The sequence below is a fragment of the Pinus tabuliformis genome, chromosome 9 (assembly GCF_031772625.1).
Source record: "Pinus tabuliformis cultivar Carrire ecotype Pingquan chromosome 9, CPIR1, whole genome shotgun sequence".
NCBI lineage: Eukaryota > Viridiplantae > Streptophyta > Pinopsida > Pinales > Pinaceae > Pinus > Pinus tabuliformis.
Genome location: NC_142307.1, coordinates 1,372,457,184 through 1,372,601,362, shown reverse-complemented (window position 1 = coordinate 1,372,601,362; position 144,179 = coordinate 1,372,457,184).

Sequence of the window (144,179 nt, the reverse complement as noted above, 5' to 3'; positions counted from 1 at the left end):
CGGGCCCGTACCATAAGCGGTCCGATAATACCGCTTACCACCGTTTGTTACCACTGTCGGCTTCCCGCCCTTACGTCATCGTCTACGTCATCAGACACACCAACTACTGTTTCACCGTTATCTGACGTGGCCGCCCCATCACTCATCCATGTCAGCCCAATCACACATCGCCACGTCATCCCACCGTACCAGGGCCCAACCAGTGACGTAATGCTGACGTCATTTACAAAAAAAGGCGCCAAAAATCAATTTTTTCCATATTTCGGGCAAAAGTTATGTTTTTTCTCATTTTTCTTTGAAAGAGTGGTCTGCCACCTGCATGCCATTTTACATTGTCTGCGCCAACCTCCATAAATTTGAACTCCTGAGCTGCTGCCGCCGCGGATTCACCACTGTTAGCGCCCCCCCGCCACATAATTACCAGGTATTTATCAATTCCCTCTGCATACCCTGGTCTTCCAAGTTCACTGTATTAAAAGAAAGGAAAGAAAAAAGCATAAGAACTGCTCAAAAATTCCTAAGCACGAAGAACCTCCATCTGCCAGTTTAGCCCCAAATTCATTTGAAGGAGCTCCCATTGTTCAAAATTCACCAAACTCCCATAGCTTCTCGTGTATTTGTGACTTAAAACCATTGGCAGACAAATTCCACTGAAAAAAGCAGCGCTCACTCCCAGCATTGGCTCTTTTCGCCTCTCCCAGCAGCATTTTACCTCTGTTTCACCCAATTTACCCCTTTTTTCTCTGCAAATTGCTTTATCCATCGAAATTCACTGCTCTGTGTTACCTTTGTCCAAAAGTCAAGTTCAATACAACTCCAAGTAACAACTAAACAATGGAGACCCCTGTGGCATTGAATATTGTGCCTCTGAATGCTCCACATAAAAGCCTAGAATGGTTGGCCCTTGCTGACAGGGATTATCATATGAAGGAAACGGTTGAACTAAGTAACAAATATCACATAGAAACCGTTTGTGAGCTAAAGAAAAAACACAGAGATGGTACTGACATCTTGGGAATCTGGAAATCCCACTTACCAATCTATTATCTCCCTCGGGTGAATGATTTCCCTGATTTGATTCACCAATGCTGCACAAGTTATGACCCCAATCAAAGGGCTATTCTAAGTCCTTCAGGCTCTGTATTGTTCCATATCACTCCAGAAGCCATCAACCAAATGCTGCAGTTTCAGTTTGAAAGGCCACTGACTCCTCTTTCTATGCAACTTTTGCTGGAGCAAGGTGCCAAGCTGTCCAGCTCACAAATTACAAGAATTGGCCAATTGTTCATGCTCCCAGATTGCCAGCCCCGGCAGCCTCCTCCTTATCTACATGGCAGGTTCAATGACATAGGGAAACTGCTTGTAGACATGATATCCTTCATCTTAGGATTCAAAACCAGTGAGTTTGTGGATGAAACAATCTTGGCAATGCTATCCATGTTCACTCCAGGACAACCCCCTGCTATCCAGTATGATTATGCCACATTCATTGCTGACAAAATTTATGAAAAGTTCATGAATTTGGAAAGAGAGAGGGAATTCAAATACACCTCCTATATATATCATCTGCTATTGTACAATCAGCCTGATAGCTTTCCTCTTTTCCTAAAAAAGTTAGATGCAAAGGGAAACAGAAGATCTGTAACGTTCTGGACACTAATCTGTCACCACATCTTTTACTCTCCGTACAACTACTGTGAGTTCATTGATCTATTCATTCATCTAGCCTTGTCCCTGCTGCAGAGTTCTCCTCCTCCTAGACTCACCGATGACATGCAGAAGATCCTCCAGCTTTCAAAGAATTATAGCATTGGAGATTGGTACTTCTACCAAGACCATACAGTAATCAGAATATATGGCTGTGATCTAGCCCCATACAGACTGCCAAAGTACATTCCCATGAGACTCTTTTCCCTAGAGTACTTTCGAAAATTTGGCAATTCAGACATGGTACACTTCCATAGCAAAAATAAGAAAGCACAGCTGAAAATTAAGCACCAACTGGGTCCATTCATTTTTAATAAAAGGGAAGAAGCTTGGAAAGAGGCAGACGAAATCCTAAAAAGCTTTCAGCTCAAAACAAGCTTCTATTGGGCACCATATGACCCTAATCATTTCATAAGCCTCAGAAGAATCAAGTATAGGCTTGCTACCTATGATCACTTTAGCATTCCACAAATTGAAAAATATGCTAACCAACTAGAGTGGAGAGAAGGCACATTAGTGGAGGATTATTCTGAAGAAGAATTAGCAGAAAGAGCCATTAAGAAATTAGAAAAAGCAGTTGACTTGGAATATTTTGGACAGGTTTGGTCTCCAGCCCCTCGGCATCTTGGAGAAAGTGCCTCGTCATCCACTGTTCCCAAATAGTTTGCCAAAGCAACTGATCAAGCAGCAAATATATCTAAAGGCAAAGAAACACAACAAGAGGAGTCACTTCCCAATTGGGAGCAACAAGTAGAGCAGCAAGTAGAGCAGCAAGAAGGAATGGCTAAAGCACATGCCTCCACAGAGCAGCAAACACAAGGGCAAATCCCTCCAAGGCAGGAGGTGACAGTTGAAACTACAGTTTTACAGACACCTGCAAATGAAGAAAGAATGAGGAAAAGAGATAGGCAAGAGGAGACTCCTCCTACCACTTCAACAGATCAGCAAGGTGAGAAAAGACAGAGGCTAAATCCTTTCTCTGAGGAGGAGATGCCTGAAAGACAAACCGATACTATGCTCCCTCCTAGCATTGAAACATCGGCCAGCTCCTTACAGCAAGAACAAGAGATGCAACAAGGGGCAGAGGTAAGTTCTTCAAGGCAGCGGTCCAAAGCAGACTCTAGTATCAAGAAGCAGTTCACAGACATCAAGAAAAGAAATGAGCCTCTCAGATACCAGATCTACAATCAACTCTTAAAGATGGCACCAACCAATCAAGAAAGGCTCATGTCAGCGTATGATATTCAGGAGGGAAAGATGACCCTTAGTCATTTTAGGCCTACTATGCTGCAACCTGAATCAGCTGCTGACTATATTAGAACCAATTTGGAGGTGTTCGCCAAAGACATCCACCCCATGGATCAGATCGAGCTACACAAGCAAACAGGGGAGATGCTCTATTCTACGTTGGCGGATAAAACTCTATTAGCACACCGACTGCAAAATTCTTTACATAACACTACTGCCCAGCTAGAATTAGAGAAGGCTTCATCTCAAGCCAAGGACAATAGAATCAAGTCCTTGGAAGAAATTATTATAGAGCTGGGACATGATCCAAAGGACCCTAAGGGTGTGCAGGCACTATTGAAGAAAAGAGATGAAGATATAGCAGCTTTGAGAAAGCAGATCAAGATACCACCTACCCATCACCCTCAGACTGAAGGGGTTGCAGAACAAAAGAAAGATCAGGATGTGGTTGCTTTACTCTTGACTCTACATAAGAGATTGATGGAAACAGAGGGTGCATTGGAGGTAGCATTAAAAGCAAAACAAGGTGAAGTACCAACTCGGCCAGCACAGACATCTACCGCCATTGAAGGTGTGCCTCTTGTGACTACTTCAGCAGGTCCTCCCACTGGACAGACATCAGAAGCAGGCCCTTCATGCTCAGCACCAGCTACAGAAGTGACAACACCAGCAACAACATCAGAACAGGTACCCAGCCTTGATATGCAAAATATGATGAAAGAACTTCAAGCTCTTGAGGCTCAGATGGCAGAACTAAATGAGGCTAAAGAAAAATTGGTTACGCTTGAAGAAAAATATGACAAATCAAAACAGAGCGTAGCTGAGAAAACGAGAGAGGTAAGGGCTCTTGAAAAAAGGATAAAGGAATTAGAAAAAGAGCTTACTCTTGACAAGGTTATAATTGAAGTTAAGAAGATCCTATGGGCCAACATTGGTCAATCTATTACAGACCAATGGTAGTCCATTGAAACTATCCATGAGCAAATGGATCTCCTAAGCAGGGCAAAAGCAGAAAGTCAAAGAGCCTGGGCATCCCTAGGGAGTATGCCAGAAATAGCCAATAGAATGATTCAAGTGCTTAACACTCGCACTGGCCTTCAGCTAGCCGGAATGGGTATCAGAAGTAGGACTGATACCATTTTACTAATAAAGAGGGTGCTTACTTTGAGGAATTATGCGCAGACATTGGACAGAAGGTGTCAAGAAATGCAAGCAGAGATAAACGAATTTATTGCAAAATCACAACATTGCATAACAGAGGTCTTCCCAACTTGGTGACTAGTGCAGGAAGGTTAGTATCACATGAACATTATGTCAGAAGGCTCAACAATTATGTAACAAATCAAATAACAACATCCACAAGCATTTCAGAAGAAACAGGGCCCCCATCTGGGCAGACTCTCTACGAGAAGTTAGAAAATTTGTTTTTTATTGAGCATGAGATCAAGCACCTTTTTGAAACACCTCCAAATTACTACAAATATACTGAAGCCGATGAGACTCTGATTAAAATTCAGAGACACCAATTGCCTACTGAAGATTGGTGGAGAGGCATGATAGAAACATTGCTTTGAAAAATCAAATTTTGTTTGAAATCTTATTTGATCAATCTCGAGTCAGCATTTTCAAATGACTCACATGTTCGGCTTACCTGGGCGGCAATAGGGAGGGCAACTCAATGACAAAGATGATGACTAGGCACCAGTGAATGATTACAAATGATGCGACCGCAACAGCAGCGTCGTGGTCTAGCAGCAAAAAAGGCAAAATTCCTCGAAGCGGACGCAAAGCACTCGGCCGGCCCAGTTGGTTGCAAAGTCAAAGAACTCTGACAAAGATAAACAGTTGTTTATTAATCTTTTAATAGCAATAACTGTTGTATCTACTATTTTTGGAAAGTTGGTAAGAAAGTTATGAGTCAATGACTCATCTTTCAGATATTTTGTGAAACACTTTTGTATATATATCCCCACGCATAACTTGTTTGGGGTTGTTGATTTTCTTCTGAAGAGCTACACTGTAATTTCAGACTTTGAATACAAGAAGCTGATGGAATTTCTGAAGTTCTGCGTTGTTTGATGTGTTGTGATGAGATTGCTTGCTGCTGCAGGATTCCTGCGTTATGTCATGATACAATAAGTTTTCTGAACCGTGTTTTTATGTTCCATTCGCTTATGAAATCCGCATATGCTGTATGTTTCTTGGTTTTAGCATTAGAGGAAAAGAATAGTTCAGGATTTGTTTACTAAACACCCTGAGCTCAATCTCTGCTGTTAAATTTGTTCTCTTCAGAATTAGGTATAAATGTGAAATTCTTAATTGCTCACATTTACACTGAATCTTTTATAGTAAATACTGTTCAGGAATTCTGAGTTGCTCCTGAGCAATATTTCATTTCTCCACCTCACCAGCATAGTGAAAGACCCTTAATTGCATCTCACTGACTGATTGCAATCCATACTTCCCAAAATTTGAAGGTTGTTTCATGAATACCCATCTGGCTCTGCAGTAGCATCACTCTCACTAAATACCTTAAGTAACACATAATCACAGACTCCAATGCCCAATGGACTAAAACCCTATGAAAATTGCATTTCAGTTGTTAGAAGATATCATTCAACCAAACTTTAAACAAAATCCAGTGCATCATAACTAGCCTAAAACATCACAAAACAAAGCTAAATTCTAAAGAGAGAGCCCTCTCTGATTGCAGGTAGGCTAGGACCTGCCATCCAAAGATTGGTTTGTGGTTACCTCGGCCGTATTCCCTTGGGAGTCAAAGGGAACAACCTGAGTGATAACATAACTGGCGACTCCACTGGGGAGCAGAACGAATTTTTCAACTGCTATCTACTTTTTAAAACTACAGATGAAGCCTGAATGCCAGCCAGGAAGCCTTTGAAACTGTTCTTGCTTTGCATTTACAGGATTAGATAAAAGCTGCTTCAGTCAAACTTCATGCTAGTTTTAGTCTCTAGATAGCTGTTCCAAAACTTGAGCAGTTCCTTGTTAGTTCTACAAACATTCCCAAAAATACCAAAAACAAATTCGGAAGCTGGCTCCTAAAAAGAAAACTAGGTATACCAGGTCAAATCCTGATCCAAATCCCCCAGCTGTTTTTGACAATCCCAATTTAATCCCGAAGATTCTTAGGAAACAAGAAGAACAAGAAGATATTGCTGATTCCAGCCCTGAGGCAGTTCAGCAAAGTTATATCCCAACCCCTGCTAAACCAACAGTTCGTCCTCACATAACCCCGTCTTCTCCCTCTTCCTCATCCACTCCTCAAAACACATTCTCCACACCCCCATCCACTACACAAACTACTATTTTTGTCCCCGTTGTTCCAGTTGTTCCTTTCCTTCCAATTGTTCCATTTATCCCCATTGTTCCATTTATCCCTGCCAACATGGCCAATAGATACGCACCCCTGCAACTACCTGCTAATCCTGGGGCTTTACCTCAAGATTACCAATCCAAAATCACCTATTTTGACAATACCGGTCCTTTTACAGCACTTCAGCATACCAAAAAGATGCAAGACTACTTTGAAAACTACGAGATAGATGACGATAGCGTGAGAGTGAGAATTTTTGTTCAGAGTCTGACAGGTGATGTAAGAACTTGGTTCAGATCACTTGCTGCAAACTCTATAACCACTCCAGATGAGCTTTACCAATCCTTTACCAACAGATGGGAAAAGAAAAAAGACCCACTACATATTTTATCCGAGTATGATACCATAAGAAGAGGCCCACAAGAAACTGTCCTAGATTATTGTGCAAGATTTAACAATGTGTACAATGCCATCCCTCAAAACCTTAGACCTCCACCTGATTTGGCCTTAATCAAATTCCCTGATGGATTTAACGCTGATATGGCATATCAACTGAGGGAAAGAGCCCCTGCAAGCTTGGCAGACATGCAAAACATAGCTGTCAGTGTAGAGGCAAACCTTATTGCTAAAAGGAATAGAGCAAGAGCTGAAAGAAGAACTACTTTTAAGGAATAACCCTCAGCATTCGAACAAAAGCTAGATGCAATCATCAAAGGCATGGACAGGCTTGGGGACAGGGTAGAAACCATAGAAAGAAAATCATCATGGGAAGCTCAACCGGGTACTGCTAAAAACCCAAATTTTAAAAAGAATCAAAATCCAAGTGTTGGAAGGGCTGATCCCGACCAGCACATTAGACCCCCTTTTCAACAAAATTATGCTGAGGCCTCAACATCTAGTGAACCCACCGAGGATCCTCACATCAACCTAATGGGTTTGGACAGCGAACATCAGGTCTTTCTAACACAAGAAGATCAAGAGGCCTATAATTGCAAGCAATTTCAAACTAAGTCAGGAGAGTCTTTTGACTTTAGGGAGGGCTTCGATGCAGTAGTGTATGAGGTGCACAAACAGTATAAACTAAGGAGTAGAACCATAGATGTACCTGAACCTATTAAACCAAAGGACAATAAACAGCCTAAAAAGACAAAGGACAAAACTGTGCTTCCAGAATCCTCTAATAAAACAGATTTGCATCCAAGAGAAGTCACAGTGGAGGATATATCAGATACGCAGCCCTCTGGAAACCAGCCATCCCCATCCCACCCTTCAAAAGCAAGTTCAAACAGCATCTCTGAAAATAAGTCTAGGACTGATTTCGTTCAAAATCATGCCGATCATGAAGAAAGGATTACTGAAAATCCAGCTGAAAAGGAAAAATCTGCTGCACTTAATGCCAAGATTCAAATGGAAAAACCCTTTAACTTAGAAACAGAAATAAGTAAGCTAAAGATAGCTGTCCCTCTTTCTGAATTGGCCAAACATCAAGTGTATAGACAGCAAATTAATAGGTCACTCCAAATATCAGACACTAAGGATGCTGTGAATGTTCTAGATGATCAACCCGAATTACTGTTTGGTCCTGAGGTCAATGGAAAGACAGCAAATGGAGGGGTTCCACCCTTCTATGTCAGTTTAAACATTCATGATAAGGTTTTACACAATGCAATGTTTGATTCCGGGGCCTCACACAACTTAATGCCCAAATCTGTAATGGAAAAACTAGACCTAGATATCACAAGACCTTACAAAGATCTATTCTCATTTGATTCAAGCCAAGTCAGGTGCTTAGGCTTAATTAAAGATCTATGTGTCTCCCTGGTCCAATACCCAACCAAAACAATTTTGATGGATGTGGTGGTAGCTGACATTCCACCTAAGTACGGTATGCTCTTATCCAGATCTTGGGGGCCAAACTCCAAGGATCTTTACAATTAGATATGTCCTACGCCACCATTACAGTCTTTGGACAGCCAAAGAGACTATACCGTGAAACACTAATGAAATACGTGGTGAGTAGCCAAGAAAAACCCCAAAACTTCCCCATCTATTCAATACATTCGGACATGGATTCATTCATTTTGTATAATGCTGACATGTGCACCAAAGCTTATTCCAAACTATTAGTGGCAGCACAGACAGAGGGAGTGAATCAACAATGTGCTTCTCAAGATCAAAGAACTTTTCATATAGTTGATACAACAAAGAAGGATGATGCATCAAATGACTTGCAAGAAACCAATCTGCCCATGATCCAACTTTCTAGGAGTCTCAATCCAAACCTTGACCATGAAACCTTATGGTATTTAGAATTTGATGGTTCTGTAAACAAGTTAGGAGCTGGGGCAGGAGTCTGGATTCACAACATGCAGAATGACCAGGCTGAGGGTCATGCATATAGGTTAAACTTTCGATGCACAAACAATATGGCTGAGTATGAGGCCCTTTTGTTAGGTCTCAAACTCATAAAAAATCTGGGTGCAACCAAAGTTTCAATCTTAGGAGATTCAGATCTGATCATACAACAGATGAAAGGAAACTTTACCACAAATGATTTAAGGTTGAGAGCTTATAAGGGAGCAGCCATCCAGGTACTTGATACCTTCTCAGAATCTCAGTTAACTAAAATTTCTAGAGAACTTAATTTACATGCTCATAGCTTGGCAACCTTTGCCAGCACTTGCAAGCTACCTTTCAAACCCAATCACACTTTTACTGCTGAAATCAAACATACGCCTACAGTCCCGGACAACATCAAGTATTGGCAAGTCTTTGAGAGTGACACACAGATAAATAACTTCCTTACTCTAAAAGAGGAATTTTCTGGCATTAACATTGATTCTAGCACCAGAGATGATCAACAACAGGCACACACAATTACACAGAATGTATCAGCTGAAACAGCGAATCTGATTTTGCATCCTACTACCTTTAATAACGAAAACATGCAGCAGCTGAAGCAAACAAATTTTGATGAAGCAGCTGACACAGAAGCCGAAGTAATTGATCTAAAAGATAAATTTCTGCCCACAGGTTTAACCCCTTTGGAGGATTTGTTTGATTCAAATGATATCTCAAGAAAACCAAAAATGCAACCGCTAAATGCTGAAATTGAAGACTGTAACATTGGAACCTCGGAAAATCCCAAAATGATAAAATTATCCAAGACATTACCAGCTGATCAGAAATTGAAATACATTGAGTTATTTAAAGAATTCCAAGATGTCTTTGCCTGGAGTTATGAGGACCTCAAGTCCTATGATACCTCAGTCATCCAGCACACCATACCTTTAAAAGAAAACCAAAAACCTTTTAAACAAAAGCTTAGAAGAGTAAACCCTGTGCTCCTTCCCCTCATTGAAAAAGAAGTGAAACGTATGTATGAAGCAGGGATCATTGCTCCAATCAGGTTCTCAGAATGGATTTCAAACCTAGTGCCTACTAGGAAAAAGACGGGAGAGATCAGACTGTGTGTTGACCTAAGGAATTTGAACAAAGTCTCTCTCAAAGACCATTACCCCTTACCAAAAATGGATCATATCCTACAAAGGGTAGTGGGAGCCTCTAGGATCTCATTATTAGATGGATTCTCTAGATTCAATCAGATTCTAGTACACCCGGATGATCAAGACAAAACTGCCTTCACAACACCTTGGGGAACTTTCAAATATGTCAAAATGCCTTTTGGGCTTAAGAATGCAGGGGCCACGTTCCAAAGAGCAATGGATATAGCCTTCGCCAAGGAAATCCATGATTTTTTAGTGGTCTACCTGGATGATCTTACTGCCTTTTCAAAATCAGACCAAGAACACTTAGAACATTTGAGACAGGTTTTCCTAATTTGTAGAAAATATGGCATATCTTTGAATCCAAAGAAATCACTGTTTGGCCTAGAGGAAGGCAAGCTCCTAGGGCATATAATCTCGAAAGATGGTATTAGGATTGATCCAGACAGAATTCAAGCTATCCTTCAAGTGCCTCATCCGAGAAACATCAAAGAACTACAAGGCTTTCTAGGAAAAATTAACTTCTTGAGAAGATTCATTCCTAATTTGGCTGAGCTCATAAGACTGTTAAACAATATGTTGAAGAAGGATTCTAAGGTCAAATGGACCATGGAGGCTAGACAAGCCTTTGAGGATATCAAAAGAACATTGACAAACACACCAGTCCTAACAAGCCCTAGGTTTGATAGAGACTTCATCGTGTTCTCCTTTGCATCTGAGCATACAATTGCTGCAGTACTATTACAAAAAGATGACCAAGGATATGAAAAACCCATTGCATTTTTTAGCAGAGCCCTTAGAGATGCCCCCTTAAAATATCAGATTATGGAAAAGCAAGCCTATGCATTGGTAAAGGCCATCAAAGACTTCAGAATCTATATTTTATACTCTCATGTAATTGCCTACGTCCCAAATGCAGTGGTTAAGGACATTTTAACCCAAGAAGGAATTGAAGGCAGGAGGGGCAAATGGATTGCCAATATCTTAGAATATGACATTGAAATCAAGCCTACCAAACTGATAAAAGGACAAGGTCTAGCCAAGCTAATGACTGAAACCAATTTCCAAGCCCTTGACATTAATGAACTGGACAACGAAGAGGAGATGGCGACTCCACAGATCAACCAAGCCTTTTTACAATCTCCCTGGTATGCTGATATATGTTTTGTATTGTTAAACCTGCAAGCTCCTCCAGGGTTGTCCAGAACTAAGAAAAGGTTCTTGAAAATGAAAGCATCAAAGTTTTGTATCATAGATAATGTTTTGTTTTGGAGAAATCATGAAGGAATCTTACTTAAATGCCTAACTTTGGATGAAACTAACAATGTCCTCAAGGAATTTCATGCAGGTGACTGTGGAGGACATTTATACTGGAAATCCACAGCTGATAAAATCCTAAGGGCTGGTTTTTATTGGCCCTCCTTGTTTACTGATGTGAGAAAATTTGTAATGTCCTGTCATAAATGCCAAATCTTTGAAGGCAAGAGAAAGCTGTTGCCTTTACCACTCAAACCTATTTCAGCTGAGAGACCATTCCAACAATGGGGTTTAGACTTCATTGGTGAAATCCACCCTTCATCCTCTGGTCAGCATAGGTGGATTTTGACTGCTACGGACTATTTCACTAAATGGATAGAGGCCATCCCTTGTAGGCAAGCAAATGACTCCATCATTATACAATTCCTAGAAACCAACATCTTGTCCAGGTTTGGCTGTCCAGATAAAATTATTACAGACAATGCTGCTGCTTTCAAGTCCAAAAAAATGATCAACTTTTGCCATAAATATCATATGACCTTGGGTCATTCCACAGCTTATTATCCTCAAGGCAATGGCCTAGCTGAGTCTTCCAATAAAAGCCTCATCAATATCATCAAAAAGGTTTTGGAGGAAAACAAAAAGAATTGGCATAAGAAGTTAGTGAATGCACTATGGGCAGACAGGTTGACCACCAAGAGATCCATTGGCACAAGCCCATATGAACTAGTTTATGGAATGGAAGCAAGATTTCCTTCATCCTTGGGGATTCCGGTAATCAAGTTACTGCAGGAGGTACAAGCTGAGCCAAATGACATTCAAAGAAGGATCAACCAGACAATTCACCTACAACAAACAAGAGAGGAAGTCTATCAGAGAACCCAAGTACTGCAGGATAAGCTCAAGAGAATATTTGACAAAAGAACCAAAGCTGAAGACTTCTTCATAGGAAGCAAAGTGCTGAGATGGGATTCCAGGAGGGAGGACAAAGGAAAACATGGTAAATTTGATTTCTTGTGGAAGGGACCTTATGTAATTTATGTTGTACAAGGTAATAACACCTATTTTCTAAAGAGTTTGGATGGCTCAAACACTGAGGAAGGCCCAGTCAATGGGAGGATGCTCAAGCATTATTTTGACCCCCTTTGATGAAACACTACACAGCCACATATTGTACATAAATATTTGTATTTTCAGTATGTTTATTTACAGCGGATAGATAAAGGTCCAAGTGAAGCAGATTTTAAGAAGGACCAAAGTGCTGCACCATTTTTGATATATATTGTGGCCCTATCATTGGAAAGAAAGAAAGGGCACATGGGAACTATCAAGGTGATGAGAAACACTCAGAGAAACAAGGTAAAAACAGAGCTGTAATTTCACAGTAGATCAGCTTAATGAGTATTTCATACAAGTTTCTTGGATTCAGATGGATAGTCTTTAACAAAAGGAAAGTTTCAGACTGCAACAAGAATGGAAAAACAAGGCGGTCTAACTTGCTGATCTTGACTTTTCATCTGGAAAAGTCATCCCCAAGTGGAGCCACTGTTAGCCTCCTATACCAATAGGGTTTCATTTTTCATGATTGACAGTGGAAGTGCCAAAAATGTTCATCTTTGATGATACAAAGGTTCCATTTTTGTGAAAGAAACAAACAATTAAAAAATATAAAGAGGGTATGCCTTAAAAGAATAATCAAAAGGCAAGAAAATGAATTGGTCAGAAAAAATGATTGAAATGAACCCCAAAGAAAGACCAGGAAAGTGGCCAACCAAAATGCCACTGCTATCTTGTTGGATGGCCCAACAGTTCAAGCTGGGCCATGCTATGGTTTAAATTGCCTGTTCTAGACTAGAGAAAGAAAATCTGTCCAAACAGTTTAAGCCGGGCAGGTTAGTAGTTAGGTAGAGAATAAAGGCGCCCAACTGCTTAATCTGGGCCCTTGGAAGTGATAAGGGTAGTTTTAGATAGCAAATCATTTGAAAAGAAAAAGAAAGATCAATTGAGGGTTTGCAAGTCTAAGTGCACCCTCCCTGAAGTAACAAAAAATGCTAGGTACTAAGCTGGGTAGGTAGCCAAAAGTTGCAGAAGCCTGATTCTATTCAGTTTTGGGCCCTGATCAAGAAGGCACATATTAGCACTCGCAGGGATATCTATGCAGCATTTTGATGAAAAAATATGGAAGCATGCCTAATTTCCCCTGTTTTCCCCCAGAGACTCTCTTTCTAACATCCCCGTGAGGACTTTAGGATCTGCCTAAATAGTCCTCCTTGCATTTCTCCTTTGAGAAATTCATGACAAGTTGTGACCTTCTTCTCCGAAAAGAAGCCACATTTCTTGTCTAAAGTCATTTCTCACTCTCATCCACTTCTAAATCTAAGTTTACTCCTTAAACTTAGCTCTCTATTCCTCTTTCACATCTCAAAGTCATATTCACTTCTAACCTTATTATTTAACTCCCTAACTTTTCCCTTTCCCCTATTATCACATTTTATGTAAAAACCCCAAAAAATATGTACATATCCTCCCCTTGGGAAATTTAGCCATATATCCCTAAAGTGTGAAAGTATAATGCTCTGATGTAAATTGATGTTCATATTGTATTCGGGAATTAAATTAACACCTAGTTAATTTAATAACCCTCACCCGCTATACCCTCCTTAATAATAAAATCCCTCGTTTCTTCATCACCGGTGTAAATTTTCCATAAACCCACATTTTCCATTTAACCAAAGTTTTGTTTCTGTGCGTGGTATCAAAAGAAATAATTTTTAAATAGTCGGGTCCCGTTGCTATCGCGCTGGTAGCTCGTCCTCCCGTCCGCCGTCGGGTCTAGGTCTTCCCATCCGACAGTCATCGGGTATTTCGGACCCCCTCTATTATCCGTCCATTAGCGCCCGAAATCTGTCAGGAGATGACGTAGGGTCGGGGACGCGTGCCCATATATTAGTGGATCGGGCGGCCTCTGACCATTACCGGGCCCGTACCATAAGCGGTCCGATAATACCGCTTACCACCGTTTGTTACCACTGTCGGCTTCCCGCCCTTACGTCATCGTCTACGTCATCAGACACGCCAACTACTGTTTCACCGTTATCTGACGTGGCCGCCCCGTCACTCGTCCACGTCAGCCCAGTCACACATCGCCACGTCATCCCACCGTACCAGGGCCCAACCAGTGACGTCATGCTGACGTCATTTACAAAAAAAGGCGCCAAAAATCAATTTTTTCCATATTTCGGGCAAAAGTTATGTTTTTACTCATTTTTCTTTGAAAGAGTGGTCTGCCACCTGCATGCCATTTTACGTTGTCTGTGCCAACCTCCATAAATTTGAACTCCTGAGCTGCTGCTGCCGCGGATTCACCACTGTTAGCGCCCCCCCGCCACATAATTACCAGGTATTTATCAATTCCCTCTGCATACCCTGGTCCTTCCAAGTTCACTGTATTAAAAGAAAGGAAAGAAAAAAGCATAAGAACTGCTCAAAAATTCCTAAGCACGAAGAACCTCCATCTGCCAGTTTAGCCCCAAATTCATTTGAAGGAGCTCCCATTGTTCAAAATTTACCAAACTCCCACAGCTTCTCGCGTATTTGCGACTTAAAACCATTGGCAGACAAATCCCACAGAAAAAAGCAGCGCTCACTCCCAGCATTGGCTCTTTTCGCCTCTCCCAGCAGCATTTTACCTCTGTTTCACCCAATTTATCCCTTTTTTCTCTGCAAATTGCTTTATCCATCGAAATTCACTGCTCTGTATTACCTTTGTCCAAAAGTCAAGTTCAATACAACTCCAAGTAACAGCTAAACAATGGAGACCCCTGTGGCATTGAATATTGCGCCTCTGAATGCTCCACATAAAAGCCTAGAATGGTTGGCCCTTGCTGACAGGGATTATCAGATGAAGGAAACGATTGAACTAAGTAACAAATATCACATAGAAACCGTTTGTGAGCTAAAGAAAAAACACAGAGATGGTACTGACATCTTGGGAATCTGTAAATCCCACTTACCAATCTATTATCTCCCTCAGGTGAATGATTTCCCTGATTTGATTCACCAATGCTACACAAGTTATGACCCCAATCAAAGGGCTGTTCTGAGTCCTTCAGGCTCTGTATTGTTCCATATCACTCGAGAAGCCATCAACCAAATGCTGCAGTTTCAGTCTGAAAGGCCACTGACTCCTCTTTCTATGCAACTTTTGCTGGAGCAAGGTGCCAAGCTGTCCAGCTCACAAATTACAAGAATTGGCCAATTGTTCATGCTCCCAAATTGCCAGCCCCGACAGCCTCCTCCTTATCTACATGGCTGGTTCAATGACATAGGGAAACTGCTTGTAGACATGATATCCTTCATCTTAGGATTCAAAACCAGTGAGTTTGTGGATGAAACAATCTTGGCAATGCTATCCATGTTCACTCCAGGACAGCCCCCTGCTGTCCAGTATGATTATGCCACATTCATTGCTGACAAAATTCATGAACAGTTCATGAATTTGGAAAGAGAGAGGGTATTCAAATACACCTCCTATATATATCATCTGCTATTGTACAATCAGCCTGATAGCTTTCCTCTTTTCCTAAAAAATTTAGATGCAAAGGGAAACAGAAGATCTGTAATGTTCTGGACACCAATCTGTCACCACATCTTTTACTCTCTGTACAACTACTGTGAGTTCATTGATCTATTCATTCATTCCGCCTTGTCCCTGCTGCAGAGTTCTCCTCCTCCTAGACTCACCGATGACATGCAGAAGATCCTCCAGCTTTCAAAGAATTATAGCATTGGAGATTGGTACTTCTACCAAGACCATACAGTAATCAGAATATATGGCTGTGAGCTAGCCCCATACAGGCTGCCAAAGTACGTTCCCATGAGACTCTTTGCCCTAGAGTACTTTCGGCAATTTGGCAATTCAGACATGGTACACTTCCATAGCAAAAATAAGAAAGCACAGCTGAAAATTAAGCACCAACTGGGTCCATTCATTTTTAATAAAAGGGAAGAAGCTTGGAAAGAGGCAGACGAAATCCTAAAAAGCTTTCAGCTCAAAACAAGCTTCTATTGGGCACCATATGACCCTAATCATTTCATAAGCCTCAGAAGAATCAAGTATAGGCTTGCTACGTATGATCACTTTAGCATTCCACAAATTGAAAAATATGCTAACCAACTAGAGTGGAGAGAAGGCACATTAGTGGAGGATTATTCTGAAGAAGAATTAGCAGAAAGAGCCATTAAGAAATTAGAAAAAGTAGTTGACTTGGAATATTTTGGACAGGTTTGGTCTCCAGCCCCTCAGCATCTTGGAGAAAGTGCCTCATCATCCACTGTTCCCAAACAGTTTGCCAAAGCAACTGATCAAGCAGCAAATATATCTAAAGGCAAAGAAACACAACAAGAGGAGTCACTTCCCAATTGGGAGCAGCAAGTAGAGCAGCAAGAAGGAATGGCTAAAGCACCTGCCTCCAGAGAGCAGCAAACACAAGGGAAAATCCCTCCAAGGCAGGAGGTGACAGTTGAAACTACAATTTTACAGACACCTGCAAATGAAGAAAGAATGAGGAAAAGAGATAGGCAAGAGGAGACTCCTCCTACCACTTCAACAGATCAGCAAGGTGAGAAAAGACAGAGGCTAAATCCTTTCTCCGAGGAGGAGATGCCTGAAAGACAAACCAATACTATGCTCCCTCCTAGCATTGAAACATCGGCCAGCTCCTTACAGCAAGAACAAGAGATAAAACAAGGGGCAGAGGTAAGCTCTTCAAGGCAGCGGTCCAAAGAAGACTCTAGTATCAAGAAGCAGTTCACAAACATCAAGAAAAGAAATGAGCCTCTCAGATACCAGATCTACAATCAACTCCTAGAGATGGCACCAACCAATCAAGAAAGGCTCATGTTAGCGTATGATATTCGGGAGGGAAAGATGACCCTTAGTCATTTTAGGCCTACTATGCTACAACCTGAATCAGCTGCTGACTATATTAGAACCAATTTGGAGGTGTTTTCCAAAGACATCCACCCCATGGATCAGATCGAGCTACACAAGCAAAGAGGGGAGATGCTCTATTCTACGTTGGCGGATAAAACTCTATTAGCACACCGACTGCAAAATTATTTACATAACACTACTGCCCAGCTAGAATTAGAGAAGGCTTCATCTCAAGCCAAGGACAATAGAATCAAGTCCTTGGAAGAAATTATTAAAGAGCTGGGACATGATCCAAAGGACCCTAAGGGTGTGCAGGCACTATTGAAGAAAAGAGATGAAGATATAGCAGCTTTGAGAAAGCAGATAAGGATCCCAGCTACCCATCACCCTCAGACTGAAGGGGTTGCAGAACAAAAGAAAGATCAGGATGTGGTTGCTTTACTCTTCACTCTACATAAGAGATTGATGGAAACAGAGGGTGCATTGGAGGTAGCATTAAAAGCAAAACAAGGTGAAGTACCAACTCGGCCCGCACAGACATCTACCGCCATTGAAGGTGTGCCTCTTGTGACTACTTCAGCAGGTCCTCCCACCGGACAGACATCAGAAGCAGGCCCTTCAGGCTCAGCACCAGCTACAGAAGTGACAGCACCAGCAACAACATCAGAACAGGTACCTAGCCTTGATATCCAAAATATGATGAAAGAACTTCAAGCTCTTGAGGCTCATATGGCAAAACTAAATGAGGCTAAAGAAAAATTGGTTACGCTTGAAGAAAAATATGACAAATCAAAATAGAACGTAGCTGAGAAAACGAGAGAGGTGAGGGCTCTTGAAAAAAGGATAAAGGAATTAGAAAAAGAGCTTACTCTTGACAAGGTTATAATTGAAGTTAAGAAGATCCTATGGGCCAACATTGGTCAATCTATTACAGACCAATGGTAGTCCATTGTAACTATCCATGAGCAAATGGATCTCCTAAGCAGGGCAAAAGTAGAAAGTCAAAGAGCCTGGGCATCCCTAGGGAGTATGCCAGAAATAGCCAATAGAATGATTCAAGTGCTTAACACTCGCACTGGCCATTAGCTAGTCGGAATGGGTATCAGAAGTAGGACTGATACCATTTTTATAATAAAGAGGGTGCTTACTTTGAAGAATTATGCACAGACATTGGACAGAAGGTGTCAAGAAATGCAAGCAGAGATAAACGAATTTATTGCAAAAATCACAGCATTGCATAACAGAGGTCTTCCCAGCTTGGGACTAGTGCAGTAAGGTTAGTATCACATGAACATTATGTCAGAAGGCTCAACAATTATGTAACAAATCAAATAACAGCATCCACAAGCATTTCAGAAGAAACAGGGCCCCCATCTGGGCAGACTCTCTACGAGAAGTTAGAAAATTTGTTTTTTATTGAGCATGAGATCAAGCACCTTTTTGAAGTGCCTCCAAATTACTACAAATACACTGAAACTGATGAGACTCTGATTAAAATTCAGAGACACCAATTTCCTACTGAAGATTGGTGGAGAGGCATGATAGAAACATTGGTTTGAAAAATCAAATGTTGTTTGAAATCTTATTTGATCAATCTCGAGTCAGCATTTTCAAATGACTCACATGTTCGGCTTACCTGGGCGGCAATAAGGAGGGAAACTCAATGACAAAGATGATGACTAAGCACCAGTGGATGACTACAAATGATGCGACTGCAACAGCAGCGTCGTGGTATAGCAGCAAAAAAGGCAAAATTCCTCGAAGTGGACGCAAAACACTTGGCCGGCCCAGTTGGTTGCAAAGTCAAAGAACTCTGACAAAGATAAACAGCTGTTTATTAATCTTTTATTGGCAATAACTGTTGTATCTACCATTTTTAGAAAGTTGGTAAGAAAGTTATGAGTCAATGACTCATCTTTCAGATATTTTGTGAAACACTTTTGTATATATATCCCCACGCATAACTTGTTTGGGGTTGTTGATTTTCTTCTGAAGAGCTACACTGTAATTTCAGACTTTGAATACAAGAAGCTGATGGAATTTCTGAAGTTCTGCGTTGTTTGATGTGTTGTGATGAGATTGCTTGCTGCTGCAGGATTCGTGCGTTATGTCATGATACAATAAGTTTTCTGAACCGTGTTTTTATGTTCCATTCGCTTATGAAATCCGCATATGTTGTATGTTTCTTGGTTTTAGCATTAGAGAAAAAGAATAGTTCAGGATTTGTTTACTAAACACCCTGAGCTCAATCTTTGCTGTTAAATTTGTTCTCTTCAGAATTAGGTATAAATGTGAAATTCTTAATTGCTCACATTTACACTGAATCTTTCATAGTAAATACTATTCAGGAATTCTGAGTTTCTCCTGAGCAATATTTCATTTCTCCACCTCACCAGCATAGTGAAAGACCCTTAATTGCCTCTCACTGACTGATTGCAATCCATACTTCCCAAAATTTGAAGGTTGTTTCATGAATACCCATCTGGCTCTGCAGTAGCATCACTCTCACTAAATACCTTAAGCAACACATAATCACAGACTCCAATGCCCAATGGACTAAAACCCTATGAAAATTGCATTTCAGCTGTTAGAAGATATCATTCAACCAAACTTTAAACAAAATCCAGTGCATCATAACTAGCCTAAAACATCACAAAACAAAGCTAAATTCTAAAGAGAGAGCCCTCTCTGATTGCAGGTAGGCTAGGACCTGCCATCCAAAGATTGGTTTGTGGTTACCTCGGCCGTATTCCCTTGGGAGTCAAAGGAACAACCTGAGTGATAACAGACCAAACAACTAAATGGAATGGCATAAATAGGGGACTAAATTTGTTACAAACATTCATTGCATTAGAGAATGATAAGAAAATAAATGATGAAATGTTTTCTATTAGATTTTACTTGAAATTTGCAAAAGTATAAAAAAAAATCATAAGTATTTAAAAAAATAATATACAAATATGGATTGACTAAGTATATGCAACTGCAAGTTAGATTGGTATACCATAATTAAAGAAGGATGCATTATTAGTATATAATTTATATTTGCAAAAAAATTTTGGATTCATATATATATATATATATATATATATATATATATATATATATATATATATATATATATATATATAGATATATAAAGTTAATGGATACAATTGGATTCAAAATTTTAAATAAATTGTAATGAAAACAAGATAATTTAAAAACAATTTCTACAATCACATTAACGTTCTCATAAAATTTATAAATTAAATTTATGTTCTTAAGAAATTTTTATTTAAATAATTTTGGAGACCAATCATGTTTTGTTGTCCTACAGCGAAGCAGAACAAAGATTTTTCAAAGGACCTCCAGGTAATAACTTAAGATCTCTGAATCTCTGGATTAAGATGCTTTTGTGTGAAAAAGGAATTTTACAAATGCAGTCAGATTATTAGCTACTTATTTTTAGAAGATCTGAAGAAGAGACTGGAACAACGAATAATGGAAAAAGGTATAGAATAGACACTAGGAAGAGATCTTGTGGCCAAGATCCGAATCTTTTCATAGAAACCAACTATAGTCCTTTGTTAAGTGATTCTGAAAGTGAAGAAAACTGTTTTGGGAGCCCTGAAGTAACCCTACAGTATTCACCCTTCCAGCCTAAAAATTTGCCAAAGTTATAATCAAGTAGTAATTAGGGTGTTTTTGGTTTTCCCTATCCCCATACCCCCCTACCCCTCCTACCCCCCATGCCCCTCCCCTTACGAATCCCACACCCTCACCCCCTTCCCCTCCCCTGCCAAGTAGAACTATGGTTGATGATATTAAGCTACCTGTCTTTAAAGGAACTAGATCAGAGGATCCAGGGAAATTATGGTTCTTATGCAAAGCAATATGGACAACAAAAGGGGTCCATAATGAAAACATAAAGAAAGCTCTTGTCACAATATTCTGGAATAGAGCCCTGACATGGTACATGAAGTATTAAAGCAATGAGAACAAAGGATTTGCAGACATCAAAACAACAGTGGTTAAATAATTTAAGAAGCCAAAGTCTGAGTCGCGGTGTGTTATAGAACTAAAAGAGATCAAACAAATGCCTACTGAGTGTATCTGGGATTTTTATCAGAGATTCAAGATCTTATTAGATTAGGTGATCTTTGAAATACCTCCACAACAACACAAGGAATGGTTTATAGTTGCGCTACTTCCACATATAAAATTTCCTTTGTCACAGTAGAATATAAAGACTCAAGCTGAAGCTTTGGAACTTGCGATGAAGTTAGAAGCTTCGCCCATAGGGGATACCAGTGCAGGTATGCAACATATTAATATCCAACTGGAAATTTTCACTCTGTAGATACAGGATATGAAGAAAAGTAAGGAAGTTCGAGAGGAGGTATGGTGTACAAAGTGTAAAGGATAAGGCCATTCTAAGGAACAATGCCCTCTTTTTAGAACTTACATGGCTAGTGGTGCACCGAACCCTCTAAACCCTTTGAATGCAAAATCTAGCTTATGGTGAGAGATATGTAAAACTAAAGGTGAAAACCGCCCAAAAGATTATTATTTGTTGTAGAAGTATGTACAGACCACACAGAACCTATATGGACATGATGAAGGCAATTGTTGAGCTTATGAATTAATGGTGGAGTGAAGTGTCGATGCATATAGAATGCAAGTTGAATAACATGGACATGATGAAAATGCACAACATGGTGGTCAAGGTGGCTATCAAGGTTGAGGTTGAGGTACTGGTCAAGGTAATGGAGTTGGTCGAGAACAAGGACAAGTTATCTGCTATAACTGTAGCTAGGGAGGACATTTTGCAAGAGACTGTTAGAACCCTACCATGACATGTAATTATTTCAAATATTTTGATCATGTTATTGAAGATTGTCTGGTACTTATGGAAAAAATGCAAGAAAAAAGAAACCAGCAGCCGACACAAAATATCCAAATGATGATTGTGAAACCAAGAATTGATGAACCTCACATTAGCATTGTAACAAGGAGTGGAGTGGTGACTAGAGATGATAAAGCAGATGAGAAAAAGGAAGCTGAAGCTACATGGGTAAGAAAAGCTACTGAAATAATTGTTTTCTTTGATATTCAGAAGGAGAAAAAAGTCTTCATGGAACCAAAGTGGAGCTTTATGGATGATGGGGCTTCGACTTCCAGTGCGTAGTGAGAATAGAAGAATAACTACGATATAATATCAACTGCGACACAACATGTGGATCCAGGTATTTTGAAGTCTTTTCTACAAACTTGCATGAAGTTGTTAGGAAACAATAAAGTTGTAGAAGGGTTGCAAGAACTCATAGACTCTTGTGCTTCTGAAGAAGTACCACGAAGGGATATGCCCATAGTGAATAATCTACATTAACATAAGAAGAGGACTAGAAAATAAATGAGGCTTACTGCACAAATCAGAGAATATGTCATGGGTCAAGTTACTCTTGATTTGGAGTCTGATGCCAATGTTTCTGAAGAAGACATGGGAATTTATGGGTAAGACAAAGTTGCAATGGTCACCTATTCAGTTAAAGATGGTGAATCAACAAAATATTGTTCCTCAACGAAGACTATTAGGTGTCACAATAGACACTGAAGGGGTGTGCATTACTACTGATTTTGAAGTGATAGAAATTGTGGATGATAGTAACTCCTATCTTGCATTACTTGGATTGGATTGGGAATTTTCTAACATGGCTATAATAACCATAAAGAAGAGGCAAATGATATTTGAAAGAAACAATATGAAATTCATTATTCCATTAGGTCCATCAGAAGGAGCTAGGTATACTGAACCTGTTAAAGAAGAATAAATCATAGATGACATCGACAACATTTATCATATAACAACAAAATAAGAGGAATGGATGAACCCTACTGCAAATGGAAAATTAGGTTGGGAACAAGATAGTTCCTACACTTGAGATTCAAAAGAAGAATTGGAAAATTGGAAAAATAGGTTATCTAAAGTATCTAAAAGCCGATGTGAAAGAGTCACTAAAGAAGTTCGATGTATGATAGTTGAGGTATGTGACTTACCTTTTTATGATGGTTTGGATAATATAAACACTTTTCGTAAACAATTTGAAGAAAAAGTACTAAAATGTCAAATATTTTTAGCTCTGGATCTAGCCCTAAGAGCTACTCCTGCTAGATGGTGGGGTACACATAAGAAGAATATAGGAACTTGGCAAGAATGTTCAAGGGCGATGTGGGTAAGGTTTGGTCAAGTAGAGATAGAGCTGGAAGATAAATATGATGGTCAAACTGATCCTAGAGAACACATCCAGCTCTTCCTGATAGCATGGAAGGAAATTCCACGAGAAGAATGGGTGCATGGGTTCATCCATACATTGGAGACAATTCCCCAGAATTCGTACTTGGAAAAAAAACTTCGACATGGTATTGTGAACTGGGCAGAGATGATTGATGGACTTATAATGACATTTAGCTTTGAATATGATTGACCATACATAGACTCAACCCTTCAAATAGTTAAAAAGAATATTTTTGAGAATGAAATTCCACTCACTTGGAAGTCTGATTAGGCTGCACAATTACATAATGTCCTAGAATGCTATTACATCACTACAAAAGAAGATGAATACCCTCACAATATTGGCATAGTAGAATTTGAAGGCCACCGTGATGTGAATGGACCTGAGATAGAAATTCCTGATATAACAAAGCCATTAAAGAAAAGGAAGGTGAATATAGGGTCAGAAGATGAGCTAAAGTTTGCAATGATAGGAGATTACTGGGATGAAGAAACAATCAACAAAGTGACAGATATTTTGCATGAATACCAGGAGTTATTCCCCACTAAGTTCTTAGATATGAAGGGAATAGTAGGAGACTTGGGAGTTATGAAGATTCCTTTGAATCCTGATGTGAATCCTGTCAAGAAAAGACCCTACATATTGAATCCAAAATATAAGGAAAAGGTGAAAGAAGAATTAGATAAAATGATAGCAGCAAGGATCATTGAACCTGTGGAAGAATCAGAGTGGGTAATTCATATGGTGGTCCAGGAAAACAAGGCTAAAGGAGAAATCAGGATTTGTGTAGATATAAGGAAATTAAATGATGCATGTGTGCATGATCCCTTCCCTACACCCTTTATAGATGAATTATAGGATAATGTAGGTGGACAAGAGGCCTACTCATTAAAAAAAGGATTTTCAGGATACCATTAGATCATAATTGCACCAGAAGATCGACATAAGACTACCTTCACTACAGAGTGGGGATCATAACAATATACACTGATGGCTTTTGGATAGAAGAATTCTCCTACCATATTTTCAAGAGTAGCGCTTGCTACTTTCAAAGAACATATTCACAAATTATTAGAAGTATACATAGATGATTGTACAATGTTTGTGTTATCGAAGAAACATGTTGCAAGCTTAAGACTAATGCTCAAAACATGCAGGCAGTATCAAATTTCTCTAAGTATCAAGAAATGCATATTTTGTGTACCTTTTGGTGTACAACTGGGACACATTGTTTGCAAGCAAGGATTGATGGTCGATCCTGTGAATATTTCTATCATTTAAATTTACCCCCACCGAAGAAAGTTAGGCAGCTTCTCACCACACTAGGACATACATGATATTAAAAAAAATTATAAAAGGATATGCACAAATTACTGTGCCTATGGAAAAATTGTTGAACAAATATGTTACTTTCCTATGGAATGAAGAATGTCAAAAGAGCCTCGACACACTAAAATAAAAGATGGTAACTGCGGCTATATTGGTATTTCTAGATTGGGATAAGGAATTTCATGTTCGTGTGGATGCTTCATGTATATCTTTAGGAGTGGTATTGGCACAGCCTGGTGCAGGAGAAATTGATCACCCTATAGCTTTTGCAAGTAGGAAATTGTTTAAAGCATAGAATAATTATACAACTACAGAAAGATAAGGATTAGCTATGGTATAACCATTGCAAAAATTCAAACATTATTTTCTGGGAGCACATTTTAAGATGTTCACAAATTACTCTTCACTAAAGTATCTTCTCAATAAGATTGTTTTAGGAGGAAATATTTGTAGGTGGCTATTATTATTTTAGGAGTATGACTGTGAAGTTGTTGTTAAGCGAGGAAGACTAAATGTTGGACCTGATCATTTGTCAAGGTTGGAAACATGATAAGAACCAATGAATATAAAGGATAATCTTCTTGATGCGCAACTATTTGCAATCAGGGTAGAAGATGATCACTTCATCGATATTATTCAGTTCTTAACCACAGGGATGGATCCCTCATAATACACTACACAACAAAAAAAACAATGGGTGGTTAAGGCAACATATTTTTCATTAATAAAAGGACATTTGTATAAAATGGGACCAGATGGAATACTACGTAGGTATGTTCTTGGGCACGGAAGACAAATAGTTTTAATAGAATATCATAGTGGTGTAGTTGGTGGACATTATGCAGAGAAAGCTACTGCACAGAAACTTTTAAGAGAAGGACTGTGGTGGCCTACACTACACAAAGATGCAAAGGAATACTTTCAAGCTTGTGATATCTGCCAAAGAACAGAAAAACCCTCAAGGAGAGATGAAATTCCACTAGTTCCACAAGTAACTTTGCAGGCTTTTGACAAATGGGATATTGATTTTGTTGGACCTATCAATCCACGAGGAAAAAATACTGGTGCGAGGTATATAATCACTACAAATGATTATTTGACAAGGTGGGTCAAAGCACAACGAGTGAAGGATTTCCATGCAAAAATTGTTGCAAAGTTCATCTTTGAATACATACTGTCCAGATTTGGCTGCCCAAACATATTGATGAGTGACCAAGGGTCACATTTCTTGAATAGGACCATTGAAGAATTAACTGAGGAATTTCAAGTTTACCACCAGAAGAGCACTCTTTACCATCCTCAAGAAAAGGGAAATGTGGAAGCAATCAATAAAATTTTGGAGAATGAACTGACCAAGGTATGTAATGTGAATAGTGATGACTAGGATCTTAGATTTCCAATAGTATTATGGGCTTATAAGACTACATGAAAAAAATTGAATTGTCAAACACCATTTAGGATTGTTTATGGGGAGGAAGATGTGATGCCCATAGAATATATTGTCCCTAGCCTAAGAATTACAACTTTTACAAATATGGAAAACCCCAACATTATGGAAGAAGATATGCCTGTAGCAGGATTTCATCAACAAGTGAAAAAGGAAAGAGAAAAGTATTCACATGATAGGCACATTAAGAAAAAGAAGTTTTAGGTGGGAGACCTTGTTGTCCTCTATGACACCAAGTTTGTGAAATTTCCAGAGAAATTTAAAACACATTGGTTAGGCCCCTATGTGATTAAGTATATTACCGATGGAGGCATAACACAATTAGCAAAGTTAAATGGAGAATTAATTCAACACAAATTGAATGGCAGTAGATTGAAGTTATATAGGGACAACCTTGTGCCTACAATTTCACCCTGTAGAAGAAGGAAGGAAAGTCTTAGTGTCACATGTAGTTGAAAGTGGACACTTCACTATAAACTACACTACAGATAGAGAGCTTCAACGAAGAAAGTACTTCACTACATGTAATTGGTAATTTGTTGAAGTTCGTGGGTAGCCGAGATGTAAAACAAAGGTGAGCTACAATCAGGAATATGTCGAAGTTCGCAAGAAGTCGCGATGCAAAACAGAGGTGTGCTACAACATGGAATGTGCCAAAGTTCGCTAGAAAAGTTAAAATATGATTTTTAAAATGGAAAAGACATGCATAAAGTCGCATTTAACACAACAGATCATCATAATTTATGGTTGGATATGCATTTAAGATGATAAATCAATAGAATTTCGGGATAGATATGCATTTAATGATGTAATATGAATAGAATCAAAACAAAATCAAATCTAATGATGAGGGCGTATGACTTAAATATAATCATGGTTAGCATCTCCACAGAATTGGAAGACTACAACAAACCACTAGACAAAAGTATGCAAATGTGGACTTCACTGTAGGAAGATAAAAATGTTCAAAAACTACAGGAGGAGGTGCAACAAAAGAATCAGAAGTTAGAGGCAAGTTGAGAAGTTGTGAAGACATTGCCTATATCGTAGAAGCTTGCAAATATCACTAAAGCGAAGGATCTATAGAAGAGGATCAAAGAGATGAAGAAGGAAGAGAAAACATTGATAGACATAACTCAGCCTTGGTAGGACGAGGCCCTTCATCTCTTCCAGATAGTAGATAAGAATCTCTAAGAGCTTCGACAAAAGGAAGAAAAATTGTTACAGAAGGCTAATGAGAATGTAGCAGAAGCATTATTGGAGGAAGCACATAGCAAGGATAAGAAGATGACAGAAGTTCTCCAGCAGTTCAACCAAGCCTATAACAACATTGTGTAGAAGATCACAGGCACATCAGCTAAATGACTTGGGATGAGTCACGGGTTTTTGTTGGGGTCTGTTGGGCGTAGCCCAACTTGGCCATATTTTGGCCAAGGAAGCTGAATTTTGGGGACAAAACGCATAGTACAAAGTACGAAGTGGACCACGCACTAGAGTAGCGGAACACACAAGTACCACACAATATGGGGGCTTCACGGCAAAGCCCCTTCCTTTTTCTAAAAAGAATAAAATATTGTAGAAATGAATGGTTTTTGGACCATAGTCCCTTGTATTTTGGAAACAATCGTATGTGGTCCATGGTAATGTTGCAATGTAACCCATTGATGTAATAGTATATAGGGATGAATAATAAAGAAGGAAGTAGTAATGATTAGAACCAATCTGTGTTTATGGTTTGAATCTTTGTGATTGGGTTTTGGGGCGAAGGGAAGGCTCTGCAACTGAGTGCACAGAGGCCTAAGTCTGTAGATGAGTGCACAGGTCAAGAACTGTTTGTTGTACAAATTTTGTATTATAAGAAATAGTTCTTGTGGATGTAGTCCCACATTGGGATGAACCATGGTAAAATCTGTGCCACCATGTGTTTATTTTCTTATTATTTGCACTTTATTTCAATATTGTAAATTTTATGAATGTTTATGATATGTGTAAGTAATGATTGTAATTCTGTGAAGTAAAGTATAAGTGTGAAGTGTTTTATGAATGCGAAGTAGTAGATAAGTGTTAAACATAAGAGAATATAAGGGTGCCACAATGCAACATCCCTCAGGCTGCAGAAATCTAGTTCTACAACCTCCCATAATCACTTCGGGTGAGATTGTGATCTATTTGCAGGTCATTGTTGAGAGGACCAGTGGTTGAGGGTTTTTGTTGGTGCGCAGTACAATTTGAACCTAGGTGGAGCCCACCTAAGACAATATGAATATGAATGCCCAATAAATCATGTTGCTAGAATTGGTAGCAGAATATGATTGCAAGATTAAGTACATTAAAGGAAATGAGAAAAAAGTGGAAAACTCTCTTAGTCAAAGAGTGAATTTGATGCATGATCTTACAATAAGTATATCTAAGGCGACTATAATATCCAGAGTTAAAGAAGCTACAAATTTGGATCAGTAGTGTTTGGCCATTAATAATAGTTTACAATAGGAGGAAAAGAATAAAAAAATATTTAGATTATGAGCTTTTAGAAGATGAATTTAATTTTATTTATAAAGGTCGTATATATGTGTCAAATGTGTAGGAGGTGGAATAGTTGATTCTAAAGGAAATGCATTGGGTGCCTTATGCCGGACATTCCATATATCAAAGACTATTATAGTGGTCAAGAAGCAATATTTTTGGCCTGGATTAAAGAATGACATAGAAAATTACATAGCCATATGTTTGGAATGACAGAGAGTTAAGGCTAAGCATAAACACCCAACATAATTTTTTCATCTTACACCAATTCCTGAGTGGAAGTAGGATATGGTGTCGATTATTTTATTACTAAATTACCAAGGTAAACTAAGGAACATGATGAAATTATGGTAATGGTTAATAAACTTGTCAAATATTCTCATTTTATACTAATGAAGCCAATGCATAGAGAATCTAACATAGCTTATATTTTTATGAGGAAACTTGCTAGGTTTCATGGTGTTCCTAGGGTGATTATTTCAGATAGAGATTCAAAGTTCATCATTAAATTTTAAGATGGGATTATTTAAAGGGTCAGGAAATAATTTTAATTTTAGTACGGTGTATCACCCTAAGTCTAATGGACATACTGAGCATGTTAACCAAGTGATTGAAAATATGTTGCTAATGTATGTCATGGATAAGCCATCCAAATGGGAGGACCACCTACATTTGGTAGCGTTTGCATATAATAATAGAAACTAGGCTTCACTAAAAATGAGTTTGTTTGAAGCATTATATGGCAAGATGTGTCATACTCATGTGAGTTGGTGAAATCTGGTGGACAAAGTCATGATTGGACCGAAATTGCTAAGAGAAATGGAATAGCAGGTTGTAAAAATTAGTCAGAATCTTAAAGTTGCCCAAGACAGGTAGAAAATTTATGTAGATAAGCATAGAGTCCATATAGAATTAAAGTTGGAGATCATGTTTTTTTAAAAGTGATACCATGGAAGAGATTATTGAAGCTAAGAAATCGTTTTGAATTATCAAAACATTATTATGAACTATTGGAGATCCTAGAGAGGACTCGTCCTATTGCATATAGATTTTCTTTACATACATCCATTCATGTTCATGATGTATTTCATGTGTCTTCGAATAAAAAGTATATTTTTTCTATTGATCATGTCATTGATTTCCATATGATTTAGGTGGAGCCAAAGGGAGATTTCTAGGTAGAACCCATACAGATTTTAGACAACCTGATCAAGGTACTCCAGAATTGAGTCGTTAAAATGGTGAAAGTACAATGGACCCTGCTCATTCTTGATGAGGCCAAATGGGAGCAGGACGATGTAATGAGGGAAGAGTACCCTCATCTTTTTAATGCATGTGTTGTATCTACATGCATATATGTTGCGCTTAGGATGGTGCATAAAATAAGGGCAGGATGTAATACCCTTGCTAGTTTATGATGTAAATATAGATACCTTGATATTAGGCTAGTGAGCCAAATTCCTTGTGTGGGATTGCGTGCCTATGTATTTTATTTTTATCTTAGGGCTAGCGTACCTATGTATTTTTGTTATTTATCTTAGAGCTATCATGCCTAGGAATATATGTCAGTTTCGGTAAACTAGCTAGAGGGCCAAGATTGTGAATATATTGTAAATGATGCACATTTTTTTACACACACACACACACACACATATATATAGGCAGGCTATGGATCCCACTCTATGGTAAAGATTATGAGGGGTGGTGCAACTCCACAATGAGGTGAAAAAAGGTGTTTTGTGAGAGGTTTTGGTGATGAGGAACCTAAGGCCCACATGGATTCAATGTGTGGCACAAGGAAGAGAGATGCCATGTAGTTATGGAGGCATCATCATGATCATTATGATTATGATGACTCCATTGAGGATGATGGATGGTCATCACTTTTGAGAAACTGGTTGGTGAGCCTAAACTAGGTAGGAGCTATTATGGTTTATGGTGTGAAGGGAGCCTAAAATCCCACAAGTGGCATGAGCTCCTGAAGCCCTCTATTGACAACTTCCTAGTTGGCCATAAGGTGCCTAAAAGGTGGGAATCACAGAGGGACTAACAGGTCCGAGAGAAGGGTGTGCCACTTGGGTATACATTTAGGGAAGTAGAGCATTGTGGTTGGAGTCATGACTGTTGGGTTGGTACCTTGGTCATGGATATGTTTTTTTTCTGGTTTACCACTACTTGTGGAGTTGTATCCCTAGCTTGCAGGTGACCTGTGGTTGAAATTCATGAACCACGTGGTCTATGGAAAGGTGGAATGTGGAGAACCTATGACTAGCTTCTCCTTTTATTCAAGATAAGTGTTCCTATTAATGCTACGTTAATTTATGGAATTTTATTTAGAACCATATATTTATGGGTTTTGTGTTAAATTCTTTTCATTATTCAAATATTTTGGCATGCATTGCAATTATGTACCATACTTATTGTTACATGTTGTTTACAATTGAATGTTGACGTGTTTTGTATATAACACTTCTTTTCTATAAACCTAGTTGGTGATTTGTATTATCATGCATATATATTTTTGATTAGTTGTCATCTCCATTGTGCACATTGTAATTATGATCTATATTTTTTTAATTGGCATGATGAGCATTCTTCAGTTTCTTCCATGTAAACTGAGTACTTCTAGGTGCAAAGACAACCATGGTAACACTAGGGTTTTTGATTTTGTAGATAAACCATGTATTTTTAATTATTGTGGTTGTGGTATAATTGCTTAGCGGGAAGCTAGGGACATTACAAGATAAATAAAATCACTTATACATGTTAATTAATTTTCCATTGTAAAACAAAACACATGAAAAAATGATTTTTTTCTCTAAAGTATGCATCAAACAAACCAATTTCAAGCCAAGGGTCTGACGAAGTTAACTCAAATTATTTAATTTGAGCCTTCAAGTATTTGATTCCAAGAGCTACACATGATCACAATAACTATTTAAGTTTTATCAATTGAGAGTTCAACATAACCTATATAACCCTTCAAGTGCATGATATTAAGGGTGGCATGCCCCTACATGTCCTTCAAGTACTACCTACTAGTACATACCAAGGGTGAGATGTTTATGCAAGACTCTTCAAGTATAATTTTTTAATGGTGGGACATGGTGTCATGGTAGAGACATAACTAACATAGCTCATTAACCAATATCATGAAACTACTGGAAATTGAAGATTAATGTTTCACACATTATTCGAAGCCCCTCAACAAGACCTTATAAGTGACCAATTTTATCTCCCACCTTATGGCAATTTGTAACACACTAAACATATTTTTTTCGACCTATTATGTGGTAGAGAGCTTAATAGGTAAGAATATATAATCTATACCTCATTTCCCTTATGCTACTCATGTCGCTTCTCATCATACAACCTTTTTACCATCTCTAAAATTATTTTGGAAAATGTTTCTATATATCTACATGCATCTAGAACAAAGATATCAAATATCACTCTCTAATAATCATAAATCAATAATGATCAATGTCATATGCATTTCAAACATACATAACCCAACTCCATCCTAGGTCCATACATGTGTTTCTACATGTGTTTCTTCTTATTGTAATTGAAAAACCATTAGTAGCATTATTGAGATTAGAGGCCATCTACAACCCAGTATAGGCCAGATGTGTAGGTGTAATGTAAGTATGTAAACAATTTTAAATGTCAGCTTAATTAAAAAAATTAAAAATTAAAAAATATAGGGGATGAGTGTAAACATTTAAATGTTGGCTCAATTAATAATAAAAAAGTTAAAATAATAAACAAAAATTAAACGTAATAAATAAAAAGTTAAAAGTAATATCAACGTAAGATTTAAATGTTGGCTCAATTAAAAATAAAAAGTTAAACGTAATAAACAAAAAAATAAAAGTAATAAATAAAAACTTAAAAGTAATATCAACCCAGGATTATGAGTATAAACATTTAAAGGTTGGCTCAATTAATAATAAAAAAGTTTAAGTAATAAAAAAAAAAAAATTAATTTGATATATTTTGATTTTTTTATTAACTTGTGAATGGGTTTTTCTCCAATATCATGGGCCAATAACATGACTTATCAATACCAAAGGCCAAAAAACCATAACTTATTTCACAATCAAATTTTTTATAACAATATGAAAGGATTCTTAGCCATGGATATTCACCTCCACTTTACGATGGACATTATTAACTTGTAAATAAGCTTTGTTATAATAACATGGGCCAATACAATGGCTTATCAATACCACATGCCCAAAAAACATAACTGATTTCACAATCAAAATATTTTATAACAATATGACAAGATTCTTTACCATGGATGTTCACCCCCACTTTACCATGGATATTATTAACTTGTAAATAGGCTTTGTTACAATACCATGGGCCAATACCATGGCTTATGAATATGACATTCTCAAAAAGCATAACCTATTTGACAATGAAAATATTTTATAACAATATGACAAGATTCTTAACATGGATATCACCTGCACTTTGCCATTGATATTATGAACTTGTGAATATGCTTTGTTACAAAGCAATGCCAACACATCATAACTTATTTCACAATCAAATTATTTAATAACAATATGACAAGATGCTTAACCATGGATATTCACCCCCACTTTACCATGGATATTATTAAGTTGTAAATAGGCCTTGTTATAATACCATAAGCTAATACCATGGCTTATCAATATCACATGCCCAAAAACCATAACTTATTTTACAATCAAAATATTTTATAGATACTTTATTTTAATTCATTTTTATAACAATTTTTCAATTAAATCTAAGAGGTAAAAGGATACAATTACCTTTGAGATATATCTAAACCCTCTACCCTCACGAATACAAAAAATATTACCATGGATATTAAATCAAGGTTTTAATAAAATTAAAAATGAGAACATTTTTATATATAAAGAAGTAAAATTTATCTGATATAAATAATATTATTAAGAACCAACATAGATCCATCTTAACTAAGCAAAGTGACTAACAATGATAGAGGAAAGATAGTTCATGATTCTTTTAAGTTTTTCATTATTATATTTTATTTTACATGATTGATCCAAAATATAGGTTTAATATTTTGCAACTAATTGAGTTTTTTTAATTTAAATAATTTTTTGAACTCAATACAATGGAATCAAATTTAAGAGAGAGAGGGTGGGGGGGGAAGGAAGGGAATAGTGATAGAGCTAGAGGGAAGAGAGAGAGATGAAGGGAGGGAAGAGGGAGAGATAATGGGGGAGAGAGAGTGATGGGTGGAGAGAGAGAGGGAGGTGGGAGAGAGAGGAGGGGAGAGAGAGAGAGCGAGGGAGAGAGAGAGATGGAGTTGGAGGGGGGAGAGGGAGGAAAGGATAAAGACATAGAGAAACAAAGGTGGAGAGAGAGAGGGAAGGACAAGGGAGAGATGGAGAGAGAGTGAGGGAGAGAGGAGAAGAGGGAAGAGAGGAGAAGAGGGAAGAGAGAGAAGAGGAGAGGAGAGAGATAGGGAGAGAAGGGGAAGAGAGAGAAGAGGAGAGGAGAGAGATAGGGAGAGAAGGGGAAGAGAGAGAGAGGAGGCAAATATGGAGGGGAGAGAGGGAATGAGAGAGAGAGGAAGATAGTGACATAGTTGAAGGGAAGAGAGAGAGAGAGTGGTGGTGGGGGAGATAGAGGGAGGTAGGAGAAAAAGGGAGAGAGAGGAAGGAAGAGAGAGATGACGCGAGAGAGAGAGATGGAGTTGGAAGGGGAGAGGGAGGGAGGAAAGAAGAAATACATAGAGAAAGGTGGAGAGAGAGAGGGAGTGATAAGGGAGAGATGTAGAGATAGTGAAGGAAAGAGGAGAGAGGGAGGGAAGAGAGAGAGAAGGGGAGAGAGAGAAAAGAGAAAGAGAGAGAGGGAGAGGAAGAGGGGCGAAGAGAGAAATAGATAGATATGGAGATAGAGTGTGTATTTTTGGCGGATGAAATAGAGAGACGAAATCAGAAAGAAACACATAGATGCAAATATAGAGATTATATAGTATTATATAACCATCCTAGATCTATCTTAACCCTGGATCTATCAAGCCTCGAGAGGGATAAAATCTTTGAATGTACAAACATTTCCTCAAATTTTACACTAAAAAATGAGAGTTGCACATCAAGAGATTGATTTCTCTCAACACTTAATAGATCTGAAATTAAGATGAATCTGAAATAATATAATAAATTTCATAACATAACTACCTATTCATTTTTAATACTCCATAACATTAAAAAAAAATATATCAAAACAAAAAAATAAAAAATAAAAATATATATATATAGACACATATTAAGAATATTTCTCATCGAATTAGACTAAAATTCTTCATCACATCACCCCGTCCCCACACACATAAACCAACTAAATAATTTTGTAAACAAACTTCCTTTAAATAATAACATTATATTAATCAAATAAATTCAAAGCTAATTAAAACAATATATACATTAACAATGAAACAAAATATTGATAAATTGTATATTATTGTGAAATATCTTATATATTAAAAAAATACGAAAATCCGATGTTATGATAAAATTATTTATTCCATTAAAAGTTAGGTGTCGTTAAAGGTAGATGTACCTAGGATGGTGATATTATCTGGTGCATGTTATGGGGATGGGAAGCAGCCATTAACATAATCATGTGGTGCATGTTATGGGATGGAAAACAGCCATTAACATAATCATGTCGTGCAATTTTAGATTGATATACATAATGATAGAAGTTGAAATGTGGTGGTGCATGCTACTAATGTGGCAACCGTTAGTGGTGGTCGAAAGCAACGATCCCACCACCCTTTGTACTTTCAAGTAATCCGAAAGTTAAAGTAGTCGGGATGGAGCCATCCGATGTAAGCTGACTTGCAATCTTAAAGTAATGCACATGATCGAGAATAAATTTCACGAGTGATCATGATTAAAGTAAGTGCTCCGGAAGGAGTGAGCCACTTAAAAAATCAAATATACGCTATTATAGGTTTTATGTGTGTAACATTGATTACGTAATTGAAAGATAGTTATCATAAATATAACTTAAAATTTTACAAATTAAATTGTAAAATTGAAGTTGATAGAAAGATATAAATTATAATAATAAGGATGTGAAAACTTATGTAATATTCATAAATATTTATCATAAAATAAATTAATATATATTTATTTCAAATTTATTTTAGATATTAACTATATATTTTATTTTAGATATTAGATATTAAGTATAAATATATATATATATATATATATATTTAAAAAAATGAATAATATTTATATCAAAGTTTGTGTCCATATGCAACAGTTATTTGAGAAATGGGTTATATGTTTGTTTATGAGAATTGTTTTTTAGGGGAAAATATTATTGAGATTACTAAAAAACTTTCTATTGAGAATAAAATTATATAACAGAAGGGAAAAAAATTACAAAATTGGTCTTGCAAAAGATCACAGTTACATTGAGAGTAGATCAGAAAATGGAATAGGGTATGGTTGAGGACGGGAATAGAACAACCTTCATGCTTACTGGAGAGGCTTGATTCCTCGCTTTGAATTTCCCTAGTAAATAGTTGAAATTGCAGACTTTTGTTTTGTTGAAAGAGAGCATCTATCTCATCAGCTTGGCGAGCCATGTTTATTTTTATGTCTTGAATTTCCTCCAAGAGATTCGTACTAGTCCTCAATTTTTCATGTAGATTCCACTTGGTTTCCAGGATCGCCAGTTGTAGGGACTCGAACTGTTTGAAGTAGTGTTCTAACACCAAAATCCATGAATCTTGTCACAACCCACCCACATTGCCACCTGATAAAGAGGGGGAAGTTGATAATTTTTTTGGAAAACTCAATAAAAACTAAAGAAAAATGAGAGCAATGAAAAAAAGGAATAGACGAGGGGTGACAATAACAATGAACAAGAGGTCTTGAATACAAATAGAAGGAATTAAAATTTACCACTGACTACCACCCACAGAAGCTTGAAAGATCATAGAGGAAACCAACCTAGACAACCAGTGCCACCCACCAAATGCTAGAATGGAGGGATGCACCCATAGGAAGCAACTGAAAAGAAGTCGAAAGGTATGTGAAAAGAAAGAAGACCAATGTTTGAAACTTCAATAAGAAGGGGGGAATTCTGAGACATCCAGAAAAGAAATTAATTATCGAATGAGTAGAAAGAGCGGGTCTGCTAGGCAAGAAGAAAAATCTAACCTGTGGAGAAGGGGGCTTGAGAGAAGATATTGAACTGATGTTGGGGGGTCTAGAAGCATGGGTGTAAGTATTTTTTCCTAGCAAGATCCTTCTATTGAACCAAAAGAAAGGACCATTGTTGGGATGCTCTATGTGATCAAAATTACTAAAACTAAGCTAGTTTAATAGGCATCTTGAAGTGACCTCCACAAACATCATGAAATTCCTTCGCCACCCATAAAAAAAAGTCCTGAATTGGCCTGTAAAGACAGTTTTGCAAGATTTGGTTTATGTAGAGCCGTTAATTTAAACGTGAGGGCAAGAAACCCACATGCTTCACTTTTATTATCACCATTATATTTCATAATTACCAATGCTTAGGAGTGATCACCAACTGAAGTGGAAATATTATGCCACAATCAAGCCACAACCAACTTCATGTACACAATGCATGTGCGATTGTTGATTTATCACCTACTTCTTGTAAATCTATGGAAGAGAATTCCATGACACCTAGCCTAGAGCACCCACCTTTTATTTCTAGGAACCAAACAAATGAATTGCAACATTGGAAAAAGTGATTATACCAATTAATGAAGTTATGCATAGTAAAGGGGAGGGGGCATCAAGGAATATCTCACCATGTCTACAATCCATTCATTTGAAGTTTCCCTTCATTTGAGTTTTCTCTACTATGAGAAGACAAGTAGAATTGCCTTGAATGTATTTCATGGACTTCTGATTTTTAAGGACATGGTAGAAGAATTTTTGTGGGAAGAAATCCATAATTATTGATACTCTTTGCAACAAAAGCATAAAATGGTTTACCTTTGGTGAAGCACCTTTCTATAGAGGTTGGACTGTGATAAGAGAATGATCTTGGATAGTGATGTTTGGTAGTTGTATATACTTAGCCAATAACAAACCTATCAATAAGCCATACAACTCTTCCTAATTGTTACATGTCAACCCAAATCCCCAAGAGCATATGATTACCAATTTTCCATGAGGGTTCTATATAACTCCTCCACCTCCTCCCACCCTCAGTATATATATATATATATATATATATATATATATATATATATATATATATAGATAGATATATATATATCATATTAAAAGTTAAAATTAGTCTAAATCAAGTATATAAAATGATATATTAATGATTTAAGATGGCTCCGATAATTATTATAGTTGGGAAATAAAATATTGTTTTGAAAGGTGCATTTTACAACCTAGTATGATGAAGATATGTAATTTTTGTTGTGCTCAACTTGGACTTGACATATGTCCCTTTTAAAATTAATATAAAAAATCACTAAATAAAAAAACATCTCTATTATAGTAAAAAAACAAAAATATATACATATTGATTAGTTTTATTTTTATTTTTATCTTTTTTTGTGATTGGTTGAAACTAAGCACTTGTTTATTGGATGAAAGAACCCATTTATTGGATAAAAGAAGAACAATTAGCCCACAATGCAGGAATTGGTATATTATCACCGGATTATGCAAGACTTTGCAAGCCTTAATACCCCTTGGATAGTTTAATTTCCCCAAAGTGGCTTCCATCCTCAACCCCTCCCCATGAGATCATGAACCCGGACGTGGATTTGACATATGTCCCTTTTAAAATAAATATAAAAAATCGTTAAATTAAAAAACATCTTTATTATAGTAAAAAAGCCAAAAAAATATACATATTGGTTAGTTTTAATTAAAAGTTTCTTTTTTTGTGATTGGTTGAAACTAAGCACTTGTTTATTGGATGAAAGAACCCAATTATTGGATAAAAGAAGAACAATTAACCCACAATGTGAGACTTGGGATATTATCATGAGGATTATGTGAGACTTGGGATATTATCATGAGGATTATGCGAGACTTGGTCAGGCATAGATGCCCGTTGGATAGCTTAATTTTCCCAAAGTGTCTTCCATCCTCAACCCGTCCCCATGAGGTTTGAACCGAGACCTAGTGGGGACTAAAGCCCACTTATACCAACTAATCTACACCATGGAAAATGTTAGGGGCTAATATTCGCCGGTGGTCTAATTTTCTGTGTTTTTTCCAAACAAAAGAATTGCCAATTTCCATTGTCTTAAAAAATGATTCACCCACATTTTATAGTATAAAATAGTCTTACCTTAAAAACCACCAAAACGTTATATAGATGAATATAAAATCATTATAAATATAAATATTTGTACAAAAATATCACCAAACATTTTACAATTTTCATATTAGGGACTAGTAAGATTCGCCAAGGTTTCTAAACATTAAGATAAACTTCCATCCTTAAAATTTCCTTTATCTACACCCCATGGTTTTAATTAAATTTTTTATGAATATTACAACCCATTATGAAGGATATGTGTAATTCCTTCTTTGCTTAACATAGAGTTGACATGTGGCTTAAAATAAATATCAATAAAAAATAAATTATTTCACCTTCAACAATAAATAAAATATTTTAATGTCCATATTAAGTAACATAATTTTGCATCAATTTTATATAAAGAGGTAAATTGATTAAAAGTAAAAAAAAATTATATAATAACAATAATTTATATTTTCAATTTCATATATAATTAACATAGATCAATTTAAACTTTGGATCTACCATGGGCCAAGAGTGATCAAATATCTCAAGATGCAAGGCTCTTCTTAAGTGAAAAACTTGAGGAAATTTTTGCACCTACGAAGATTTGATTCCTTTCTACTTGTTTTATAAAATATAATGTTTTATTTATGATTAACATTCTGCACATTAAAATGTTAATACATGTCATATTCAGAAGTAGAAAACATATATCCATAGGATATTCTCTCTCTCTCTCTCTCTCCACACACACATTCTCTCCCTCTCTATGTGTGTTTGTGTGTGTCAACTTTATATTAAACATTGAGAGAATTACAAATCTCTCTCTCTCTCTCCACACACACATTCTCTCCCTCTCTATGTGTGTTTGTGTGTGTCAAGTTTATATTAAACATTGAGAGAATTACAAATCTCCCTCATATAAAGTTGATATAAAATTATATTATTTAATATGGACATTGAACATAAAATGAATTACAAAACATATAATATAATAAAAATTATTTCCTCATGTCATTTTTCAACTCAATTTTAAGCAGTGAAGGAACTACATATTTCCCTCCTACTAAAAATCTTTCTCTTTTTTGGTAATTTCAGTTTTTTAATCTCTCTATATAAAGTTGATGTAAAATTAAGGTGGAAATTAAACGATTTTTTTCCTGGTGGACATTGATTTTTTTGTGTTATTACTACTTTTTAAAATTTATCAATGTAGGTATTATTTTATTATTTTTAAATACAACATTAATCTCGATAACACTGGGCTTAGAGTGCCTATAGGAATAAAAAACAAAATTAAAATATACCAAATTAAATTGAATTGGTTTATTATTTTTAAATTTAGTAAATTTAATCCTCATGGGGAAACTCAATTGGTGTTTGAAGTGGTACGAAATCGTGTAAACTAAGAGATCCAAGATTCAATCCTCGAGAAGTAACCCAGTTGTCAATTCCTTTGTTACAAAAAACAGGTAAAAAAAGAGGTAATGAATTGGAGAAGAAGGTCCCAAGTTCAAATGGATCATAATTTTATAGCTACGGTAGGTATATATATATATATATATATATAACTAGAGTAGATCCATCTTCATCCCAAATCTATAAATTGTCAAGAAAGATCAAATCTCTTGAGGTGAAACCATCTCTTCAAGTTTTCCACTCTTAAAGAGGCTTATGCTTCAAGAGATTTGATCTCGCTCTACACCTAATGAATTCAAAATTAAAATGTAGAGAGAAATAATGTGTGCACCACTTTGATACCATTGATCTAGATTTAAAACTAAATACACGTTTATAACGAAAGGATAGAGATATAGTAAAACTTGACTTCATAAAATAATCTAATGTACTAAAACTATAAAAATGTGAAATGAAACAAAGTTTCTTAAATGGTAGTAGCTTATCTCTAAGAAAAAATGTGACGACTATGAATATTCACTAGAGTGCATTACAATGAGGCCAAAAGGCCATTTTTAACATAATGAAATAATGAGGAAACCATAAATATCAAAATACCTAACCCTAGGAGATGAAATGTGAAAGGCTTTATATCCTTGATGGTGTTAGTTGGTACGTCAACTTCCTCGGGTCATCACGTTTGCATATAAGCTCTGTTTCACATGCTTAGTAGCGCCTTAGAAAGATTTAGACGAGAAGTATGCATTCGAATTGGGCATATGCTATGCATATGACTATTTCTTGGGCTACTACCATGTAAAAAAAATGTCATTTAGGGCCTCAAAATAGCCCCAAAAGTTTAAGACCTGAAAAACTATAGAAAAATTTCCAAGATGGAGAATTGTGCTTTGAGCCAGTGCAATAGGTGGGTGGCCACTAATATCCACCTAGATCAAATAAAATGATGAAAAATGTGGCCCAAATTCACTAAACAAGGCACAAATGAAGGAAATCCATCTTCAAGACATCTATCTTAAGTCATGGGGAAAAAAGGGTAATGGGAAGGAAAAAAAGGAAACTAGAAAGTAGTGTGAGTTCCACAAATTCCCGTGGAAAAACACTATTAAATGTTTATTTAAACAATAATTGTCTATGGAGCTTAAATAAAAGGAAATAGACTCTATCTTTGATTATAATTTAGAAGAATATAAAGGAAAGATGTTCATCGATGCATAACCTAGTTTTACCATCACAATCACAAAGATCCAAATAGAAGACATATAGGATCTTGAAGAGGGAGAGTCCCGATTCCATTCAAATGTGTGGGTGAAAGGGACCCAACTACATTTCATCATTTTTTTTTTTTCTAAGCAACATTACCTACTTTGTATTAATATTTACAGCGGAAAATTACATGCAGTATGTCTTGCTGCCCCATGGCAGCTGTAGCATAGTCCCCCAACCCATTACATTTCTGAGAAACCCACCTGAAGGTACCTAGATTGCTCCCTAAAACCTCCAACAAAAAGACAAAAACCATCTCTGTAAAGCCCTCGCAGGGGCAGAGATTGTCACATAGAACCAGGGCTTGTGGAGATAGCCCAAGCCAAACAAAACTCCATTCCATAACGGAAGAGTGACCCAGAAACAGCAGATGATTCATATGACCGAGAACGACCAACATATAACAGAAAAAAACAAACTAGAACGACTAAAGACAGCAGGAGAGAGAACCGACCACGATCCCACACGCGTCCAGTCTTCATGCATGAGAGCCATCTGGGCTTAGCCCTCTCTCTCGTCATCCCCGGGCTCGCCCTCCCCTGGTTTAGCTTCCCGAATCCACGCCCAGCCATGTCCTTCTGGTAGGCCGTCCATGAAAGCCGGCAGCACAGGTTCGCTCTCCCGCAATTCCGCCTCCCTTGAGCTTGAGGCCTCCCCCACAGGCCTTTTGCCTTTATCCACGAGCCTACACTCTGCCTCCATAGCCTGAGGCAGATTTTCCTCTCGCTCCGGGTGGAGTCTCTCTTCAGTGACCGCGGGGTGCTCCATTGCAGGTGGCCGAGGCATGCCTTCTTCAAATTCGTCCGGTATTCTGGTAAACAACACTGAAATATGAGCATTGATGCCCAGATTTTCTCTGGGATTGCGCAGCGAGAAGATGGCAGAGCCGAATGCTGGTAGAGTTTGCTCGCCATTGTTGGACCCTCCAGCTTCCACAACTTGACTCGCCTGCACCTGAGGTGCTCCTCCTCGTCGGTGGCAGTAAATACAACAACAATGGTGGTGTTGGTCAGCTGCAGGCCCTCGAGCGGATCTGGCTCTCCCTGAGCCTCTGCCCCGACGGCATGGCATTCTTTCACGCACCATGTTCCCCAATTCCACTTCCTCAGACGAAGCTTTCTCCCAATTCGGCTCACTATGACAGACAAAAGACTGTAGGCATGAACCAGGGAGGACCAGCAGTCGACCAGTCTCCCCCAATTCCACAAAGACTCCAGAACTCTCAGGACACAGAGCAAGAACACCATCGCTGTGGGCTTCGTCCGCTTCCAAATCAACATATTTAACGACCTCTGCATTCCGTCGGAATGTCCCCGCATTGAATGCGGCCATCCGCCTTCGCTGTGAAACCTGCGCCTTCATTAAGGCTCGAATGCTGCATTGCAGGTCGATGGGAGGTGGCGGCGAGGAGCCTTAATGCTCTCCGTCCGTCGCGTGTCCTGTCGACCGTGGCAAGTGGCCTTACCAGGTCATGCACGGTGGCACCCGCATCCGGGACAGCAGCCTCCTCTTGAATTAAGCTTTCACACTTGTGGAGCTGCTGCCTGTTGGAAATGATGTTTGTGTTGCCTGAGATTAGAGGGGTGCTGGTCTCAACCCCTATGTTGGCCAGGAGGTCTGCAACTTTGTTTCCTTCTCGTCGGGTGTGATTGAAGGAGATAGCCCTTGCATTATCAATCCTGTGCGCAATATCATTTAATCTTGCCTCAAGTCTCCAGCTGGGTGCAATTTTCCTAGCTTGTGAACCATTATGAATACGGGTTACCATGTTTATGAGAATTTGGGAGTCCCCTTCAACTATTAAGGGTAGGAGATTAAGGTTCCAGGCAATTTGAAGGCCCTGCCAGAGCCCCTCCAACTCTGCTGAATTGTTGGTATCCCAGCCTATACTTCCTAGGTAGATTTGAAGAGGGGAGCCCTCATGGTTTCTAATGATGCCTCCAAACCCTGCAGCCCCTGGGTTACCTTTGGAGGCTCCATCGAAGTTCAGCTTGTATGAGTTTTCAGGAGGAGCAATCCAGTGACAGTCTTTTCTATTGCTGCTGCTATGGTGGAGGTTGCTATCTTGGGGATCTTGAGGTATCTGCAGCTGCCAATTTCTCAGAATGTTCTGCTCACTGTCCTCAGTTGGTCTGTCTTCTTTGGTCCAGCTTTGGAGTGCCATGGTTTCTTGAATGTTTCCTTGGATTTTGCCCCATATTATTTCTGGCGTCGATTTTTTGTTCTTGAAGATACGTTGATTTCGTTCCTTCCAAATGTTCCAAAGAACTATCCCTGGGATGATACGCCATAGATGATTGAGAAGAGAGCTTTGATAAGGTTGCTTGGGCCATAACCTTAAGGAAATAATAATATCGTCCTCCATTATGCACTGTCGTTGACATCTGAAGCTGACCCTGTTCCAGAGAAGCTTGGCAAAAGGGCAGGTGTTCAGAAGATGCTGGAGGGTTTCCTCATCCTTTAGACAATTGTGGCAGATCGAGGGGCCATGGAAGTTGCGCTTTCTGAGATTTTCCCAAGTGAGAATCTTTTTGTGCCCTATCAGCCAGAGGAAGTAGGAGATTTTTGGCCAAGGACCAAGTTCCCAAATTTTTTTCCATAGAGGGTCGGGATTAGCGGCGAAGTTACAAAGAGTTTTATAGGCTTCAGCAGTGGTGTAAGTTCCTTTAGGTAGGTATCCCCATCGGAGAATGTCCTCGCCATTGTTCTGTCTTATTCTTCTTTTCCCTAGTTCCTTGTCTAGCTCCTGACATATTCTATCCTCGTCGCTGTTAAGGGTTTGGCTGCTGGTTTTCCATTTCCTGAAACCTTCTTCAAGCTCTGGTTGCCAGTAAGATTGGACCTTTTCCTGAAGTTGTTCCTGCCTCGTCGGTGTCAGTGTGGGGTGTAGAATGTTTGTGAGTTTTGGCATTTGATTCCAGGCATCCGTCCAAAATCTTGCACTGCAACCATTTCTGATTTCCCAGAAGCTATGCTGTTGTATAATGTGATGGTGTTGCTTTGCAGCATTCCATATCAAAGAGCCTTTTTCAGTGGGAGTGAACCTTATGAGTTCCTCTTGGGGTCTATTGTCTGCATATTTCGCTGTCCAAATCGTTCCCCAAAGTTTTTCTGGGTTGGTGAGCCACTGCCACCAGATTTTGGCATTCATGATGGCATTGCTGTGTTCAGGGTCTCTTAGCCCAATTCCTCCTTTGTCCCTGGGCATGCAGACTTTTGTCCATCTGACCAAGGCCCATTTTCGATTGGTGGCCGTGCTGCTCCATAAGAAATTTCTCTGCATGTTTCTGAGACTTTTTAAAACCCATTTTGGTGCAGCCAAAGAAGAAAACAAGTAAAGAGGCATGGCTTGCAGAATTGATTTGATGAGCACCATTCGACTGGCGAGATTGAGCGACCTGTGAGTCCAGAGATTGAGGCGACTTTCAATTTTGTCCAGAAGGGAGCGCCAAGCAGGGTTCTTGATAGCAGATGCAGTGAGTGGGGCTCCTAAATACTTGGAGGGAAGAGAGGCAGAGGAGAAGCCTAAAATGCGGGAGACAGCAGTCTTGACAGACGGGGGGGTGTGGAAAAAAAAGATTTGCGATTTGGAGCAATTGATAGACATGCCAGACGCCAGAGAGAAGTCCTGGAGGAGACCTTTGAGTCGACGAGCTTCTTGAGCCGAGGGGTAACCAAACAGCATAGTGTCATCGACGAATTGCTGATGGGACAGGGCAGGGGAGTTGTGCACAGAGATGCCTTTAATTTTCCTCAGGTTAAGAGCTTGCTTGATGTGCCTTCCAAGCCCCTCGGCCATTAGGACGAAAAGAAAGGGAGAAAGGGGGTCTCCTTGCCGGATACCCCTGGAGGGATTGAACGAGCGGGAAGGAAAGCCGTTGATCAAAATGGAGAAATGAGTGGAGTTAATCATGTTCAGGATCCATCGAATCCACGAAGGACAAAAACCAAAGGCTTTTAGCATATGATGAATATAGTGCCAGTTCAGTTTGTCAAATGCTTTTGAGAGATCTAGCTTAAGGAGCATACCTGCTTGCTTAGAGTTCTTGAGAGAGTGGATAATTTCGTGCGAGAGCAGGATACCGTCCATTATGTGTCTCCCCTCTACGTAGCCTGATTGCTCCTTGGATATTAGTGCTGGCAGAAGCGGTTTGAGCCGATTAGCTATGACCTTTGAAATAACTTTGTAAATGACATTGCAAAGTGCAATGGGACGGAATTTGTCTGGAGTGATGGATTCTGCCTCCTTGGGAATGAGTGCTATGAAGGTAGCATTAAGAGATGGGAGAAGCCATCGTGTTGCTCTGGATTCTTCTACTATTTGCCAGACTTCCTCTTTTAGCATATCCCAGAAGGCATGAAAGAAAGTCGTTGTGAACCCATCGGGACCGGGAGCTTTGCCCTCTTTGAGTTGTTTCATGGCATCATCCACCTCCTCTAAGCTGATGGGGCGCATTAAGTGTTCATTTTGTTCCTCTGTGATAGTTTTTGGAATATTGCTGGTGATTTTATTTATGGCTTGTTGCCTATCTTCACCCTGCTCTTGATGAACTTCTTGGAAGTGATTGAGGAGCTCGTCTTCAATCCCTTCATGCGTTTCTACCTTGTCTCCTGCGCGATTTTGAATGAAGGGGATGTTATTGGTCATTCTCCGTTGTACTGTGGTTCTATGAAAGAATTTGGTATTACGCTCCCCTTCCTTCAACCATCGAACTCTTGACTTTTGCCTCCAATAGATTTCTTCCTGCTTTTCTCTTTCGTTTAATAGGTTGTGAATATGGCGTTCCTTTTCCAACGTTTCCTCCGTGTGTCCCTCTGTGATGATCTGCTGGTGAAGGTTATCCAGGTCCTGTAGTAGCTTTTTCTTGTCCTCGAAGATGTTGCCAAAGGTTTCTTTATTCCATCGTTTCAGATGGCTCTTGAGGAAAGTTAATTTCTTCTGAAATTGGTACATTTTAGCTCCTTCTGGGGGGATGAATGAGGTCCAGATGTTCTTGACAAACGCTTTGAAGTTGGGATGAGTGAGCCAGAATCCCTCAAACTTGAAAGGTTTTTTGGTTGTGTTGCCGGGTCTTCGCCATTGAAGAGCTATTGGCCAATGGTCTGATCCGGAATGAGCCAGAATTGATGCAGAGAAATCCCCTCCGATGTGAACCGCATTGTCCGAAAGGAGGAATCGATCCAGCTTGGAGGCGATTTGATGCTTGCCTGCCCTGCGATTGCTCCAAGTGAAGGTGCCATTGCAGAACGGCATGTCAATGAGGGAGGCCGAGTTTATGAATTCTTTGAATCGACCAACCTCAGGCTCCAATCTACTTCTTCCTCCCATCTTTTCTTCTGTTTTTGTGATCATGTTGAAGTCCCCTGCCGTTATCCAAAGCGGGAAATTCCTACTGTTGCTGAGTACCTCAATAGTGTCCAAAAGCTCTATCTTGCTGCTGGTGTCTTGCGGGAAGTAGACATTTGACAGGTTGCCGTGAATGTTTGTCCCCAAAATGTGAAAGGTGGCCTGAATCAAATGATGCGTCGCTTGAAAGTCAGTAAGGGCGACTGCTTGAGGGTTCCAGGCTATAGCCAAACCGCCTGAGGCTCCACAAGCATCAACCGCTACAGTTCTGCATCCTGGCCAGGCTTTTAAAAAAAAACTGTCTAACATAGTGCTGTTGCATTTAGTCTCCTGGATAAAGCAAATTTGGGGCTTTTCCATCTTTACCAAATTTTTCAACATCCTGAGTTTTCCAGGGCTGTTAAGCCCTCTTATATTCCATGATATAAGTTTCATGATTAACTACTGGTAGAGGGCTTGAAATACTTAGTCAATTTGGCGTAGCGACCAGAATCAACTAAGATTTTCCCAATTTCCATCGTCCTTTGCAAATCTGTCTTTCTTCCTCTTTTTTTTGAGTCTTTGTGTCGCTGAGTACTGTCCCATTGGCTACCTGGCTGAATTCCTAGTTGGTTTTGGTAATAGGCTCGAGAGATGACCAGTTCGAGTTTGTCGAGTTGAAACTCGGGGATGGCGTCATATGCTTTCCTTCTGCATGCGGCCTCCATTTCTAAGAGATCAAGACCGTGCAAGTCTATGCTTTCCGGTTCCTCGTCCATTATCTGCACTTGATTGCTGTCTTCGTTGTCTGGGTCAAGATTCTGGGAAATGTCATTTTTACCATCCACCTCCATATTGTGGAGTTTATCATCCGAGCTGGTCTGATCCTTTTGCAGAATGATGGGGTTGGATAGGGGGGCGGAGGATTTGGGAGGGGAGAAGGAGGAAAGGGGAGGGGAGGATGAGGAGGGAAGATCTTGAGCGGTCTCCTTACTAGAGGGGGGATCGTCAGAGGATTGACCAAGAATGCCGAAGCTGTTCTTGGTTACTGGGCCATGCGGCTTGCGGGGCTGGGGTTTGGGACCATTAGAGGGCTTTTTGTGCGCACGTTTCCGGCTGGAGACTTTAGTGAAGCCATCCTGAGCTGAGGAGCCTGAGGGATCAGAAGGGTTAGAATGATTGTTCAGAGGGCAGTCCCTGAAGAGATGACCTAGGGCATGACATTTCCTGCATCGGAACGGGACATGCTCGTAGTCGAGGGGCTGGATCCACTCTTCGTCCCGATGAGCAAGCTCAACAGACTCAGGGAGAGGCTCATTAAGGCGAATAAAAACACAAATCCGAGCATAGGAGGTATACTTACGAGATAGGGTTTCCTCCGCGACTTTGATAAATTCGCCGATCCCATTGCCGATTCTTTTGAGGAGCTCCTCCCCCCAGTATTCGTCCGGGAGCGAATACAATCTGATCCAAACAGGAGCCCATGATAAGTCTTCTTTGTCCGGGATGAATTTGGGGATCCAGTCGCGTAAGTATAATCCAGCCGAGTTGAAAAAATAGGGTCCTCCGACTAGAATCCTGTGTTTATCCTCCGTACAATAGAAAATCGCAGTGAAGAATCCTTTCGGCCCTAGTTGTAGCGTTACATCCCCTTTGGGTTTCCATTTAGCAGCTATCCATCCCTTTAGGGCCCGTTCGGTTGGCCAGAAGCCGATGAACTTGCCAATCAGGGCATGGTCCGTCATGAACTGTATTCTATCATCGATCTTGTCTCCAGGCAGCTCGATTCTGGGTCTGACCTTAGCCGCTGGTCGGCAGGTACTAGAGGTGATTTGCGGCTGTTCTCCAGGTATATCGTTTTCTTCTTGCGATGTGCCATTGTTTTCTTTGCGGTTATTGTCATCGTTGAGATCAGATTGAGGGTTTTTCCCTCTGTTCAGGATTTCTTCGTTCACTGATCCGAAGATTACTTGGTGTTCAGAATTTGACTGCGGTGGGGAGGACTCCGTCGCCCCCCCCTGGGGCTGCTCCATTCTTGTCTCGTATGAGCTTCAGGACAGAAAGCTGCAGCTTGCTCAGAGTCTGAGCCTGAGTGTTCTACTCTGTTGTCGGCGCCGTGTGCAGGTGTTCACAGAACCCTAGCAGAGCCCGTGATTGCTTTCCAACTACATTTCATCATTAATAATTGAAGTAAAAATAAATTTATCTTAGTCAAGGTCATCAAGATATTGAAGTTATCAATAGTGCTACACCCCTAACCGTGCACCATTGATTGGTTGATCCATGGATGATACATTTGTCTCAACTTGGAACACCACCTATCCTATGACATAAATCCCTTCAAAGATGAGGTATTGTTTGGTGTTTCCCCACTTGAAGTTTATGATGTTCTTTTAGGGCAATGTTATATGTCAAAACATCATGCTATTTTTTATTCTTGTCCTTGTAGTGTCATTGTTACTAGGAAGTTAACTCTAGAGTGTACCAAAGGTAGTTGCAAATATTACAATTTAATTTATGTTAGAAAAGAGTGATGAATGATAGTATATTAGATTGAAAAATGTTTCCTTGCCATGGTTTGGTTAAAAGGTGAAAGGAAGGTCATAATGCCCAGCATAACCTCAACATGGGGCCTCTCTATAGAAAAACGTGTGTGGCCAAGATTGTACACTAACATACAGAGATGTCTTCACCCCACCTATGGGGGTGCCTCAACTCTGCTAGGTAAAACACTTAATTGGCTTGATACTTGCTGATCCATTAACTAATGGTCCAATATATATATATTATACTTCTCTTGTATAATGAGGAAATAAAATTTTAGATCCATGACTTCATCCTAAAGGGATACATTTGTAAGAGTTCCTTATCTTATGGGAGTTGAATTGTGTTAGTTAGAAGAAGGATGGGACATGAAAACTCTTTATTAATTACAGATCCTAGAAAAAAGAAAATCATTATTAAGAAAATATACTTTATTCCCTAAATCTATAATCCCTTCATGGATGATCGGTGCCATGGGAATGGTACTGCTTATTCATAGCACTAATTATTGTGTGTTGAAAGTGATGAAGACAAACTAAATCTTTCACATTGAAGTTCAATGAACATCACATATTGAAATATGAAATGTGATTGGCAGGATCCTCTCTTGAATTTTCCACAAACATGAGGATATCTAATGGAAACTTGGTTTGAATCAGTTTCTAATTCATATTGTGGAGAAGAGGATGTTTACAATCCAATTCAACTTAGGGAAGTTTAAATTGGCCATGAAGGGTAGGAAAATCTAGGTGATGTTTGTTCCTTGGTTGTTTCTTACACAATATCCAATAACTGTACCCACATTAGTGCCATGTTAGCACTAGCATAATGGAATTTCCCCAAATATTAACACCCACATTGGGGCCCGCATTGGCACTAGTGTTTACATATGTCATGTCTGTACATGGTTTGGGTTGAGGAAAATTAAAGGAGAAGGAAATATTAGACAAATTTGAAGAGAATGACATTGTATATTCAAAGGAAACCCCATTAATAAAATTATCTATGCATGAGGATTTCTATGTGAAACACATTCAATTGTGAAACTCTACATCCCTATCTCAATCAAGCTCAGTGAAATAAGTTTCTACCATATTTAATATACATCGTTGGATTAGAAGATATTAATAGTTATAATTGAAGTGTGGTGAAGAAAGACATATTACTTTATATTAAAACTACATATTTGGATACAAAGAATTCAAATACTTATAGTTGACCATGTCCTAACCTTATATCAAAGATTGCAAAAAAAAGAGGTTGAATTTTGGAGGAAAGTGGGTTTTCCTGCATTACTATTGCTAAGGTTCTAACCTAGCTAAGAAGTTATTTTGATTCCTAACCGGGACTAAGTGCATTACTTAGTTTAAGGTTGTTTTTAATAAGCTTATATTGGGGTTATTAACTGAGTTTTTGAAGCATATGGTGTGAAATTGTGTGCATGTGAGGTGTGTTACAACTTGAAATTAAAATGCTACTATAAAATTAAAGGAAGATGATTGTAAAGAAGTAAAAATAGAAATAACTAATAGAAATGTAAATGAATTTCAAGTTAAATGCACTACTAAACAACAGGGCTTCTGACCTATGAGAATTTTAATCAAGAAAAAAAATTGAAAAAAAATAAGGATAAATGGCTCGACAATTTACTAGGGACAAAAGAGGGGCCTTTTCCACTATCATATAGCATATGTATTTTGTAGTAACAACAAAAAATGAACTAGATTCTAGGTTTTTATCAAAAATATAAAAGTCCTACTAAGGGAAGAAGACCTAATGGTATGAAATTTGGAGGTCCAATACTAGCTCAAGTTAAGGTGTTTTCTTAGTCCAAAGAACCAAAGGATGAATCTAATGAAGTGACTTTAATGTTCCAAAATGGAGTTTTAACCAATGTACAATAACAAACTACTTTGTTGGTTTCTAACTTGATGGAAAATTACTAGAAACCTCCTAAAGTTCTCTTTTCTTCTTCTAAGGCATGTTAATATGGGGATCTAAGCTTATCAAGGGATCAAATGAAAGTTTGGGTTTGTTTACTAACAACTAGAAAAACTATAAAAAAAAGTTTGTAGACTTTTAAAAAATAGCAAATGTCAATGTAGATATGCTCCCAAAAATGGAGTTGACTCAATGTGGTTGACCCGTTGAAGAAGTGCATTGGAACATATAGGTATCTTAATAGCCAAAAAAAAAAATTCAGTTCTGTCTATGGGTCTCCTTAAACCTATAACCTAAAAAAGTAATAGAAAGGAAAAACCAAGGTAGATAACCAAAAAATAAAATAAATGGAGGTAAATTTAAGGACAAAAGAAATATTTTTTCTCACAGTATACAATCCATTACTTGAATGTGTTCACATTCCTAATGAAGTTTCCAATTTCTGTGATGTTTTCTAGAACAAGGTTAGCAAAAATGAAACTCTAGAGTTTAATGATTTCACACTCATATATTTTATCCATAAATTTGAAGAAAATAACAATAAAAGGGGAAAAAACTATGAACCATATAATATGCAATAAACTAAATAAAATATACCCAAGTAAATTCTTTTTATTCAAAACATGCAGAGATATTTCCAAGTTGAAGTGGTGCTCCATGAAGCTCCTCCTTGGAATGGTTATTCATTGATTTTATATCTATAAGAAAATATGTCTCTTCTTCCATGGTTGTATAGAAATGGCTAATGGGTGTGAGAACTCAAGATGGCAGAGTTCATTGGTGTGAAGATGAAAAGTAATTGTTGTACTAAATCAAGATTTAACAATTTTTGGAATTTAATTGTTTTTTAGAGAAAAAGGTCAAAAAAGTGGCTAGTGATTTTTATTATAGGTAGTTAACTAAAAAATAATGATTTTATGATTTAATTAATGGACATAATTTATATATAAATAATTTGTCAAATTATTTCCATTTCAATAGTGAAAATAATTAAATTACTTGCACATAAATAAGTAAATAATAAAAATAACATAAATTAATTAGTGGATGGGTTATTTTGATATAAACGGTTAAAATTAATAAAAATAACTTAAATAAAACAATTCAATAAAAATTATCATAATAAAAGTGAGTTTTAATGGGTAAAACTCATATTAACAATTTGGACTAGTTAATCATTTTTTTTGTGATAACAACCTTGAAGTGCATGATCAAACTAAAAATATTTTTTAAGCATGCAAAAAACATTAACACGATAGTATACAAAAACAAATGAAAATTCACAAAATATAAAATAGAATCTAAATATTATTAACAATAGAGTTATATTTCGACTAAGTTATTTGGAAAATGTTAGTTTTCTTTTGGTTTTCTTATTTTCTAGGATCACAAAAAGCATGAAACAAGAAAATGTATGTGTAAAAAAAAAAACAACTTCTTACTAACTTTTTATTTTCTAAAAATAACATGGATCTCACAAAAAAAATAACATTCTATGTATTCCCACTTAACTTTTTATTTCCTGAGATAACATAGGTCTCACCCAAAAAAAATAACATTCACAAAATACACAGAGTAGCAAATCGGGAATGAAAATAGATAATTAAAATATTAACTTAAAGTTAGAATGTCAATGGAAACAAAACACATTTATGAATTAAAGAAGCATTCTAGATGCAATAAAATAGTCTACTAATAGAAATTATAAATGAAAGCACACGTTTATAATTATAAATGGGATTTAATACCATGTTCAAGAAAATAAAGCTTTCATCATAATGAACAATTTAATTAACCACTCACATAGCCAAGTTAAAGGTTATAGTATTTTTTTTTTACATAAATAAAATTTTATAAGAGGGAAATAGTTTACAGCTAGGCAATTTATTAATGCAAAAAAAAAAAAAAAATTTCATAACCAATCATCATCTAATGATTGTCTATGTTCTTTAAATAGATATCATGAATAAAAAACCATTAGTATCGAAGAGAATATGAATCATCACATCACTTCATGTCTAGAACTTAGGTTGACTATCACGTTCTATGACTATAAATGCATACTAGAAAAGCCCACACAAAGAAACACACTTCTATGTAAAGACACATTAAACCAAATTGATCTTAACTAACTCTTAAGTGTTCAAATAACTTAACAAAATAAAGGGTAAGAAAAGACTAAAATACTATAATGAGGTGATTAACCCTAATTTGGAAGTTCAAATTTTCTCTTTATTGTAAATATCATAAAGAAGAAAAATAAGCATTTCTAAAATAAAAGCAACTTATCACAAGTTCCAAAGTGGAACAAGGCATTAGACAATGCTAAAACATAACGGTCCATAGAATTTATCATCTTTATTATGAGTTGAAAATGAAAAAAAAAAATTAAAATACTCTATGCACACACATTAAATCTCAATTAAAAAATATTTGTTACAATACCAACCTTACTAACTTTTCATGTATTCAAATTATGATAATGATTTCTTTTTAACTTACCACTTTCGATAAATTAAATCTTAAAAAGAAACTACATAATTTTATTTTTTATTTTTTATTTTAAACTATATTAATTAATATCAATATCCACCATACTCATGAGACAAGTTATTTGACAATTGTTATGTTATGAAGTATTATGTAAATCATGAAGTTCAAAATTAAAATTCTCATTAGTTAAACCAATACTAAAATATAAAATGTATAAAAACGTTCAAAAAATAATTACATAGAAAATGTTCTTGGGTTGGGGAAGACACTTCATCCCAGTGTATCCCAACACTATTTTCGGTCTTCTCCCTCGAGTAAAAATTTTAACACGTGGAAAGATGTTTCACCAGTCACTTTTTCCAAGTACTCCATCTTATGGTGCCATTACTACCTGGTATAGGGACCTCCACACCCACTTTCAACCTCCACACCCACTTTCAATTCAGTGCTTGGACTCTCTACCACTATTTTCTTTTTATGATCCAATAGTCGTTTCTAAGTTGGGTTGGCCAGAGTTTTTTGGGGAAAAAATTACCCATTGAGTTCAAGAAGAAACACAGGCCACAAATTACCCACCATGCTCTTCACCCCTTGGCTTCGTAGAAAAGAGTTCGCACCAATTTCGTGTTGTTCCTCTCCAGCCCATGGAAGTATTGCAGAGCAACGTCATTCCTCCGTTCTCACAACGACGTACGACATGGTGGACGACCCTTCGATGGATTGGTGGTCTCTTAGAGTAGCCCGAGCAACAATTTTATCGTGTGGGATCCCCGAGAGTTCTCTAAAAATCTGCTGCCTAGGTGTTTCAGACACAATAACTTCTCTAGCTTCGTTCACCAACTTAATAATTATGTCATTTTTTGTGTTTCTTTTATTTATTTTTTCAGCCACATTGTCTTATGAACTTTGCTCGCACAATTCATAATTGGCTCAATTTTTCGCTGTAGTATTTTTTTCTTCTATCTTATATTATATATTAAGCTTTTGCATAATTGTTGTTGATTCGTCTTAGCTTTTATATACACTCAAAATTGTTTTCACATTGGTCATTGAATTTTGGTTATAAGGTCGGTCTAGGACATCAAAAAAATCTTGTTCACTAATATGAATATCCTATGAGTTTTACACAAATTTGTCCAACATGGGTAGTGGACTAGTGGCCCTCCAACGAAAAAGATGAATATGTGTTTACTTGCCCTGCCCCTCCTCTGTGGGTTGTGTTGTGTCTGTGCAGCGATTTTTGGTCTGGTTTTATTTGGATGGTGTCTAGATGTGGAAATTTTAGCAGAGCAAAACAATATGGTTTGTAATGGGCCATTATTTGATTGGATTTTTATGTAGGTGTAATTGTCAATATTTAGGGCAGACATTATAACATGGAATTGGGTGAATTGTTTGTAGCATTGTTTCTTGGCTTCATATATGTTTTACAATGTTAGACATGTTATTGGAAATTTTGTTAAATAGTGACAATACCACTTGTGATTGAATTTATTCACGTTTATGACCAAACGGAAGTTAATTCCTCTTAATTCCTCAAAGAGTGGACTCTCTGCATCTGGATAAAGGTATAATGTGCATTGGACGTTAGATATAAGCCTGATGTCGAATATCTTGATTGAAAAACACATATTCTATAATTCTTTCAAAAAATCTTGGATGGCATTGTTATCATTGATCAAGAACCAGTGATTAGTGGACTCAAGTGATACAATTTAAGGAATTTTTGGGTAATATATACAAGAAATAAGATCTAATAATTTTGGGGCATTTCCTATTCAAATCATGATTGTGAACTTTGTGCACTTGGAGTTCTTGTTGCTGCAACGAACAATAACATTCAATGGAGTACAATACAAGTAGCTCACAAAAGGGAGGCCCCAAATCACAATCCAATATAGGGCATAGATTACACAATTTGTCCTGCAAATTTATATCACAAAATGCATATTATTGTCTTCAATCCTCATGGCAACTTAATTGAATGTTCAAAAACCTGTGAAAATTTAGAGGTATAATTTACCGTAAGATGATATGAAAGACAGAATCATTTCAAAAATGAAAACTTGAGGGAGTGGTTATGCATAAAATCATTCAAGTAGCCTCTTGAATTTATGAAATAGTGAAAGTGAAAATGAACATTTATGGTTGGATTTTCCTAGATAATAGAGATTTGTCAAGGAATTGTCGAGGGAGGATATGGAAAAAAGGGGTCATTGTTGAAGCTATTGCAGGCGAGCATAGCTTACTCCTTGAAGCTTCCAATCATTTTGTATTCAAAGAGTACTGAGTGGGCTAGAATAAATCTACGGTGTAGCCACTGATTGTAATAAGAGAATGTTGATTATTCCCTGCACAAGGCATTAGATAAGATGCCCTGTATTCCAATGTGCATGGTTGCTCATCATAGTGCAAATATGTTTCACTCTATCCTTACTTTATGAGCTACAACATACATGTGTAACATTTACCTCCTAGTTAGCAATGTGTAGGGTTCCCTTTAAAATACCAGTAATTTAAAGTTTTGGATTTAGACCATAACATTTAACAGAAGAGTCGAGATGATGGTTTTTCCTATTTTATTTTATCTGAGAGAAACTCCTTAATTAAATTTTATGAGCGCATGTATAACTGCTCTAAGCTATTTAGACAATCATTATTGGAATCCAGTGATTCAAGTGTGGGTGAGTTGACAACTTTTTATTGCTTAAATTGCAGTTTGAATGAATAAATCAATTTAGCACTCTCTAAACACTTGGATTGTGCAATATTAATATTTTAAATCTACAATTCTAATAATCCTTTTCAAAATTTAACTAGATTTTGGAGAGAAGTGGTTAGAAAAATGTATTTAGAAAAACTTCAAAAGATAGAATGTTTAAACTATTTAGGATTGGCCTCATATAAATTAATAGACAATTAGTAGATGAGAATGTCAAATCTTTCTTTATAGAAGTATACTATTTATAAATTATGATATTTAGTGCAATATCTTACAGATAAAAATTTTAACTTCATATTTATTCATTTCCATTTAGCATTTAATGCCTTTGGGAGGATGTAAAACTACCCAAATATTTAATTTTTTGATGTTAATGGAACTTCAAAGTTGAAACTAATCTTATGCCATTCTGGAATATGTGCTAAATGTGACAAAGATTTCAAATTCCACTATATGGTGTGTATTGGCCTTGGCATCTCAAACCTTGGATTAACTGATTGAAATATATTTCAAAAATAATATTATAAAATGAGATTGTGTTAGAGATAGTCTAATTAATATATATTGATACCTTGGATGCAGAAAGGTAGGACCAACAATGAACACAAGGAATTTGTAAAAAAAACTTATATTTTAGATGTAAAATAGAAGAAATAAGCAGCGATACAGGATATGGCTTGTTTTGGATAGAATTTTTTAAATTTCAGGCCCTAGATTGTTAGCTACATTAATTATAAAGATTCATTAAGTTAGATACACATCGAAGCCTAGATGTGGTGAATAAAATTTGGATGCGACTACTGGAAAATAGAATATGTGAAATCTTTTAAGATACCCATCTTTACATTCTTAAATGCAAGAGCTCTAGCTTTACAGTGTATAATAGAAGCAAGCTCATTACAATTGAAAATCATAAGGAAAAACAATTTTAAAATAAGAAAGAACAAAAGAAGACAAATTGTTGATAGAGTTGCTTTTAGCTGGAGAAGTATGTTGAAATTTTAACATATCTGCAAATTCATGTTTAATCTCATTTTAATCAAGATTTTTTATTTAATTTTTAAGAGGATTGGTTGATACATCCTTAGAGTCAGTAATAGGTACCTTTCTCATTAGATGTTGTTTTGGTTGTTTCATCTCATCCATGTAGACAAAAATAAGCATTGAAGCAATCTAATTGAAACTGCTCCTAAAATTCTATGATTTGAATGACATGTTATTACAACTAAGTCAATAAAAAATAGATTATAAAATTAGGTAATCAATAGTTAAGTAAACCATGGTGGATTCATACCTAGTGGCAAAATTTGACAGGTTCTGCACATGCTCCCCAAATCTGACCTACTTAATAGTGGTTTAGTGTGATTGTTTATTTTTCCATAAAGTTGAATGTTTATATTTGTTTTCAACATTTTGGCTCATTGTGTCCAAGTGGAATTTCGAAATTTCCACTTCCAGTTGACATAACATATGTGAATCTTGGGGACTAAATCTATTGGGAACATCACCTTGAGTGGAACATATATAGATGCTTATATAGGAAAATTTGTGTAGAACTTGAAAACGTTGTCCCTTTTCTAATCTATGCATATATAAAGACTAGGAGATGACCATATTCTAGTTAAAAGAATGAGTATAAGTCCATGCGAGCATGAAAAGTTGTTTCTTTTAATATAAGAAGAAGACTAAGCGAAGGGCCCAAGCTTAATGCCCATTGCCCACATGATATACATGACAAATGTGAATATTTCTAGAAAAAAGTTGTTGAAGACGCTCATTTCCATTATCTAGAGATATTACAAGTCACCAAGTTATGTCAGCCATCTTGGATGCTAATGAACAAGGTATCCATAAACTAGCTATCCTTTAAATGAAAAAGGGCAGAAAGGTGCAACCTTTACTATATTAACTCAATAAAGGAATTTTTGCAATGAAATTAGAATAGAGGAACTATAAGTGGGGAATATCTTAGCTACATCAATGCCCCACGAAACCATGAAAGATATTAATCTACTTTACCCATTGATTGGTGCAAAGGATGAAATTGAGTTATCATGGAACATATTGAGCCTTCAATATGTACCACTTCAAGAGAAAAACTTTTTATGTGGTTCATACACTTTTTCGTTGATGTGGTTATCTTTTTATAAGAAATCAAGGAATAAGATATATTTAGTTTAGCATGTCAATAAATACTAACAATAACAAGTTCTATATAGTAGCTAGTACCTTCATTTTAGTTTAAGTATAACTAAAGTCTAAGTGAAAATTATGAATTCAAGTTAACGTTAAGGTTTATAATCTAGTAAATTTAGGTTTTACTCATAGGTGAATTTAGGTATTTTGTTAATTGTAATGTTGCATTATGGTGGTGGAGAATCCAATCCTAACAAACCAAAATAGTAAGGCCATATTGTAGCGATCTTGTTGAGAAGGTTGTCTAGAAGGTTTTAATTTTTCTATGTGAAGTATAGATAGATATATTTTAAAGGGTAGTTGTTCTTGCCAAATATATTTGTGAAAGAAAGATTGAATATATTCCTCAAAAATACATAAATATTAAAAATGGTTTTTCTTGATATACTTAGTTATTTCTTATTTAAATTTATAACCATTTTATTAACATTTTTTATTCATTTCCTTTTCATATTAAGTAATATTACATAAGTTTTCTACTACAATTTAATTTATTTATTAAAATTCATTTCATTTTCTTTTAAACCAAATTTTACAATAAACAATAAATATCTAGGTAATATAAATAAGCAGTTTTTTTTAAATAATTATATAATAATTAAATATTTTTTTATTAATTTTTTTAAAGTGTCCAAGTATTATTTATATATATATTAAATAAAGATTTATTGTTTGAAACAATTTTCACTTAATTACTAATGATTTTTTTCCATTGTATTTATTTATGAATAAAGTTATTTAATTCGATTAATTGGTAAGACATGACTCTAATATCTAATAGTCGGTTTGCTTGTTAACCAATATTACTTTAGCATTGATCAATGCAGCTTATAATGTTTAACTTCGAAAAATAAATATTGATTTTTCAATATTATTTAAGAAAATTATTTTCAAACATAGGTATTGTTGCAACATTTGCACAAGACAATGTCAATTAGATAACTACCTCACATATTTTATGCCATAATTTAGAGATATAGTTGCAATGCTCATGCATTATTTTAGATATTTGTGTAAGTATTTTTTATTTTTAAGCTTTGAAGTAAGTAAAATAACACATTTACCATCAGTTACTTCCCAACATAGTTTAAGCAAGTCTTTGCATAAAAAATGGATAAGAATAAGACAAAAACAAAATGTGAAAGTGTTTAAAGAAAATTATTTATATGTTTTAATTTTTTAAATGTTAGCAAACAAATTTTATGTTTATAAATTTTAATATGAATAGAGGTTAAATTGGTTGGTTATCTATATCGATCTATATATATATATATATATATATATATATATATATATATATATATATATATCTATATATATATATATATATATCTATATCTATATCTATATATATATATATATATATATATATATATATATATATATATAATATGATGTAGGTTTTTATTTTTTTAAGTTTAAATTCCGTATTTTGTCCGCAGAGTCTCAGATAGATATCTAGTGCTCTATTAAGACACTCCTTGATGTGAAGTCACATGTTCAAGGTGATATATTGGACTTGATGATGATGTAGTACTGCCCAAACTTACAATAAAAAAGTCAAAATTTTTACTTTAATTTTTAATTATAATTTAAAAATTGTAAATATTTATTTTATTTTAATATTTACTATTATCATTTAAAAATATAAATATTTATTTTATATTTTAATATTTTATATATTTTTTTTGTAAGCTTGGCATGACTACATATTCATCATGTTCAATATATCACCCTGATCAGGGTGGGGAATTGAACCAGTGACTTAACATCAAGGAGTGTCTTAATAGAGCACCTGATCACCTATCCAAGACCCTGTGGACAATGTTTATTATATTTGAACTCCAAATTAAATAGTATTTTTCAAATTTAATTCCAAATTTATATTTCATTAACATACTTTTTAATCAATGTTAAACTCATGGACTATATATATATATATATATATATAGATGAATTAAATTCGTGTTTGGATGCAGAAACCAAACACAGAAAATACATGGGAAGTCATTACATTTCAACATTTTTAGGGTGTCCTTTGAGAGGGAACAAACTATTAGGAATAAGTAACTAGACACCACAATGACTATAATATCATTGTGACATACATAGATTCTACAGAATTGAGATAAAAAAATAAAATAAATAAAAAATAAAAAATTTACAATAGGCTACCATCACAAAAAAGAGTGGGGACCTTCATCTACTAACTGATTTAAATCAAAGTTTTGAGGGCCATGAGATGGACCTATTGCTTCATTTGAAAGATTTTCATTTCTTGCATCTTTTCCTTTGAAGCACGGGTCTTCAAGCTATCTACAGAGAGCATCAATCTTGTCCTATTGATTAGCATAATTGTGATTTAGGGACTGAATTTAATCTTAAACAAAGATTAGGAAATTGTCCCGCTGAAGGATTCACCACTTTATATCCATAATTTCCACATGGAGAGATTGTTTGAGGTTGATGGTAATGGAGGCGAGATTATCATAGGATTCTAAGAATTTATGGTTGGAAGACATGATTATTAGGATGGGGGTGTCATCACCTAAAAAATAATGACCTAGCTATTTCTAACTAGTCAAAATACACCGTAGGATTAATTTTACCATTGTAAAATCACTTTCACCATAGGAAATTATTTAGCAAACCATTTTTCTTAAATTATTTTTGTTTGAAATAAAACAAACCCATGAGAATAATTGAATAAATCATTGTTTATTTAATTTTCTCTAGAAATAGTTATTAAATCATTATTTGATAATTATTTCTTAACACATTTGACTAAATCACCTAGGAATAATTAAACAAATCATTATTTGTTTATTATTCCTTAATTTTGTTTTTGGAATAATTGTTAAATCACTATTTAATAATTATTTGAAATTCATACTTTTCTTAATCCTTGCAAAGCGATTAATAAATCATTCTATTTGTTAATTATTTCAACCAATTTCTAAATAAATATATATTACCACTTTGAATATCTTTTCCCTCTCCAAAAAATATAATAATGTATTCCTAACAGTTAGATCTTGATTTGGTCAATAATATTTTACTATTTTCCCATTTCTATTTTAGCCCAATACTTTGTTATAAGTAAGAGTGTTTTCCGTTCATTCTTGACCATGATCACTATCATTGTCACCACTATCAGCTTCTCACGTTTGAGCTCCCACTTGAGTTATATCTTGTTTTGGGTTTCCTGCATATTGAGAGAGAGAAATAGAACACTGAAGCACAAGGACATCAAAGGACCCATCCCACGAATGGGATTTGTAGGCCCTTGTTGTAAATCTCCTTCACTAGGTGTTTTCTAATAAAATATTATTCATTGAAAGTCTTCTTCTACTGGGTTATTGCATCACTTATTTCTTGTTGTTCTATGTTTTAGATTGCATATGATCTTTTTGTGCAGGGTTTTCTTATTTTTGTCATTACATATCTGAAGCGTAAATAATAATATCTTGTTTTTAGGTTCACTTGTGACGAGTGACTTAACTCAACTATTTTTGGTACACATACTAGGAATTTTCATACTAACAAATGGAAACTCCAATGGTGTAGTAATTTAGATCCTTGGTGACTGTCATTTTAGTGTTGTGTAATGTTTTTCTAACTATTTTTAGCCTCTCAATTTCTATCTTTAGGTCCACTTTGTTTTCTGGAAAAGTTTTTGGAATCTGTTGGTTTTCTACATCTTTCTGCATGTCACAGGTACCAGTTGAGCAAGAGATGACAAAATCTAGGTGAAATATGTCGAGCCAGAGTTGCAGGGGTAAAACACACTTTTCTCCCATTACATGCATTCTAGAACACACTTTTTGGCCCATTTTCTGCATTCCAATGCACTTTTTAGGTCAAAATCTACATTCTGTCATTTTTTCAGAATTTTTCTTTCAAAATTTTTCAAATTTTCTCATTGTGTTGTGTGTGTACTAAGAAGGGTTGCTATTATTTACTAATTCAACCATAGGCCTATATATTATCTTAGTAGTTTCTCATTGAGGAAGGAAAATTCCCTTATGGTTTAGAGTACACCTGCATCATTTAGGAAGAGAATTGTTTAGTTGAGGAGTCTAGGGCTCAACACTTTCAACCTCTGATTTCTAGTGTTTTTTCCACTGTTTTACAATCCTCTTGGATATGTTTCTTCAAAGTTTTACTCCCTTTATAGTTTAGTGTTTCCTTCCCCCCTTAGGATCCTCTTATGTATCCTATGTTTTTCGAGCTTCTTGCCTATCCTTTGTAGCATTTTTCATGGTTCATTTTTATTATTTTTCTTCACCATTTATAGAAGATTAGTGCCTTTAGATCATAGTCCCTTATACATTAGATCCTTATTCATTTATGTGTCTTTGAGTAGCTTATTTGCCTCCTCTTTTTTAGTTTCTTCATAGCCTTCTTGGGTGGGGGTTTGTGTGCTTGGATTTATTGTTCATTTTACTGTCCATTTTCAACATTATTTACAATTGTTTCAACACTTTATATTTAGTGGCACATTCCATCATAAAACATGCTCAATTAACTCATCAACTTGACAGATCATTTTCACACACACACACCCTAAGCGAACATGAGCTTGGTTAACACCACCAATCCAAGACTTGAAACACTACACCTTAATAATTCAACACACATAGATTAGTCCCAGTTGGTCACCAGGGCCAAACAATCTATGTAGTTAGGTGTAGGATCAATGGGATAGGCTTCCAATAACACCCGTTGATCACTTACATTGAGACATAGAAGCTAAAATATGAGCAAGCTTAAAGTCCTTCACCATTCCATGGTCATGGAAAATTTTAGGGGCTAATATTTGCAGGTGGGTTAATTTTACATGATTTGTTCAAAAAAAGATTCGCCAATTTCCATTTTTTAGAAAAATGATTCACCCAATTTTACAATATAATATTATTTTTACCTTCAAAATCACCAACATTATATAGAGAGTATATATAAAATCATTATAAATTTGAATAATTTTACAAATACATCAATAAACATTTTATAGTTTGCATATTAGGAACTTGTGAGATATGCCAATATTTTTAAACTTCAAGATAATTTTCCATCCTTAAAATTTTTCCTACCCACGGTCCAAAGCTAGAGTGTGTTAGAAACCTGATTCAGAGTGGGTTAGACTAGGTCATCATGCGAGCAGTTCTCCTTGAGGCTACCCAACCCGTGGCGAGGAATCTTGTGCGATGGTTGATCACTAAGAAGCACCAGAATCAACCACCCTTGTTGGCCAAAGGTAACCATAGTGACCAATCATAAGAAAACACCCTATAGGACTAGGTGTGGGTGACAGTTGACTCTCTACCCCACCTTTCTCTAGATAACTCTTGTTGCAAGGATTATATTTTGTCAAGTAAGAAGTATTTTGGAAGGCCATCTAAAACAATAGATTCCAGACTTGTTTGAGGATTTAGATCACCTATAGGCTAGAGGTTATTTTTCTTTGATAGGATTTGTTTTCTTGAATTAGAGTAGCATACTAATATAGTTAGTTTACACATGGCACCACTACACTAGGTGTTTTCTTGTTGTTTGTTAGTCTTTTTCTCTTATCATCCCCTCTTATTCTATTGTGGAATACGTGTCTTGACATCATTGCACCCCTGTTGATGGGCTGGAATTCTCCGCCAACAGCAAAGGGTATCTTCCCAGTGTAGGATCCCAACTAGACCCTGCACCATTTGATTTAGGGATCCCATCTGGTATGTAGTCCCGGCTACCGTTTAGATGAGTTGAGCTCGCCTCAGACAAAAGTGAAATAAAAGCTCAATTGATGCATGAACTTCAATAAACACAAGGAAATAATCAACAAATATATTATAACATGCATACCATGAATAGTCATATTATAAACAACATAAACCTTACATAGAGTAACTATCAACAAACTCTAGATAAGACTCATGTCTATAAGATAAATTGCTTAACAACTGTAAAGCAGTTCATAGAAATCAAACATCTATAAGCATAAGTAAACATACAACCAATGATATATTATGCCAATATCAACAAAACAGTTCACAAATATAAGCATAGAGTTAGAAAATCATATACCATCCACGCATAGCAAAACAAGGTTTGTAGTATGAGACAACACATGAATAGATCGTACATCAAAGAACTCTCAGGAACATTTGATCCATCAAGTGAAAATACTCATGGCATTACAGCATAAAATATTTGTGGAATCCAATAATGGAACATAACAATTACTCCTTGCATCAATTAGAAGAGCATAAGTTCTCTCAAACAATATGTCCCAAAAATTCCTCCACTAAAAGTCTTTTAAGAATGAGGCCTAAGGGATCATTTATAGAGATGAGGTGATTGTTCACCTACTGTGACCCTTGGCCCTCCCTCATGCCCTTTCGGCTACCCTCATGACTCTTGGGTTTACTTGCTCATTTCTCAAGCCCAAAATTATTGTTACATTCCCACATCAGTCCTAAGAGAGTGTCCAATATAAGAGTGGGCGATATTTACATCACGATGGAAGAGAGAGAGAAGGATGTGGAGGGTTACTAGAAACCCTAGAATGCTTGTTTCCCATATGTTGCAATGATGTGCATGCTTGGTCTTGGGACCAACTTGCTTTCTTGTCAGTATGATTCTCTCGCATTCATCAATCTTCTGGTGATGGGACTTTGAGTTTATTGAAAAGTTCTTGAAACTTGGAAGGACCATTTGGCTTGCTGAAAGTAAACCCTAGTTATGCAAGCTCCATGAGATACCTTAATCCATTCACGTAGACCAACATTTTATTCCCTTTCTTCTACCTACAGGAAAATAACAATGGTAAGGCATAATTTCAATCAAAATGATAATGGAAATACAACCAACTAATTCAAATAAAGACATTAATGAATAATTAATTTAGACCCTTGTGTGGTCAATTGTTGTGCCAAGGTATTATCAATGGATTTGGACTTGGAGGGCCCTCTTGGACTTCCTCATATATATTTCCATTTATGGGCTTGCTCTCATCCATGAGACAAGTGTTGGATGTGGTTCCTTTGTCCTAATTCACACAAACATCTTCAACTCAAGGGGATGCACCAATACAACTTTCTTTAGGGGATCCATACAGGAGTAGCCCACTTCTTCGTGTTGTAGTTCCTTCAATGTATCCTATCTCCCATGTCGTTCTTTATGAATTTAAACGTATCAAATCCAAAGCCTAACTTCTCCCTTAACCGACCTAGCTATGTTATGAAACCAGCTCAATAAAAGATAGAAAAGATAGATCAACGGCTTAGAATTTAACCTCTTTGAGGGGGAAACCTCCTTTACATTACATAAATGAACAATTCTTGGATGATTCAAATGAAAAAACTTCCTTTCTATATATAGGAGTCTAAGGAGTCACAATATAACCCAGCCGACCTAACAATAATAATATAAAGCCACAAAAATAACAATAGAGGGATTCTATGGGTCACAGTAATACCAATATGGGGATAATAGGGGCACAACAATATTTATTAGGGATGCAACTACAATATTAATGGGGTAATCACTGGTATTATAGGGAACCAACATGCCCCTCTCCCTCAAAAAAGTGTTTTCCTCAACGCTTGAGTAGTTCTGGATGCTTTTGTATAAAATTCTCATCCTCCCATGTGGAATCTTCAACGGATAAGTTCTTGCACCTGATAAGATACTCCGAAATTGATCGATTTCATAGCTGTCGAGTTCTTGTTTCTGTGACTGCTTCCAGTTCCAATATAATTTTTCCTTCCTTGTCAAGTTCTGGCAATATTGTTTGAACTGGGAGCTTGTCGCCTATAACCTTCTTTAAACATGAAACATGGAAAACTGGGTGTAATCAAGAAGCTGCAGGAAGCTCCAATTTGTATGCCATAGTACCAATCTTTTGCAACACCTTGTATGGACCATAATACTTTGGTGATAATTTATTATCCTTCTTAGCTTGCTTGAGGGAAATTTGCTTATATGGTTGTAGCCGTAGGAATACCCAATCACCTACATCAAAACTTCTTTTGTTGCGATGTTGATATGCCTACTGTTTCATTCTATCCTGTGCCAACACGAGGTTATCCTTTAAGAGTTGGAGGACTTGTTGTTGATGTTCGATGTGATGTTCCACTTCTTGAACCTTAGAATTTTCTCTTAAATATGATGTGATGGATGGTGGCTGATATCCATAAAGTGCCATAAATGGGGTCATTTTTGTTGCTGTATGGAAGGAAGTGTTATACCACCATTCAGCCAGAGGAAACCATTTGACCCATTATGTCTATTTATCAGATACGAAGCAATGAAGATATCCTTCCAAACATTTGTTTACTATCTCAGTTTGCCCATCAGATTGAGGATGATAAGATGAGCTATGAGCTAACTGAGTACTAAGACAAGAAAATAATTATGTCCAAAAATTTCCAATGAAAATGGGATCTCTGTCACTTACAATAATCTTTGGGTTTCCATGTAGCTTTTGAGTTGTTTCCATAAATGCAATAGAAACTGTACTGGCTTTAAATGGATGTGATAATGCACAAAAGTGTGCATAATTTGTAAGTCTTTCAACTACCACCATGATGACACTCTTTCCCTCAGACTTGGGTAAACCTGTGATAAAATCCATTGAAACCTCCTCCCAATGTTGGCCTGGAATGGATAAAGGTTGTAATAGACCTGGTGTCTTAATTGTTTCAACTTTATTTTGTTGGCAAACCAAACATTCCACCACAAATTTTTGAATATCTAATTTAAGGCCATCCCAAAAAAATTCCTTCTTAACCCTGTGGTAAGTTTTTAAAAATCCCGAGTGCCCTCCTAAGGGAGAAGTGTGCAATTCCATAAGAATCTTTTGTTTTAGTTGGGAATTCTTACAGAGGTATAAGCGATCTTGGTACCATAAAGAATCATTTTGCCAGCTAAATGTATCAGATGTACTGGAATCTTGTTGTAACATTCAAATAAGTGCCCACACTTCTTCGTCATTCTTCCATTCCTCCCTTGCTTCGTTTATCCAATCTGGTTGGATAATAGAGATGGCACATAACAATGCTTCCACATCCTCATCCTTTCTTGAGAGTGCATCTGCCACCACATTTTGCTTCCCTTTTTTATAGATGATTTCAAAGTCATAACCCAACATCTTTGTGACCCACTTTTGTTGCTCTTCAGAGGATAATTTTTGTTCTAAAAAGTATTTAAGGCTATCATGATCCGTTTTTACCTTTAAGTGTCTTCCCATTAGGTAGGGTCGCCATTTCTTAAGTGCATGGAGTATTGCCAACATTTCCTTCTCATAAATAGCTTTGTGTAAAAACTTTCCCTTGATTGGACGACTTTCAAAAGCAATGGGTCTTTCATCTTGCATTAAAACAACACCAATTCCATTTCCTGAAGCATCACATTCCACAATAAAGTTTTTTGTGAAGTCCGGGGTAGCTAAGACCGATGCTTGGCATATTGCCTCTTTAAGATGTTTGAAGACCTTTTTTGCTTCTGCAGTCCATCAAAATTCATCTTTCTTCAATAATGTTGTTAGAGGTGCTGCTATTCTCCCATAATTCTTAACAAACTTGCGATAATACCCTGTCAACCCGAGAAATCCTCACAGATGCCTTATGGATGTGTGGATTTTCCATTCCTTAATGGTTTTAATTTTGCTAGGGTCTACCTTAACTCCTTCATGAGATACAATATGACCCAGATATTCCACCTCTTGTACTCCAAAGAAACATTTGGATCTTTTTGCATATAAGTGTTTCTCATCCAATAGTTGTAGCACCCTCTCAACATGTTCAACATGATACTTCCAAGACTCGCTGCAGATTAGTATATCATCAAAAAATACTAACACAAGTTTTCTAAAGAATGGTTTGAAAATAGAATTCATCAAACCTTGAAATGTTGAAGGTGCATTGGTAAGGCCAAAAGGAATCACCAAAAATTCATAATGACCCTCATAAGTTCTAAATTTTGTTTTTGAAATGTCTTCAGTCTTTGTAATGATTTGATGATATCCTGAACGAAGATCCAACTTGGTGAAGTAAATTGATCCATGCAATTCATCTAGTAATTCATCAATGACGAGAATGGGAAACTTATCTTTAATAGTGAGCTTGTTGAGCTCCCTATAATCTGGACACATGCACCATGATACATCCTTCTTGTGCACTAATACTACTGGAGCAGAGAAAGAACTTTGACTCAGTTGAATTATACCAGCCTCTAGCATTTCTGCAACCATACGTTCAATTTCACTCTTTTGGGCATAGGGATATCTGTATGCCCTGATGTTTGGAGGAACACTTCCTGGAATCAAAGGAATAGCATGATCATGATCACGAATAGGTGGGAGACCTTTGGGAGTCTCAAATACCTTGGAATGATTGTCCAAGACTTTTTGGAGATCTGGAGAAATAGATGATTCCAATGTGGAAACATCTAGCGAACATAATTGTGAAATTACACCATTTTGTTCCTTTTTTAGAAGCTTTGTCATACTGTTAGAGCTAATTATCTTTCCCGGTTTCCCTGCAATACCCCTTAATTCAACTTCCTTTCCTTCCAAAGAAAATTTCATGAAAATTTCTTGAAAATTAAAAGCTATTGTACCCAAGGATTGTAGCCATTGGACTCCTAGTACAACATCAACACCTCCCATTGGAATGGAAAGCATTGGGCTAGTCAATACATATTCTCCCATCGATAGCTTGATATTATGGCACTTTCCAGAGTGATTTGTTGTTCCTCCATTTTCAACCATCACTTGACACTCTGGTGTGGATATAAGAAGAAATTCAATTCTTTTGCTACCTTACAATGAATAAAATTGTGGGTACTTCCTGAATCAATAAACACTATTACCTTTTTCTTCTTGATTTGTCCTTCTATCTTGATGGTTTGAGGAGTGGTAATTCCTGCCAATTCATTACAAGACATGGTGACACTCATTTCTTCTTTATCTAGGCTTTGTTCCTGGAGTATATCCTCTTCTTTTGAACTTTCTTTCTCTTTTGCTTCTTCCTCTTCACAATCTATGTAGAATAAATTCTTCTCAGCACACTTATGACCTTTAGTGTATTTGCTATCACAATTATAACAAAGCCCTTTTACTCTTTTTTCTTCCAATTGTTGTGGTGTCAACTTTATAGGTTGTGGAAGATTAGGGGCAACAACACTTCCATCTTTATAGTTGTGAGTGGTATGCTTCCTGGTTGCCATAATTTTTCTTTCCATTTTTCTTGCTAACCTGAATGCCTTCTCTAATGAATCAGGTTCCCAAAGGCGAACATCACGTTGGATATTATCCTTTAAAGTCCCTATGAACACATAAATCCTATGGTCCTCTAGAATATTTTTTACCCTTATGTTCAATTTTTTGAACTCCTCAATGTGCTCCATTATTGAACCCTTTTGTTTGAGACTTATCAATTGGCTAAAAAAAGTGTTGCTTTTTGTATCCTCATAATGTGCTGTCAATTCTTCTGTAAAAATTTCCCAAGTGATAATTTGTTTACAAGAACAAAGTGTTTAATACCATACAAACTGATTTGGTTCCAAATATAAAGTTGCAATATGTACCTTTTGTGTGTTTTGCACATTATTGAGATCGAAAAATTGCTCCATCTGTAATATCCATGTTGCGGGATCCTTGCCATCAAACTTCCTCATATCGATTTTTGGAATATGGTGGATCTTTGGTCCCACATTAGAGTCTAAAAAATCATGATTAACATTTCTTTTGTTCACATCATGAGTTTCTTTACTACCTTTTCACCATTAGTAAGTATTTCTTGTAGAAAATTTGTCAAATCTGTCTTCAAATCTGCCATGTCTGTTTTCAAATATGTCTTCAAATCTGCCATGTCTCTCTTCAAATCTGTCTTCAAATCTATCTTCAAATCATCCATCTTAGCTTCCACGCTCTTTATCTTAGATTCCATGCCATTTATCTTAGCTTATGTTAGCTTTTGTGAGAGTGACATTTGTTGCACTTGTTCTTGTAATTTTGATATATCATGTAGCATTTCTTCCTCTTCTTCATGAATCATGCTAGAGCTTTTAGGTTTCTTACTAGGTGTTTGAATTTTCTTTCCTCGGGGCATCAGTTACCTATAGTAATGCTCTACTATGCCCTTTAAATTCCTTCAAAATAAAATTTCAAACCAATCTTACGCAAAAATTTAAAAGAATCTACACACCTTTTTTCACTTTGTAGGAGCTCGATATTTCCTCTGATGTATCTTTGTACTTTAGGATCATCTAGTTCTAAAATTACGACCTGCAATGGCCCTTTGTGTCCTCTGTCTAATACCACTAGTCTGATCCAAATTGGATTCTCCAAGGAAGAGTTATGTGAAATCTCCCACAGTGACCTGATTACAGAATAGTTTAGTAGAGCGAACTTGTACGACGTGCCACGAGTCACTGTTTCAACCTTTGGCTCTGAAAAATATATAAAAGAAACTAAAGTCCGTCCTCTTTCTGTACCTTCTTACAAAATTTCAATCCGATGCTTAGAGAGAAAGTTATGACGATTTTCCCCAGGTCACCTGTTTGGAATGTAATTCAAGATTCTACAAAAAGACCAACATCCTCAGATCATATCTCCGCAAATATATCACGAAAAGCTCTGAAATTTGGACCCGAGGTTCAGCATGATTTCTTCTCAAATGGGTTTGGCTTTTAGCTTCTGAAATGTCACAGAAAAAAATGTTATAGCAAAAATGCCACGATGACCTATTTGGAGCAGCGAAACCCTAGAATCCAAAGCTTTGATACCAAATGTTATGAAACCAGCTCAAGAAAAGATAGAAAAGATAGATCAACGCCTTAGAATTCAGCCTCTTCAAGGGGGAAACCTCCTTTACATTACATAAATGAACAATTCTTGAATGGTTCAAATGACAAAACCTCCTTTCTATATATAGGAGTCTAAGGAGTCACAATATAACTCAGCCGACCTAACAATAATAATATAAAGCCACAAAAATAACAATAGAGGGATTCTATGGGGCACAGTAATAATAATATGTGGATAATAGGGGCACAACAATATTAATAACGGATGCAACTACAATAGTAATGGGGTAATCACTGGTATTATAGGGACCCAACAAGCTACCACTACCATAGAAATCTCCTTGTCGAAACAAACATAAGATACTCTGAATGGATGTTGTCTCCTTAGTTTTGGTTGGTGGGTTTCCCTCCTATTCAAGTGATTGAATGTAATCTAATGTAATAACCATGATACTACACCTATCAAATATATGTGCCTCCCTGTCCTCCCAAATGAACACTCCATCCAGTGTCCCTCCTGCTTGTAAATGACACTTTGAAGTCATTTGATTTGAAAAAATAAATGGTATAGAGACCAAAAGGATATTCTAATAACCATCCAAATCGAAACCTTGAACTCAAGGAAATAAAAAAATGATTAAAATTCTTTGATGGAGTTGTCATATTTCCTCAAAATTGTAATCTCATGGTTGAAAGAGACTGTGATATATTCTCTATTCACAGAAAACACAATTGACTTTCACTCATCCTTGAATAGCAAGTAGTGAATTGTTTCATCTCTATGAATGGAAGGGGAGCGTCCCCTTTTTTGTGTCATGAGACACTCTAGGTTTTTATGCTCGAATTTATATCAATTGTTTGATCAAATGAACATTTGATTGATATGGCAATGTAGTGCGACCATGCAGAAGAAGAACCATTTCAAGATACCATTCCACCAAAGTAGCAACCAATGAAGTATTTCACGACTTACGAAAGGTCGCATAGTCATAATTTCATAGAGTCACATTACTTGGATGCTCTTCTGAGGCATAAGAATGTGATCTCATGACTTAGGTGGGAGTGCGACTCACTGAAGGTCACATAGTCACTAGGAAGGGTTGGTCGCATTTTCTGCAATCTTTCCTAAGTCATTGGAATGCAACCGAGCTACTTGGCCAGAAGTGTGACCTCCTAGAGGTCACTCAGTTGCAGTGAATTTTGTCGCATTTCTAGTTGACACTCTTAAGATGCGATTTAGTGACTTTCAGGATTTCCAAAAGTATGCGATTTGTTGGAACTTTAGTGTTGTATGAATTGGTAGCTTCGCACTCAGTGGGGTACTTTCAGAAGGCTCGTCAGCTTTGACAAAACATTTCCTTGGGAACTAATGTTGGTTTGTAACCTAAATTCATCCATTGTATCCCTAGACTGTGTGTTAGTGTTGGGTTGTGTTATATTCTTTCCACGACTAACCTACCTATGGTTTTTGGACCCTATATTAGGTTGGGTGAACCTACCTATGGTTTTTGGTCCATGGTATTGGATGCTTCGGCATGTATAAATATGTATTGTAACATTGGAAGGAACATAATGAAAAATCAAGCTGGTAGTCTCGGTTTTGGGATCCAAGGGAAAATCTCTGTGTATATGTGTTTTATGTGTTATTCTCTCACATTGTTTATTTTTTGTGTTTTATAATTCGTATGCAGGTAATTTCTATACAGGGTTAAAACCTACATTTGGTATCAGAGTTGTTTTGGCTTCAAGGGGACGCCTTTATTGCTGAGGGGTTTCATTCGGGCCTATGGTAGACCATTTTCAGTGGGAGATCTGCGAGATTGATTTTGGTGGTGAAAGAAGATGGCGAGCAGTGGAAAGATAGAGATCGAGAAATTTAATGGTCAGAGTTTTGAGTTTTGGAAACTCAAGATGCAGGATCTATTGGTGGATAAAGATCATTGGATCACAGTAGATCCGAGTACTAAACCAACGGGAGTGTCCGATGAAGAATGGAAGAAGTTGGATCGAAAGGCAAAGAGCACAATACGATTATGTGTCTCAGATTCAGTATTGCTGAATGTATCAAGGGAAGCTAGGGCGAAGGCTTTGTGGGACAAGTTAGGGACTTTGTACCAATCTAAGTCTCTGGTGAATAAACTATTCCTACGGAAAAAGTTGTACAACCTAAGGAAGAAAGATGGAGACTCGGTGACAGAGCATCTGAACGCATTTAATACTGTGGAAATTCAGTTAGCGTCTATTGATATCAAAATTTCAGATGAAGATAAGTGCATTAGTTTGTTGTGTTCTCTACCAGATTCGTGGGATATTCTAGTTATTGCAATAGGTAGGAATGCAACTACTTTGCAGTTTGATGAAATAGTCTCAGCCTTGCTAACGAAGGAGATGAGATGGAAAAATATGGAGAGCCAGAATGGTGTTGAGCCCTAAACTTGCATCTTTCCTATACACCTTTTTAGACTTTTTCCATTTACCTGCACCTCCTAAGCTATCAACATCATTGCATATTAGTTTAAAACAGAATATAAAGTGGTTTCCTAACTATGTTTTGTGTCTACTGTTTGAATTAGATTTTTGCTCATTGAGCTGCGAAATCTTGTCACTTTCCTCATCCAGTTCAAATTTTCGCAGCCTTTTTGTTAAAGTCTATATTGCAGGTGTCTTCAGGCAAATCGAGCCACAGGATAAGTTGGAAATGACGTGGACATGGACCGAGTCCTATTGGCTCAGTCGAATTCATCAAAGAAGTCCGTGGTCAAAGGTGGTCAAGCGGTGGTCAACATAAGAGTCCTACAACAATAGGACTCCATTTTTCACCAAGTGAAGACTTGCGTGGACGTTCCTAGATCTCTGGGGACATATCAACACTTGTGGACTACTCCATAAGGTGAATCCAACAGCCACCCTCAATAGATTTAATCACCACAGTAACCATGATGCTAGATCCCTGGACGTCGTTGTTCACGTGTCCTCTGTCAGCGCAGTTCTTAGGAAATCAGTTATGTAAACGTTTGCTATAAATAATGTGTTTCCATACGCATAGTAGTTAGTCTTGGTAATGTAATTTTGACTGTTAATGAGCCCACTGTGCCGTGACATTATTTCTTTGTTATGACTGCGTTTTGAATACATGAGAAGACTCTGTTCATAAGCATAATTCGTGGTTGATAGTTGTTGCCTGAGGTTGTGCAGAGGGCCCCTGTACACACCGAGGTTTTGTTTATTGTTGTATAGTTTCATGCTTTATTTCTTTACGTTCCTTATGCCATAATCATTCACTTGTATATATTGCATTTCTTATGGTATTAATGTTTTATTTCTGTCCATAATTTTTCATGCTTTATACTGCTATTAACTGATTAGTGTCTTTGTTCCAGATTACAGTAGGCAGCCCGGGCATTTGCACATAGTTTTACAATGAATAATGACATGGAATCAGTCTTGTCCTTCTGCTAATTTATTTTTCTTAGTTTTAATTCCAGCACTGTTTTATTTATTTCACTTTTGTTTATTTGCTTTATTAGCTAGATTAGATATTAAATTACTCATGTCATTATCAGTTACCTCTGAAAGCCATAGCGAGACTAATGGTGAGGGATTGAAATATGAGTGTGTAGTTTGATATTAGTTTATTTTTCTGCAAATTAGATATTGAATTTCTCATGTCATTATCAGTTACCTCCAAAAGCCATAGCGAGACTAATGGTGAGGGATTGAAGTATGAGTGTGTAGTTTGATATTAGTTTATTTTTCTGCGAGTTAGATATTAAATTTCTCATGTCATTATCAGTTGCCTCCAAAAGCCATAGCGAGACTAATGGTGAGGGATTGAAGTATGAGTGTTTAATTTGATATTAGTTTTATTTTCTGCAAATTAGATATTAGATTGCTCAAGTTGTTTATGATTACCTCCGAAAGCCATAGCGAGACTAATGGTGAGGGGTCAGAATATGAGTTGATGTAATTTGATTTTAGCTTTACTTTGCTTGCAATTTTTGGATTTCTTTGAGTACAGTTTCTTTTGTATTTAGACAGCAACAAGGATAATGGTTTCATGATCAATAGTTCACTGTTTGTTTAATTAGAATAGTGGCACATTTTCATTCTCTTTTAGGAATTAATTTCATCATTGCATGTTTTAAAACCTTTTTGAAAAGTTTGAAGTTTTGGAAATCATTTTAAAGGACACCATTGCCTTGAACATTTATATCCATACTTGTCTTTTAGGATTGCCATCTCACATTAGGGAATCAACGAAGATAAACCCAAAAACAAACTAAAAATCAAAAACGACAAAAAGTAAGAAATAGGTTATCTTGCACATATAGTGCGCCACACTTCAGCAGTTTACGACTCCCGGATTGACAATTAATATAGCAATTTAGGACACTCTAAATTTTTCAAACATTTTGGCACCGTTGTCGGTGAAGTGTAACTAGGTAGCCAATTTCTTAAAAAAAAAAGAATAAAACGTTTTTCAAGGAAGGTAAAAATTGATAACTTCTCAAAGTATGCTCTCCTCTTGCACCTAGTCTGATTTGGAGGATTAGAAAAGAGAGTAATTGGTTTAATAATTTCTTGATTATGCTCTCTTCTTGCACTTAGAGTGATCTGGAAGATCAGAAAGAGAATTATTAGCCCGACTTGAAGATAAAAAATAAAAAATGACATGCATAGAGCAAGAGATTCTAGGGGAAGGATTATAGCTAGGGCCAAGAGTTCGATTTTTACAACTCCATCTAATTCAAGGCATAGACAAGATACACCTCCATCATCTCCAACACGCACTCCCAGCCTTAGGATTCCTGGAATTCCAGGGGCAGCAGCTAAATTAGGAGACTCTCCCACACTATCCATCAAATCTGACTTAGGGAAAGAACCTTTCTTCACTTCTACAAGAGAACATATTGTAATCAAAGAAGTAGAATCACCTGAAGAAGAAGAGGGAGAAATTCCTCCTCGTTCGCCATTAGTAGAATAACCAGAGGACTCTAAAATCTTTGAGGAAAATATCATGACAGAGGAAGTAGTAAATGGATTAGGAGGTGGAGGTAGAGGTAGAGGTGGAGGAAACAATGGAGGAGGTAGAGGTAACAATGGGGGAAATATGGATGGAGATAACTCGTTTGGATTTCCTATAGTTGATGAGGAATCTCGTACAACAATGAAAAACATCTCACCATATGTCCTCCCAAACTTTTATGGGTTGCGAAGTGAGGATCCTGAAACATTTCTATTTGAGTTTGAAGTCGTGTGCCGAACTTATGACTATATGGAAGACTCTCAAAAACTCAAATTGTTTCCTTCAACATTGAAGGGAGCTGCTTTGAAATGGTTCATGGGATTAGTCACTAAATCTATTAGGACTTGGAATGATATGAAACAAACATTTTTGGATAGATACCTGGACTATTGCATGCCCACCAACCATAAGGATGAGGTATTCAAAATGGTGCAAAAAGAAGATGAAAACTTGGAGGATTTACTTGAAAGATTTCAATACAACCTGAAAAGAGCAAAAATGAGTAACTTAGATGAGGAGACCTTGAAAGCCCTTCTATTAAAAGCCATTAGAGATGAATGGATAGATATTTTAAACATGATGGGAAAGGGAGATATTTCTCAACTTCCACTTCATGACATAGCAGAACTATGTGTCCATCTCTCGAGGGTAAAATCTAAAACGGGAAAAGGGCCTAGAGATCCTTCTCTCATTAGAGCAAACAAATCTACAACTGGATCAGTAAGTAGGGCAGAGATTGGCAATATGCTTGATGAGTTCAAAACTGATATTTTAGGGAGCCTTAGTGAGCAACTAGACACCCTTAAAATACAAAACAAGTAGAAAGAAGAAGTTGAAGCTTTGGCCATCTTTTGTCCAAAATGTAGGAAGAAACATGCTCTAATGGAATGCCCCTTGGATGAAAAAGTTGTAGAAACATGTATGATTTTCTCAGAAAGCCATGAGACCAAGGATTGTCCTTCAATTCCTAGGCTCAAAGCTATCTTTCAAGAAGATCCAAATTCAATAGAGTCTCTCTATTTTGTTTCAAGGAGACCTTGGTAGGGGCAACAAAATCAAGGGTTTAACAACCCCATGAACTTTCAACCCCCACCAAATTGGAATCCTTGGCAACAACCTTGGTCCCAACCTCAAAATCCATATCAATCATGGGTACAAGGTATTCAAAATCCTTATGGGAGATTTGCTCAATTTTATCAATATCCTCCATCTTTTCAAAATCAACAAGCTCCACAACTTCCAAATCAAAATCCACAACTTTAATTTCCATTTCCACAACAACAACAACCTTCTCAACAAAATCCAACTTCTCAACTCTTGCTTACATTCCAACAAAATACAAATCAACTACCATCCCAGCCATTGCCAAATCCCAATAATAAAAATACTCAGAATGCTTACATGGTAGAAGGACAACAATTTCCTACCTATATGATTATTCCTCTTAATGATGTACAACTCAGATCTTGTAGAGTTTTAGAAAAGCCTTCTATAGATGCTCAAAAGCAAAGTATTTCTGAGGAAGATTCTCTTAAAGCCAATAAAGGTTCTAAAGCATCTCTTCAAAACCCAACACAAAAAGAAAAAGAAAAAGAGTCAACCCCCACAACTCCTATAGTTGAGCAACGTGCATCTTCATCCACACCTCCTTTCCCTGAAAGATTACAAATTAACAAATGAGTGGAAAAACAAATCTTGTTGCCTAACTATGATTTCCTAGATGAATTAAAGAATGTCTGTATCAAGATTCCCTTGCTACAAGCCATTAGAGAGATTCCTATTCTAGCAAAAGCAATAAAAGAGTTGAGTCTCAAAAGACCAGGAAGGAAACCAAGAGATACAAGAAGAATCCACCTGGTAGGAAAAATTGCAGATATCATGATGGGAAAAATTACCATGCAGAAGTATGTAGATCTCGGTAGTCAAATTGTCAAGACACATATAAATGGGGTAGAAATTCCAAATACTTTGATTGACTTAGGGGCTACTATCAACATTATGAGTAGACAGACTATGGAACAACTAAAACTTCCTAATCTTCTTTTTACACCTACTTTACTGCAACTTGCAGATCGATCAATTATCAAACTAGATGGTGTATTAGAAGATATTTCAGTCTCCCTAGATTCTTGGGAATATCCAGTAGATTTCAGGATTTTGACTCCCAAGAGTAATTTAGGAGGGCACACACTAATTTTGAAGACCTTGGCTAGCCACAGCTGATGCTTTCATTAGTTGTAGATCTGGAGATATGTACATTTCTGATGGTAGTTCGACAAAGAAATTCAATTTGTATCTAGCAAAAGCAATTACAGAAGTAGGAGATAATGAATGGGTCGATGATGAGGACACTATACAACCTGTCTTTACCATTTCTAAAATCAGTGAAGATAGTCAAATTCTGAACACATTAGAAAATTTTGAAACATCTTCAGAATATGACCACACACAATTTCAGTTAGATTTTGACATTGAGTATCTATCATCTAGACAAATTCCTCTTTACTCTATGGAAGAGTTCGGTAGTTCCGCCATTGAGATATTTCCAGGTAAAACATTGAATATCAATAAAAATTTGGAAAAGTCACAACAGGAAGAACTAACCAAAATCTTGCAAAAACATTCTACTGCATTTGCATGGGAGTATAATGATATGAAAGGTATTGACCCTAAAACTTGCATTCATCACATCTACATCGAGGAAAACAGTAGACCAATCAGACAACCTCAGAGAAGGATGAATCCAAACCTTAGGGAGATAGTGAAAGAAGAGCTCAAAAAACTACTCAATGTAAACTTCATTTATCCAATTTCAGATAGCCGATGGGTTTCTCCTTTGGCTATAGTACCTAAAAAGAATGGTAAATGGAGAGTATGCATTGATTACAGGGAATTGAATAAAGAAACTTTGAAGGATAACTTTCCTTTGCCCTTTATCGATCAGGTATTAGATACTCTAGCAGGGAAAAAGTACTTTTCATTCTTGGATGGTTTTAGTGGCTATAATCAAGCACCTGAAGATCAAGATAAGACCACATTTACCTATCCACGGGGAAATTTTGCTTACCAAGTGCTTCCTTTTGGATTATGTAATGCACGGGCAACATTCCAAAGAGTAGTACTAGGAATATTTTCTAATCTAATCCATGATTGCGTAGAGGTTTATATTGATGATTTTACAGTTTATGGTAATTCATTTGAAGAGGCATTAGAGAATTTGGAAAAGGTCCTTATAAGATGTAAAGAAACAAACATTTCATTAAGTCATGAAAAATGCTTTATGATGTTTATTGAAGGTATTGTTTTGGGACATCACATTTTAGGGGATGGGATTAAAGTCGATAGATCAAAAGTTGAAGTCATCTCCAAGTTACCTATTCCAAATTGTCAAAAAGATGTTAGAAGTTTTCTAGGATTTACTGGGTATTATAGAAGATTTATAGAGAACTTCACTAAAATAGCATCTCCACTCTTCAAATTGCTCACAAACGACTGTGAATTCAAATGGGATCCTAATTGTCAACCAGCATTTGAAGCTTTGAAAACAAGAATATCTGAAGCACCCATCTTGAGAGAGCCAAATTGGAAACTTCCTTTCCACATTTCTACAGATGCTTCAGATACAGCTCTAGGGGCTATGTTGGGTCAAAAGGATTTAGTTCTTTATGCCATTTACTATACTAGTAAAAACTTAACTCCCACTGAGTTGAACTATACTGTGACTGAAAAAGAGTTCTTAGCTATTGTTCATGTAATCAATAAGTTTAGACATTATATAACAGGATATGAAACTTTTGTCCATACTGATCATTCTATGATTAGATATCTAATGAACAAACCTGTTACTAATGGCAGAGTTACAAGGTGGCTCTTACTTTTACAAGAATTCAATATCACTGTGTTGGATAGACTAGGGAAACAAAATATAGTAGCTGTTTTCTTGTCTAGGATCCAAAATACTAAAGAAGATTCTCCTGTAGAGGATAAGTTTCTAGATGAATATTTATTTGCAGTAACTACTAAGACTCCTTGGTATGTAGATATTGCTAATTATTTGGTTACGGGGAAACTACCTCCACATCTATTTCCTAGTGAAAGAAGAAAGATTATACAGGAGAGTTCAAAATATTCACGGATTTCTAACGAATTGTTTAAAACAGGGCTAGATCTTGTGATCAAAAGATGTGTTAGGGAAGAAGAAATTCCTGACATCCTCAAGGCATGTCATGAAGAACCATGCGGTGGACACTTTTCTGACAACAGGAAAGCCTATAAAATCCTTTCTTTAGGATATCATTGGCCTTCCCTCTTCAAACATACAAAAGAATATGTCAAAAGGTGTGACAGCTGCCAAAGAGTAGGGAAACCGACTCTTTCAAATGAAATGCCATTGCAACCGCAAGTACTCATCGAACCCTTTAAAAAATGGGCTTTAGATTTCATTGGACCTATTAATCCACCATCTAAACAAAAGAAGTATATATTGGTATGTACTGATTATGTCACTAAATGAGTAGAATCCAAAGCGTTACTTTCTGCTACTGAAAATTCAGTTGTTAGTTTTCTTTATGAGGATATTTTTACTCGCTTTGGTGTTCCAAGAGAAATTGTGACAGATCAAGGAAGTTAATTCACATATAACCTGGTGGAGAAGCTGGTGGAAGAATACAAAATCAAGCACAAAAAATATACTCCTTACCATCCGCAAGGAAATGGTCAAGTGGAGTCTACAAACAAAGTTATTGAAGGCATCATCACCAAAACTGTTCATCTACACAGAAGAGATTGGGCAGAAAGGCTTCCTGAAGCCTTATGGGCCTACAGAACTACATGGAGGAATACAATAGGACATTCTCCCTATGAACTTGTTTATGGGAAAGAAGTCCTACTCCCCATTGAGTTCCAAGTCAAAACCTTCAAGATGGTAGTTCAGTTGGGGATGGATCTATCAGAAGCCCAAAAGCATAGAATGGAGCAGTTGAATGAGCTAGATGAGATCAGATAAGAAGCAATCCTAAGAACTGATTTAGTTCAGTATCTAAGAGCTAAGTGGCATGACAAATACATCAAAGAGAAAAAGTTTCAAGAGGGAGATTGGGCATTACTATTTGATTCCAAGTTTAAAGATTTTAAAGGAAAATTTCAGACTCATTGGCTTGGGCCATATGAGATTGAAAAAATCTTTAGCAATGGAGCAGTAAGAATCAAAACCATTGATGAATTTCAAACTCCTCTTATTGTGAATGGCCATAGATTAAAGATCTATCATAAGCCACTCTCAAAAGAGGAATTTGTCAAAATGTTTCAAGATAGTTCTGCAATAAGGCTGGTGAAGAAGAATTCTTCTTCTCCACCAGCCTAGCCTTTGTTCCTTTCTATTCATAAGCAAAAAAAAAAAAAAATATTGTATAATTCTGAAAACCAATCACTGATTGGCTGTCTTATACAGAAAATATAGAGTGAAAATCAGGAACACCTGACACCCAATGTTTTCCCAAAAAAAAAATCTCTCTTTCTTTCCCATTTTCATTTCACTTGATCTCATTTTCATTCCACTCCATTTCATTTTCATTCCACACTTCATTTCATTCCACTCCATTTCATCCATTTCATTTCATTTCACCAATAAAAATTTCTTTCATGACCATTTTCATTCAGTCAGTTATCATCTCTCCATCTTCATTCAGTCAAATGGTTGTTGTATCAGTTTCCGCAGCTGGAATCAGTTTCCGCAGCCACCACTCTGTTTTTCAAATTGACAGTCAAGATGTTAGTTCAATAATCATGAAATCAAATGCAGGTATGACCAAGGACATATTATGAAGACATGGAGCACCTAAAGGCATCAATAAGGAGCAGTTGATCAAGGGTTAATGGACAACAAATGGCAAAAATTCCAAGGTATGAGTAAAAATTTCTTTCAAATAGCAATCAAAGCACATTTTTTCATAGTTATTAAACCATAAGCTCCACTATATGCAATGATTGTTGTGATAGCTCCATAACCATTCCACGACATTCCTCCACAAACCATGCATTTATTTTCCAAACGGTCTTATGATTTGGACTACATCATAACGCTCCACCTGTAATCATAAGGACGTGGTCGATTTGACTACGGCTCTTCTCAACCGCACAAAATCTACAGCCGTTTCATAAAACTCTACTCTGCAGCCACCCAATTTAAAATTCTTCCGGATGCATTGTACTCTCCCTACTATTCTATTAACATCACAGCTGCATTTCCACCTTGTGCACATAATTCTTCACCCCATTTCACGAATTCACTTCCGCTACCTGTCCTCTGTTTTCCGCTCACAGTCACTGGTTTTCTCCATAAACTCTATTCACTCCCATAACCAACCGTCTCACTTCCGCTAAACCCTCCTCACGCAGACAAATTTTAAGAACAGAAGGAGGGATGGGTCTGTTGTTGAGGGCAGAACCGGAAGGGCCTAAGTTTTTGGAAGGATACCCGCAAGTGAAAGACTTACTGAAGAAGGCAAGATGGTTATGTTTCATTCAAAAATTTAAGGGCCAAAATAAGGAGATTACAAATGCTTTTGCGAGGTCTTTTAACGGCCAGGAGGTGCAAATTGGGGACCTTAAGTTTACAATCACTGAGGCATCCATAGCAGCTGCTACAGAACTTCCCCAGGAAGGTGAATGCTGGTTCAAGAACAAGAGCTTTGATGAGCAGGCTTGGAGAGTCATACTACGCAACCCAGGTATGGACGTAACTATATTCAAAAAAAAGAATTCATGTCCATGCTTTAAAAGAGGAGTGGGCCAGCTTACTGTTAATCATTCAAAAGTTCATTACTTGTGAAGGCCATTTTGGGGCAATGTATAGGTATCATACTCAGTTGTTGATGAACATTTTAGAAAACCAAACCCTCAATATGCCCTACTTTTTATTGCTGAGTTTGAAAAAGATGTGCACAACAGTCCAAAAGAATATAGAAGACATAGAGCCCCATTTGCATCATCATGGGCTTGTGAAAATTCTAATTGAAGACTATTTGAAGAAAAATAGGGACACCTGGGAACGGTTTTTGGTGAGAAACTACTTTCAAGAGCCACCCGAGGTACCTGAGAGCAGTAAAGCAAGAAGGAGTAGGAGGAAGGAGACAAGTGTAATAATTGAAGACCCTCCTATTAGCAAAACCAAAGAAGTTGATCAAGAAGAGAGGCTGGAAAGAACAAAGGATAGAAACCAAAGAAAATCAAAAGGGAAATGAAACATAGAAGCTGTATATCAAACTTCAGAGCCTTCTAAAAAAGAAGACCACCAAACACTGTCCAAAAGGTTAGCTTATCTTAGAAAACAAGCGGCTGCAACCAAGAAGAAACGAAAAGGAAATCAGAGTATGGGTATGGAGGAAGATACTAGTCCACAGCATGTGAGAAGAAGCTCTAGGCTTAAAGGGAAATTAAAGACAGTAAAAACCAAAGGGCCCCACTTTATTGATTTGCGAGAGGAAACCCCAGAAAAGCCTCCAACAACCTCTCCTGATCATAGCCCACACCATACTTCCATTTCACAACCAAATGTTGACATGAGTCCTTCTCGGCCAGAGTTTGAAATCAATCCCTCTCAACAGGATTTTGGGGTCAGCCCAAGGAAGGCTACACCCTAGGTAGACCCAAATCAGCAAGAGATGTATGGTTATATAGAATCCTTAGAGAATACAGCTACAGGTCCAAGCATGTCATCCACTCAGCCTCACACAGCACGAGAAGCTCTAGTCCAATCATTGAAACAAGAAGTCTTTGAATTGGAGGTTTTAAATAGACATATTAAAAATGAAAATGAAGCATTAAAGGAGCAAAGAAAATTGGACAAGATCATTCATGACAACATTATGTTACATTTGGGACTGTGGCAGAAAAAGAATAGGAAATTAAAGAAAAAGTGCAGGAAGTTGAGTAGGGAATTGATCAGTCTCAAATTAAGATGCTTGATGAGGAAGCCCAGGATGGTAGTAGTACCAAGGAAGAGGAGAAGAGGACTGGATGAACTGGAAAAAACTTCAGGGCACATGGACAAAAGGGAGGATGATCAAAATTTTGGTTGCATGGGGTCATGTAACACCTTCATAGTGGGGGTATGTTGAGCCCCAAACTTGCATCTTTCCTATACACCTTTCTAGACTTTTTCCATTTACCTGGACCTCCTAAGCTGTCAACATCATTGCATATTAGTTTAAAAGAGCATATAAAGTGGTTTCCTAACTCTGTTTTGTGTCTGATGTTTGAATTAGATTTTTTCTCATTGAGCTGCGGAATCTTGTCACTTTCCACAGCCAGTTCAACTTTCTGCATCCTTTTTGTTAAAGTCTATATTGCAGGTGTCTTCAGGAAAATTGAGCCACACGGGTATGTTGGAAATGACGTGGACATGGACCGAGTCCTATTGGCTCAGTTGAATTCATCAAAGAAGGCCATGGTTAAAGGTGGTCAAGCAGTGGTCAACATAAGAGTCCTACAGCAACAAGACTCCAGTTTTCACCACGTGAAGACTTGCATTGCCATTCCTAGATCTCTGGGGACATATCAACACCTGTGGACTGCTCCATAAGGCGAATCCAAGAGCCACCCTCAATAGATTTAATCACCACAGTAGCCATGATGCTAGATCCCTGGACGTCGTTGTTCACATGTCCTTTGTCACCACAGTTCTTAGGAAATTAGTTATGTAAACGTTTGCTATAAATAATGCATTTCCATACGCATAGTAGTGAGTCTTGGTAATGTAATTTGACTGTTAACAAGCCCACTGTGCCGTGACATTATTTCTTTGTTATGACTGTGTTTTGAATACATGAGAAGACTCTGTTCATAAGCATAATTCGTGGTTGATAGTTATTGCCCGAGGTTGTGCATAGGGCCCCTGTACACACCGAGGTTTTGTTTATTGTTGTATAGTTTCATGCTTTATTTCTTTACATTCCTTATGCCATAATCATTCACTTGTATATATTGCATTTCTTATGGTATTAATGTCTTATTTCTATCCATAATTTTCATTCTTTATACTATTGTTAACTGATTAGTGCATTTGTTCCAAATTACAGTAGGCAGCCTGGACATTTGCACATAGTTTTACAATGACTAATGACATGGAATCAGTCTTGTCCTTCTGCTGATTTATTTTTCTTAGTTTTAATTCCGGCACTGTTTAATTTATTTCAGTTTTTTTTATTTGCTTTATTAGCTAGATTAGATATTAAATTACTCATGTCATTATCAGTTACCTCCGAAAGCCATAGCGAGACTAATGGTGAGGGATTGAAATATGAGTGTGTAGTTTGATATTAGTTTATTTTTCTGCAAATTAGATATTGAATTGCTCATGTCATTATCAATTACCTCTGAAAGCCATAGTGAGACTAATGGTGAGGGATTGAGGTATGAGTGTGTAGTTTGATATTAGTTTATTTTTCTGCAAGTTAGATATTAAATTTCTCATGTCATTATCAGTTACCTCCGAAAGCCATAGTGAGACTAATGGTGAGGGATTGAAGTATGAGTGTGTAATTTGATATTAGTTTTATTTTCTGCAAATTAGATATCAGATTGCTCAAGTTGTTTATGATTACCTCCGAAAGCCATAGCGAGACTAATGGTGAGGGGTCAGAATATGAGTTGATGTAATTTGATTTTAGCTTTACTTTTCTTGCAATTTTTGGATTTCTTTGAGTACAGTTTCTTTTGTATTTAGACAGCAGCAAGGATAATGGTTTCATGATCAATAGTTCACTATTTGTTTAATTAGAATAGTGGCACATTTTCATTCTCTTTTAGGAATTAATTTCATCATTGCATGTTTTAAAACCTTTTTGAAAAGTTTGAAGTTTTGGAAATCATTTTAAAGGACACCATTTCCTTGAACATTTATATCCATACTTTTCTTTTAGGATTGCCATCTCACATTAGGGAATCAATGAAGATAAACCCAAAAACAAACTAAAAATAAAAAACGACAAAAAGTAAGAAATAGGTTATATTGCAGATATAGTGCGCCACACTTAAGCAATTTACGACTCCTGGATTGACAATTAATATAGCAATTTACAACACTCTAAATTGACCAAACAAATGGTGATGCCTTGTCTCTACGAGGACTGTGCCAGAACAGAAACAAAAATAAGTCATCGAGTGGGAGATCTAAATCTCCAGGAAAACCTGTAAAGGTGGTGTGCTAGAAATGTGGAAAGGAAGGGCACTTCAAAAGGGACTATAAATCTAAATCTTTTGATAAAGGAAAGGGATCTGATGATGCTCCTTCTATAGAAGCGAAAACCACCTTAGATGAAGGTGGGGATGTGTACTTGGCTTCTTCAAGTACACATGTAGATCATGAGGCATAGTTGATTGACTCAGGTGCATCCTTTCACTTCACTCCCCATAGAGAGTGGTTCTGCGAGTATCAGAAATATGATGGTGGTGATGTCTTCTTGGGGGATGACAAGAAGGCTAGAATTATTGGTCGCAGAAAAGTAAAGTTGAAGTTGCAAGGTGGAAGGGTTAGAACACTTCCAGGTGTTCTGCATATTCCTGCATTGGCCAGAAATCTGATTTCTGTAAGCAAGTTGGATGATGTAGGTGTAAAAATAGTGTTCAAGAAGGATACCTGCAAGATGGTTCGGGGAGCACTGGTATTGATGCAGGGAGTTCAGAATGGAACTTTGTACAAGTTGCAAGGTAGCACTGTTGTTGATGGGTGCAATAGTTTTGTGGTTCCTCAAAGTGGAACAAAAAATATAGTGGTCTCTGGTGAGAAGACCATGATGTGGCATCAAAGGCTTGGACATATTGGAGAAAAGGGCCTTTGAATACTTCATTATAAAGGTATGGTAGAAGCTATGAGTAATAGCTCTTTGGACTTTGATTTCTGTGAAAATTGTGTATATGGGAAGCAGAATTGGGTGAGTTTCCCCTCTGGTGGTATGAGGGCGAAACAAATATTAGAGCTTGTGCACAGTGATGTGTTTGGACCTGTGAAGGTTCCATCACTGGGTAAGTCTATGTACAATGTATCATTTATAGATGACTTCTCAAGGAATACATGGATATATTTCCTTAAGAAGAAATCTAAAGTCTTTGACAGGTTTAAAGAATTTAAGGCTCTGGTGGAAAACCAAACAGAGAAGAAGATAAAGGTGTTGAGGAAAAATAACAGTGGAGAGTTTTGCAGTAATGAATTTGAAGAATTCTGTAAAAAGTGTGGTATAGCACGACCGAAGACTACTCCATATACACCTCAGAAAAATGGAGTTGTAGAAAGAATGAAAAAGACGTTAATGGAAAGGGCAAGAAGCATGCTCAGTGGTGTCGGGTTAGGACAAGAAATCCTGGCAGAGGCGGTGGAGACAACATGTTACCTAGTTAATAGATCACCTTCATCAGCATCGGAGGATAAAACTCCACAAGAGGTATGAACTGGTAAGAGACCCTCTCTTTCACATCTGAGGGTATTTGGATGTGATGCATATGTACATGTTCCAAAGGAGAAACGAACCAAGCTGGAAAGTAAATCTAAAAAGTGCATCTTTATTGGGTATAAGGATGGTTTAAATGGTTATAAGCTTTGGAACCCAACAACAAGGAAGGTTGTGTACAATCAAGATGTGGTGTTTAGAGAGGTGAAAGATGTTATTAAACATGAAGTCCAAACAAAGGAACCTGAGAAGATAGAGTTTAAGCTAAAGGAGGAAGAATCAGACTCTACAATAGAGGAGGAATCAGAAGATGAAGAGCCACAAAATCCGGGTGTGAGCAGATCAGTTCGAGAAAGAAGGCAACCAGAAAGGTATAGTACATCTGCTTTCTGTTCAAACTTTTCTTTATCTATCACTGATGATGATCCCAGAACTGTGAAGGAAGCAGTAGATTCAGAGGATGGAAAACTTTGGAAAGAGGCCATGGTTGATGAAATGGCATCTTTGCACAAAAATGAGGCTTGGGATCTGGTGGAGTTTCCAGCTGGAAGGAAGCCCATTGGTAGCAAATGGATGTTCAAGAAGAAGACAAATGTAGAAGGAAAGGTGGAGAAATACAAAGCTTGGTTGGTAGCAAAAGGTTATTCCCAGGTGTCAGGAATTGATTTTGATGATATTTTTCCTCTTGTTGCCAAGGTAACTTCTATCATATTACTTTTATCTATTGTTGTTGCTTTTGATTTTGAGGTAGAAAAGATGGATGTGAAGACAACATTTCTTCACGAGGATCTAGAAGAGGAGATCTACATGAAGCAAATTGAAGGCTTTGCAGTGAAGGGTAAGAAAGAACTAGTATGCAAGTTAAAGAAGTCTCTGTATGGGTTAAAACAGTCACCAAGGATGTGGTATCAGAAATTTGATACATTTATATGGGGACCTGGCTTCACCAGAAGCAAAGAAGATCACTGTGTATTTTAAATTAATTGGTGACTGTGTTATTTATCTTGTCTTGTATGTGGATGATATGTTACTGGTTGGAAATGACAAAGAAATTATCCAGGATTTGAAGACACAATTGTCCTCCAAATTCAACATGAAAGATCTTGGTGCTGCAAACTATATTTTGGGCATGGAAATTAAAAGAGATCGGGCAAAGAGGAAGCTCTGGTTAAACCAAAGGAAGTATGTCGAGACAATATTGCAGAGGTTTAATATGCAGGATACTAAACTGGTGAAGGTTCCCATTCTTGTAGGTGTAAAGTTATCTGTTGAATAGTGTCCCAAGACACAAGAGGAGGAAGAGGATATGTCTCGTGTTCCATATTCAAGTGCAGTCGGCAACCTAATGTATGCAATGGTTTGTACTTGACCAGACATTACACATGTTGTGGGAGTATTGAGCAAGTTTATGTCAAAACCAAGGAAGGAGCATTGGACAGCAGTGAAGCGAGTTTTCAGGTATTTGCGTGGCACTAGAGATTATGGTTTGTGCTACCAAGGAAGACTAGGATTGGACAGAGTTTTGGATATCCATGGCCTTGTTGATGCAGGCTGGGCTAGAGATTTGGATCAGAGAAGATCTACAAGTGGGTATGTGTTTAACCTATTTGGAGGTGCAGTCAGTTGGATGAGTAAGAAACAATCTGTAGTGGCACTATCAACTAAAGTGACAGAATACATGGCAGCCACTCATGCAAGCAAGGAAGTAGTTTGGTTGCAAATATTGTGTTCAAGTATGGGGTTAGTACATGGAGCTATAAGGATAGACTGTGACAGCCAAAGTGCAATTTTCTTGGCAAAGAACCCCGCTTATCATTCAAAGACAAAGCACATTGATGTTCAGTATCACTTTGTGAGGGATATGATAGAAGATAAAAAGGTGCTGTTGGTAAAGGTGGACACTTTGAAGAATATTGCAGATGCATTGAAAAAATCTATGAGCTTTGAGAAGTTCTCCTGGTGTAGAGAAACAATGGGCATTTTAGGGCTGGAGAAATGACTAAGCTCTCCTATGGCCCCCTGTGGAAAGAAAACAAGTGGGAGAATGTTGGGTTGTGTTATATTCTTTCCATGACTAACCTACGTAGTGAACTGGGGGGTTAGAGGGGGGGCGGAGCCCCACCTTCGTTGTGCCGATTGTGCAGTGAGGGGATCACGGGGGGGTGATAGGCCCCCCTATCTGGGGGGTTTAAGGGGGGCAGGTAGCCCCCCTCTACGGGGTCCAGGGCAGCGCCTCGGGAAATTTTTTTTGGACCCTATATTAGGTTGGGCGAACCTACCTATGGTTTTCGGTCAATGGTATTGGGTGCTTCGACCTGTATAAATATGTATTGTAACATTAGAAGGAACATAATGAAAAATGAAGCTGGTAGTCCCGGTTTTGGGATCAAGGGGAAAATCTCTGTGTATATGTGTTTTATGTGTTATGCGCTCACATTTTTTATTTTTTGTGTTTTAGAATTCATATGCAGGTAATTTCTATACAGGGTTAAAACCTACAGTTAGTTTTTCCTTTTTCTTACTCACACTAAAATATTTCCACCCGTCAAACCTCTTAATCAATCTGACAAAGATTGTATATATATCGAAGAGGAGTTTATCTTCTTATGGTGAGGCTGAGAGAAGGGATAGAATGTTGGATTCAATGGCCTTTGTCAATTGATCAGAGGTTCAATCTTGTAGCTGAGTGACTATTGGAGAAGTCGCATGGTCACACTGCAATGAAAATCACACCCTTTGGCTACTCATGGAGTGTGATGTCGCGAATTTGGTGGAGGTTTGACTTCCGAGGGGTCACACAGTCACATTGCATAGGAGGTCATATTCCCTAGCTACTCTTAGAGTGCGATTTTGTAACTTATGAGCTTGATAAAGGAACTGCAACTTATGGGCTTGACAAAAGAACTGCGACTTGTGACATGATGTATAATACCAAGTCCAACTCAACATTCACCTTTTGCATAGAAAATGGTGTTGGTACATCCATGACTGATGCATTTTCCTGTGTTTTAGCCTTTTCTTCTACAACTGCATAAAACTGGAAGGCTAGCCTAGCTATGTTGTGGCGCACAGGATCTGGCCATCTTCACCGATCTGTAATCACCCAATTTTGGGTATTCACCTCTATATTCTGTTATCCTATGATATGCCAAACAATGCTACTCCTTATACTCTTTCATGCATATTTGTATATGCATTGTTCCAACATAATTTTCCTACCCTAAGATCCAAATATCTGGAGGATTATGTTAACTGTGACTTTAGCGAGTAAACAAGATGTGCAAAGTTGAATTTTTCAAAAGGTCATTGAATCATAAAGCAATTAATTTAGGCTTGAGCTAATGTTGTTAAAAGGTCCTCAATGCCTTTTCATTTTTAACCTCGATTATTTTGAGGGTCCTCTCTCATAGTTTGTATTAACAAACAGTATATCCACCGCACATATCGACTACATGACCTTTTAGTTGTGCTCAAGGCATTGCTCCCACTTGGCATCTAAACACTCAAGTTGGGCTCAAAACACTCTTTAACCTGCACCACTGTTGGCAACCTTAAACAACATATGCTTTCCATTCCCTTTATTATTTATGCCCCCATGCCTCGCTTTGGATGGTGTGTTGTATTTTTATGGCTTTTAATCCTAATGAGTGAAGAGACCTCCCATACGACTTTTGGGTGCATTATGATGGTTTAAACTCAAAAAAATAACCCATTTATTAATTTCAAACATCCATCATGCCATGTATTAAAGAACTTCCATGAGTTAAAGAGTATTTTGTCACATATTCAGCCTTTTTTTCCTTAAACTCCTTAAAAGAGTATATGAGGTTCATATTGAGAGTTAAAACCTCTGGCATTAGAGCATCTTAGCAGTGTCATGCCAAGGGACTAATTATGCAATTGTAGCATAGTTCATTGTACCTCCTTAGAATCCTGAAAAGAAGACGGGATGAAAATAAGTTACTCTGCAATAGTGATATTTTCGTGTGAAACAAATGACTAAATACACTAATTCATTTGAGGAGCCTAAAAAAGAAATGATCCAAACTAAGATGTTATAAATTATATTGGTTGATAAAATCATGCTTAAGTTTGGAAGCCAACTCAAAATTTTGGTGCTTTCATGGATCTATCAATTTCAGTTGATTTTGATATTATATAATGGCCAAGGGGATGATGCACTCATATAGAAAGTTCCTTGAAACATTTATGATGGTTGGACTATTGATTACCATGATCTAGAGTTTCAAATATACATGGGAATGAGAGCCTTGTTAAGAAGCCTAATGCACATGCTAAGATGAGGAACCAATCATGAACCTAGGGTCATATGACATGCAATAATTTCTTCCATGATGCCCAGCAATGTTGATGGGAATGCACTCTTAGAGGGATGCGAATTAGGTTAAAACAAGAGGGGGGCCACTTTTTTTCCTATTTATGGTTTCTCCCAAACCTTAGTATTTTCCATCGGAAGGAAATCCAAATTGAATGCATTTTTTCCAAAATATAGGGCATCTAATGATCGCGATGCATATCATGAGTTTCAAAATCATGGGAGACTCTTAATCACATCAATGGAGATATTGACCTTCAAAACCCTAAGACAATCCTAAGACCTATGTCTGAGGTAAAACATGATGTGCGGATGCAATGTATGAAGTGTGAGTGGGTGCATCAACAAGGTTTGCTAGGAAAGGTCGCAGGGAGAGTAACTAGTTGAAGGCCTTATTGAAACCCTAATAGCTTGGGGCAAACAATGGGGTACCCAAAATTTTGATATGTCCAAAAATTTTGGGTGGTGTTGTAGTGACTACAACAATTAGTGAACCACTGGTAGAATTCAGTATCTCTGTCAACATTCCTGCAATAGTCTATGTCTGGATAATGATGCAAAGGAATATTGAACAGTTTTTATGGGCACCTCTTGTGTTAGCTCGACCTTTGCATATATGCCTTCCCTTTGTGTCTCAGCTAGGTATTGCTTGTCAGTAAACACCCAAATAAAAGTTCACACATGCCAGTAGTTGATTATGATGCAAAGAATGGGGCAGAGGGCTTATTGTATTCAGAATTTTAAAAATAAGTTTATGGTGTTGCTCCACTGCCAGGAGGACTGGGCAATACCGCAGTGGAGTTACTCCAAGAAATAACAAACATTGCTCTACTTCCAGCGAGCCTAGTTAGTACCCAAGCAGAGTCATTTCATTGCCTCTCTGTGCAAGAAGCCTTTCTTGATCTTTTACCCTTTATTTAATTCCATTTAATTTTATGTGTGCATTTTCACTTATTACTAGGCATTCATTGCGCTAGGGCAGTTAAGGGATCCTGACTTATTTTATGAGAAATAGAGGTTGTTTCTTGTTTGACAGAAACTAAGAGATATCTTGATTTAGGTTTGCCATTATGCCAAGCTCCCACATCTCATTTCCAATTAACAAGTGAATAAAGAACACAAGTCATTGAAACAATCAAGACCACACTAAGAACAAGGTTCAGGTTATGGGTATAGGTCATTCAAATTGATTAGGATTCCCCATGAGCAATTTGCTCTTAACTTCCCTATTAATAAATTAGACTTGTAGGAGAGATATCCACGATGCATTTTTATGGATGGTTCTAAGAGAAGCTATCCATTGGTGTAACCATCACAACTTCACACAATCATTAGGGCTAGGGTTTTAATTCTAGGGTTAGGTGACCAGGGAACTCTCCTATGGTTTCAACATGTGTGAAGAGGTCGAAGAAATCACTTTAAGGTTTGAGAAAGTGATAAAAGGTGTGAGAAAGCTATTCACAGTACCCAAGGTTTGGAAGCTTCAGGTTCATGAAGGCTCATGCGACATAGAAGAAAATTCTAGGTTATGTCCAAGGCAAGTGACATATGATAAGAAAGAAACGATGTATGATGTAATGTAGCAGACAAGGCTTATGATGCAATGTAATGTTATGTGCAGAAGAGATCAACTAATTGCAATTAAAAGATGAATGCAATGCATATGCAAAGGTTTCATAGATGCCATGTAACAATAAACAAATGCAAGGACATGAGTGTAGAATAAACATGTAGGGAACTAACTACCTATAGTAACGAAAATGACACATGAAAAATTTAAATCATAAAGCAAATTATAATCAGCAAACTAATAAGAAAAAAAGTAAAACCTAATTAGTCTAAACCCTAAATCTGAATTTAACCAAAGAAGAGGTTGGGTTATGTGAAATCAAACTTCCAATGTAGGCATTGCAACAGTTCCTGAACTGCAAAAACAAAGATGACAGCAATTAGAATTTGTTAAAAGAGTTGTGCAAAAACTAAAATTCTTACTGTAAATCGTGCACAACAGAAAGAAAATCCCGTCTACTTACACGGAAACGTGTCATAAATAACTTTCAAGGAAAACAGAAACCCAATCCTGGTAAACTGAATCACGAGCATGAAATTTATAGTCATCCAGCCATGACATACATATGTTCATGCTTAACCCTAAATCCAATGCAAGTAAGGCAAGATGATGCGACTAGCAAAGGAATCCTCTAGATTAATCTGATCAACAACCCAATCATGATGTAGAGGATGTTCAAGTTGATGACTCTAAAAAGAGGAGATTCTGTTGGGTGTAACTAAGATCCCCAAGGATTCAAATGCAGTAACCCTAATCTATGGAACCTTATTTTTGAATTTGTTCATAGACATTGTCAAGGGTGTGAGGACCTGGCATAACCATCAGTAGAAGTTGAGGTGCCTCATTGTCCTGACCAATCTCTAAACCTTCAAACGAAATGCCATCAAACGTTGATAGCTTCACAAGGTTTGTATGTGGATTTATATGGTTATCATTGGTTGTGAACATTAAACTATCAATGAAAATATTGTGGATCGGATCTGATGTCTATATATTGATAGATTGGCATCTCGACAGATTAGATTCTTTAGATTCCAAAAAATGAACCAAATTAATCAAAAGAGTCTCAGGCAAGGGAGAGGTCAAGTGATTGGCACCTTCCCATATAGGAGATTGTAAGACATCATTTGATTGTGTATGTTGACAGACTGTACTGGTTGGGCAACAATAAAAAAGATTTGAGACAATGGCCAGAGAATTCCCTTCAACAAATAAATTAGGGTATAGAGGTTGATGCACATCAGCTGAAAGGTGATGGAAATATTTTCTCATAGAGACATCGCTCAAATCAGAGGATTTCCAAAATAATCTTGTATCTGGCAAGATGATGTGGAGAGGAGCGTGATGTGTAGAAACCCTAATTTCATAAACCCCCATTTGACTGGGTTCAGGGGTCTCATCAGGAACATGAGAACCTAACATAAGCATCAACGGAAGTTGAAGTGCATCAACTTCCCGATGAGTCCCCAGACACTCGAAAGTTGGATCATCAAATTCTGGTGGCTTCATAGGATCAACATATGGATATGTAGGATAATCACCAGAGGCGTGAGTGAATATATTTTTGAAAATAGCAATAAGAAATGCTAGAAATAGAAGTTCTAAAAATAGCATTGCTATAGATAGCAGTTTGGGTACCAATGCTGGATTGAGCAACAGGGAATGAAAAATGGAAGTGCTAAAAATAGCATTGCTATTTTTAGCAGTTTGGGATGGATTCCTATTTTAGTCAGTCCCTAAACTAAAATAGTGAAGTAAAATTCGAATTTGAACTTAACAGCTATTTGAAAATAAATTAATTAATTCACCATGAGTTAATTAGTTGTGAAAAATCAAACATGAAGTCTATGTGAGGACATGCAACAATTTCTCCATTAATTGAGGAATTTATCCATCAGTTAAAGAGATAAGGATGAGTTCTAATTTGAGTTGTAATTAGTTGGCTCAGTTAACTGAGTCAAGTCCAGTTAGATTGATTTAAACAGTTTGTTTAAATTAATGTGAGTTCAGTTAGTTAATGCATGCTTGCATATAACTGTTGCACTTCAAATAACTGAATATTATCTCATGAATAACTCATGCATGTCAGTTCAGACAGAGACCCAGTTGAGATCAAAGGAGGGACAATGTACTATTAGTTGGATGGATTTTTGCTATAAAGGAAGCTCATCCATGGAGAAGGGTTTATCTCCTTCATGATTGCACAGTTAGATCAGAGGTTAGTGAGTGTGTGAAGAGGCCAATTCACACATGTGGCTTCACTAGACCCCAAGAAAAATTGCACAAAGAAATAGGAGGCTTGGAGGGTAGAGGAGAAGGTTTGAGAGAGGCCTTTGATTATCTATGAGTAGCAAAGGGATTGCAAAGAGAGTAGGATAGCTTGTGAGCTGATTCTTTTTGTAATCTGGACTGTATTTTCATGTGTATGATAATACAGAGTTGGGGTTTTAGGCTTAGGCCTTCCCCAGGTTATTTCTTTTGTGTTATGTGTGATTGATTTATCCTTATCAGTTATATGTGTTCTATTGATCTTGCTCATATTCAATTAAACTTCTGCATAATTGTTTGTAGAAGTAGATCAAGTATTTTTCTTTAATATATTGCATTATTAGGTGATCTACAGTGGGAATTTCTACATATCTTTTCAGTATAATGAGAATCGCCAAAACCATGAGTTTGATCAAGTTAGGTATCTGGCACATAAGATTCTTCTTGGATTGAGAGTGAAAAGGGATTAATGAAAGAACCATCTTGACCTGGGCGAGATGCACTGCCCTCTTCTTCACCTCTTAAACGCTGTGGGTGGAAAATATGAGGCATAAGAGATTCAAAATACACATCCTTCGACTATGAAACAACACCCCCATGTACATGATTGAAATCAACGTGAGAAAGATAAACATGTGAATGATTTGTCGAAACTGCCGATGTAGTAGATCCATGGACTAAATCAGGGTAGAATGAATGGACAGGGTTAGATGGAGAGTGGTGGGCTCCAGTATTGTAGCAATGATGCTGCAACTCCTGGGACTCCCTTCTTTACTTTTATCAACCCGGTAGTTCGTAACAAACTTGGAAGTGACAGTGTTGTATGCACAAGTACTAGCTCTTGCTGCAGGTTGTCACTTGATCGGCTGGCACAAGTCTGCTAGGAGCTTAGGCCAACTTCTATGAGCTCTTAGAAGAAGCTTTTAACTGTGATTGATGAAAGTTAACTCAAAGGAGGCTAATCTACTTGCAGAAAGAAGTTGAAAGCTGAAAGGAAACACAAACCCTAGCAAACCCTAGTTTTACCGACTAACCCTACTAGTGCAAGAAAGGAGATGAAAGTTGCAAAAATGGATGCCATTGAATCTTGGAAAGGTAAAATGCATGTGACTAAGCTACTTCTAAAGTAAAACCCAGAAAAAACATCTTTTTGTATTTTTGAGTAAGTTGGCAGAATTATTATGCATGTTCTTTAACGATCTTTTACTGTGCAGAGGTTGATTGGTGAAAGGAAATGGAGTGGGTGCTTACAAGAGGTTGGGAAGGTGAGAAGAGGTCCTAAGGGGTCCCTAGCACCCTTCTAGAGAATTTCATAGTGATCAGATCTCAAGAAACTGCTCACGTGATCGTCTACAGGAAGTCTGCAGGGGTTCTACAAGAAGATCCGAAAGAGGATTTTGGAGGGTTGATGGAGGAAAAATGGTGGGAAAGTGGAAATGGAGGTTGGATAAGGATTTCAAGGGGTCTAGGACCTGGTGAATGAGGCTAAGGAGTGATTAAGGTGATAGGAGTTGTCCAAGGATGGAGGGAGCAATGATGCACATGAATGTCGAAATTAGGGCAAAGTGGAAAAAGGTGCAAATGCAGGGAAGGGATCTTGGATTAGGGGTTGGAGTAGGGTGTATGATGGAGGAAGGGTAGGCAGGGAGGTATCACAGGTGTGCTGCACACTATTTTCCAAAACTGATCAACAAAGATTAGGAAAACCAAAGATCTAGCTATTTTGACCTAATTTGACCTAAAAAAAGAAAAACATGATGAACATAAGTTTATTGGTAGAAAATCATGTAATATAACTATGGAAGCTGAGCAAAAACAGATTCTAAACATGCAAGTACAACTGGTATCAACTATCCGAACTAAAAATCTAACACTAGCAATTGCATGAAGAGGCAAAAATAGTGTTTTTGTGGCATCAAGTATGCCTTGGTCTCAGCTCATGGTCCCAAGGAGGGAGAGATGAGATCAAGGATTGCTTGGTGGAACTTTTGTAGGTATTTTCCTTTACCGAACTATCAAATCAAACGAAAGCACGAAAAGCTATTCCAATCATCAAAAATGACCTAAGTAGCAAAGCAAGATTTCAATCTAAATAGCAGAAATTGTTCTAGGAATGCAACAAAGACACATAAGAGGTATTGGCACTTGAGTTGGGCCCAACCCTAAGAGCTACAGCCTCCTAAGAAAGATTAGAGTTGGTGCAAATCTGGTTTCATCCTTATTGATCAAGAAATAATAGTTACATCCCAAAAACTGTCTACAAGAAAAAGCTCGAAAATGTGTTGAAATGCAGAGCTAACCTACTGACTAAAATCTAAATAACACCTGCCTAACTCCTGACTAAAATATAAAAAACTGAGCTGAGGCCCTAAGCCTTCTTATTTATACAAATTGAGGACCCCAACTGCCGTCCCAAACTTTATGAACTCGACTGCCAAAACTTGCAGTTAACAGTAGTCCTACTTGAGTTGCTTGGCTGCCCCTTGTGCTTTGAGTTTTTGATGGAGAATTTGAGGTGAGGGCTCATAAATGAAGGGGACACCTTCCTACAAATCCTCTCCCTTGTTCTTCCATGAATTTGGCTTCCAAGTTCTCATTAAACCTTTGATTTTGTCTCAAAATTGACCAAAAATCTGCATAAAGCACACATTAGACTTTTTGGCATAATGACTAACCCAATTCACTCTATTAGCATAAATATAATAAAAAACATGCAATAAACTAATGAGAATGGTGGATTAAGTCGAATTAGGAGGCTAAATGAGCCCATATAATTACCCATTTCTGGGGCTCATCATCACCCCCCTACTGAAGGTGTTGCTCATCCTCTGAGCAACTAATCTATCTCTTCATTCTTGCTGGCTCTGGTGGCCTCCTTATCATCCCAAGCTTCTGATGTGGTCTACTCATGTGAGCCATAAAATTATGCCTTCTTGTCCATGTCCTTCCACTGTTCCTCCTATTCTGCTTGTTTGAATTCTTGCTTTCCCTGGCCTTGAAATACATGGAGGTTTGCCTTTTTCTTTTTCCTTTTTGTTTTGTAGGTGTGCTTAATGCAACAAGCACAACTACTGCCTCCCTTGCCAATATCTCAGGTGATTTCTCCTCTTGCTGTTCTTTTTCCTTGCTTCCTGTAGAAATCCCTGTGTCAACTGTTTCTGTGTGTGTTGCTGAGATCTCAGGGTGTGTCTTTTCCTTTTGTTTTTGTGTGCCTACTTTGACTATGGCAGCCTTCATTTGGGCTTTTCCTGCTTTGACTATGGCAGCCTTCATTTGGGCTTTCTCGGCCTTCTCTGTCCTACTCTACATCCTCTTTTCCCTTGGTGTTTTCGCTATTATTTCTTCCTCTGTTTTAGGTTCAACTATCTGGCCCATTTCCCTTTTTTCTTTCTGTTCTTTCTATGCTTGAATGTCCTGTGTTCCTTCACCATTGGTTTTCTCACCTTCTTCAGTGTGTTCTCCCCTTATGAATCCTCCTGGCATGGTGAGAGTGCTCTTTTTATGTTTTAATCAGAAAAGGAAATGCTCAGGCAACCAAACAGTCAATCTGAAATAGAGGATAGATGAATTTGGTCTCCCCTGAACCCAAGAAGGAATTTCTCATGTGTCCAATATCAACTAGCAACAATTCCCTTGTTTTAGGACTGTTGTCACCCAGAACTCGACTGTTTGCTTATGAAAGGAAGAATTTTGTTTTTACAGGCAGAGCACAAGGATCAGGTTCTCTTCTTAGCACACAGACAGATATGCAAATCCAATATTTCTTTTACACATGCACAGGCTAGCCTCCACGGCTGCATATATCTTCCCTAGAGGAGTATTTAAAAAGAAAATGTGGAGGAGATTTTTGATGCAGGAAAACTGGGGAAACTCAGTGCAATATGCAGGTTATGTTCTACTTCCATTACACAGGCAGAATTTTCCTTTGATTTTCCAATCTGATGCTGTTCAATTCATCACCTTGCACAAACACACCATGCATAGAGGAGTTTTTTAGAGCCTACCTCATTTTGAGCTTCAAATTCACTGAAAATCCCGGGTTTTCTTTTTGTAGGGCTGTTTTCTACCTTTCCTGTAGAAGCCTTCCTGTAGAAGGCTCTCGTTTCCTGTAGAACAAAACTGTGCTTCCTGTAGAATGCTGATAAGTAGGAGGGTTTTGAAAAATGGCCGAGAAAGACTGGTTTGCTACTATGGAGGTGGTATGGAGCTTGTTGCAGCTGCAGGGATGATGATAAAATGGAAACAATGGTGGTGAGAGTATTTCAAAGATGAGTTCGATTGGCTGCTTATGGAGACTTCCGTTGATGGAGGGTGAGCTGGCCAAGTGCACGTTGGCCCCATGCAAACTGTTGGTCCCCACTGTAGTGTCATTATGAACTGTGTGTTCTCTACCCATAATCACTTCCATGAATTACATTGGAGTTTAAACAACCACCACTACCTGTTTTCAATTTCCTTCCTGAGATGGCTGAGCACACGTGTCGATTGCGCCCACCGAGCACTGTTTGAACTGGATGAGGGTGGCTAGTTATCTGGCCACCGATCTTGTTTAATCACATCCATCTCATTGTTCACGCAGTTCTTAAATTACATTCATGCAACAAAGGAATGGGTTTAGTCACGTACCTGGAAGTCGAATGTGTTTGCTGTGTGGTGCTATGGCTTTCCTTCTACTACATGCCTTTGTTTCTGTGGATGCATGCTAGTTTGGTTGCTGATATGTGGCTATTTTTCTTCTACAGGTATCCTCTGGCTAGATCTATGCTGCAGGAGTCTACTTCCACCTTCAGATTTGCACCCTCATGCTGCTGATGCTAGATTTTTGCAGGACAACAACGTGTTTTGCCCATAGCTCCCAAACGATAAACCGGATTGACCTGAAACTTTCTGAGCATGTTTCTATCATCATTATGCACCTCCCATAGAAAAATTGTGATCAATGGATGCACAGATTTAGAGAAAAACTAAAAATGGCTAAAGGTGACAAAGGTCAATTTCTCAGAAGCCGTGCACTAGAATTGGCTAAAATTGCTTGGGTAGGTTACCATCACCTATATGCATCTCCCCATGAAACAGGTTTTGAAATGGATGCACATATATGGAGAAAATGAAAAAATGGCTGAAGGTGATGGAGGCTAATTTCTTGGAAACCGTGCACTGGAATTGGCTAAAATTGCTTGGGCATGTTGCTATCATCCCTATACAACTCCCCATAAAATAGTTTTTTAAATGGATGCACGGTTTTCAATTTAGGGAAGAAATAAATTTCTGCTCTATGTATTTTTGTATCAGAGCATCCTGCAGTTTTTGCATAGTAAGGAAAAAATGAGCTTGGGATGTAATGCAGACTTAGGTCTCGGGTGATGAAGAATCTAGACAGAGGGTAACAGGTATGGTGAGTGAAGAATTGCTGCTTGATTTGTCATTAAGGAGATTTTGCTGGCAGTATGAAGAAAATAGGATTTCTGTGTGTGACTTTGTAGGAACGTAAAAAAATGAGTGCAATGGAGGTGTACGGAGATGGGAAAAGGTGACATATGGTTATGGGTAGAAACAGGGATGTTTACAGGCCTCATGGACAGATTCCCAACCTTCGGGTCCTCTTCGGAGAACAATTTTGGCTTGTTTGCAGGCTCTACAGGATCTTCTTATAGAAGACACAAAACTTCCTGTAGAAGACATAGAACTTCCTGTAGAAGGTGAAATCTCAGTCTAAATGAGACCAAATCTTGGGAAAGGGTAGTGGTCATGGAGGAATGGATTGTGAGGGATGCTTGCAGCCTAGTGCTGACCTCCATCTTTGTTTTTTCCGATCCTCCTACTCTGCAATGTCCTTCCTGTAACCTGCAATTATTCAACATAAATTAGGTTTATTTTTCTTTTTCTCTTTTCTTCTTTCTTTTTCTCTTTTTTTTTTTTGAAAACAACTAGGGTGCCTCAAGGAGGTTTTCACCCTAATTGCCTACCCTGGGCACCTCCAAGGGAGGTTTTCACCCAGGGGTCTTATTCATTTTTCTCTTTTCTCTTCTTTCCAACCCATTGACCACCTCATGGAGGTTTTCAATCAATAGGCCAATCTGAGGCACCTTCGAGGAGGTTTTCACCTTAGATTTTTATTTTCCTCTTATTTTCATTTTTTCATCTTTTTCTTTCTTCTTTTTTTTCTACCCTACCCTACTTGTAAAACAAAATCATTTTTAAGTATAAGAATACTTCCAATGGAGCCATGTGCACATCGAGATGATAGACAAAATGATGTGAAGGCTTGAAATGCATGCTTTGATAGGTATCCAGATTTCAGAGACCAAATGATTTGACTTTGAAGGGATCAAACATAGTTGAGGAGGAGAGTATTGCTGCAACTTAGTGACCGTCTGGAACCATATCTCAATATAGCTCTGATATCCTTAGTCCTTTTGCTGATCTAGATCATTCTCCATATCTTCTTCTATCATGACCTTCACATCTTCCTCTTTTTGATGATTTTTCTCTTGAATACATGGAGGATTTGATGGTAACCATGAGGGAACTCTCTCGATCTCTGATTTTGATGTCTTCTCTTCATCAAGTGCAGCCCATGGTTCTTTGATCTCCTCTTTTGAATCTCCTTTTTCTAGATGTGGTCCTTCAATGCTGTCAATATAATCTCTTTTTTGCAACACTCTTCTTGAGCTATGGTGAATATCATTGAGCTCAAGAGGAGTTGTTTGGACATGTTGTACCTTAGCTTTACAATTGGGTTGAGCTACTCCAATGTGCGGGTTTGGAAATGGTGGCATGGGTAGTTGAGTGGGGGTGTATATTTGAGATTGATGTGGATGGGGTTGTGGTTGGGCAGGTGGTTTCCCACTATATACTTGCTAAGCCTTCCTGTTCTTTGGGTTCAAGTTTAGTCGAGTAGGCATTTGGGGCTGCCTTGGTGGATCAAGAGGCGATGGTTGTGGTTGAGTAGGTGGTGGAGGAAAAGGAGCGGGAGGAGTGTTGTATTGGGGCCTCCACCACTGATGATGTGCATTCCACTGAGGTTGTGGCTGAGCATAGGGGTAAAATGGATGAGAAGCTGGTTGGGCATAATATGGAGATGTGAAGGACAAAGGAGGAGGTGTGGACTAGGAAGGATGAGTAGGGGGACCCTAAGAAGGCATGGAAGTGGCTTGATAGGAGTTGTAATATGTTTGAGATGTCCCTTGCATTCCCTGCTAGTAAGGTCTAGGTCCATGTGGCCTCCTTTGGTTCATGAAATAGAGTGGTTCAGTGGCTCCTTGGCCCTATGATATGCAGCTTCGAGTCCAGGTAAGGAAGGCATTGGTTCGTAGGATGGTCTCTTTCACAGACAAAACACACTTCTATGGAGTGCAATGGACATTCATTCCTAGGATGCTTTCTAGTGCACCTAGGACAAAAGATGGCCAAATCCCTCTCGGCTTCCTCTTGCGTCCTTTGGATCCGCAAGGTATCCATTCGCATGGCAAGAAATTGCCTCACCTCGCTCTTGCAATCTTCCCACATGTTTCAAATTTCACCTTCGATGGATGAGTTGGAAGAAAAGGTACTGCTCCCAACATTTCTGTTTCCAACCATTTGCTCCAGAGTAATGTTTTCTTCTTCTTCTCCCCTATAGGTTCTTCAAATATGTCTTTTTTTCCACCTAGGGGTTCTTCTTAATCACAGCCATCAAAGAAGAGAGAAGGTTGGCTGTGTGAAGCAGTGGGGGGGTTGTGCAAACATTTTTTTGACTTATCTCTACTCCTACAAGGCATGAAAGGAAATCTTTTTGGTTGATTTTTGTTTTTTCTTCTTGTACCTGCAAAACTGAAATAGATTGAACTGCAACTAACAAAAATCTATCTTTCTGAAATGAAAATGTAGAATTGAAATCAAAGTAGGAAAGGACTAATCTATGTTGCTGAAATGAAATCGCAGGAATGAAATGCTAAGCTACGCTTGCAGAATGGAAATTGCAGAATTGAAATGCTAATCTACACTTGCAGAATTGAAATTGTGGAATTGAAATGCTAATCTACGCTTGCAGAAATGAAATGAAAGAAGGAAATGTCTAATCTACTTTTGCGGAAATGAAATTGTAGAATGGAAATGAAACAACTACTCTACTCTTGCTGAAATAAACTACTTAGCAGAAGGTTGCAGTAGAAAATAGAAGAAAAGCAGCAATCACTAATACTCTGACGCTTCCCCAGCAACGGTGCCAAAAATATGGTAGGCTCCAGTATTGCAGCAATGATGCTGCAACTCCTGGGACTCCCTTCTTTAATTTTATCAGCCCGGTAGTTCATAACAAACTTGGAAGCGACGATGCTATATGCACAAGTACTGGCTCTTGCCGCAGGCTGTCACTTGATCAGCTGGCACAAGTCCACTAGGAGCTTAAGCCAACTTCTATGATCTCTTAGAAGAATCTTTTAACTGTGATAGATGAAAGCTAACTCAAAGGAGGCTAATCTACTTGCAAAAAGAAGCTAAAAGCTGAAAGGAAACACAAACCCTAGCAAACCCTAGTTTTATCGACTAACCCTACTGGTGCAAGAAAAGAGATGAAAGTTGCAAAAATGGATGTCAATGACTCTTGGAAAGGTAAAATGCAAGTGACTAAGCTACTTCTAAAGTAAAATATAGAAAAAACATCTTTTTGTATTTTTGAGTAAGTTGGTAGAATTATTATGCATGTGCTTTAACGATTTTTGACTATGCAAAGGTTGATTGGCGAAAGGAAATGGAGTGGGTGCTTGCAAGAGGTTGGGAAGGTGAGAAGGGGGCCTAAGGGGTCCCTAGCACCCTTATAGAGAATTTCACAGTGATCAGATCTCGAGAAACTGCTCACATGATCTTCTATAGGAAGTCTGCAGGGGTTTTACAGGATGTTCTACAGGAAGATCCAAAAGAGGATTTTGGAGGGTTGATGGAGGAAAAACTATGGGAAAGTGGAAATGGAGGTTGGATAATGATTTCGAGGGGTCTAGGACCTAGTGAATGAGGCTAAGGAGTGATTAAGGTGATAGGAGTTGTCCAAGGATGCAGGGAGCAATGATGCACATGAATGTCGAAATTAGGCAAAGTGGTAAAAGGTGCAAACGCAGGGAAGGGATCTTGGATTAGGGTTTGGAGAAGGGTGTATGATGGAGGAAGGGTAGGTAGGGAGGTATCACAGGTATGTTGCACACTATTTTCCAAAACTGATCACCAAAGATTAGGAAAACCAAAGATCTAGCTATTTTGACCTAATTTGACCTAAAAAACCAAAAACATGATGAACAGAAGTTTATTGGCAGAAAATCATGTAAGATAACTATGGAAGCTGAGCAAGAACAGATTCTAAACATGCAAGTACAACTGGTATCAACTATCCGAACTAAAAATCTAACACTAGCAATTGCATGAAGAGGCAAAAATAGTGTTTTTGTCGCAGCGAGTATGCCTTGGTCTCAGCTCATGGTCCCAAGGAGGGAGAGATGAGATCAAGGATTGCTTGGTGGAATTTTTTAATGTATTTTCCTTTACCAAACTATCAAATCAACCAGAAGCATGAAAAACTATTCCAATCATCAAAAACGACCTAAGTAGCAAAGCAAGATTTCAATCTAAATAGCAGAATTTATTCTAGGAATGCAACAAAGACACATAAAGGTACACAAAGGAGGTATTGGAACTTGAGTTGGGCCCAACCCCAAGAGCTACAGCCTCCTAAGAAAGATCAGAGCTGGCGCAAAGATGGATTCATCTTTATTGATCAAGAAATAATAGTTACATCCCAAAAACTGTCTACAAGAAAAAGCTCGAAAACGTGCTGAAATGCAGAGCTAACCTACTAACTAAAATCTAACTAACATCTGCCTAACTTCTGACTAAAATATAACCAACTGATTTGAGGCCCTAAGCATTCTTATTTATACAAATTGAGGACCCCAACAGCCCTCCTAAACTTTAGGAACTCGACTGCCAAAACTTGCAATTAACAATAGTCCTACTTGACTTGCTTGGCTGCCCCTTGTGCTCTGAGTTTTGGATGGAGAATTCAAGGTGAGGGCTCATAAATGAAGGGGAAACCTTCCGACAAATCCTCTCCCCTGTTCTTCCACGAATTTGGCTGCCAAGTGCTCATTAAACCTTTGATTTTGTCTCAAAATTGACCAAAAATATGCATAAAGCACGCATTAGACTTTTTGGCATAATGACTAACCCAATTCACTCTATTAGCATAAATATAATAAAAAACATGCAATAAACTAATGACAATGGTGGATTAAGTTGAATTAGGAGGCTAAATAAGGCCATATAATTACCCATTTCTGGGGCTCATCAAAGAGGCACCAATTGGACCCAGACTCACATCCTGCCCATTTATGTTTGCTAAAGGCAAAGATGGATTTGCAGGCATGAAGTGGTCCATGGATTTGATGGGATAGTCAGATTTACCTGAGACAAGATCAAGGGCCATCATGGGTAGGTGAATGAGATCCAAGAATATAGTGAGATATATGTTGAATGGACTCGATCTAGGTTCCATCAGCAGGAAGAGATGTTATATAATTTTGAGATTCCAGATCAAAAGGATGTACGAGGGATTTAGAGTTAAGACCATTAGATTCATTTCCAATAAAGCATTTTTCATCATCTGAACCATCTACGTCAAAAATCTCATTATGTAATAAGTCAAGAGAAGGATGAGAAATCCCACAAGCAATAATCTCTTCCTTGGAGGCTTGAGGTTCTTCCAAGTTTAGAGAGATAGGAAAAACAAGATTAGGGGTAGAATCTGGACACTTTATAATCAACAAATTATGATGATCCTCATGTGAAATAGGATTTGTTTCTAATCGAAAATGATGTAAAGAAACAAGAACCAATCATTGAAAATTTATATTCAAATACACCTAGTCGACATCTCTTTAAGGAAATTCAAAACAAAGATGTACAAATCTAAACAAAAAATCTTCTAAAGGTTTTTAAGCTTTCATCCTAAGCTCATTTATCCTCTTTAAAACATCCTGAAATCATAACTGTGAAATTATTGTTGAATTTTATCGATGATTTGATAGAACAAATGAAGGGACATTGCTGGCAACGTGTGGCACCATTGCTTAATGTGACCTTCAAGGGTGAGGGAGAAAATCACACAAGCAAACTATTCATCATCGACCTCAAAAGATTCACAAAAATTGAGGAAATAAAAAATATGATTGGTTAATGATGTTCCATCCTCACCATCAAACCTTAACTAAGACAAGTGATAAACTTGTTCCTCAGGAATGGAAAATTGAAAAATGGACAAACAAGATAAACACCCTGGGAACAAAATTTGGGTCGAAGCCATTTACAAATATAGGACTAAACTACAGGCTTCAAGGGCTTAGCTTGTCTCCTGGCCCTCCTTCTAGCGCCAGATCTATTGACGGGCTGGAATTTTCCGCCACCAACAAAGGGGATCTCCCCGATGTAGGGTCCCAACTATACCCTACACCATTTGATTTAGGGATCTCGTTGGTATGTAGGCCCTGTTTCCGTTCAAATGAGTTGAGCTTGCTTCAAACAAAAGTGGAATGCAGGATCAATTGAATGTGTGAACTTCAATAAACACAAGGAAATAATCGACAAATATCTTATAACATGCATACCATGAATAACCAGATTATAAGCAACATAAACCTTACATAGAGTAACTGTCAACAAACTTCAGATAAGACTCATGTCCATACGATAAAGTGATTAACAATTGTAAAGTAGTTCACAGTCATCAAACATCTATAAGAATAAGTAAACATATAGTCAATGATAGATTATGCCAATATCAATGAAACAATTCACCAATATAAGCATAGAGTTAGCAAATCATATACCATCCACGTGTAGCAAAACAAGGTTTGTAGTATGAGATAACACATGAACAGACCATACATCAAAGAACTCTCAGGAACATCTGATCTATCAAGTGAAAATACTCAAGGCATTACGGCATAAAATATTTGTGGAGTCCAATAGTGGAACATAACAATTACTCCTTGCATCAATTAGAAGAGCATAATTTCTCTCAAACAATATGTCCTAAAAGGTCCTCCGCTAAAAGTCCTTTACAAATGAGGCCTGAGGGATCATTTATAGAGATGAGGTGATTTTTCACCTACCGTGACCCTTGGCCTTCCCTCATGCCCTTTCAGATACCATCATGAATCTTGGGATTACTTTCTCCTTTCTCAAGCCCAAAATTATTGTTACATGCCCACATCAGTCCTAACAGAGTGGTTGATATAATAGTGGGTGATATTTACATCACGATGGAGGAGAGAGAGAAGGATGTGGAGAGTTATTGGAAACCCTAGAATGCTTGTTGCCCATATGTTGCAACGATGTGGATGTTTGGTCCTGGGACCAACTTGTTTTCCTGTCACTGTGATTCGCTCACATTCATCAATATTTGAGTGACACACATTTGAGTTTATTAAAAATTTCTTGGAAATTGGAAGGGACCATCTGGGTTGTTGAAAGGAAACCCTAGTTATGCAAGCTCCCTGAGATACCCTAATCCCTTCGTGTTGACCAACATTTTATTCTGTTTCTTCTACCTGTAGGAAAATAACATTGGTTAGGCATAATTTTAATCAAAATGATAATGGAAATACAACCATCTAATTGAAAGAAAGACATTAATGAATAAATAATTTAGACCTATGTGTGGTCAATTGTTGTCTCAAGGTATTTTCAATGCATTTGGCCTTGGAGGGCCCTCTTGGACTTCCTCATATATATTTCCATTTATGGGCTTGCTCTCATCCATGAGACAAGTGTTGGATGCGGTTTCATTGTCCTAATTCGCACAAACATCTTCAACTCAAGGGGATGCACAATACAACTTTATTTATGGGATCAATAAAGGAGTAGCCCACTTCTTTGTGTTGTAGTTCCTTAAATGGTATCCTATCTACCATCCTGTTCTTCATGAATTTAGTCATATAAAATCCAAACCCTAACTTCTCCCTTAACTGGCCTAGCCACCACTACCATAGAAATATCCGTGTGGAAACAAACATAAGATATTCTGAATGGATGTTGTCTCCTTAGTTTTGGTTGGTGGGTTTCCCTCCTGTTCAACTGATTGAATACAATCTGATGTAATAACCATGATACTACACCTATCAAATATATGTACTTCCCTGTCCTCCCAAATGAACACTCCAACAAGTGTCCCTACTGCTTGTAAATGACACTTTGAAGTCATTTGATTTGAGAAAATAAATGGTATAGAGACCACAAGGATATTCTAATAACCACCCAAATTGAAACTTTGAACTCAGGGAAATCAAAAAATGATTAAAATTCTTTTGTGGAGTTGTCATATTTCCTCAAAATTGTAATCTCATGGTTGAAAGAGACTACAATATATTCTCCACTCACAGAAAACACAATTAACTTTCACTCATCCTTGACTAGCCAGTAGTGAATTGTTTCATCTCTATGATTGGAATGCGAGCATCCCCTTTTTCGTTTCATGAGCCACTCTAGGTTTTGATCCTCGAATTTATATCAATTTCTCGATTAATCGAACAATTTGATCGATCTGGCAATGTAGTGCAACCAAAGTAGAGACTGGTGAAGTAGTTCACAACTTACGAAATGTCGCATAGTCATACTTTCACAAAGTCACATTACTTGGATTCTCTTGTGAGGCATAAGAATGCGATCTCACGACCTAGGTGGGAGTGCGACTCAGCGAAGGTTTCATAGTCGTAGGGCAGGGTTGGTCACATTTTCTGCAATCTTGCCTGAGGCATTAGAATGCAATTGAGCGAATTATCCAGAAGTGCGACCTCTTGGAGGTCACTTAGTCACAATGAATTTGGTCACATTTCCAGCTAAGACTCTTAAGACTTGATTTAGCAACTTTCGGGCTTTCCAAAATTATGTGACTCCTTGGAACTTTGGTGTTGTATCATTTAGTAGCTTCACACTAAGTGGGTTACTTTCAAAAGGCTCGTTGGCTTTGACAAAAAAATTCTTGGGCACTAACGTTGTTTTGTAACCTGAATTCATCCATTGTATCCCTAGACTGTGTGTCAACTTTTCCTTTTTCTTACTCGTGCTAATATCTTTCAACCTAAAAATATCTCACTTAATATTAAAGGGATTGTATATATATCAATGAGGTGTTTAGCTTCTTATGGTGAGGGCGAGAGGAGGGATAGAATGCTGGATTCAATGACCTTTTTCAGTTGATCAGAGGTTTGATCCTATAGCTCAACGACTACTAGAGAAGTTGCAAGGTCACACTCTAATGAAAATCACACCCTTTAGCTACTCATGGAGGTCGATGTTGTGACTTTGGTGGAGGTGCGACTTCCCAAGGGTTGCACAATTGCATTGCATAGGAGGTCACATTCCTTGGCTACTCTTAGAGTGATTCTGTGAGTCATGAGCTTGATAAAGGAACTTTGACTTATGGGCTTGACAAGGGAACTGTGACTTGTGACATGATGTATAATACCGAGTCTAATTCAGCATTCAACTCCTACGTAACAAATGGTCATGGTACATCCATGACTAATTCATTTTCCTTTGTTTCAACCTTCACTTCTGCAACCGTATGAAAGTGGAAGGATAGCCTAGCTATGTTGTGGCACAGAGGATCTAACCATCTTCACCAATCTGTAATCACCCAACATTAGGTATTTGCCTCTATATTCCCTTATCCTGTGATATACCAAACAAGGCTACTCCTTGTACTCATCCATGCATATTTGTATATGCGTCGTTCTAGTATAATCATTCTACCCTCAGATCAAAATACATGGAAGATTATGTTAACCGTGAGTTCAACAAGTAAACAAGTTGTGCAAGGTCGAATTTTTCAAAAGGTCGTTGAATCATAAAACAATTAATTTGGGCTTGAGATAATGTTGTTAAAAGGTCCTCAACGCCTTTTCATTTTTAACATCAATTATTTTGAGCATCCTCTACCATAGTTCGTATTAACAAACAATATAACCACCTCAAGGCGTTACTACCACTTGGCATCTAAACACCCAAGTTGGGCTCAAAACATTCTCTTTGACCTACGCCTCTGATGGCGACCTTAAACAACATATGCTTTCCATTCCCTTTATTATTTATGCCCCCATGCCTCGCTTTGGATTGTGTGTTGGATTTTTATGGCTTTTAATCCTTCTGAGTGAAGAGACTTCCCATACAACTTTTGGGTGCATTAAGATGGTTCAAACTCAAAAACATAACCAATTTATTAATTTCAAATATCCATCATGCCATGTATTAAAGAATGCCATGAGTTAAAGAGTATTTTGTCACATATTACCACTTTGTTTTCCTTAAACTCCTTAAAAGAGTATATGAGGTTCATAGTGAGAGTTAAAACCTCTGGCATCAGAGCATCTTAGTAGTGTCATGTCAAGGGACGACTTATGAAACTGTAGCATAGTTCATTGTACCTCCATGGCATCTTGAAAAGAAGATGGGATGAGAATAAGTTACTCTGCAAAAGTGATATTTTCGTGTGAAAACAAATGAATAAATACACTAATTCATTTGAGGAGCCTAAACAATAAATTATTCAAACTAAGATGTTATAAATTATATTGGTTGATGAAAGAATTCTTAAGTTTGGAGGCCAACTCAACATTCCAGTGCTTTCATGGATCTACCAATTGTAGTTGATTTTGATATTACTTAATTCCCAAGGGGATGATGCACTCATAGAGCGAGTTCCTTGAAACATTTATGATGGTTGGACTATTGATTACCATGATCTAGAGTTTCGAATATACATGGGAATGAGATCGTTGTTAAAAATCCTAATGCACATGCTAAGATGAGGAACCAATCATGAAGCTAGGGTAATATGACATGCAATAATTTCTTCCATGATGCTTAGCAATGTCAATGGGAACGCACTCTTAGAGGGATGCGAATTAGGTTAAAACATGAGGGGGGTCACTTTTTTTCCCATGTAGAGTCTCTCCCAAACCTTAATATTGTCAATTGTAAGGAAAGCCAAATTTAATGCATGTTTTCCCAAATATAAGGCATCTATTGATCGATATGCATATAGTGAGTTTCAAAATCATGGGAGAATCTTAATCGCTTCAATGGAGATATTGACCTTCAAAACCCTAAGAAAATTCTAAGACCTATATATGAGGTAAAACATGATGTGCGATGCAATTTATGAAGTGTGAGTGGGTGCATCAACAAGGTTTTCTAGGAAGGGTCATAGGGAGAGTAACTAGTTGAAGGCCTTATCGAAATACTAGTAGCCTGGGAAAAACAATGGGTACCGAGAATTTTGATATGTCCAAAAATTTTGGGTGGTGTTATAGTAGCTATAAAAACCCCCTTGTCATTTATCTTGGAGAATTTGTGGCCTTCACCCCTAGTTTCCTTTAGGACATTTTACTCCTTCCCATCAAGTTAGAGTTCATCGTCCTAGTCCTCCATTGACTCCTCATTTTGACTCTAGTTTTGTTGATTCTTCCCATTTTTCCCCTGATTCTGTGTCTTCCCAACCACGTACCTCCACTATGTTAGTAACTAATGTGGGTTCTAAAAACCAAGTTGGTAACTAAGGTAATCCCACAAGTGGAACCTCTCTTAATATGGTCGCTCCTCCTCCATTGCTTTCCTTTACGGCAGGTTTGAGTCTCCCTGATTTCAACCAGATAATCAATGATCCTCCTCTCCATGACCACAGTTGGCCTACTATGCCTACCAAGCTTCCTTTTGACATGCCAGAGTTCAAAGGTAATCCTAAAGAATATCTCACAAATCATGTTCACTCTTTTCATATGTGGTGTTCATCCAATTCCATTACTGAATACTCCATTCGTCTTATTTTCTTCCAACGCACCCTTACTAGAGTTGCTTCCAAGTGGTATGTGGACCAACCACATGGATTCCATTCCACCTTCACCACTCCAGCCAAAGATTTTTTATGATACTTCCGGTTAACCCTCAGATATGACACTAGTCTAGAACTTTTGGCCTCCTTTCGTCAAAATTTATCCACCTGCCTATTTAACCATGTTCAAGAATGGCATAGAAGGAGGAGCATATGTAATTATTCTAAATTTGAAGACCCTATCTCTATGGATTGGATCCTTAGGTCTCTTTTGGCCCCCATTGTTAAATATGTCGCTTCCTACTTCCTCTAGTATGAGGAAGAAGTGCTCCAAGTATCTTTGAAATTTGACCTAGTCTATGCACAATTAGGATATGTTTATACTGTCATTCCTGATCCGCCTCGACCTATTGCTACTAATGCACTAGGGGAATCTCATTCCATTGACCATATCATTGGATCTATCTCACACACTTAACCTTCACCATAACATCAACCTCACATGGGTTATGGTCAACCCCAGGGGGGGACCAGTTCCACTTACACCTACCCCACTCCTCCTCCTTCTCATGGAAACCTTTACCAAGGTTCAAGCATGTCATATGCATATCCCCATCTGTATCCATCAATGATAGGGCTAGTTATCACTTCACCTAGGGCTAGTTGTTTTCGATCCTTATACACTTCCTAGCTATCTATCCCCTCTAGCACTAGTGCCCCAACCTCCCATGCCTCCTCCACCTCTGCCACAACAAGAACCACCTCCTCAAGGTCTAGCATATGCTTAGCAGAGTGCAACCAAGTGGTATGTGGACCAACCGCATGGATTCCATTCCACCTTCGCCACTCTAGCCAAATATTTTCTATGATACTTCCTATTACCCCTCCAATATGACACTACTTTGGAACTCTTGACCTATTTTCGTTAAACTTTAGCCACCCTTTTATTTGACCATGTTCAAGAATGGCATAGAAGAAGGAGCATATGTATTCTCCTAAATTTGAAGACTGTGTCTCTATGGATTGGTTCCTTAGATCTCTTTTGACCCCCATTGGTAAATATGCTGCTTCCCACTTCCCCCAGTCTCAAGAAGAAGTGCTCTAAGTATCTTTGAAATTTGACCTGGCCTATGCACAATCAGGATATGTTTATACTGTCATTCCTGATTTGCCTCGGCCTGGTGTTGCTAATGCTACAGGGACATCTCATGCCAGTGATTGTATCATTGGGTCTATCTTACACCCTTAACCTTCACCATAACCTCAACCTCACATGGGCTATGGTCAACCCCAAGGGGGGACCAGTTCCACTTATACCTATCACCCTCATCCTCCTTCTCATAACCTTTACCAAGGTTCAAGCATGTCATACACATATCCCCATATTCATCCATCGATGATAGGGATAGTTGTCGCTTCACCTAGGGCTAGTTGTTTCCGCTAATTCTTTATATCCTTATCCACTGCCTAGCGATCTAGCCCCTCTAGCACCAGTGCCCCAACCTCCCTTGCCTCCTCCACCTCTACCACAATAAGAACCACCTCTTCACGGTCAAGAATATGCTCAATAGAGTGCAACCAATGCCCCCGACCACAAGAGAAATAATAATTGGAAGCGTAACTAGAACCAATCATCTCAAGGTAACCAAGGAAACATCGGGCCACCACCTAATGCCCCTTAGGGTGACCAGCCTAATCCCACAACCCAATAATAGGGCAGACAGACCAAGCAAAGAAAGGCTCTTCATATGAATAAACCTTGTTCTTGTTGCAGAGTATTTGGCCATTATACTCATGAGTGTCCCCTGTTACCTCAAATGTGCCAGGCATGGAAAGCTCAAGAAATTGATTCTAGAGGACCTCAGCCCATTACTTCACCTCTTCCCCCATGCTTCATCACAACCGACTATGCTTACAAATACTTTTCCCCATCAGGTATATGTAGCTTCCCAACCCACATAGGGTAATGTAGCTGCCAATCCTTCCCTATCTGGCCCGAACAATTACCATATCCTCATGATGAATTCCGATGAAGTCAACACCGAGCAAGTAAACTGCTAGACTTGGTCGTGCAAATATGAAAAGCCCCCTCCCAATTCAATGACCGATTGCCAACCCAAAGTTTCCACTAATATTTTTCCAACACAAAATTGTACCTTATAGATCCCTCTACCTAAAGTTGAGGTGCCCTCCAAGATCCCTAAAGGTCCATTATGTCGAAGTGTTTCTTCTTCTAAATTCGCCCATACATATAGCATAGTATATGACTTGGCACAATCCCATGCTGCCATGTCAATGTTGGAAGTCATCCAGATGTGCCCATCCCAAAAAAAGGCTCTACTCTCTACTTTAGGTGTTTTGGATCCTTCTGACAATCATTTGATTGTATTTGATGTTGACAAAGTGGAACATGGCCCCCTTCCTTCCTTAGTTTCCTTTCAAATACTAGTATCCATAAAGAATGCCACACTCCAGCGGAGTATCATAGATGAAGGTTCCTCCACCTATATCATGACCACCAGTGTTTGGAAGCAAATGAGATCCCCTAACCTATCCCCATCCACTATCACTCTTCCTATTTGGGATGGTCATCCCTCTCAACCCCTCAATTTTTATCACAACTATCCCATTATTGTTGTCGACAAGACTCTCTTGATTGATATCAAATTCATTGATGCCCCATTAGATTATAATATCTTCTTGGGCCATAGTTACACCTATGGCATGTCCATTGTCACATCCGATGTATTTCACAAGATGTTATTTCCCCACAAAGGAAATATTGTCATTATCGATCTATTGACTTTCTATGACCCTTAGTCTCAGAAATCTCCTCAAACCACTATCTCATCAATGACTCAAAATAAGACTATAACTTCCTTAACCGATGTGTCTCCATGAGTCTATAAATATTCCATGTTTCTTGGGGTTTATTATGGTCCACTTCCTATCCCTTCTCAGCCTAAATCATCCATTGTTTGCATGCTTTAGGCATCACAATATGCCCACAACTAGTCTGGTATGCCTTCATAGCAGCCAACCCCTCCACATCCTCCTTCTCCTAACTCAACCCAGCCTTGACGTATAATTCCTCCAAGCCCATTTCCCTATATTGGTATCTCTCCTAACCCTTTTTAACCTCAAATCATTCCCCCAAGTGTTAACCATTCAGGAGAAGTTCCCCCAGGTCATTACCCTTTTGGCTAGACACATTTCTTATTCCTACCACCGGGAATCTTTTCTACCCCTGTTATGGCTATGTTGAGTTTACCTAACATCATCTTGACGATCCCAATATGGTACATTGATCTTCATGCAATCACTCCTGCTAATCAACTCAAACCTTACACAACTTTGACCCTGGTTCAACCTATATTCCTACCCCTTCCTTTGCTTCATTTCCACAACAACCTCAACAAGAATATAATCTTGTTGCAAAAGCATCTAGTGAGGGGGGGAATATCAGAAAAAGGGACCCAAAGATAAGGCACCCCAAACAAATCCAGTTCCTCCTAAATTGCCAAAGCCTACTCCTCCATGCACTTTGTGTGATGTTGTTGGGCATACCACTAATAATTGTCCTGAGCTCCCTCATATAAATAATGTGGTATTTGGTACCTTTCCTAACTCTAACATCCCTGAGGGCCATGCCACCTTACTTGAGTTAGCTAAGAAAAACAGATCCTTACGCACGAATCACCATTGTGATTTGTGTGATAACTATGGTCATTATTCCCATCATTATCCCGATATCAAATATTTTCACGATACACTTCAAGTTCTTCGCGAGTTAGATGTCGCTCGTAGTGATTCCACTTCCTCTCTACCTACAGGTTTTGGTCCCACCATTACACTAAAACAGGCGGTTTCCCAACTCACCATTGTGATTCCCCCAACTAATGTCAAGATGATGGATAGTTTTGTCCCTATTCTCTACCTTTTTTAATCCATGGGATCACCTATTGGGACTCTCTTAACATTTCTGGTTGTGATTCTGTCAAAGCTTATTCAAAAAACTCTTCAGTCTCGATATCGGTAGATTTCACATCTACTAGTCATCCATCTCCACTTTTTGACAATGCACATGTGAACTTGGTCTCTCATGAATATGCCTCAAGTAGTTCCTCTTCATCTTGTGGTATCTCATCCTCTCATCCTCCCATCTTTTATTTCGATGAAGACATCATGGATGCCATGACCACCCCTGATTATCTTTCGGATGATTTGCACCATCGTGTATACTTCCTTCCATAGCAAACCCACGATCAATATGTTATGGAGTCCAAAAACCTTCTCACCCATTGTGAATCCAAACATTCACCCCCCATCTTACTCATGTTGATCAACAACGTATTCGACACCAATCCCCTCACTATCTCCTCATCAATGACGACCTTTATCATCGCGGTGTCCTTCATTGATGTCTCACTAATTCATTATCTTCTTATGTCTTTCAGATGGATCCATCATCCACACCACATATTGGTTATGCCAATGGTGCTAATGACTTCTCCAGGAACTTAGCCTCGACAACTTGGGCCATTTTCACCCCTTTTCATTCATTAGTTCACTCCAACAATATCTACATTGGATCTGTCACCAATAACTAGGTTGAATATGATGCAATTATAAGTTTGTTATTGTTATGGACATATTTGGGCACTGCAAACCCAATCACATATGTTAATAAACCAAGGGTTCTCAAACGCCTAAAAGTGTTGTTTCATACCCTAAAGGATCAAGGTCAACTAATTACATCATTTCCCAGAAGTTCTCCCTCAAAAACTGCTCAGTACTAGTCAAAACTGGACCATACAGACTGCTCCATGCTAAGGGTGTGATGCATCTCACCCGCTACACACAAAGGGTGCGATGCATATTGAAAATCCCTTCTGTACGGTGTGATTAGCGAGAGTAGACAAATGGCAGAGGTAGTTTGATAGGTGGAAACCCAGAGAATCTTCTAGAAACTGCTCATATGCCACTTGCCTCTCTGAATTCGACCAGGGATGAGTAAGAGATCATGAAATCTCCAAGTGGAACCAAGAACTATCAGTGAAATGACACTAATAAAAATCCCAAAAGCTGAATCACTCCCTTGCAAAAATCTATATATGGATCCCTCATCCTAGAGATCTAGAGGTTGGAATTTTGTAATTTGTAAGGAAATGTTGTTGGTTTCTCTTTGAGACATTGTATTGTTGGGTGATCTAGCTTTTCATGAGGTGAAGAGGGCTTTCATGATAGGAGGATGATGCTGGATCAGACAGTTGGGTTGTAATCCTCTCTTCTACTACTTCTATCAATAAAGTTATTTGAGTTTTCCTCCATATACTTATATATTTCTGAATCTTATATTTGTGTATGCATTTGTATGGTTAATGTACATCTGATTCTACATTGTTTATGGTTATAGATCTCTATTCTTTGATGGTATTTTGCTACTTTGACTCTACAAGTGTTCTTTGAAGTGGGACAAGTGAGAAAGGAGTGGAGAAGCTCTATCAAAGGAGAGAAGAAACAAGCAAGGAGCCAAGCGAAAGACTGAGGTTGGTACTCTCTGCTTCTCTCTCATCTATCTCTCATAAAGGAAAACACAAGTTACTTTGGATTGTTTGTTTCTAAGATAGCTACCCGTCTTAGTGGGACTAGAAACTCTGAATGGACACTAGTTTTCCCAGAAACGAAATGGTGACTCTGTTTGGGAATGAATAGTTTGTTTGTTTGTTATTATTGTTTGCTTTATAAACTACAGACAGAGCCTTAAGTTAAGCTAGCTAGCCTTCGAACTGCTTTTGCTATGCAACTGAAAAGTAGATCAACATTGCTTCAGTCAATCTCTGGGTTGGTTTATGAACTAAAAATCTAACTTCCAAACATCCTAAGTGCCCTGGTGGTAGTTCAATAACCTCATTAGATCAGCCCCTATACTTTGTGTTTACTGTCTATCATAAGCTCGACCTAAATCCCTAAACTTAGCTACAAACTGTGGGTGAAAACCAAGCTCAGTCTCGTCCCTGGACCATCGCACTATCTCTCATTGGCAGTCTGGATGCATTGTACCTCCCATGTGTTGCAGGTGAGATGCATCTCTGTTTCCCTTAAGGACAAGTGCGATGATTAAATGAGACTGTTTCTGCCTCCAGATTTTGGTTTTTTCTTCCTTCACATTATTCAGCCTCCATTGATAAGGAATTGTGAATGTTTTTAATGTGTTTTTCATCATTTACAATCCTCCTTTGCAAACAATAGCTTAATCGAACTTTCGTCTTTTGATTTGAAAGTGTTGCAACTGCCATTTTCAGTGAAGAAAAAGAGTTTCATAAAGTCTTCCTCTTTTAGATAGTTTATTACACTTTTGCCATTATATTTGATTTGAATTATCAATTCTTTGAAGTGTCGAAAACAATTTTCCATTTGAAAGAGAAAGTGTCGTCTTAGTCTTCCTTTCGTTTTTTGAAAAGAAATTGTTAAAGTGTCGCTTTGAAGAAAAGTAGTTCAGATTTGTACTTAGTTTTCTTTTTGTCATTCTCACATTAAGGGAACTGAAAAAACAAATACATGCATGTGCATTTGCATTTAGATTGCATGCGGAAATTGATTTAGGAAAAGTGCATTTAGTGTGTGCTCTCTGCTCTATGTTGAAAGAATCATATTTTCCTTTCCTTAGTAGCTAGGATTTTCATTGCTAAAAGAAAATAAATGATTGTTTATCATTTTAGATTGCATATTTAGGAGTTGTACATCTACATCACATGGTGAGCCTTGAAAGGAAAACTTCTTAAGAAAGATCAAATATAAAATAAACCTCAATGAACATAAAAACATTTTGGAACCTAATGCACAACATCTAGAAGTCTAGGCTAGAGACGTATTCCAGCGTCGTAAAGCCTGGTAATTATCGTTTTCATCATAGGTTGGGTGATTCCTCCTCTTTGATATGACAAGTGCCAGTCCGGACTTGTGCTCCCACATACCGTCGAGTATATATTGGGAGACCCCAATAGGTTGATATCCTTTATCCTTAGGAAGCTGTGTCTGCCACCCTATCGATCACAATGCACTGAACACAGCATTCGGTAAGATTGACTGCCGTACGTAAATTTCTCGTTAATTTCTTTATAATTTTCCACCAAGGTGTATATTGCAGTTTTTTGATTGGTTTGGTAATCCCTCTGTCTAGATTTCCAGAGTAGTCACTTTCGTTCCTTTTCAGACTCCTTAAAAGAAAAGGTCCATCTTAGCACTTGTCACTTCAGGCTCATTAAAAATCGAAGGCGACTAGAGTCATCTTTTGCTTTTTCTCGACTCTTAAAAATTGAAAAATCAAGTTGTGTCAAAGCGTCATAAAATTCATTTAATTCAGAATAACATTTTCCCCTTTTTATTTTGAGTTGATAGAGTAATCTGCACTTGTGGAAGAAAGTCAATCAAAACCCCATTGTTCGTGGAGACTAACGAGTCAACCGTATTTGACTCGGGAAATGAAACCATTCCAAGCCAAGTGATCTCGTTTAACTGGGTCTAAGTCTCCTAGTTTATTTGAAACTTGTGTTTCAACATCCTCAGAGACTCTAGTTACTCCAATTATTTCTAGTACCCCTGCCTCTATAGAAGAAGTTTCACAGTTATAAGAGGACATTAGAACTGATCCTAGTGTAATGGTAAACACTTTTATTCCTGAACCAGCTACATCTAGGGCTGATTTGGAAGGTGTCACCCCTCCAACATGGGTCACTATAGAGTCTATACCTTCTTCAACACCAAAAATATTTTATGGACCTGATGGTCTACCTCTTCCACCTATATTGATTGTGATAGAGGAGATAGTGGGAGATCTTCCCCCCAGTACTCCAGTGCATTTTGGAACTGGTATCCACTTACATCCTTCTACTACAGAAGTTAGTTCTTTTTCATCGCAAGTTCCTGTCGAATCATTAGGAAACCTTTTGGATGGACTTAATATGTCTGAACAACCATCAAAATCTAGGACTGTGTCCTCTGATACAGCAACAGTAGAACTTCCTGCCACTACTCCAACAATCTTCGTTGGTGTACCATCTATCCCAACTAGTTCTCAACCACTAGATGGAGTCCACCCAGGGATTGTTTCGACAGCATGTTCTATTCCTATTTGTTCATCTGGAATCTTATCTAGAATTTCTTATGTTGAGACTTAGCAAATTGATCCTTCACATCAGTATCAATTTGGTCAGTCCATTCTCCAAAGACCAATTTACCCTTTGAACACTAGATTGTCACCATATGGGGGGCAGTATGCCTTTTCATTATTCCCTTCAGGGGAGCAACCATATGAGAGTTTACAACAAAGTTCGGGTCAAGCTGGAATTACATCCAGTGGTTGGATGCCAATACTTCCTCAACGACCAAGAGTTGTATATTCAATGTGACAAAATCAACTTGTGTCGAACATTCCCACTACACCAGCTACCGTGACAGTGTTGCAAGTACAAGAACTGCTTGTTGTATGTCAACCTCAAGTCTCTCAGGTCATAATACAACAGCCTCTTGTCCCCATGACTCAATCAAAACCGTTGATTAGTGGCTCCTTAACTAAAGTGATTCAAGCTCAAACGGGTACTATCACCCCTCATCTTCGTCAAACATCCAGTATTGGACAACAACAAATGGTATCTCAGCTGGGGCTAGTGCAATATCAACAACCGCAATTCCAGCAAGCATACTGAGGACCTGACCAACAAAGCTTTGCAGGTAATGGGCAGCCATATATCCAAAATGGTTATCAACAATCATATTATAATGGTTATGCCCATCAACCTTATCAAAGTTATCAACATTAGATACATTATGCTGGTATGCAAAGACCCACTGCTCAAGCGATCCCATCTTATCCTAGGTATGCATTGCCAAACGTGAATCAATAGTTTCCCTTTGTAGCAACTTTAGAATTACCAGATTTGAATCAGCTAACAAATGATCCAATTTCTTACGCCCCTTGGTGGCCAAAGATTCCTCATAAACTTCCATTAGATATTCCTAAATTCAATGGAAATCTGGGTGAAGATCCATCGAATCATGTGATGACATTCATCTGTGGTGTTCGTCCAACACCCTCAATGATGATTCAATTAGGCTTCACCTTTTTCAGCGAATGTTAACTGGTCTAGCAGTGAAATGGTACATCGAATTTCCTAGAGCTTCATTCGATATCTTCAGCACCCTTGCCACCACCTTTTTAACCCATTTTCAGTTACCCATAAGGTACGAAATAGGAATGGAACTCCTTGCCAATTTTAAACAAACAACAGCCACTCACATATCTAATCTTATTCATGAGTGGTGACGTCATCATCGAATGGTAAAGACATATGTTCATGATCAGCTTCTAGTTGAATGGTTTGTTAAGTCATTGTTACCTTCTATTAAAGAAGATGTGGCCAAGGGAGGGGTCTTCATTGAAGAGAAAGTCATTTCTCATGCACAATATCTAGATTTGATCTATACACAGTCTAGCACGCTCTATGAAAAATTCCTGATGCTCCTAGACTAGAATTTTCCATTCCTCCTCCTCCTTAATCAAACAGGGACTCTCATGCCAGCGACGGCGTGATTGGCACCTCAAGTACGCAAACCAAAAAGGCCCTATCTGGTAAAGCCCTTGCAGTTTCCAGTAAAAAGGCAAATGAAAAACTTCCTGCCTCAGAGGTTAATGCCGTGTCAGCCGGCAAAGGCAAAGAACCAAAGAAACCACGGGGCAAGAAGAAAGGGAAAAACAAAAGGAAGAAACAACAAGATTCGACTCCTGAAAAATCTTTTGGAAACCCTTCTGGGCAAAAAAACCTAGTCAGCCATGTCACATATGTGATGAGGACCATTGGACGAGAGATTGTCCGCATAAAGATGAGATTAAGAAGTTCTTTAAGAGTTCAAATACCTCAGCAATGTTGACTGATCCATTTCCAAACCCAGAAACAAATTTGGTTGCTAGCGACAATGCTTCCCCTTCCGAGGTGCTTATGTTTTCCATTTTGAAACTGAAAAATGATGCTTTGATATCGACGAGGAATAAAGATTATGGGAATCCACAAATGTCGAACAACAAGACTACAGATCAACCTAGTGGTTTGACAACAACTTCAACAGAGGTTGTGCCACCCATCATTCCTGAGCTAACAATAAAGCCGCCAAAGGGAGTAGTACACAAATCGAAATTTAATCCTCATGCTTGAGCAGCACAGAATTACAATATAGTAGAGGATCTGGCCCAATCACCATCTGCTATGTCGACACTTGAAGTACTGCAAAATTGCCCCTCCCAAAAGCAAGCTCTATTATCAACAATAGGTGGGATTGACCTAGTGGATTCCAATCTTGTGGCCTTTAATCATAAAGGATATGAACCTCAGTTACCAGCTTAACTTGCTTTCCTCATACAAGTGAAAGCCCTCAACAAAACTATTCATCGAAAAATTATTGATGAGGGGTCATCTACCTGCATTATGTCGATGAGTTGCTGGAAAACTTTAGGCTCACCACCCTTGTAAAGATCATCAACAACATTAAAAGCATTCGCTAGACGAACATACACCCCGTACGGAATTTTAAGTAACTTGCAAGTTGAACTGGGGGGGAATACAATAGAATTTGACGTTGAAGTTATTGATGGAAACCTCGATTACAGTATCCTCCTGGGAAGGCCCTGGATTTATGCTATGGCTACCATTGTGTCAACATACTTTAGAAAGATTGCATTCCCCTTTCAAGGAGGAATTACAATCGTTGATCAACAAACCTTCCTCCCCAACAGTTCACAAGTTACAAGAAGAATTCCAATGATACATGGAAGCTCTCATTCACTTCAAAATGTCAAAGTAGGCCTCCTAAAAGACCCTGCCTTAATGGGTACTTTTGCCCTACCACCTCCGAGTAATCTGGCGAAAGTGGCCATTGTGGAAACCTGCAATATGATATCTTCCATATCTACACGAATTTAGAAGATTTCCGAACATTTTGTTAGCATGGATCATCAACAGGTATTGCCTCCAAGCCCAATAGAAATTTTGTAGCAATCTATTTTCTTGGCCTGGGTGGAAAACCCAAATAAACGCTCATCGAGTGTTTGGATAGATAGGTCTAAGGAATATGGCACCTCTTCAGATCCTTGGTCACATGTACATTCTACAGAAGAAGGAACTATTCAGTCGATGATGATAGGAGAGGCACCAAGGGAAGATTACCACCATCGTTCCCATCTTCCGGATTATAACGAAGATTATTCCAGTGACCTTAATCATCCTTCATTTTTTGATTTTCTATCAAATACTGTAAATACGTTGGATTTCAAGCGAAATCTGTCCAATATTGAAGAAACTATCGCCATAAATATCTCAACTAAACCAGATGTTTTAGAGAATATTCATGTCGGCAAATCTTGTTCTTATACAGAACTGGAAATATATTGTGCTCTCTTTCACAAATTCAGAGATGTCTTTGCATGGTCAGATGAAGAAATTCTAGGCATAGAATCAAGTATAGGTGAACACGAAATCAAGATGTATCCAGATGTCAAACCGGTATGACAACGGCTTTGGTAGGTACACCCGAAGAAAGTTGCTGCCATCAAGGCAGAAGTTGAAAAAATTTTACATGCTGGTTTCATTTACCCGGTTCCTCTACCTGATTGGGTATCGAATATTGTTCCTGTGATGAAAAAGAAAGGAGCGATTAGAGTGTGTGTCGATTACACTGATGTGAATCAAGCTTGTCCAAATGACAACTACCCTACACCCTTAATCGACCAGATAATTGATGAATGCGCAGGATGCAAAATATTTTCATTTATGGATGGATTTTACAGGTATAATCAAATAAATATCCACCCACAAGACCAGTTGAAGACTACATTTATATGTATGTGGGGCACATTCACATACTGCAAACTACTTTTCGGTTTAAATAATGCAAAGGCAACTTTTCAGAGGGCTATGAACTATGCTTTCCATGACATCAAGAACATCGTTCAACCATATCTCGACGATCTACCGGCTTATTCACGAAAGTGGACTGACCATCTGCAACATTTGAGAGCTATATTTCTACGTTGCTGACACTACAAGATATGAATCAATCCCCACAAGTGTGTGTTTTGTGTCGGTTTTGGTCATTTACTTGGTTTCATGGTTTCTAAAGACGGGATTCGACTCAACCCATGTAAGGTTCAGGCAATCATTGACATGCCTCCACCTTCAAATTTGCTTTAGATTCAGACACTCCAAGGGAAAGCAAACCTTTTGAGGAGGTTCATTCCAAATTAAGCCAAACTTGCTAAAGGTCATACGCGTCTTTTGAAAAAAGAAGTTCTCTTTAACTGGGATCAGGTCGTGCAAGCTTCCTTTGATGCTCTAAAGGAATCCCTAATAAAAGCATCATTAATGTATGCTCCTGACTATCGAAAAGACTTTAACCTGTATCTAGCTACAGCAGATATGACCACCGCAATGGTTTTAGTTCAAGAAGATAATGGAATCGAACATCCTATCTATTATTTAAGTCGAAACTTAAATGATATAGAAAGCAAGTATTCCTATGTTGAAAAGCTAGCTCTTGCAGCTGTTCAAGCAGTACAAAGATTTCAACACTATATCCTCTTTTGCAAAACTTCCATTTTGTCAGTTTGCAACCCTATGACTTACATTCTGTCGCGTCAATTACTTGGGGGAAAATATTCGAAATGGATAGCAATTTTGCAAGAGTTTGATCTAGAATTCATAAAATCCAAATCAAAGAAATCTCTAGTATTCGTAGAGTTACTATGCGACTTACCATCGTCATCCAATGATTTAACATCCAAATCATCAATCATGGATGAATCTTTGTTTCTGATATCATCAAGCAATCTGTAGTATGGAGATATATTAATCTATCTCCAAACCCAAACATTTAGGCCTAATACCACTCGCTCCGAACAATGACGTACTTGATACCAAGCAAAAGACTACATGATCGTTGGTGATACACTTTACCATCGTGGTATTGATACAGTTTTGCGAAGGTGCCTCACCCATGAGGAGGCTGAAAATGTCCTGAATGATTGCCATTCAGGCGCATTTGGGGGCCATCAATCTGGTTATGCTACGGCCGAAAGATCTTATGAGTAGGTTACTTTTGGCCTACTATGTTCAAAGATTGCATAATCGTAGTCAGAAGTTTCCATGCTTGTCAAATCTTCGATCACAAAACCAGAATACCACCCGCACCTCTGCATCCAGCAGTTGTTGTTGGGCCATTCGCCAAATGGGGCATAGATTTCATGACATGTAACCCCACCTCGGCCAAAGGGCATGGGTATATCATAGTCGCAGTTGACTATGTTACAAAATGGGCTGAGGTGATGCCTACATTAAACAACAGCGGTGAAATGGATACTCTTTTCTTTTTCAATCATGTAGTCTCTAGGTTCGATGTTCCATAGGCTATAGTCATAGATCATGGATTGCATTTTCACAATCACATGATGGTTGAATTGACTACCAAATTAGGACTATCCCACGATAGTTCTACTCCATATTATCCGCAGGCTAATGGACAAGTTGAAGCGATCAACAAAGTCCTCAAGCGCATGCTGCAGAGAATTATTGGAGCCCACAAACGGGATTGGCATTTAATCCTGTACTCAGCTCTATGGGCATACAGAACCTCGGTAAGAAATGTGACTGGGTTTACACCCTTTCAGTTGGTGTATGACCCGGAAGCTATCTTACCGATTTAGTGTGAGATTTCATCTCTCAAGCTCACAGTCTACCTTCTCCCCAGAACTTCAGAGGAAGAAGCTCATTTCTTGGAACCAATCCAACTAGATGAAACCTATCGTAATGCCACCTTGGCTAATGAAGCTCATAAGAAACGATTCAACGAGCAATTTGACAAAAATGTCAAACCCTATGTCTTCTTAGAAGGTGACCTGGTCTTACTTTACGATCAAGAATATGATAAATTGGGAGCGGGTAAGTTCCAATCCTTGTGGAGGGGTCCTTACATTGTTAAGTGAGTATTAGCAAAAGGAGCCTACGAGCTGGTAGATTACGATGGAATTCCACTGTTGCAACCCCAAATGGGTTGTACCTTAAGCATTACTATGCTTGACTAAGTGTAGTAATCTCTTTATATGCTTTTGTTACATTTTTGTTTTCATCAAGATTGATCATTTTGGTTAGGTAATCCACTTTTTCATTTGTTGCAGATGTCGAACCTATTGGAATCATTTGTTGGACATGCCAATAGAGATAGTCGTAGTACACAGAACCTATCTTCTGCAGCTTGGCCATTTTTGATCCAAGCGATGAGTTAGTGAGTTTCAGAGGGGTGTGTATTGGTCGATCAACGAATAACATCATTGAATACAATGTGTTGATAGAGCTTTTCTCTGATGCCATCGCACATTGCATACACCGACTCGTTGTCAGGCTAGACTCACAACTCGTCATCCTACAGCTTACTAGCATCTATTCCGTTTGGAATACAGCTATCTGTCGTATGTTCCTAAGGGTCAGGATTTTGAAAAGGTAGTTTGATTCTATTCAATATCAACACATTTCCATACACTTAAACACATCAACTGATTCATTAGCTAATTATGTGTTAGATAGATATTTGCAGCATTTATAAAAGAAAAAACATGTCAATCAACATTTGCATCAGGATCATATAACTTAACCAAAATAAAGCTTCGAAAATCAAAAATATATATAACTATTTATAGTCTTTTACAAAATGTTCTGTGTCCAAGACAAAATTGGTCATGCGACCCAAAAACTCAAAAATGCAGGGAAGCACCCTAAACTAATGATGCTGGTGATAACAAGTCGCCGCATGTGCAATCATACATAAGAGCCTAGTCCATCGACTCAGCACACCAGCGGTATGGCACTGTAATCTTAGAGGTAACTCGTCGGTCCTCACATCCTAAATACCAAGGGTGAGACCCTTGATCTGATCCTGCAAAACTGCAAGGGTCTCGGCTACATCTAGATCGCGAAGGATAGCCATCCCTATAGCCTCTCCTACTAGAACGGTAGCTACTACCCTCGGGCGCGTTGCTGGTCATACTAGTCCAATATCTACATGAACATATGAGTTTGATTAGTATTGATAACGTTTTAAAAACACAAGAACATTATAAAATCAATAAACGAAGATATGGTCAGATCTTTTTACCTATAACACCCCACTGCTCGCCAGCCGACAGCACCAGATCTGGGTCACCCCAGAAATCCATCCCAACATATGGGTACTTGGCAAAGATCATCTCGCGACGATCAAACCACTAAAAGAAGGCATCAGAAAACAAAATTTGCGACTGACCAGTGTGTCTGGCCATGAGATTGACTCATCTCTGCATTCATGGTTCTGTCGGTGCTGGAAGTCCGAGTGAAATATACTGAGGCTACATCATTGGGATCCTCTCCAGGGAAAAAGCGGTCAGAATAGAACCATAACCAAAGTTCTTGGATCTTCCATTCTTCACCCTAGTAATCTATTCTTTTATAACTGGAAGTATTGCATCACACTAGTTGAATACCTTTGGTTCAAGGCATCCCAGAGCATACTGCATATAGGACCTGTTGTCCAAATGAAGAGCCGCACTACCAACTAATCTATCAAAGGTGAATAATATAGTCCTCAAGGACTGGTCAATGACATCTCGAATACTGATCTTGTCGTCCCTACTCGGCTGAGATCCATCTCTATAGAACCGGCGAATATAATCCCTCATGGTTTCACCCCCACAGGCGGATCCCGATAGTGAGAGAGGAGCACCATGCCTCGATAAACCAGTCAAGAAGTAGATATCCTCAACTGTCAAAGGGATGGATTTACCTCAAATCTGGAACACTTGGTTGGTAGGATCCCATGCATCGAGAAAGTATTGCAACAAATTGATTTGTTGCCTCATGCTAGATATACGGAAGAATTTGAGCAAGCCACAGTTCTGCAATGCAGTCACCGTACCTGGATCATGTAAAGCAATCATATCCTCTTCTTCATGCTTGTGTTCATGCCATGTAATGACCATCTTGATCCGATGAATCTCTGAAAAAAAACGAGAGAAGAATTAGGATCCTGATTTGGGCAAAAACAGGAAAAGATGCTCAGAATCAGAAAAGGAAAGAATGAAATTAAAGAGCTTAGCTCCTACCTAGTCTAGACGGCGCTAAAAATAGTTCACCAAATCTCTTGGAATCAACTGATGAAAATCAAGGGGGAAAACACCTCCAGAGCTCCAACAATCCCAAATTTGGATGAAATGGTAAAAATGAGAGGTAAAAACGAATTTTATGTTACTATTCACATAATTCAAGTAAGATGTTAGTGTTTATCTCATTTTTCAAGCATGTATTTACATTTCTAATCAATTTTATGGAGAAATTGAATATGCAGTACAACTGTCAAGAGAACATAGTGTTAATGGTGAATCAAACATCTCTGACTATTATAACAAGCAGGTTTACGCGAAGTTCAAGCTCGTTAAAAAATAAACCTAGCAATGAGCATATGTTCCACCAGAGTTCAAGCTCATTAAAAAATGAACCCACTTTCAGTAAATAGCCTTTTTGATTGCATCTCTATCAGCTTTTGAGCCTTGGTCGTGTTCTTACCATCACCTCCACTTTTTAGCTGATCATACACCTCCACTTGATTGTTTACCCTTTTGAGGAACAGCTGCGATGAGTGATTCTATTAGCCACCTTCTTTACACTGCCATGATTGAAAAGTTCCAAACTTACCTGGAACTAGTTGCTATCCGAAAACATCACTCGTTCCTCAAAAATGAGTCTCCTTTAAGCTCTTTTTAGACTCATAAAATATGAAAAGATTGCCAAGAAATTGGCCTCTCCAACTCATTAAAGTGATTGGAAGTGCCATCCCTTTTCTATATTTTAATATTTTTGGACCTAAGGGATCATTACACAAAAATATCGAGTGCTTGTCTTTTTTGGCTCGCTAAAGTGATCGGAAAAGTCATCCCTTTCATATCATTTTATACTTTTCTGGAGTTAAGGGATTATACTACGAAAAAGGACTACTGGAGTTTCCTTTCTGTATCTTTTCAGACTCTCTAAAACTGAAAAGGACTGAGTTATCTTTTTCATTAAACTCGTTAAAACAATAGCGACAAACTTGTCCCTACGGACAAGAGTGATTTTCACTGTCGCTAGGCTCACTAAAACATAGCGACAAGTTTGCCTGAAGGGAAAATTATAGAACAAGCATATGTTATCCTCCTCAAGCTTGACAAAAATAAAGAGGTACTGGTCCACAATGACTGGGGAAAAAGGGAATAAAACTTGAAGAACTTCATTGGTAGCAGGTTGCTCTTGAACATGACACTTTCACTCCATCACCATGATTGAGTCGGGTTGGGTTATTCCATTCACCGGTCATATCACTATTGGTCCTCCATACCATCCATTTTGGGGTTAACGCTACCAATCCATTTCAGTGTCACCGATATGTTCAAGAGAAGTCGCTCAGAGAATTCACCAACCCAGCTAACGCCTCATCCGCTACAATACCTTCACGCTCCATTATTTCATGACTGCCACCTTGAACCTTGTCATCAGATCGTTTTCGCCTCCACAAAATCATTTGCTCCATTCCATGTCATAGATGTGGGATTCATTAATGCCCTCCTACGATGGGTCACTTCTTGTTAGCATCACCTCATTATCCAAGAATTTGACTTAGGAACAACCCTTTCAGTACTTTGAAGCTTGCATGTCTCAATGGAAAGTTTCTCACTTCCGGCGATAGGTTTACATCAATGGCCTTCGACCGAAAGATTTTGCGTGGTGTTCAACATCGACTCATGTATTCACACCACGTGAATTGTACTTCAACACCTTGAGGGTCATTATCATTATTGGTAATTCCTCTCGTGCCTGTCAACAACTTACATCATTGGCTGCTAATCAGGTGATGTCTTTCCATGTTCGACACCAAAACATCTTTTCACATGGATCTACTTGTACTTCGGGTGAAGATTGAATGAGTTTGAAGACCCTAGATCTAGTTTCATCCATTTGGGCTGTGATATATTCAGGAAAATAAAGACATCAAATTTACATCATAGCAACACAGATAATCATCCAAGCTAAAGGATGATGGCTCTACCAGAATCATCAGTCTGCCACACAGACAATTGTCTGTCCTATGTACATGATAATGAATTTATAAAGCTGAGCATGGGAATGCCTACCTTAGCTAGATCATGAAAATATTATGAAGATATGTATTGTATTGTATCTTATTACAGGTCTCCTTCCAATTCGAAAAACCTCGGATCCTCATGGTAAAGCATTTCACCCGACATCAGAAGATTTACGACCTCATGCATTAGGGATAAATTGTTATAAACATATTTGGGCACTACAACCCCAATCACATATGTCAATAAACCAAGGGTTCTCAAACCCCTAAAAGTGTTGTTTCATACCCTAAAGGATCAAGGTCAACTGATTACATCATTTCCCAGAAGTTCTCCCTGAAAAACTGCTCAAAACTGGTCAAAACTGGACCATACAGACTGCTCCATGCTAAGGGTGTGATGCATCTCACCTACTACACACAAAGGGTGCGATGCATACTAAAAAGCCCTTCTGTAGGGTGCGATGAGCGAGAGCAGATAAATGGCAGAGGTAGTTTGATAGGTGGAAACCCAGAGAATCTTCTAGAAACTACTCATATGACACTTGCCTCTTTGAATTCACCCAGGGATGAGTAAGAGATCATGAAATCTCCAAGTGGAACCAAGAACTATCAGTGAAATGACACTAATCAAAATCCCAGAAGCTGACTCACTCCCCTGCAAACATCTAAATATGGATCCCTCATCCTAGAGATCCAGAGGCTAGAATTTTGTAATTTGTAAGGAAGTGTTGTTGGTTTCTCTTTGAGACATTGTATTGTTGGGTGATCTAGCTTTTAATGAGGTGAAGAGGGCTTTCATGATAGGAGGATGATACTGGATCGGACAGCTGGGTTGCAGTCCTCTCTTCTACTACTTCTATCAATAAAGCTATTTGAGTTTTCCTCCATATACTTGTATATTTCTGAATCTTATATTTGTGTATGCATTTGTATGGTTAATGTACATCTTATTCTACATTGTTTATGGTTATAGACCTCTATGCTTTGATGGTATTTTGCTGCTTTGACTCTACAGGTGTTCTTTGAAGCGGGACAAGTGAGATAGGAGTGGCGAAGCTCTATCAAAGGAGAGAAGAAACAAGCAAGGAGCCAAGCAAAAGACTGAGGTTGGTACTCTTTGCTTCTCTCTCATCTATCTCTCATAAAGGAAAACACAAGTTACTTTGTATTATTTGTTTCTAAGATAGCTACCCGTCTTAGTGGGACTAGTAGCTCTGAATGGACACTAGTTTTCCTGGAAACAGTTATCTGATGTCCTTGATCATTGCATCCTTCACCTTCATGTTTGTCTTGATTCCTTGTTACTTGTCATGCAATTGAACATCATTTATCATGTGCGTAATCCTATCCTATTTAGAAAATATATAGGAGTTAATCTTTTGGTGCATGAATTTGAATCCATTTCATTAGGTCATGTTCCTAGAGAAAAATTTAACTATGTAGATACCATTGCAAATAACATTATATATTGACATTTATCAAATGCATATATAAGAAGACATCCATAACATAAACAAATGGCGAATGACAATCGTCACAAAAGATACATAAATATATTATGTATCATAATATCCAACATAAATTGTTTAGAGTCCACTACTATAAATAAATTTGACATGCCCATACAATGTTACAAAAAAAAAAAATATGGGCCCCCATTTCTTGATTCCCAATGACAGTCCTCTGTATGATCCCCAGCCAATGGCTCCATTCCACCCTCCTGTAAGTCTCGAATTGCCTGACCGACCATAGCTATGCGCCTCATGATACCTCACCATTCTGAGGGAAGCCTAATGCACTCATCGTTATACCGATCTTCTACCTCATGTCATCTATGCTCTTCCACCCTGGTTAGTAGCACGTCGAACCTATGTTAGAGATCCTCGACTAGCACATCATTATGTGCTCTCTGCCATGAAGTCGAACCTATCTAATTTGTGGCCTAAGGTGTTGTGCCTCATCTAGCATATCCTGCCATCCTCACCAGTGCTATATCTACATACCACAAGGTTGGAAATCAAGACCACATACATTTATATTCTAAAGTTTACATGCAACCAAAATATAGCAACGATTACTTACCATATGGACCCCATATTTGTCCTGATGATAGTAGTATATTAGGACCCCCCTAAAAGTTCATTCCATTATAATTATAGTCCTCTATGTACAATGGCATCTGGTCCCAATCAGCAAAGACTCCCCCTCCTCAACCTCGTCGTAGTAGATTCCCCGAATGGTGCATCCTAGGCTCCTGTGGTCCCCCATCAAAGATCTGTTGGTGCACTAAGATGGCTATTTAAATCAACTTTAATTGCTACATTACATTATCAATCTGGGATTCATCTATTTATTTCAAGGATGTCGTCACTATTTGTTCAATAGAGGTTAGAGGTTGTTATGTAACTAAATGAGTCTAATACTTCATCAAGTCATTGCAAGAATGTATTAACAAATCCTTAATTCTTGAAGTTCAATCTGTTAGTTCCAGCCTTCAGAGCTTGTCACCAGGGATCAAAGTGGGCTCTTACTATGTCTAGTTTTTAGAGATGTTTTGCACATTATCTTCAGTGCAAAACATGTCATAAGTGTGTTCATTAGAAGCATCTAAGAAAATTATTTCCAACGGTATATCACACTCCCAAAACTAGCTCCCGGATCAGAAGATATGACCAAATGAATGATTGACTCAAAGATCTCCTAGTGCAGTGGTGCATGTATTGAATGATCCAGAGGAAGCTAGGAGATGTCAGTGGCTGGTTTTATGGCTAGATTGTGATAGAGAAGGAGAGAAAATAGCAGTTGAGGTCTATTTCTGTGCTGCTAATCCTCATCTCAACATATGTTGAGCTCATTTTTCTACTTTGATTGAAAGAGATACCCATGAATCTGTGTAGAGTGAATGTGATGAAGATGAGAACGTTGAGCTCGTATCCATGTGGAGACAAATTTCATTGTATTTTCAGTGTTCCAAGATCAGGTCCACTCAAAAAAAGGGTTTTAGCTACTCAAGAGGAATATATGCAAGTTTCTATCCATTCCTTCACTCTAGAAGACGGTTTTGGCTATGTTTGCACACACTGTGGTCTTATTGGATGAGATATTGAAACAATATTTGAATCCCATTGGTAAAAGGCTCGTAAAGTAGCAAAACATTCCAGGCATGCCCCTAACAAGGACTTGGAGACTATTTTAGGGATCAACAACACCGAATCAATTAATTAAAAAATCGCAGAGCAGAGAACCCTTGTACTCAATATTGTATTGCATCCTTGTCTGAAAAAACACATAAAATCACACCAGATTGATGAGTTTAACTTCTTGCAAAATAAGCTCATAACTGAAGAGCCTGGTAGTTACAATTGCACAACACATTGATACAGGGGCTCTTTTGATTCAAGGCTTTGCAAATAGGGTGTTGGGTATACGACCAAAGTCCCACATTGACTAGAAGTGGGGAGGATCATGGGTATATAAGGATGGAAAAATATCTCCATTGGTATGAGGCCTTTTGGGGTAAAGCCCAAAAACAAATCCATGAGGGCTTAGGCCCAAAGTGGACAATATCATACCATTGTGGAGATATGTGGTGTCCAGAGTCCTAACAAGTGGTATCAGAGCCATGCCTCGAAGTTAGCCAAGTGGATGAATCCTCAGAATGTTGAACGAAGGTGGTGGGCCCCGGTAATATCATGATGGGATCCGTGGATGAGCTCGATTAGACAGGTTGTGTGCTCCGGATTCTTCATGGACGTGTCTTGGTCCCAACACAGTGAAGAGGAGTTGACCTGGGATAGAGCAAGCTCTCAAGGCAGGTGGTGCTTCCATGTAAGGCGTGTGCTTCCAACGCATTGGAGCGGAGAATCTTGGTTGGTAGAGAGTGGACGGATGGATAATCGTTTGAGGGAGGCTCGGTGGTCCTTTGTTCGAAGGGAGGATTGTTGGGTATACGACCAAAGTCCCACATTGACTAGAAGTGGGGAGGATCATGGGTATATAAGGATGGACAAATATCTGCATTGGTATGAGGCCTTTTGGGGTAAAGCCCAAAAACAAATCCATGAGGGCTTAGGCCCAAAGTGGACAATATCATACCATTGTGGAGATATGTGGTGTCCAGAGTCCTAACATAGGGAAGTTGTTCGTGGAACATTGACACCCTACAAAGCTACATTCTACAGCTGATCAAAATAATTTCTGTGGGAAAACGAAGAAACTTCCTCAAATTTCATAAATGTATCAGATTTATTTATGGGTTGTGATCATGATTCTTTGATATACCTTGGGAAACCTGATGGCCCAACTTGTTACACAGATGCAGAGACTTTGTTCCTCATGTTTTCCTACCTGTTACCAACTGCTACTCATAAATGAAGCCATTTTAATGCTGATAATTGTTCAGAGAACAAGATCATGGTTAATTGAAACCAAGATAGTGCAAAAGAGTATCAAGAAATTTTAGCAAGGCATGATATAAGAGGACTTGCTATCCAAATTACACTTCAAACTTGATGATCGTGTAATTGTAGTTGATAGGAGTCAATTCACTTACCATGCATAAGGAGGGAATGATCACAGAACTATTAGTGAGATTGTTTCACGTTGTCAAGTTTTCCAAGAGTTTGATATGGCACTCAAGGAGAAGCCAAATGGAAAGTTCATGGTTGGCTGTGAAAATTTTCTACACTACAGAAATGTTGTGTGGTTGCCTAGATTAATATCTGAGGCAGCTATAACCAATCAATTATGCAATACCTGTGGACTAGGTCTTGTTTTCAAAATCTAGTTAGAGTTTTAGCGAATGGAAATACCAGTTCAGTATAGCATGGAACATTTGAGCTGCATTGTTGGTTGTGATAGGATCCTCAGAGAGTTTATCGACATATGTGGGACAAGTTCTCACAATTCTTTCACTGGTTTGGCAAGAGGACAACGCCTTGCACAAGCTCCATAGAACAATTCAATTGAAACTTCTAACACAAGCGCTGGAAGAACACCATGTTTTAACACTTCATCTTCAAATTTATGGCTACCGAGTTACCCAGAAGGCTATTGAGTTTGTCGATGCCGATCATTAGTTGAAGCTTTTCCAGGAATTAGATGGACACATTATGCACTGCACATAGTCCTTTGGCACTGCACATAGGGATAATCATTTTAAAATTTTCCTGGTCTAGTGTATAATCCAATGAAAGTTGGATCGTGTTTAAAAAAAAGGTTAAGAGACAGGGAAATAAGCTGGATCGTGTTCAACAAAGGTTAATGTAAGAGAGCTTGGTCTGGTGCCCCAGCAGGTAAGGTAGTGCATAATTCTTAGAAAACAGTTATTGTTGGTATGTATGCATGGGTATGAGGAGGATTCCATTTAGCTTTTTGTGGAATTGTAGCGAGAAGAAATGAAACTGATGGATCTTATCTATGTGAATGTTTTACTAGATTCTCTAAATTAATGATTATTAAACAAGGTTTTTGAACTGCGCTTGAAGGTTTTTTGAGTTTGTAAAATTTGTCTTCAGAGGTGATACAGAATGCTTGTAGCGTTTTAAATCTATGGAAATGGTCAGAAAATTGTAGCAAATCCAAGGTTATGGAAAGGATCTTGTTGTAGTGGACTTCTCTAGTGACCCTACACCTTTCTATTGCTTGTGATGGAATCTTTGAGTCTTTGAGTTTATCTCCAGTCAAGCAGTGGTTGATGTTGCCAAATTCAATGATCCTTGCGATGCTTGTGCCGAAATTGTTAATGAATTATATCAGTTATGGCTAGAGTATGACATTTATATTGATGACATTACAGTTATTGTTGTACAAATTAATATCTCATAGAATTCAAGGTACAAATGGCAGTCAAAGAACATCCAAAGAGCAACAAGAATAGCAGGTTGATCAATCAAATCCAGGATTGGTGCAGGCAGGTGCGAGGTGGCAGTCAAAGGGAAGATTTTGTGGAATATGGTTCCACACTTAAAGGAGCAGATACAGTGATATTAATCCACTTGGAAAACCTTCACCTAATTTGGGTTTTCAAAAACTATTTCTCATGGTTCTCGAGATAGTTTGGGGTTTTAGTTGCAAATTAATTGGTCATATTGTTTAGTTTATAATATTGTTTTAATATAGGATTTTATTATTAATTTTATTTTTATTTCCTATGTTGAGGAAATTAAAATGATTGTAATATTATATAAATAGGATTAGTTTAAAGATGTAGAGGTTCGATTTTTGCAACAGGAAGAGGCATTTGGACTGTGTAAAGTTTACTTGAATATTATTTTAATAAAGCAGTTTCTGCCCTTTAGACCTGGGATCCATCATGGTGTTTAATGTCCAGTATGTTTTTCTCGTAAATTCACTTACATATTTTGTCTTTTCTACTATTTTTTGTTACAACATTATCTAAGAGAAGTGTTAGGAATCCATCAACCTGTGATGCTCCTTTCACAATGATTTTGTTGTTAAATGTAGTGGTTGTCTTTGCAGAATCCATCCTCTGTTAGATGCTCTGTTGAGTAACCCTATGTTTCTCTTTCGTCTAACGCTGCTACTGTAGATCCATCCCCTATTTGATGCCTGCAGGGTAGCGGGCTTTCTCCCCTATTCTTCTCACATTTTCAATCTTTTATCTGGCTGTACATTGCGCTTACTTTGCCCCAAGTTTTCCGGCAGAAACTAGCCCCAAATCCATAGCCCAATAGTCCCTTCTCTTGCTGTTTTCAACCCAACAAGATTTCAAAAAAAATCCTTGCACTCCATAACTAGCCTAAGCTTCACTTATTGCAGCCACGTTGTGTTGGAAAAGATAGAGCCCTCTCTGATCTGGCAGGGCTAGATGCCAGATCGAAAGCTTGTTTTGTGGTTACCTCGAAATTGCCTTTTCTCAGCCTTGAGGTACATTCTGAGTGCTAACACAATCAAAGACAACTCAAACCATAAATCTAGATCCAATCGTAATTGTTTTTCAAAGGAAATGGATTTCAAGCATATGGACTAAAAGAAACCATATCTAATGGGTTACTGTCTGATCTAGTAAATGGAAAGAAATACTACAACAATAAACAGCAAGTAACTACTTAAATATTGAACATGAATTGGAAAGAACATCAATCAATTGTAACACTTAGCTTAATCTACACAACTCATTAAAAGAAAAGTATTAAAGCAACAATGTTAAAGATCTATTTCAAATGAAAATATAAATAATAACTTGATTCTATCAAAGAAAAATAATAAACAGTTGCATAAAATAAGGAACTAGTTATGACACAAAGGAGAAGTGAATATTCTAGGGACTGGGCCCAAAGCCTCTAGAATTTACTGCAGATAAAGCTCAGAATGTGATTAAGAGAGAATCTTTTATTTCTCATTAGTTGAAATAAAAAAAGTACAGAATCACTGAAATGTCAAAATATGCTTTGTTCATTGCAAAGATACAATAATGGGTAAGAGTCAAATTGTCCCCAATCCTTTTCACCCATTGCCATCATATAGTCTAATGGAAAACTAATGGATGAAATTGAATCCTAAGGATGGATAGATCCTCGGGATTTCAGGGCTAAACAATCGGATTTCTGTTTGTTGAATTAGCATTCTCTTTCATATCTTTTTCTAGTTCGCACAACCAAGAAACAATCTTCTCTTGGTTTAGCATTGTTGTTCTATCAACTAAACAAAAATTGTCCAATTATGATTCCCTATGCATAAAAACAAGCAAAAGTTAGTCTTTTCATGCTAAACACATGCAATCTTTAATGATTTATTTTACCTATATTTCACATTCTTTTCTTCCAAATCCTTTCCAAGAATGAAGACAAATATATAAAAGAGAGTGATTTATTAAGTAATGTAAGGGTACAAACATACCTTTTATGTGACCCAACATACTCCCCTGCTTACCTTTTTGCATGTCCTCATGCAAGAAGATGATTGACATGCAATTTTGTTAAGGAGTAAGCAGGATAGGTCTCTTCTGGATATAACTGAAAACCATTTTTGTTTTTAAGCATTGCAAATGCTTAGCCTTCTTGGAATTCTTCCAATTCATAGTCAAAGTGATATCCATCTAGTGGATACCAAATAATGAGGCTTCTATATCGACAGCCTATCCATGTAGAGCCCATGAATAAAATAAGATTGCTGAACTTAACCAAATGGGCGACAACAAATTTGAAATTTCTATAACCAAACGGCTCTTTGTTTTCAATGATGTTGGAGGAATCCATCCACCTTTGTTTTGTGGCAAGTAGGGATTCTTCTTTAATATCCTAAAAATATTCTACTCTTTCTTTTATAGTGTCTTTATGGAGTGGACCTAGAGAGGTCACAACCTTCGGTTGCTCCATAAAACGTTTATGATGTACAAAAAGGTGCGCGAGTTTTTTATGTTCTGCCCTAACCCAAAGATCTAATTCATGCTCCCTTTTCTCAAAAATATTATATGCTTTATCCCACTTAATTTGATTACAGGCAAAATAAATGAAGGCTTGAAATTGAACATCTTGAATGAAGGGGCTAGTGTTAGCATCCCTTTCGTCCTCCAGGAAAAGGTTGTGTAATTATAATTCATAGAGGAGATTCCTCACCTTTTCAATCTACTCCTTGCAGCATAGAATAAAGTCTGGGGTTGATTTAAATTCGACTATTTTACCAGCCTTGATGGCCTTAACCTTTAAAAACAAATACCTCTCAAGCAAAAACATTGCATATTTGGTAGTAGGTGACCTACAAGACAAGGCATGTGAATAAATGGAGCAGACAATTTTAATTTTCTCTATAGCTTTTTGAAGATGAATTTGTACTTATTTTACCTTTTTCTGCTCAGCTTTGAGACTAGCATAAGTCTCATCCTCTGTTGCAATAAGCTCATCAAACTTCTTCAATAAATCCTTATGAGTCTGCAGGGGTACCACTTCTCTTTGATACTGAGCTAGAGTATGTTGTAGTTCTACTAGTTTTTTCTGTAACTTTTGGATGGTGGCCTCCCTTAAGAAAGGGGTATACATGGGTGTGTCCTCAACCTAGGCAACCTTATCATAGGTTACCACTGAGTCGGTCTGAATAGTTTTTTCCATTGTAACGATTGCTTGTCAGTTTTCTGAAAAATTAGTTTGAACCACAACATCCATCAAGTCCGCAAAAAAATTTGTTTGAGTCTCTGTCGAACAGGTGCAAATGTCTTCATTCTTGGTTCCGGCGATTTCACTATGATACATTTCAGTTTCAATTCCAATTGAATTTACAGGGGTGTCTTATGTTTGCATTTCAGTGGCATGAAGGAGGTTTTCACTTTGAGTACCAATAGTTTTCAATTCTACTTTGTTCCTACGAGCCTTGCTCGCTTCTTTCAACCACTTTATCAACTGTTTGATCTTTTTCTTTAATTTCTTATTCTCTTTGCTCAATAGATTCATCCTCACACTATCTTCTTTCCTTGCCTTCTTAGTGAGGTGTTTGATTGGAGAAGAAACAACTGTATTTATTTCGGGTGAAAGAGGGGTTATATCGTTACTAGGGTCTTATTCCAATAAAACAATATCTCCTGATTGAGTTTCTGACTCAGGGCCTCTTTCTACCTGAGTTTCTGGCTCAGGACTTCTTTCTATAGAGGAGATTTATCCCCCTCGTTCCTGTGACTCCTCCATATCTCCAGAGGATGGTAAAATTTATGTATGACCAAAGTTGTCGGCGGAGGTAGACTAGCTAGGGATAGGGTCTTGATCCTATAAGTGTCCATATTGAGTTTCCTCTTCAAAGAGCATCCCCAAGTTTTCCAAAACTCGGGCCACCTCTTCTTCATCACCTTGTGGAAAAACATTATGTGGGCTTACGGGGGGTGTATGAGATAGTTCCACCTCTCATATCAATTCTATAATGTTTTGTTATGCACTTATCCTCTTAGAACATCTTTGTTTTGTTGGGTCAGAAGCTGAAGTAGAGGTTTTCTTTTTTCATGCCCTCCTTGTGACTATTGCCTCTAAAGTTTTCCATTCATTATCTAGTTCATCAACATTCTCTATAGTTTGGTTAGCAACTTCTCTTGCCTGTGTATTTCCTAGGTTTTCTTCAAATGAGGGTACAACAAGGTTTACAAAATTATCCAAGGTTAATTGTTGTTGGGTTAGTTCTTGAGTGACAATGAGGTTAATTAGACCATGATGGCTAACTGTAGCCCACAGGTTCTTGTCTTTCCTGACTCGACTAGCAACATCATGTAGTAAAGAATTTAAAAAGAATGGAAAATTAACTACAATCTTCTGCCTAAGTATTTCTAACAACTTAAGGTGTCTAGACCATACCACATCTTGTCGGCCATTGCAAGTGATATATTTTTGAACAATTGTTGCCAATTCTCGCCATGGCTCCTTCAAAGATGCAGGCTGAATGCCCTTTCCTTTGCATATTAGTTCTTCACCCGGCTCTTTGAATACTTCAACAGCTTCATGCAATTGTACATGCTTTTGAGTCCACTTTATGCCTTCCGTCAAAAGTCTCGAGACTTCAGATATGACCACTTCGGAGACTGATATGGCTCTTCCTTTTATGGTTATGTGTCTATTCTGACAGTTTTTAAAAAATTCTAGTGCAACATCACTGTGAAATCCCTGCAACCTGACCAGGTACTGTATCCACCTGACGCATTCGATAATTGCTCAAGCCTGTTCTGTTATTTGCAATAGTGTGGGATCGTTGCGAACGACATTGCCTCCCATGCTTGTTGTGCTCCTGTAACAATTCCACTATTATACACGCAATAACCTTACTTCTATGGTTTTAGTGTTGAAAAGCAAAGAATACGCCGCATTCAAGAGTGTTGATCTGAGAATTTTTTTTATATAAATGCGATAATAATGTTCAGTCAATCAACAAAATCTTTTTATAAATGAAATACTAATTAATCGGTCCAATCAACAAGTCATGGTGGAGTTGGATAATTATGTCTTGTCAAATCATTATAGCGCATAACCTTCCCCTCCAATAAGAAAAGGGTGTCATCGTCCTCAGAGTACGAGAAAAATGAAAAGTATGCACGACAGCGTTAATATGGCATGAAGTTGGTGGTGGAGTCCGATAGGTGGAGTAAAGAAAAGTAATTAATAGTCGTATGAGCGGTTAGAGATGATCAAAAAAAGAATAAAGCATGTAAATATTCATTATGAACATTAAATTTACCTTTTTGGATTCATAAAGTGAAATCTAACATGGTATGAAAAGAATAGTGACTACTAGCGTCCACTGATTGGACAGTGCTAAAGTGATCCATTGAATGCATTTTCAATGGTTATGTTGGTTTTAGAAGTAAGAACACTATTCGATGGTGGTTTCTCCTTTTGGATTAATTAAATAGGAAGTAATAACATTCTAAAGAATTGGCAATATAGAATACTACTCCAATACCATGGGCATAGCCATTGCTGCTAGCATGCATCTCTAACCTCAATAAGGTTGCCACTTAAACCCAAAAATGAGTGAGAATATTCAACTTATGACTTTTTATTATTATTATTTACATATTTATGCAAAGAGACCACTGTGCTAGCATGGTAACCAGATAACCACAATGCCATTCAATAGGGAAGAACAAAGTGAACAAGTTGTCTTTTGATGAGACCTTTTGTCCTTAGACATATATAATGCCTTAAAGGCCATTACTCTAGTGTGGTAGCCAGAATGGGAATGTCACTTATGTTAAGTCCTTATGATCATGGTAGGGAGTGTCGTAATGAGGCATCCTACCCTATTTGAGAAATATTTATCTTATTTCCACTTTTTACATTATAAGTTGAGGGAGGCTCACTAACTCCTTAAGAGTTAGGGATGGTGTAAGAAGTAAAAGAATTCCTCAACAAGATATGCTTGCTTTCATTGCATTGTGCCAAAAGGAACTTTCCATTTGAAAGTGTAAAAGAGAGAACCAACAAGTTGTTGATATTGGTGATGAATCAAGTTAAAAATATATCCAAAGGAAAGACATACAACAAGTCATTCAATAGATGAACCATGTTAGATTTAAAATAAAGATGATCAGAAAATGGTTAAAAGAAATCATAATGTAATAAATATGAATTCTTTTTTCTAAGATATTTTGATGCAAATATCTAGCCAAATGGATGACTGTATGAGCGGAACAACTATCGGTCTATTAGAAAAGAAAAGAAAATGTTTTGTCAGGAATGGAACAACAAATGTTCAATTGGGAACGAAACAAAAAATGCACTGTCAGGAATGGAACAACAAATGTACTGTCGGCAATGGAACACCAAATGTTCAATTGGGAATGGAACAACAAATGCACTGTCGGGAATGGATCATCAAATGTTTGTTTTATAGAACAACACTTGCCCGCTTGGTGGAAGGACAACATAATAGTAGTCGTATGTATGAAACTTGGTAAAAGGGAACAACAACCATTCTTTTGGAAAAGAAAGACAACTATCTGAAAAGAGGAAGAACAATTGTTCATCCAAAAGGAACAACAATTGTAACCAACACATATTCTTAAAAACAATCAACTCATTCATACAACAAGATGAGCCACAGAGGTTGGTTCAAAATGTCGATTCCAACAAATATGAATGTGTTTACTCTGGAAGATAACACTACACAGAACACATATTTCAGTAGCCTCAAATAATTAATGTTTATTCTATTCAGTCGTGAAAGTAAAAAAAAAAAAGATGGACAAATTAATAAGTGACATTTGCAGAAAATATATACATTATTTACAATTGAAAATGAACAATTTTCATGAAAGTAAAGTTGTTGAGTCATCACCCCCTACAACTAAAATTTTCATAGTGGGATCATTGCATACCTATTGGAAAAAAGACTCTTTGGTAAGTGGATTGTGATAAAGTCACAACCGGTGTACGTTCAGGAGAGTCAGACCCATCAATGGTAATCAAAGTTACAGTGAAATTTTTGTGTACTTT